Raw genomic sequence first — 143698 nt, forward strand, 5'->3', positions numbered from 1 at the left:
ACACAGGCCAAAATGATGTCCTGTCTGTTAAGTCTTGATCAATTACACCGTGTAAAGCTGATGGCTCTTTGCAAGCCATAATTCCTCCTTGAGTCTTGTTGCCTGTTCAGCTTGTCACTTCCATGTGGATGTCATTTGTCCAACTCATGTGATCAAATTGCCAAAAGACAGATCTTTTTTTTTTCATTTGCTAGTCTTTAAAGGCCTAGAATGCCAAAAACTATTGTTGTAAAATTATAACAATTAAATGTATGAGAAAAGGCTTGTTAAATGTAGATAAACCTGAACCTTTTATGGTTTTGTTAATCAGTTTTGGTTGCTCTGGTCAAAAAACAGAATATTTTGATGGTTAATGACTGGTTTCTGTTGTGAATATCAACCATTATTTATATATGTATATATATATATATATATATAAAATTTGCTTGAAATGGCAATATTAAGCATTTATGAAAGAAATTGATTGAAATTAGGGGCTTGGATTTGAAGTGCAAAAGTAACAATTGTTCTATTTACTGAAGTGAAAGTCAACACCACCACTCGTATTACTCCAATAACAGTGCAAGCTTTGTAACCCAGTGTTGTGTGATCTTTAATTGCCCCACGGGGACAAATAAAGTTGTTTGAATTTTAAAAATGTATCTGTGTCTGTTTGCCCATAATCCTCACTGGTATTAAGGCTCCATAGAGGTACAGACGTCTCTAATATCCTCCTCTCCTTTTTCTATCTTTACAGTTGCTGGTAAAACTGTGACTGGGGTGTCTCAGGTGGGCGGAGCGATGGTTACCGGGGTTACTGCTGTGGCCCAGAAAACCGTGGAGGGTGCAGGCAACATTGCTGCTGCCACTGGATTAGTCAAGAAGGATCCAGCCAAACAAGTAAGACATCCAGTTTTAAGTTGAACTGAAAGTTAAGTGTTCTCTTTTATTTCTTCAAAGGTTTTGTTCTGTATCTGTTCATTATTTACACCTAGCTAAAACTTGTAGCGTCTGATCAACACTCCTGTAATCAGTCATCTTTAGTACAAGGTTTATATTTCAATTTTTGTTTAGCACCTTAAACCAGACTGGATGTAAAGGGAATCAGCACCCGTCTGAAACAAGATTGATGTTATAATGTTCATGAAGGGATTGAATAACTGTTAAGACGAATGAAACGACACCATTTTAAGGTTAGGGTGAATGGGGAAAACAAAGCACCAACCCCAAGTGTTGTCTTTATATGTTCAAAGTTAAGGGGAAATTTTACATTTTACTTCAGTTGGTGGTGTGGTGGTTAGCACTGTTACCTCACAGCAAGATGGTTCTAGGTTCAATTCCTGGCTGGGGCTTTTATGTGTGGAGTTTCTCCCCGTGTATGCATGGGTTCTCTCCAGGTACTCCTGCTTCCTACCACCACCCAAAAACATGCAGGTTAGGTTCATTGGTGACTCTAAATTGTCCCTAGGAGTGAGTGCGGTGAGCATGGATGGTTGTGTGTCTCATTTGTCTCTGTTATGGACTGGCGAGCTGTCCAGGTGTGTACCCTGCCTCTCACCCAACACGATAGGCTCCAGCACCCCCACGACCCTAAATTGGATTAAGCGGGTATAGAAAATGGATGGTGTTATACTAGTGTTCTCCACAAAGCACCATTTTGTGGATTTCTGTAAACTGGTGACAAAGGTGACAGTCTGAACATATGAGCCCATGAAATTCTTAACAGTACGGGTCTCTAGACTTTAACTTTTCCACAGATACCTTCTAACTTAAACATTCAGCGACTTTACTTTTAGCCAATATTAGCATAAAAGTTCAACCGTGCTTTAAAAAGCCTAAATTGATATCTTAATCTTGATCCTGTCTATGACAATAGAACAACAGTTTGGTATTACTGTCAATTGTATAATTAACAGATAATTGATTATTAATGCACTTGTAGGGGGAAGTGGGATAAATATAACTTTGTGTTGTATGTCAAATTAGGTACATGAAATTACGCATTAGTGTCACTGTCAATGATTTGCATATGTTTGGCAGTTCCTGTAGATTCTTAACTGCGGTTAATTCCTGCTTTAGAAATTATGCTTGTAGAAATGATGCATTTGCCATCATTGAGCCTACCATATTTAATGCAGTCATGGCGCAGTTGGGTTTTAGTATTTCATGGTTAAAGTTTGTGGTCAAGCTGGCATTCTAATTTTCTGCCAAAGGCACCTGCAGTATCATCAGATAAGTTTTATTTTCAGTGCAATATGCAAACAGTTGGAACATGCTACTTCAGAATCATGCGTCTTGATTTTTGAACTCCTTGTTTGTGAGTTCTTTGGTCTTTAGTTCAAAATTTGAGGTAGAAATACCATCGAACGCAAACTGCCTGCTCCTGGAAGCAAGATTGTTTCCAGTGGTGTAATGTTAACAAGAAAAGTTAGTATAGCCTACATTCCTGCCCAATTTTATTTCAAAAGGTGAGAAAAAGTGAATGTATATCCGACTGAACCTTCAACTTTGCATTTCCAGCTTTCATATTTGAATACTACTTTAAAAAATGATGTCTGTACATCCAAAATGTCTGTACATCCAAAAAAACACTATTTTGAAGAAGTTTTATAGATTATAGTCACAAATGGAAAGCTTTAGGTTCATAAATAAATAAAAAAACATAGCTTAATTCCGCAGTTGTATTATTACAGTGTGTACGCAGAGAATCAAAACATACCTTTTTAGTATGCAGCATAGTACATCCCTCCATTTCATATACCATAGAAGCTGCCAGCTAACTCTTCTATCAAAATGGCCACCTGACCTGGAGTGATTTGTCATCACTTCTCATATCTGCTGTGTTTCTTGCTTTTCTGAAATGAAAGCTGTTACAAACTGTTAACTTTCCTGTGATCTTCATCAGTCACTCTGGCCTTCGTTTGTCAAGGGGACGGGAGGAAACGGGCAGTTTACCATAGCAAGCAATTTATTGTTCAAGTAAACATGAAAAATGACTCCTGTGTAAAATCTGGGCCAGAGAAACCTTTTTTATTATTATTATTATTATTATTATTATTATTATTGTGTATCCGTCCTCCTCTTTCAACTAGAGGGCGGTTTCACAAAAAAAACAAATTCAGAAATCCAGGATAAGAGAAGGAAGCATGGCTTGACCAAGCCTTGTCAGAGCCAGGCTCATGAATAAACCGTACAAATATGCTCACATGGAAAAGTTACATGCTTCTTACTTTAAGTGAGGCAGTATTTTTGGAGGCTTATGAGGAATTGATGCCTATTATGTCAAATAAAAGTGAGGGGGAAGCTTGGCAGACCATAGAAGATTGAATGTATAAGTAAACTAAAAACATTTTTTTCTATTTGGGAAAATGGATTAATAAATCAATTTTAAAAAATTAATTCCGTTCATTAATGGTAAAATATTAAGTTTTGGTATATTTCCATGTACAAATTTTGCTCAACTGTTTGACGGCTGTTGAAAAAAGTCCTGTTATAAACCAATGCTCACAAATACTATGACCTTCTTCTATCACTGGAGAAAGAAATGAAAATGTACACCAATGTCAGTGCTAACTATGCCTTCTTAAAGGATGGGCGACTGGTGGCTTTTATTTGGATGTTCAGCATTTTCTACTGCATACAAGAACAATGCAATGCGATATTTGCATTTTTAGCATCAATATCAGCAACAGTCTTCATTATAACTACATTTGCTGTCACTGTGATAGTGCCAATTGCTTGAACTATGACAATAATGATTCAAATGGAAGAATTTAATTGCAATTTGTGGGCGTAGTTATGGCATTTTAATTCTGGATTATAGATAAAAAAACAAAGCACATAAAACTGAATGAAAACATGGATTAAGTGTTTTTAGATAACTGCACAAAGACATTTCTCATTGGAGTGACTGGGCAATGAAAGATTAAGAAAATATTTCTTTTAAAAACCCACTCCAGGATTAACCAGGCTGGCTGTTTGCCTGCTCTGGGCCAAGCTAGCTGCACAGAATAAATCTCCATGGTTACTTTTGCACCACAGCTTTTGTGAAAGCGAATCAAGGATAGGTTCAGCTAGGATAACTGGAAAAATCCCAGCTTAATCTGCTATAGGTTTTGTGAAACACCCCTTAAGTAGGAAGGATGATGGTCCGGTTGAATAGTCAAAAAGTTACCTCGTTGTTTTTCCTATGCTCCTTTCTTCGACCACGTTGGAAAACGCCATGGGTTAAGGAAAGATGGGAGGAAAGATTCTTGAGGACTTTGGAAAAGTTAACTGTGCTGCAATGAGAATTTGACTACACAGAAACTTCATCTGTTCAATTATTCAACAAAAATCGTTTAATGTCATATTTGAGATGATAGAACATTTATCAAGGATCCTAATTTTAATAGAAAATAAAAATTTCAAAAGACGGGAAATATTTTGGTTTTACAGGCTGCTCACTTTCGTCCTCTGTCCCCATATTTATCCACATGAATCACAGTTGGTATGAGTGGGTGAAAACGATTGAGCTTTGCTATGAAAGTTGCAGTCGCAAGGAATTGTGAACAGGAATTATCTACTTTGACAAAGGATGGTCTGGTGTATCCTGTGCTGAAGGAGGCAAATTTTAAAGGAGGCATTGGAGCTCCTTTCTTTAGTATTTGGAGAATTCAAAACTATTCACAATTTAACATAGTTAAATGAACAGAATCACTACATTACAGAATTATTTATTTACTCATTTATTTGTTTGGCAAGCTATCAGTTTCTCTCCTAAGCTTCTACTTTTACATGTCTGGATGAATAAGATGTTAAAATGGATTTAATGCTTAAGGGAGGACCACATTTGGCTGTAATTACCCTTCTCGTTCATAACACTGAGTAGCAGGAAATGAGCTGATATAGGCTGCTGTGATGTTCAACCTCCCGTTCTTAATTAGCGATGAAGCGCAGGGGAATTCAGAGTGGCAGTTTCACAACAGCGTGCACTCGCATGCAAACATTTCTTTCACTAGCTACAATTAGTCCAGATGTGCCCCATAGAGAGGTAAGATGCTAGAAAATTTTTCAGGAAAAAAACCTTGATCTCTTTGCTACCAATGTCGAATCAAATGTTTTCAATCAATCAGAGTAACTAGTTGTGTATATATATAATGTATTTATTGCTTATTTAACTGTATGAGCAGAATTGGCAGAATTAAAAAGACAGATGGACAAACCCCAAGTGGACTGACTGATGGAAAGCTGATAGAAACGCAGATTTTGATAAATCTATCCCAGCTTTCCTAACAAGCACTGACATATACAGAGCAGCAGATTGCGCCTCGCTCTGGGGCACCTCATGGCCATTGAGCATCATTAATATTGATTTATTTTTTTTTAATTTTTTTTAAATATTAATGCCACGTTGCAAACGTCTTTCAGTGATCCTCTGCTTGACACAAACAAAGAGACACCCACAGATGAGTAAACAGAGGATGGTGAGATGCTTTTGTGATTAATCTTCTCATCCGGTTGTTTCACCAACTCAGCTGCTGGTGACTCATCGTGATTTAGAGAGGTCAGAAAGGAAGGACAGGGAGGCAACTATGTGAGACGAACAGGCAGGTGTAGGTGAATGAATGGAGAGGGTAGAATAGGAGCATGTCCTATTTCTCAGATTTGTAATAAGACTGCTGTATTTTGTGTCCCTAGTGAGCATGCTTGAAGTTATTTTTTCTTTTAGAGATGATACATATCATTGTTTGTGAGGTACTGTTTTTGCTTCGGAAGATTGCCATTTGCACAGATTTCAATTCAGATGTGTCCTTTTAAACTGAATAAATCCTAAACTTTTGGTGAAGTACTAACATGATTACAGAAAGCAGAGGTCACTGGCATGGCCCATATGTGCTTTTACACACACACACACACACACACACACACACACACAGATCTGTCTGGCTCTGCCAGGTGCACAGATGGAGACTTGATGGATGGAGTAAAGTGCATCAAGAGGAGAAAGTGCAATAACTGGCCTGAGGTTATGTCATCCGTCTGAGCGCCTCACATCCACAAATGCAAGCACACGTCAATACGCTGGGACCACTCCTCATTAGGGAAGGTCAGCTCAATGGCACAATGTAATCAAGGCGAGACAAAGTCGTCGCTTCCATTTTTCATTAGCGCTTCATGCCTTTTTTAGCAGCCCCCACACTCCATGGCCGATCAGAATGGCTGATCAAGTGTCTTTCAGGAATATATTTGGGAACAAAGTGGGGAATTCTGGGTGTTTAGATTCAAATTTTATATATATATTTTATTTTTATTTTTTTTGTCTTTTTTAAATCTTAATATCTGTTTTGGCTTCCAACAGATGCAACGTAAAACTTGTAAGGACTGGTGGGTCTTGCCACCTGAATGTGGGAAAAGTTATTTTTGGGCGTTGCTGTTATTAATTTTGTAAGAATAATAATTGTGTTGGCTCTCATTTTTTAGATCAATGTAGTTTTTGGGTGTCGTATATTCTTATTTTGAATCAAATATCATTACCTGCCTTAAATGTCCAAGTAGATGTGGGAAGTCCACTTAATCACATTATCAGGTTTCAGGCATAAAGGCAGAAAACTAATGCAAAACATCTCAGAATTCCTGACATGACGATCACCCTCACAAGTATTATAATCCCATAGCAAATGTGAGCAAGAACTATTAAGGATGATGGCTATAATGTGTGAAAACAAATGATTTCATTGTCTTTTTCCAGGGCGATGACGCCTCAGCAGAACCGAATGCTGCAGAGTCACCAGTTGATACTGACCCTGCTGAGGCTACAGAGGTGAGAACAAACACGCACCACCTACTGTTGTGCTGCTCGGACTACCCACTGGCTTAAGGTCAAGCACACTCTTTCATAACGGCTGCAGTTAGTGACCTCAAAGCATATTTAACTGGATAAATGCACACTTAAAAAAAAATTGAGGTCAGTTTAGATATTTTGACATCATAAATACAAGACAAATAGACATGTGAAATAGGCACACAGTATAAGTATGCAAGGAAGTCATTTTTATTTTTTTTAACTCAAAGGTACATCTCTGAAATAGATTTGTGGAGAACCCTGATTTTTGTTTTGGCATGCCCAACTTGTAATCAGCTGGAATATAAAAATGAAGAAGAGGGGGGGGTAGAAGCAATATCTTTAATTGCTTTTTTAATATCCGATGGAAATTGGTTGCAGCTTATGAAATTACTTCCAGTTAACCTGGAATGCCCTATGTATTTGTTTAAAGTAATCATCCAAACAAAGTGGAGGGGAAAAACGTTCATGAATAAGTGATGGTAATGGGTGGAGTTACATCAGCTAGTGTGTCTGTAATGTAATACCTCTGTATTATGCAGTGAGGTGAACGCATCACCAGAAGTCACCTGCATATGAGACCATAGATTCATGGCAAAAATCTTGTCGTTTTTCTTCCTCAGGAGAACGCCGCCGAGTGAATGGCTCAAGAGCTTCGCACTCAAACATTCCATGTTGCTCTGCCAAGTCCCGTCGTGCCTCGTTTTTTGGTCCATCATGGAGTATGTGCTCGTCGTCTGTGTGTTTGTGTGTATGTCCTTGTAGTGTAGCCGTGTAAATGTTGTAGGCTGAGCGATGTTGTGTGAGCGTGTTCTATGGGTCTGTATGTTTCCCATCCCAAAAGCCACCCCTGTATGTCTGTGACCAGCTGTCATTTACAGTGATTCCCTCCCACTGCGAAGGCCACCTGATCACGCTGTGTCGTTTGTGTGGTTCTATCAATAACTCAAACATGGAGATGTACTACAATCTACAAACACCTAAGTGTCTATATAAATAAATAATTCAATCGACCTATTTGAAATATAAACATTATATTCTCTATTTTTGTCTGTAAACTGTAAAGTTTTGTTTTTTTTGTGATGGACTGAGTGCTGAGCTATTTGTGCATTCATATTGTACTTTTTAAGCATGTAAACTACTATTCATCCTAATCGCTGTGTCATCAATTTATTTGGACTTCAATGTTGAATAAAACATGTAATATGTGGAGTGTTTTATGTTTTCAGAATTCATATGAAAAGAGATTCCTTTGATCTGACATGTCCAACTAAAGTGTGGTGATTAAGGTATCTGTTGGTTTCGGTGATCTCTTACACAGAGGCAGTGCTACTACAGAGATGTTTCGAGTTAAATAAAACTAATTAAAAGATGACTCGATTCATATTGTTGCCGTACACTTAGACGTGAGTTTTAGTTTCATTTGAACTTTAAGAGCTTCGCCATTTTGGATAAAAGGTGAATGCCATGACTTGTGACAAATGCACAAACAAAATGTCTTTCAGTTCACTGTAAAATACAATTATTAGATCTAAAACTCCCAAATGGCAACAACTAAAAATAAAAAATAAAAAAATCAAGGCTGGAGTCTTGGTGGTTATGTACTTTTGTCATATATAAGCAGGCCATATGAGGCCTAGAGCTGGAAAAGTCTGAGATTTAAGTGGTAAGAGCAGGTTTTCCTCTTATCTCAAGGTTAGTCCTCAGCCTCTACTCGTGTCCCCGAGTGATACGCTAAACCCGCAGCTGTGTGGCAGGACCGCTGTGCGTTTGTGTGAAGGAGAAACGGTTTGCTGAAACTTGTTTATGGTAAAAAGGAACGATTTACTGAATTAAACTCATATGAAAATGCATGCATGCATTTCAGGAAAAGCATACAGTAACTATAAGTTTAAAGGGATGGAAGGCAAATGATATGGAAGGATGAAGTTTAAACAACCAAAACAAGTACTAAAAGAAAAAAAGAACGTAGAGCGCTTGCACGCTTGCCTTAAGCTTGGTTCGTGTTTCGGTCAGGAACTGATTGCTTTGAGCTTAGCAAGATGGAGATGTGATCTCATGAATCTCTCAAGAATCCAGCCACCTTGCGAGGTAAACAACCTTTGAGAAGCACTATGGGGAGCAATGAGCCGTCGGGGGCATTATTCAGAATCAGCTTGCATACACACATGAAAACCTTTTCAATAAACGAGTAAAATGCTCTTATACATACTTATACACACACGTTAAATTGCTTTGACATATAGACGTTAAATATTTTCAGATTTCAGTTTTTTTTTTAATTTTCTTATTTCCCTGTACTGTCCGACATGATAGGAAGCAGAAGGATGGCAGCTCCCATTGATGCTTAAGTACTCATATATATATGTACTCATATATATATATAATTATAATTTTTAAATTAAGATTATATATTAACGCCGAACAGAGCAGAGGGAACAAAAAAGCGAGAGAGCAAAGGAAAAGAGAAAGATACAAAAGAAAACAACAATAAATGTAGAAGAAAAACAAGACAAAAGCAAACAACCAGCTGCTACATCTGTACAGCAAACTAACACCAAACATCCTACGGCCTCTGTGGGGAAACCAGGCGGATAATCATCAGGAGCACCAACAGGAAGACAAACGGCACAGCACCAACATGCCCTTCTGTTGTTGCTTGTTGGGCTTTAGTTTGCCATGAAAAGCCTTCAGCTATTTTTACTTCCTTTTTTTTTTTTTCTTTCTTAACATTTCATCAATTGACAGCCCTACTTTGGTATTTTTGTTTGTGTCTCTCCTTTCAGGGACACCTTTTTAAAAATGGATTTGATTTAATAGAACTGTCATTAAAACGAGGCATTCTATTCTATTCTATTGATTCATTGCACAAAAATGTGAGCCAGTCCAAATGCAATGTCGATATGAAACCGTGCGCTTCTTATGCAGGGGTAGAACTGATTCATCTTCTCATGCAGTACATGTAAAAAATAAAATAACAAACTGGATGTGGACAAAAACTAAATGATCATCTCTCAATGGAAAAAAAAAAAAAAAAAAAAAAACATAATTTAAGACAGTGTGATGCCTGGACCTTGTTAAGACGTCTTCACGCTCATTATTTTCTCATGACTACACAGGACAAAAACAGTCAGTCAATCCCCCCCCCCCGTCAACAGCAGCCTCAATGTATGTGCAACACTGTTTGTGTGTAGGTGTGAAAGCAAACATGTGTCACACGGCTGTGAAACAATCATCTGGTGGACAACAGCGGCAGGAAATTCAGGATTTTACATGTTCCGTCATTTTTGGTACATTTTCCCCCAGACTGAGATGTTTCAAGACTGAAAAGGCTTATCAATCCAGCCTGTAGCCACAGAACTAACAAGCAGCTTAAACTATAGCATACTGGCCGTGAAAATATGTGCCGTAACCAGCACATCAGCTGCAGGCTGTGCAGCGCATGAAGAAAGAGGTGACAGACGTGCTCTTAAGATGTTCCGTCCTTGAAATCGACTCTCAGCATTCTTCGTCTCTGAGACACAGCTCTGCTCTTCTGATGCTAAGACCACCAAATCCTTTTGTCCCCAAGCATATCACAGCTTTTACTATGGTACAAATTATCCTTCCACATCTAAACCATCATATCAATTAAAACGTGAGAGGAAGAACTGACACAATAAAGACCTGTCTGCATGAAAAAATTAGACTTGGTGCGGGTACAAATTAAACCTCCAAATGAAATAAATCCCTGTAGCGGTCAGAAAAAAACTGAAAGCTTGTTTTCATCTGCATAAATAAAATGATGAATCGTTTGAGCCCATTTCATGATTTACCATGAGACCAGGCTGACTCAAAGCCTTATTTTACATACGTCAGCTGCCGAGCAGTGGAGCATGCAGATGGGTACTGTGGCAACATGTTGTCAGATAAGTCACCATTTTCAACAGCTGCACAACATCCAAATCAAGGCAGTGGCTGCCTGTAATGCCCAGGAGAACGTTTGGCACAACAGTCAAAGAAGAAACCATAACAAAATAAATTAAAAAAATAAATAAATGTTTTTTTTTTTGTTTTTTTTTACAGATTTGCTCTCATTGTGAGTATTTTACTACAACCAGCCAAAGTGAATAATAGCTTTCAAGCAATCTTGTTCAAATTCAAGTGGCTCAGCGTCACTCAGGGTCACAGACACCTTAAAAGCCACTGCGAGTCTGTTGAAGTGAAACAAATGAAACTTTGGGATCACTGTTGTGCAAGGACCCATCAACAGCATTATGGGAACCACCGATCTGCGATGGTTGGAGTAAAAGCACTGTTGACAGAACACGTGACACCATAAAGACGAGATTATTTATTCTTCCTGAATCTGAGCACATTATCATGACGACTGAGTGAAATATGCTCTCTGCTTTGTTCACTGACATTTCAAATAACAGTATCTAACTGAGCGTCCACATCAGAATATTTGACAGCTTGATGTGCAGTCAGGAAGATCAATGAGAATAATATAAAAAAAATAAGATAAATTGCCAATTCCACAAATGTTGCCTTTTGCAGGTTATTAACAGCTCAGGTGGAAAAAGTCCATATGATGAGCAACAGATGATGGAGAGAATTGGCGGAGACAAAAATTCTTGATTTTACTTCCTCTTCCTCCTCTTCAGGGCTTTCCACTCTCCCTCTTGGGTGGCCAAGCTGCCAAAGAGCTCTCTCACCTTCCTCTTTCTGTCTGAGTCCCTGAAACACACAACGTGCAGACATTAAAAGCTGTCACTAAAAGAAGCAGGGGCACCTTGGTTCACCTCTATGTGGACGTGGAATTTTAGTCGCACCTCTTCATGACCTCGCTGAGCTTCTCTGTGGCCAGGAAGCGGGAGTCCTTCCTGATCTCCCTCAGAGCTCCCTTAAACTCCTTCTTGTACTTGTGCTTCAGTCGCTCCTTCTCCCGCTCCTCCCTCGTACTGCCGCGCTTCTTTCCGTAGTCCAAGCTGGCAAACAAAAATCCAAAATATATTATATATTCACGTGTTCACAGCCAGCTTTTTGAATACTTTTAAAATGGCCACTTACACCTCAACAATCTTGGGTGTGAGCATCTTCAAAGGAATAGGTTTCTTCTTCTCAAAAACTAGCCGACTGCAGGTCACAGGAGCGCTGCTGACGGCTTTTAAGATCCTACAGTGGAACTCCTGCCACAAAAGAACAAACACTGTAATTACCTCAGAAGATACTGCGAGAGGAAAAAAAAGAAAGACACGTGCCCGCTTGCATCACAGTGACCTGGCACTAACCTGCAGAGGTTCTGGTAACGTTTGGGTGGAAAGATGCTTGGAAAGAACAGTTCTGATTGGCTGGAAGATGTGCGTGAAGGAAGTCAAGTCTTTGTAGAGCAGGCAGCATCTCTCCAGCAGGTCGAGGCACGTAGACAAACACGCCAACCTGCGACACGACACGATGATGCCGTTTTTCAGTTGTAAGAATTCCAAACTCGTCACATATCACTGACTTTATAGAATTCCCCTTTGGGATAAATAAAGTGTTTTTTCATTTCAGAATTAAAATCGCTTCCCCTGAGCACTCGTCGTCTCCTCACATGTGTAACTGTCTGTCTGTAGGAGGATAAACTGGAAGGAGGAGGAGGGACTGCTGCGGTTTCAAATGAAAAACTTGATGCATTTTTTTGGAAATCAACCTTGGATATCCACAGTGATGGATTTCTTTTTGCCCAGGACGCTGTGTGTAGGGGCACGGATGTAGAGTATAAGCCTACAATCGTATCAGGTGTATTTCTCACATGTATTTAGGGACTGTTTTACAGAAGCAATATACAATCACTTCTCAGATAATGATGGCTAAAACAATACAAGACAGGGAGGAAGCGATCCACAATAACTGACTCTCAGTACGCTGGCATCAGTTCTGTGTTGCGTGTTCATCTTAACACATTTAGACACACCAGCCTTCATGCAGAAAACCGTTCACTAAACCTTCTCCTTCCCAGGGCCTGCTTTAGCCCCCTCGCAGTTATTAACACAGAATACATGTCACCGAGTGGCCTAAAGGAATGCAGAAATTAGAAAATGACTGTGAGGACGAGGCTGGTCTAAATCAGACTGCGGGGAAAGAAACTGCAGATGACTTACTAGAAATGTAATTTGGCTCTCCGCAAGAGAGCGTATGTACGAGTTGTTGGGAAATAAAACACGGAAAAACAAAGAATGCTTGAGATGGTTATGAGAAATCATTTCGGATGAGTACAAATGAAAATGTGTGTTCTCACAAACGGTCCACAATCGTGCTCCACTGAAGCCTGTTTGCGAGCTTTGCTTTGTGCCCACACACCAGCTGCCGTGTGAAACCATGCTGGTGACTCAGACTCACACGAATGGATGCTTTGTACTGTAGAGTGTGTACAGGTAAACACATTATGATGGCCCACCTCAAGTTTTTACATCCAAACAGTATCATCATGAACATTCTCCACAAATGTCTCCATTTAGTTTTTTTTCCTTTTTCTGAACATGAAGCCGTGTGTGCGAGAAAAGACGTTCCTCACTCTCCGTCTCCCTCTCTGCCTTCCAACTGTGCCTGCTAACCATTTCACTTTCATTCATCACGCGGTATTGTTAAATCCTCGATTCTTTACTGCCTCGAAAGGTTTAGGCTCCCGTCATCAAAACCCTTGCCCGATGCGGTCAACATTTCCTAGATCTCCCAAGTAGGTCCTACTTTTCCTGCCGTTTTTATGTAAAATTAACATAAAATCATTCTGTCTCGTGAAGACTGGCCCAGCTTCTCCAGCAACGCTCCTACCTGTGGTGATCTCTGTCCAGGTCACTGCTGAGTTGCAGGTGTTGAGTATCAGACAGCGGAATGTTCTTCTTGCTCCAGCTCTTGCAGGACTCTGATGCCGACAACACCAACAGATCGCTGTACTTTCCCGATGGTCTGAAGGGGGGCACCACGGCGTAACCTGCAACACGTTGCTAAAGTACGTCAGTCCGGACTCACACCTTGCCAACGCAAGCACTAAAACATGCAGGACAGACTGGTGGGAAAGGTACCATTAGAAGCCTTCTCCTGCACGGCCAGATGTAGCGTTCCGCTCAGGAAGTTGATGAGTTCAGGCAGGAAGCGTTTGGAAAACGAGACGTACTCCACTGCCAGGCTGCAAAGCACTAAACCTGATGTTAGGTCCTGTAATGATCTAACTGGACACTAAAAGAACCAAACAAAAAAAAACACACAGACATGCACAGTGAACGTTACAGCATTTGTAGTAGAAGCTCAACTGCAAAACTTTTCCTCTATTTACTGACACATTACTTTACAAACTTCCCACCACAGTAACAACATTACACACATTACTTTTCCCCTTGATTGATTGACTTTTTTCTTTTGCTTCTTTTGGACAAAAAAACAAACAAAAAATGCATTTAAAAAAATCTGTGGAATATATTAGCAAGGTTGCTCAGCTATCAAATTAAAACTTTCTGTGTTAAATCCATGTTTAGTTCTTTTACAAACAAGTGTAGCGATTCTGTCATTTTTGCCAGGAGTCGTACAAACTCTCACATAGTAAGCGGTAACCGAGGTCAAAACAACCTCTTCAGTAGTCTAAAGAAGAGCCAGGTGCTCGAAGGCTCACCAACAACCGCGAACAAAATCTTTTCTGGGAGCTCTTCGGTGTACGGATCGATCCATTTGCTCCGTAACGAAGGTCTAAACGGCTCCAACCACATGAAAACAAACATTTTGAGGGTTGTGTTTACCTTGGTGAGAGCCTGGCTGATGTAAAGAAGCGCTGGAGTTGTAACCGGGTGTCTGAAGTCTGAAGTAGGAAACAGCAGTGCAGTCACCTTCAGGTAAATCACCTTCAAACACAAAGACAAAAATACTCGGACTAAATTTGTTATACGCAGGAGACTGACGGATGCAGGCACTGGAGATTAGAAAACCCATCGTCCAGACATGAAAATGTTATGCAGGTTTGCAAAATTCAGTTACCCATTAAAGACTAATTAAAGAACTTCTACACAGCATGTTCCAGACCGGATGCCAAGCACAAATAGAAGAAGAGCTTGTTCCCAAGTTGTTATAAACTTTACTTTACAACCTGGTGAACGTATAAAAGCCTGCTGATGGTTTACAAATCCCAGAACGGTTTAGGCCCAAAATACATCTGTGATATGTTCAGAGAATATAAACCCAGCAGAGCTCTTAGATCCAAGGACTCAGGTCAGCTGGTCCAGTCCAGACTAAACATGGAGAAGCAGCATTTAGCTGTTATGCTGCGAACAAGTGGAACAAACTGCCAGTGGAGATTAAACTTTCACCAAATGTAGACATTTTTAAATCCAGGTTAAAGACATTTCTGTTCTCATGTGTCTATGCATGAAATCTGCGTGGTATCTTTGAACTTATCTAGACTGTTGCTTGTTTTTAAATTAATTTAAATAATTTTATTTGTTACTCTTTATATTCTTTTATGTATTTTTAATGCTTCTTCCACTCCCTGCTGCAATGCTGTCATTTTATGTAAAGCACTTTGAATTGTTTGTACATGAAATGTAATATGTAAAATGTATAAAAATGTAATGTAATCAAATAAATTTGATTTGATCGTTGAAAATGTGTCCTGATTTCACAGAAAAAGCCCTGAGTGGTTTATGGTTTCTGTTTTATTAACTGTAAAGTAAATAATTTTATTCTAACCCATTCAGACCCAGAATGCCATTGGAGAGAGGAATTGTTAAGCTTTGTTTTTTTGGTGATTTTTTTTTTTTTAAATACTAAAACCTTTATTTCTCAGCCTTTAAATGTTCAAATAATAGCTGGAGTAGTGTCTGTGTGACTTGAAAATGAGCCAAGTGAAACGCTTACATCATAGAAAATTTTAAGCTTGGTGGTGTTTCGTGTGTGTGTGTGTGTGTACATGTTTGTGTTCAATTCAAATATTACATGTGCCTTTTCAGACATTTTCACAGCTAACAAAGCATACCATGTCTAGGGTGGGGAAAGCAGCATGACCTTTGACCTCAAGCACCTCCTCCATGCTGTGAGCAGCATCTCTGAGGATGCTCTGCACGGCCTGGCAGCCTGCTTCAGGAAACATCTGGCACAGAGCGTACAACTCTCTGCAGGAAGACATTTTTTTTAAGGAAAGAAAAGAAAATCAACAAATATATTCATTTTCGATTACTAATTATCTGAATCCAGATGTAAACTTGAGAAAGCAGATACATTTTTTTCAACTCACGGGATGAGCTTATCTATGGTGCTAAGTTCAGGGGGACTCCTGGTGGCCAGTTCTCCAATGTACTCCAAGAGAAAGCAGAAGAGTTTCTGAGGCAAACAGAGGAAACGTTAACACTACACGACACTGCCAACAAAGACATGCACGCATTGTTTAATCTGCTCCATATTGTACCTGCAGCTTGAGCTTGTTGCCGACAGCCAATCCGGGGTGGTTGCACTTCTGGGTTCTGGCCACAATGAGGCGCTGGTTGTCAGGGGTGTGACCACGGAGCAAACCTTTCAGGTCACTGTAGCTTTCAGGGGCTAAGGAAGGAAGCATAAAAGAAAAAGTGGTCAAAAACTGATTATTAAGGGCTCTGTTACAGGAGAACATTGATTCATACCCATACTCTGCCCAGATCATTTACATATTTAGTATGCCTCCGTATAATCAGAAGTTTCAGAGGCAATCAAAATCCATTTTATGAAAATAAATAACTTCTTTAATAACTGTAGTTACCAGCAAATGTGTATGGAAGTTCTGCTTTGGCTGCCTCCTGCTGGGCCTTCATTTCCTCTTCAGTAAGACTCTTCTTCGGTTTGGCGCCGGTATCTTCATCCTCCTGTTTTGGCTCCTCATTCTCGCTTTCTTGCTCAGAGTCTAAATCCGAGTGGCCATCTTCTTCTTCACTGCTCCCCTCCTCCTCTTCCTCCTCCTCCTCCTCCTCTTCTTCATCATCAGTATCCTCATCTGCATTTTCATTTCCCTCCTCTGCGTCCGACTCCTGTTCTTCACCGCTCTCTCCTTCTTCTCCATCCTCATCCTTGTCTTCTTCTGACTCCTCCCCAATGTTCCACTTCCCATCCTTTACATGAGAAGGAGACACCCAATGTATTATCCCCCCCAAAAACATCAAGAGTACGACACATTCGGAGAAGCATCTCAAAGAAAATACATTCCTCTTTAACGTGTGTGCCATCTCATACCTGATAAGCTAGGGTCTTCTCGTCATTCTTATCAAGGATGAAGCCATCATTGAGGTCATCGGCGGACATGTGGATCCGACTCTGCGGACCTTCCCTGCCTTCATCTCCTAACATTCTCCTCAGGCGGTCCGCCTGAAGAAAATACAGAGTAAATGTAATCCATTAAATAGACCGTAAAGACTTTTTTTAGTCTAAATTTAACCAATTTTGGTGAAATAACCACCTCTAGTTTCTGCAGCTTCTCCTTCTCTTCCCTTGCCAGCTCCTCCGGGGTCTTCATCTTCTCCGAGGGCTGAACCTTCATGTCGAAGACGAGCTCGCGGACCATCATGTCATATTGTTCCAGCTGGATTGAAGTGGCAGAGATCAAAGAAATATGAGTTCACAGAGCTGAGCGGAACAGCAGGACTTTGGGGAGTGACTGTTGGGTCCCTACTTTGGGTTTCTCCTCCGGCTTGTCGGCTTTGGGCGTTTTCTTCACCATCAGAGACTGAATGCTCTTCCAATCCTGATCCAGCTTCTCAGTCAGCTCCTGTGCCTCCTCCTTCTGTACCTGTCGCTCCCTCTGAGAACAAACAAAAACATTGCATCATCTGGACATCATCTACTCTGAAAGATCGATGCATTCTCTACTGCAAAATATAGCCCAAATTACTCAGTCAAAGTCTAAAATGCCCACAGTTCGGTACGCTTTTAATCAACATCCAAGAAGAACAATGTGACAAAAGAGTTAGCGTGGCACCACATCCAGATAAATAAGGGCTTTTATCAACATGACTGCGCTGCTCGGTCACCTTCTCCTGCTTGGACTTCTGGATGAGCTCTTCAATGAGCTCCTGTCTGGTCCTGGCCCTCAGGCTTCCTTCCTCCTCCTGCTGCTCCCCTGATGTCTTCTTCTTGAGGAGGCCGCCTCCTCCTCCTCCAAAGTGGGAGGCAGTCAGCTCAGCTAGGTGAAAAAGAAAAAAAAATACCGTTACTAAAACATGCCAACTCTGACATATACGAGTTGGAACAAAAGGAATATCACATTTCTTATTAAGGAGCTGCTAAATTAATGAGTTACTTGAAGAGACACACTCCAATTCACCCTGTTCATATAATCCCAAGTGCAGTCACCTAAACACATTAAAATGTCTCAGACTATGAGAAGCTTAGCTAAAGGAGTGAACAAGAAGGGGAAAAAAAGCTGCTTCGTGTTTCTTAAGACAATATATAATGACAAATCTGATCACTTTAAGTAAAGAAAAAAAAACAGTATTTGATGAAAATAAGAGGATTTTCTTTTCATTCACTGAGATAACCCACCTGATAAAAGCCCTTTCTCTTCCGATTCATCATCGCTATTCACAGCGTCATTGAATTTCTCCATTTCAGCCAATGACTGCCCATAATGAGTCAGCTCTTCCTCCTCATTCAGGTTGTACAGATCCTTCTTTTCATGGACGCGCTGAAATTCGAAGCCAAGCAGTAGAAGTTGAGGGTTTTATCAGCTCTGCGAATAAGTCTAGTCACATACAGCACATAAAGATATATATATTTGCTTTTATGTCATTATAATGTCTCTCTTCTGTAGTTCAGAGGAAAGAAAGTGGAGAAGAACTTGTGAACTCATGAAGGCAAGCCCCTGTGTTCTTTTCAGATAACCCCATCACTGACCTGTCTCTCTATGGTGAACCTCTGTAGGATTTTGTCTTCTGGTGCCATCTTGGCGTCATATTCTCCGAGACGTCTGTCGATTAATTTGTTGGACTTGTTCTTCTGTTTGTATTCCTTCAGGAGGGTTTCCTTTCTCTGCAAATAGAAACATAATTCATCCTTATGATTTAATTCTACTCCTTCTGAGGTAAAGAACCGTATTTTAAAGGAACACGGCATTGTTTATGCATCAAGACCAACAATGTGACGCATTTTTAGATAAACGGTTCCTTCTGTTCTTACAAATCCTTTCAGTCACTCCAGCAGAAAATCTCTCTCAGCATGATACTGCGAGCAGCCAGGCTTCACAGCACAGATAGCGTTAAACTGATGGCAGTCTCAGAACAGTGTCTGCCAGATTCAGCGCTACCAACATAGAACTTTTTTACCCTTTATTCAATTGTTGTATTTGATCCCACCACAGAACATGCCTTCATTGTCTCTCAAAACAGTGTTTGTTCCCAACATGTGTGTGTATGGGGGAGCAGATGGGAGACAGGTGAAAAATAAAAATCAACATCAACTCATCAAGAACTCAAAACAGTTCATTAAAGCATGTGATAATAGAAAATATTATTTTTTGTGCGGCAAAGTTTACAGCACTGATAAATACACTATATTGCCCCAAGTATTCCCTCACCCATCCAAATAATTTAATTAAGATGTTCCAATCACTTCCATGGCCACAGGTGTATAAATTCAAGCACTTAGGCATGCAGACTGCTTCTACAAACATCTGGGAAAGAATGGCTCGCTCTCAGGAGCTCAGTGAATTCCAGCGTGTCACCGTGACAGGATGCCCCCTGTGCAACAAGTCCAGTTGGGAAGTTTCCTCGCTACTAAATACTCCACAGTCAGCTGTCAGTGGTATCATATCAAAGTGGAAGCAATTGGAAACGACAGCAACTCAGCCACGAAGTCAGTGTAAAATGACACAGTGGGGTCAGCGGATGCTGAGGTCGCCAACCTTCTGCAGAGTTGATTGCTACAGACCCCCAAACTTCATGTGGCCTTCAGATTAGCTCAAGAACAGTGTGTAGAGAGCTTAATGGAATGGCTTTCCATGGCCGAGTAGCTGCATCCAAGCCATACATCACCAAGTGCAATGCAAAGCGTCGGATGCAGTGGTGTAAAGCACGCCGTCACTGGACTCTAGAGCAGTGGAGACGCGTTCTCTGGAGTGACCAATCACGCTTCTCCATCTGGCGATCTGATGGACGAGTCTGGGTTTGGCGGTTGCCAGGAGAACGGTACTTATCTGAGTGCCAAGTGTAAAGTTTGATGGAGGGGGGATTATTTTTCAGGAGCTGGGCTTGAAACCTTAGTCCCAGTGAAAGGAACTCTGAATATATATTGTATCTCAGTTGTCAGATCAAGTCAAAACTTCCCTGAGTCCTTATTGCAGTGGGTGTATTGTAGTGTCTCGTCTAATTACCTTATTGATGGCTTTGGACCGAGATACTCCTGGCAGACCCACATCGTGCTTGGTTTTTCTCCCCAGAACATCAAACTTCTTTCGGTTGATTTTCACCTCAAAAGGGTTATTTTTTATCTCAGTGCTCGTCTTGGTTTTGCGGACTTTGTCAGCAAGGCTCTTCTTCTTCTTCTGTGGCTTCCCCATCTACAACAGAGAAGGGGAAGATGACAAATCCCTGCCCCTATGTATACTCAAGTGGGATTTGAAAGAGAAAAATGAGCAGGTAGCTTAATAGTCTTTCATGGGGTCTAAGAGATGCTCTGGTTAACATTAGCTCAAAGTTAGCTTATTTTCACTTAACTTCTAAGGGAACACAGAGAATCAACAGTACTTATTACGTTAAAAAATATTTTAAAAAATAGAGTAACAATGTTGTTGATCTGACTAAAGGAGTTACAGTCTACATGATAACAAGCGTCAACAGCTCGCAAACAAACAAACATTATCAGACAGAGACGATGTTTTACCTTTTAGCCGTGTTGGGGAGTCGAGCTCTTAAATCCAGGCGGAACAAAACAGTAATCAATTGCGCTCTGCCGACACCCAATTTAACACATAATTGTTTATTTTTCTTCTACCCGCGTTGCTTTATTGAGTTTCCACGTTCCAGCGTGCACAGCTTTAGGTCAGGGTTCAAAACAGTGAGGCGGATTGCTACTTCCTGCAAGACATTTCCAAACAGCGCCCCCAGCGTCAGACATAGGAAGTTCATTCTTGTCGGGGGAAAAAAAAAAAGTTGATTCGGTTTGAAGTCTGCTACTGAGATGAGCTCAAAACTCTGCCGTGACTGCAGAGAATGCTCCCTATATAATAACGTTCTTTTTTTTTTTTAATTAAAGTGACATTATCAAGTTATTTACTTACAAAGTACAATTAAAACAAGAGTTGACCAAAAGTGCTGCACAACTATAACAGCAAACAGAGCAGAATAAGCTATGGTAGTGTCCATTAACACAACAGCAGAGGCATGTGCAGGCAGAGAGAGAAAGAGAACATAAATAGAAACAAACCTTGTAATACAATAAGTCCTTAAAAGCAAAAATACAACTATACTACAAGATAGAGGTAGCTGCATCATTTGTGTTTTAAAAGTGTCAATAGTGAGGGCACGTTTAACTGACAGTGGGAAGCTGTTGAAGCTTTAGGGGCACCATCTACCCTTCAAACACACTTTGATTGACGAAAAGCCGTTTTTTTATTTTTTATTTTTAGATGCTCTAAGAGGTCTGGCATTACAGACAATTTGCTGTCAACCCAATAAAGGCTCTAAAAACTAACAAAGGTTTTCTTTTTGAAAAAAAAAAAATGGAAATGGGATGTTGTGCTTAAATCAGATGGAACCCAAAGTAAGAGCATACAATGTGAATAATATTAGATCTCAAAATTGATCCTTTTATTATGCATCTCCATGGCTTCCTTCTATCTTTACTTCACAATATTTCCGATGATTTCCTTAGATCCACCCTCACGAAGAGACAAAGTCTTTGGATAACAACGGTGCATTTATCATGTGGAATTTCCCTGAAGAATTAGATGACGGTTTCCAGTGACAGTAATTTTTACTCAAATTAACTTTGTGGTCAAAAATGCCGCCTAATCTTCATCACACAGTAAACTATTTTCCCCAACCAGTCTATGATTGTGCACTGTTCAAATAGTATGTTGTGTAGGATAATCAGCTGCAACCGTCCTGAGATTCTCTAGAAATAACCAGACAATAATGCTTTTCAAGGTAGTGTTTTTTTTTTGTCTTTTAATTCATGGAGGCAGAACCATGACAAAAACAAAAGAGATGAAGTGTTAAGTCTGTAGATGGAATAGTGAGGAGACATTTAAATTGGTATAAGTTCAGATGGAAGAAACATATCAGTTCTGAGTTGTTGTTTTAAAAAACGAACATCAAAAAAAACACATCAGGTTGACTTAAATGACTGTTGGGACATTAGTATTTTTAATCAGCACACTTAAAAGCTAAAATAAAAGGGGTGTTTACAGTCATTTAACAGGACAGCACACTGAGCACTTCATCTGCATTCCTTCAGGAGCTCTTAAAGCGTGTAGGGAGCAAGGGCCACATTCCAAATCAGGTTATGCCATTCTCGACCTTGTTTGCCTCTCAGTTCACCGTTAGTAAGAGCGATGACTAACCCTCATTAAAACGGGCTGGGCCTGGTGTCGATGCCCTGCAACTTACGAGCTGAGCTCCTCTGCAATCTATTGATTACAGTGACAAAACTAAAGATAGAAAGGTTTCTCCGGTGTGCCGCGTCTTCCCTGCACACTGGATACACGCAGGTATTCAGTGCTCATAGCCTTTAACTAAGGAGCGTTGCGAGACAGGATTGATCGTGCGGCTTTGCAACAGTGCTTTCATGCTCTCCATAATTGGCCACGAGTAGCTGAAAGCGCAGTGTGGCATCAGTTCCTAAAAAAGTGGTTTAGAAAACCAGAGGTTCGCGGTGCTACCTCACAGCAAATAATCGTGGCTCAATTTACTTTGTGGAAAAGCACAAAAAGGTTGGAAGGAAAAAAATAAAATAATAAAAAAAAAAAAAACTAAAATGAGATGTGTAATCTCACAATATGTGGCGCTGCTGCCGGTTTATGACGTTCGCATGGACAAAGAGAAAATCAAGGAGAGAAATCCAAAACAAAGCCAAGCTCAAACAAGCAGAATGAAAAACACAAACTTCCACATTCCTTCATCTAAAGACGTATGGCCAGAGGCGGGTCCACTGAATTGAGCCTCCACTAATGAACAAGCACAACGCTCGCTCGCAGCCCGGGCGTCACTGAACCTTCGTGGACTACACTTAAAATCAAAGGTTCTGACAGACCGTCTGCAGCTTTGTAGCAATGCATACAGATTAATGTGGTTCACTATCCAAAGAGCAAAATATTCATGGCTGTGTGAACAGCTGGTAGGCAGAGGACGCAGAGATTTCAAAGCCAAACATGAGATGAGAATAAGCTTGAACATATTGAATGATTCAATTAAAAACTTTTGTATCATGACTCCTTTAGCATGAGGACATAATCCTCTCAAAGTAATGATCGTAGCTCTCTTGGTCTGCCAACATGTAATTACATGAGTGCAGTTTCAGGGATACAAGTAGTATTGATAGTTCTCACCGTCTGAATTTACCGCCTGTGAAGTGAGACGGTCCAAGCTTCTTTCTGCATGGACATTTTTTTTTTCTTTCCTAAAGACACTTCTGACATAGTTTCGTACAATCCCAATACATTCTAGTGGTTACAATGGTTAAATAATACTTATAAAAAAAAAAAAAAGAAAAGAAAAGTGGGATAAAACCCTACTGTCTCACAGCAAGTGTAGTGGACATGCATAAGAGACCAGGTGGAGTGGACAAGACGGATCGCATCGCTCACTCCGAGCTAAAAGCCTCTATCAATTAAAAACCTTTATCCGATCGTTTTTACAATGTATACAAAATTGGCACACACTAACAAGGAAAACAGGTTAATAAGCCGGCGGCAAATTATATCAAAAGAACAAAAAGCATAACTGCGTGTGAGTGCGGCTCGCTCGAAGGGTGCAATGACAGAGGACAAAAAGCAAAAGTGAAGAGAGGCAGAGGCCAGCCTTAAGGACCGATCCAACATTCTCCAATCTAGGACTCTGTCTTTTTTTTGTTTTTCTTTAGGAAGGAGGGAGTGCGGAACTTCTTTTTCTTTTTGGAGGGGGATTTGCTGGGAGACTCGTCGCCCTCCTGGTCTCCAGCGTCAGCAGGTTCCTCCCCCTCGGCTGCGTCTGCGGTGGCAGGCTCGGGGACGGAGTCTTCGGCAGGAAGCGCTGGAGCGTCGGAGGGGTCGTCGGGTGTTAAATCTGGAAGGGTCTGTCTCAGGGTGGCTGCGTCGCTCTCATCCTTATAGGTCTGTTCCGGCAAGGACTCTGTTAGGAGGAGTTCAGAGAGAGTTACTGATCTCAGAAGAGAATCTGATGGATCTGCTTACACGACAGCTTACTGGGAAAATCACTCGCTTGGGTAAGCTGTAAAATCCACACCTTTTTCAGCTTGAAAAGCATCAATTTGTCACCGTAAAAGCCAAAAAAAATAAGCCCAAGACTCAAGACTCTTGAGACTTAAAAAGGGTAAAAAGCCTGACACTTCAAAGGGCAAATGTTTTACTAATAGCCAAGAGTACAACCATTAAAAAAATATATAAAAAATATTAATAAAACATAAACAAACCTCTAAAGTAATGCACCTGACAGCTCAACTTGCAACCTTTCCTCAGATCCAGAACCAACCCAAGATCAACTTTTTACACATACAGTAGCTGCAAAGCTTCTCTTCACAAAAAGGCAATAAGCGGCACAACACAGTTCTCATTCATCAGGACTTCCTCTCCCTTTCCGACATCCAAGCTCGCACACAGCACTTTTTGTGTTACCTTCATTTATACAGGCAAATCTTAATGAGCGCAGTTCCCTTGCTCATATGTACCCTGTGTACAAACAAAACAAAGTGAAACAGGAGTGACAATCCACAACATAGAAATAGATTTTTTTTTTAACCCAAGAAGATTTCGACAAAGCCACACAGGTGAGTCACGATGGGGGGGTAAAGCTAAATTAATTCAAACCTGGAGCAGCACTCAAAAAGCAATAAGTTGCAAATTAACAACAGGAGCCGCAGAGTCTCAGACAGCGATTAGTGCATTTTAATCCAGCTGCTGGCAGCAAAGAAACCCAAGTACTGATGTTTTTGGGGAAGGTTTTGCATTTCTATCTTCAGTTCTGAATAATAAATATAGGTTTCTTCCACCCTCAAATGTTTTTTTTTTTTTTCTTTTAATGAGAAACTCGATGCAGCTTCATTATTCTAGTAACTTAAACGTAGTTCTAATGCAGAGGAGAACTGCAGCTTACATAAGTTTTCTGAAACGCTCGTCTGTCTGTCTGCAAGATTTAACAAACACTACCAGGCCAAAGTTGGTGGAGATGTGGAGAATGGACGAAGGAAGCCAATAAAATTTTTGGTGCAAAATTCCGTGTTGTAAAAATACTCCCAACAAAAAAAAAAATATTGGAAAAAAAAAAAAAAAGATATGCTGCATCCAGAGGGTCAGCTTCAGTCCAACGGACGGCATCCAAAACACTGCCACAAGCTGCTACACTGTGCAATCAGCTGCCAGTCAACAGATTTAGTCATTTTTAAATACAGCTCTCATGCAACAGAGACTGCTGCGAAACAAGAAAACACTATGCATCATCCTCATTTTACAGCTCACAAGTCTGTCAGAACAGAGACGAGGCCGAACGGCACAGATGGATAAAGTGGAAGCTAAATCAACACACAGCCGGGCTTCAACCACGTGTCAGGAAAAACCAACGGCAGCCAGTCGGGTTGGAAAGCCACACTTAAATAAAGCTCTGATGTACCTGGTAAAGGACTCGCCTGAAAGACAGACATTTTCAAAACGTTACCTGATGTTTTCTTTTTTTAAACAAAGAAAGATACAGAAGAAAACAGTGTTCAATAAACATTTATAGAGTGTGCATATGTGCAAGAGAGGTTGGTTTATAGGATCGTGAATAACTGGCAGGAAGGAAAGAGAGGTTATCTAACGTAAAAGACTGAGCAGGTTGTTGAAGTTTACTTCAGGAGCTTCTTCCACTTTGATTAAGTCATTATCATTAATCTTAATGGGGAAGTAAACTTAGACTTCAAGGAAAACTGCCTCAAGGTAACCATTTCACTATTGTACTTTTGTCATTTTAAAGTAAAAATTGAAACGGTGAACACAAACTGCGACAGAAAGAAGCTCTGAAATTAACTCCACCAAACACAAGTTAGAAATTCAGGAGAGTTTAGAAAAACCACGTGAACAGTCACAAACCCCAACAAACGGGTTAGTTTGGACCACAGACCAGCTCTGCTACTGAAGCCATGCAAAGAGAAAAATGGTAAGAGAGCAAACACAAGCGTGGAGGGTGAGCGGTAATCAGGAGGGTGGCGAGGAGGTGGAACAGTACATACTTACTATGGCAACAGGTACTCTTTTGTATTTCCATCTCCTGATTGAAATCGCAGCCACAAAGAAGAAAAAGCACAAGTAGAAACAAATGTCTATGCAGGTCAAACCACAGGCACTGTGTTAAATGAAAAAAATAAAATATATCAAATAAAAATAAAAAAAAAAACACATCAGAAGATTTAAAAAAAAAAAAAAAAAAAAAAAGAAGAATGGTTGGGAACCATTCTTAGTAGACTCCCAAAAGGGATGGAGAATGGAAGTGAAGGGGGATAGGAGATACCGTCCAAAGATATGAATTATATCACATTTCTGATATTAGATTACACCCACATTCAAAGACACTCATCCCCTCTCCCCCTCACACTGACTAATTATAGCCGTCTCATAAAGCCGTTTAATAAAATGGAGGACTACTAATTAGAATTTCTTGTTTATAAGGCCACTTCTAGTAGGTGTAATCCAATGGTAATAAAGACCAAGAGGGAGAAAATAAAAATAAAAGCCTGCCCTGTGGTCCATCAAAAATTTAAAACTCTTTTTTCCCCCCTACTCAATATGTCCCCATCTGAATTACCTGACATTAAGCAATTAGATCTTTGGTAGAGTATTTGCCCTCATAGTTTTCCACTGCTCATACCAAAAAAAAAAAAAACCAAAAAAAACCTCTTGGCCTGTTATTACAGAAACACAGCACGAACACTTAGTTCGGAGTAGTAATATTAAATACCACAACAACAGAGCCCACGACAGACAGGCAGGTGGAGAGGAAAGAGCCTCTGCGTTCCCCGTGTAGTTCATAGAAACACACCCAAGCCAGAAAACTGGAGAAACCCATGCCGAACCAGGCAGGACCAGGCCGCTGAGGCCAACATACCTTCTTCCGCTCTGATTGGGGTGCTAGGTGGTGTGGACGTGGGTTTGGGGCCTTTGGCCTCCTCCTCTGACTCTACTTGTTGCTCGGGATCTGAAAGAAAAATCAGTAGTAAGGAACCATCTACCCCAAATAAATCATTAAATAAAATAGCTTTCAATATTATATATAGTTGTAATTTCTTTTAGCCAATTATTTACTGAAAAGCCACATTTTATATCACTTTGTCCCAACACCAAAAACAGAAGGGAAGATGAAAAAGACCCAAACCAGGGAAAAAGCTTTAACACTGCAAACTTATTCAAAACACTTCCCACTAAATCAACCTTAGGAGGAAAAGGGGAGAAAAGAAAAATCGGATTAAATGATTAGGTTTGACTGAAATTAGGAGGGAGAGATGACACCAACAGAGATAAAAAATAAAATAAAAAAAGGCAGGTTAGCAGGAAGAGAAGGACCATTATTTGTTTTCTACACATGGGATGATCTGATTGGATGACTGAGCTCAGATGCAGCTTCCTCAAAAAAGTAGAACAACCCTTCACTGCAGAAGCACTTTAACACAGGGAGAGAGAGAACTCAAATAGAGGGATAGTTTTAATAATAGAATGAGCTCGACTTGATTTATAGCATCCTCTCCCCTCAGCTCTGTCCAATCAAACTGCAGAAAGCTATCTGATCTGCCAGAGCTCTGATGCCTTTGGACAAGACATCAGAGAGGGGTGGGTGAAGGGGAAAACAATCAAGCAAAGGCTTCAGAGACTGACATGTGGGTGGGGAGGGTGCTTGCGCATGGTAAAACATTGGCAGCAGACTCCCAACCCTCAGAGAAAGGAGAGGAAACAGCAGGCAGGGATTCCCAGACGCCCAGTGGAGTGGTATGTAGTAAGAAGGGGCCCGGGGCTGAGCAGGGAAGGTTGGGAGTGGAAGGCCATAGTGTAGGCTAGACTCCATTCCATCTGGTGTACCTGGAGCCTGATCTGCCTCTGCTGCCTCTGCCGCCAGCGGCTCCTTGCTGAGGGCTCGCAGCACGGCACTGTGGAACTCCTTATGTGGTGAATCTGGAGCTGACAAGACCTCTTCTGCAGTTGAAAAAACATCATCTGCTATTGTCCCTGCAGAGTCTGCGCCACTCGGAGCTGGCTCAGGCCCTGCAGACAGGCTCTGAGAGGAGGCGCTCTGCTCCGAGGCTGGTGTGGGAGCTGGAGTCTTGGCTTTCTCTAAGCTGGGGGAGTCACTTGAATGTAGAGGTGTGGAGACGGAGGCCTGACCCCCTTCCACCGTCCCAGGCTCTGGACTTGGTACACTGGAGGCTGATCCCTCCCTAAAATCGTCTCGTCCCTGCACTATGAATCCATGTGTGCAAGTGTGTGGAGAAATAACATCATAGTTTTGCCAGTCTGAATTTCATTGGGATATTGCATAATTGCGCATGAAGGTCGGTACTTTAAAAAGAAAAGTTTTGAGTAACAGCTTATGAGAAAGGTCGACTACAGGCGATAATAAAACACTCCCCTAATGTCAGCCATTACATGTCCATCCGCCACCTACCGCTTTCAAATCTGTGAAACCTAGTTAAGACTAAACGTTGCATGTGAGATTTGCTACCCCGAGCTCACATTTGTAATTTTCTTAAGATGCAACTTCCACTTCAAACAAAACTGAATAATTAAAACTAAACAGCCACTAAATTATGCAATTAAAAAGAAATAAAGTAGGATAGTTTTTTTTCCATGACAACGTGTTGAAATCAATTTCACGTTCTCTGCCTTTACCTTCACTTCCTTTCTGATTCTTCTCCACCTCTCGGCGGTATTCCTCCAGCTCCTGGTCGGTTTGTTTGGTGAAGGGGTTGGGACCCTGCTTGCTGACGATAACCTGGGGCTGGTACTCCTTCTCGATGATGGCCTTGGACGCGGTCACAAGCTCGCCCTTCAGGACACGGAGGAAAACAAAACAAGACGTCAGGGGAGAAATAGATTCCATTTAGTGAAAACTAGGCAGAATATTTCATATGCAGATGACTGACCGCACTGGCCGAAGATTTTTCAGTTTGAAAAACGATTATCAGGTAACAGACGGGCCGAAATTTCAGAACAAGAGCTGCTGGTTTGTCTGAATTCAACAAAAATCTCAGGTTGAAAAAGGGAAGAAAAAGAAAAAAAAAGGTATATTTTTTTACAGAAAAGAGTAGCATTTAATTTCTTTGCAACTTTAAACAGCAACGCACAGTCAGGTTTGAAAAACAGTCCAAACCAACAGTCCAACCCTGAGAGTCGTCGGTAAGGGTTTGTGGCCTTCGGACAATGACGGCAAACTGTAGTAAAGAGCATCTTGGAGCAAAAACATTTTACTGAAATCTTTTCTGCAGACAGCTTCACGGCAGCAAGTTACACTGAACATGTGTCAGCATCAACCTGAAATGTCCTCAAAAGCAAAAAAAACCCAAACATATTAATATGAACTGCATACAAAGGATCTAAAATAAACATGTAGGAGAAAAACAAAAACAAAAACAAAAAAACAAGTCACCCTACAGATAATAATTTGAGGACAATTTTTCTCATGCATTGACTTCCTCTGTTCAGACTCAGATATCAAGGGTATCAGTCCTGGATATCAGTCCTGCAGAGGACTGATGATGTGAACAACACAGTTGCATGTAAAGGTTTGGGCACCTCCTGGACAAAATTTATGTTACAGTACATTTCTTCTAGCCCCGACCCAAGTTTAATTATTTTTCCTTTAGTAAAATTTTAGGAAAGGATGCTTTCGGCTTCAGCTCTCATCTCTGTCATCTCCTGCCAACCAAAAATTTCAAAGCTTCAAATCATCTACTCCAACTATCAGCAGCCATCGAAGCAGTGGCGTAAGACCCTGAAATGAGGCAACATAAATGACAGCTTGCTAAGTAATAAGGGAGTGAAAATGACCAAGATCGGCGAAGGTCAAACTGTGCATTAGAGGATCGTGAAAGCTCTGAAAGAACTGCTTGAAGATTCACTCGAAAGGGCGAATCAAAACCCATCCCGACCCTGCGAAGAATTCAGAGAGATTCTGCAGGCTTTGGAGTGATGGGACGGTGCTCTACTGTGCAGCAGCACTTCACAAAAAAAAAGAAAAAAAAAAAAAAAAAAGTGTTATGGGAGACCCATCGGAAGATCACACCTCTCCAAATGATAAGCATCAGGGTGGACTGTTAATACTGGCTTTGCGTTGCAGCCAGTGGCAAAGGGTGTGAAATGCAAAGTAACAGTTAGAATGGATTCAGTACATTTAAAAACTCAAGCGATGAGGCCATTTCTTTTTGTATAAAAAGGTAATTTTGCTTGAAATACTAAAAGGAAGGTTTCATTTTGAACTTTTGGACAAATTTTACTTGACTTTTTCCCCCCCCCACAGTAAAATAAATTTTGACCAGGGGTGCCAAGACGTTTGTATCCCACTGGAGATCAAAATATTGGAGACTGGAGCAATAAGTACCTTTCTAATTGATTTAGCAGGACTATAGGACCCCTCGGACACATCGAGGCCATCAATAGTGTCTGTACAGTCAGACAGAGGGGCATCCTGCAATAGCAAACCCAGTGAGGGGAGCACAACCGAGCACATTCAGTTTAGCAGTGCATCAAGTAGTTGTGAAGAAGCTCTGACATTCACATACACACCATCTTTCACACACAAACACAAAGGGAGAAAGAGTGACAACATGGACTTCTGCAGAGAGTAAAGTTTTGCATGATGCAGTTCTGCCTGCTCAACTAGATGCATTTATCTTTTGGGGGATTAACATCTCAGTCATTTTTGAGCTTAGTGGCTTCCCACCTCTGCACTCACACACACAATGAAAGTACATGCAAAGAGAGATGGCTCCGGAAAGAGACGTGTTATGAAAAGCATGGCAGCAGTGGCGCACTTTGCAATGAGCATGCACTGTAGGAGCAAACCATCGACACAAGGGGGTGCTATACGTTACGTGGACTACACCAAGAGTATGACATGCCAGAGCCTCTTCAGGTGTTCCTATTAGGTTTAATTCTACCCAAAACTTAAGTCTAAGGAATACTTAAAGGATCTGTAACTAACTGCTCATGTTCTGCTCCTCACAGTGTTCGGGTTGAACCTTTCCAATCCATTTTAAAACTGAGTAAAATGCTCCACAGTAACGGAAGGGTGAACCATGCAAACAAACCACTAAGTAAGTTCCCATGACCCACATATTTTCCTCTCCAAAAGAGAGAAAAAAAAAAAAAAAAAAAAAAAGAGCACATGCTGAAAAAAAAAATCTGAAAAAAAAAAAAAAAAAAAAAAAAAGGACTACAATGGGGATTTTGTTTAGCATTACATGAGACCAAAATCACCAGCTTTGCCTGCCGACAGCCAAAATGAGACAAACCGAATAAAATGTGAAATAAAAATACAATATTTTTATATGAAATAAAAATCATTATGAGTATGGACACAGCCTGAGCTGGCAGGTCTGGAGAGCAGCAAACTACTCACCTGCAAGATTGACATTCTGTGCTGTGGTCAAAAAATAACGTCACAGTTACAAAGTCACCCCATGCTCTGGTAAACAACACGGAGGACGTGTTTTTGCTCTCCGATATTGTCACTTTGTACCAAGTGATGTAAAAGAAGATTGCAATGGATAAAAAATATTTTGTTTGTTTCATCACAGCTCAGTGTCCAGGATAAGTCCATGCACAGAAACTCAAATTGAAGCGTCTTTATTTAAGAGCAACTCCAGACCTGGACTGAACATATAAAGAAAATTTGATTTTAATTTGGCTGATCTCAATAGAAAATGGAGTCAACGACAAATAACAGATACATATTCATCTCCAGGTCAGGAGCAGCGATGCATTTAAGTGCTGAATCCAGTGACTGACCTGATTGAAGGTGCGTTCCACCACACTGCCGGCACACAGAAGCTGAGACTGCGGCCCTGCTGTCGTTATGTCCTGCAGGTTCTGCTCCCGGATCTAGAAACAACATTTTAACTCGTAAAAAAGATGCTTCCATGTGAACGAGGAAGCTACTGCCACCAGTTAAGAGTCCAAACACAAGAAAGGTGCAATACCTTATTTCTCATTTCCAGGACTTCCTTTGGATTAGTGTTCATCGGGATGAACTGATTGGCTACGGCAGACTGGCGGAGCCCATCCTCCTTATTCCACTGTAAACACCACGGAAAATATTAGAAACGGCTAACATCAGAGACACCGACATGAACACAAAACACAGAGATATATTCAGACATAATACAATGCAGGCTTCACCATACAAAAATCATGCGGGAAACAAAATTGACAAAGTTGGATGACTGTTAAGAAAGGTCTGACATTGAAAAAAAAAAAAAAAAAAAAAAAAAAAGTGGACCAATGATGATGAGGCACGTTTGGGAAAGTATGTGCGCACTTCATTTAGGTTGTTAGAAAGTTGGTAATAAAGCAGGAGGCTGTTAGACGTATGCAACATCTTTGGTGCCCGTTTACACAGCCATAATAACGGATGTTATTTCTCACTGACGCAGAGTATTAAGGCTGCTCTGATAAATGACAGAAACTTAAGTACGCACTCACTTTTGCGCCCCCATTGCCTCTACAGGTCACCTCCAAACAGCAGGTTTTAGACGTGTGTGTATGCATCCAGGATCAGTGTGATTAAAAGCAACAATAACCCAAGGATTCATGTTATAGATGAGCAGTATAGACGTGTCAATGCTAAATTCCAAGAGGTCTCAGATTAGCTCAGTGTCAATCATTGTTCATTAACTGCTAAATAAGTGTGCTCCCTCCCACACTGTACTCCTATTACAGTCATCATTACAGACCATCTCCGCCTCCCTACACACATGCCGAGTGTATCAATATGCCATATTAATTATGCTATAAATGTAAGAAAATCTCTGAGTGTTATCATTGCACTTTAAATATACATTTCATTGTGATACAGATGCATTAATAGTGTTATCCTGAATGATTTTGGTCATAATAATTTGGTAGTTTGGAATTAGAAATGATTTTCTTAAAGAAATCCCAGAGATGACACCGAGTTTGTCTGTCTGAGGTGGTTGTTATCAGTCACATACAGATTAAAAACGGCTGACAGAGTTTACACTGCGTTTATGTCCCAGAAAAATCATCATCATTGATATACTATCTAAATAAAATAAAAAACAAACTAACAGCTTCACACTGAAAATCAACTGAAAAACATCACAGGATGAGAAAAAAGGTCACGGAGGTGGCAGGGAGACGTGAGGGGCGGGTGGTGACAGGAGGTGGGGGAGAAGTGAGAGATGGCTGACTGAGACGATGAGGTTGGCTTACGAAGCGAGAGTGGGGGGTGAGGGGTGAGCTGGCATCACCAAAGTCATTTTCCAGGCTGATACACAACAACAAGGACGACAGAGATAAGAGAGAAACACACCCGAGAGCAGTTGACCCGTTTTGGGACAAAAAAAAAAAAAAAAAGAAAGAAAGAAAAGCCATCGTCACAAATCTACAAACTAAGAGCATCCTTCCTGCAGAGGAAGGCACCTGTTATTGTCTAGCTAAATAAAAAGTTCCCTTTTATGTGTACTTTTTGTAAACCTGGTAATGCTCAGCATTATGAGGGGGAAATCTGCACCCGTTTCTTGCACCGAACTGAATGAGCAGCAGGTGAAGACAGAAAAAAAAACAAATCCTCATGCAAAATGTTTCGTTCAACCGTTTGAAAAAAAAAAAAAAAAATAAAAAAATGCAATTCGCGGTGGAAAGCGGAAGCTCATGACTTCATTCCAGTATTCACTCCAAGCTTGGCTGGTTACCGGCCAAACCTGGGGCTAGATGGAGAAGGGAATCTGGATGGGAATAGCTGGGTTGGGCTGGTTGAGTATGAGATGAACATGTAAACACGATATACTCACTGAGAAAGAGTCTCACAACATAACATTTTCCTACTTTCCCAACAGGAGATAATTGATTCAAAAGGTCAGGTCAAATTTTATGGGTTTTTTCTTCAATTTTTCATTATCATTCTTTTTCTTCCAAGACAAATCCACTCATGCAGGCCTAGGGGTGTTCAAAGCCACTTTTGAAATAAAACTGAAACCGGAAATAGAAAAGAAAATAATAATAATAATAAAAGGCACCACGGACGTGCAACTGGAAGCAGTTGCAAGTGTTTGAGACAAATGAAAAAGAACAAAGAACAAAAAAGCACAGGCTGCATATCTGTCTTGCCAAAGAAATGTTTGCTTTTCTGAAAAACCTTCATTTTTAATCAAATGTTTGGAAGACTACTATTCCGGGGGAAAAAAAAAAAACAATATTCTCACAGACATGCTACCTTCCTCCTTTGTCTTCTGAAACATGTAACAGATTAACTGAAAACTCCACAAAGCAACCCGACATGTTAGTTTGGTACATACAGCCACTAATCTCCCTAAAACTCAATTTTGCCTGAAGCAACAAAGTAAGCCGACGTCAAGATGCAAAGAGGAAAATTAAGTGTTAAGGGGGGTGGTGAGCAACAGTGTGGACAGCAGCAACATCAACACGTCTTGCCACATTCACCTGCCTACCTGGGGACTCATGCCACACCCCCTGCTGCTCGCTCCTCTGGGAAAAACATCAACACCAACAATGCATTTCACTACTACACATGCAGTAGGGCATGCTGTGGGCAGGTGGCCTGGCATCGTGAAGCATCAGGAGACCAGAAAGAAAACCAATCACAGCTGTGATTTTTACAGAGAGCGTCTACAGTAGAGGATAGACATCTGAAATTACAGATTGACTGAGCCAAAACAGGCCTAAAAGTAGTAACAACCAGGATTAAACCGAGTTTGTAACAAGCGGTTCTGTCAAACATTCAAGATATTTTCTTCAGAAAATGGTCTTTCCCTCCCCGACCCTCAAGATGCCGACCACCTACTAATTTCCACCAACAAGGTAGCTGTAAAATCTATACTATGAACAATAAGGTAGGCACAGACCAAGCAGTTGGTTATACAGCTTGGCACGCAGACACCGGACGAGAGAGACTGCAGCAAGGGTTTGACGTGATCATGTGTTATGTTCGTCCACACCTTAGGCTTCGACTTGGGGCTGCTGCCGTCGGGCCCGTCCTCGCAGGGCTCGTCGGGGCGGCCGCTGGCATTGACCCAGCGGGTCTTGTCACGCTGGCCGCGCTGGAAGCTGTGTTTCAGTGGGGAGCGAGCACCGGAGTCACTGTCCTCCCCGTATGTGTAACCACCGTGGGAGGAGGAGGCGAGCTCCGCGTCACTGTACTTTTTACCTTTGTCTCGCAGTGCCGGGCAGCGGTAAGGATAGCCCGTCCTGTAGCCCTGGAGAGAGGGAAGAACAAAGAGCAACGACAGAGCTTAGAAGATGGCTAATAGAGCAAACATTCCTAAGCTTGATATAACAGGATACTAAAGAAGTTAATTCAGCGCTGGTACTGTCCCACAGTGAAGGAAATGATTTTAGTTTTTGGCCAAATTGAGGTGAAACTAATTTAATTGACTAAAGACCGTGATAAAAGGATTAATTTAATCTCCAATCCACAATCTTTTAGATCCAACACCAGCAGTTATGCTACAAATGTTTTTATGTTGGCACCTAATGCATTTTGTGTATCATCAACTGAAGGTTCCAACAACAGCACATGAAGTATATAACATATTCCCTCAGACGTTAAACTGCAGTGTTCCTAAGAAAACGAATGGATGTCTGAACCCCTGCTTTGCTGCCACGCTGGAGAGTGGAATTAGCAGTGACCCTTTATAGAGTGGCTAATAGTCAGGGAACGTCCTTCCGAGCCAAGTTATCAGAAGTTGACAAGGCTCTCAAACAATGGGATTCTCTGTTGCTACAAGCACTCTGCACCTCCGCACCCGTAGTGTTCCCTGAATACACTTCAAAGGGCATTCAGCATCCAGATCGCTAGCCTGATTAACATAGACTTTCAAATCTCTTCGAGATTCTGGTCTGACCAAGACCATAACGAATACGATTCGAAATGGCCTGGTCAACCCGCCTCCCTCGGGTTGCTACTGGTTGTGGCCAGAAAAGGCTGTGCCTAAGCTTAAGCCAATCACACCAATCTTTCCTCTGACGTATGATTTAGCTACCAGCGGGGCTAACTGGTAGATTAAACTCTTACCAAAGCCAGTAGGGAGCAAGGCGAAAACGTCTTTCCTGTCAAGAAATGATTCAAGGGCTGTTCTTTGCTCGATTTTTAACGAGAATCTCCCGTCGAACACTTTCATTACAGCATCTACAGCAGTGTCAAAAGCTTGACGCTGCTCCATGTTGATATTGAATGAAGCGCTTCCGTGTACAATCCATGGGTTGAGTGGCAGTTCAACTACGACACTATCTTGAACACGCCTCTACCCTGGGCCGTTGGCGCTGCTCAAAGTTGATTGCTTCCCAACAAAGTGGGTGGAGTTCCCATTTTTTCGGGAACTCGAATCCACCTGAATGAGCAGTTTGCCTGAGTAAGTGTAGCAGAGCCGAAGGTGTTGCGTCACTGCGAGGGCGGAGCCTGGGTACCAGATCGCAAGATGCACTGAGACAATGTGGAGGTCAGCGTTAATGCCCGCACAAGTCTGAGCAATAGCTAATTAGCAATGCAAACGGTTCTGGACATGGGGTTTATTACAGGTGGCCTGGATGAGTTTATTGGCAATGTTGCTGTGAATTAAATAAAGTTGTGGTGCTCTGCCCCCGTTTTCTAATCTACCAAATCGACGCATGACTTTCTGATTTTTCAATAACTGTAAAATAGAAAAATAGAATAACAAAAAAAAGTCGGTGACAGAAAACATTTGATTAATGCAACCTCCAAGTCAAGTCGTAACGCAGGTAATAACTCTCCAATCTTGCTACAAGTTAACAGCTAAAATCCCTTCTTCATTATTTACCAAGTTGTCGAGCATTCTCATGAGGGCCTCAAACTCTTGCTCCCCAACTTGCCACTTGGGGTGCGTCGAGGACCCATCGCCAGCAGGCTCAGGGACCCGTGGGCGTGACTTGTACTTTGCCGGGTCCAGCATCACCAGATTGTCTGGCCCTCCAGCGCTGGCCAGTGTTCTCACCTGGGAAACATTAAGGCGGTATACAAACAGGGAAAACCGCAGAAGGATCCAGAACAGAGGTGGAAGAAAACAAGACGTGGAAATGAGCACATACACAGAGACACGAGACGAGACACACAGGTCAACACAAAGAAAGACAAACAGTCATGAAAGATGGAGACAAGGGACAATCCAGCCGTTATGAGGATGCAGACAAACATGGTGCCAAATACAACAATCCAAATGAAACCCAAGATTAAAATGGTTTGATAAAAATGTCTTTATGCTCGTGGCTGCAGCCAACTAATATTTCAGATGAAGTTGCCTTTATAAAGCCGAGTGTGACCTACCTGAATCTCACAGGCAGTGACCAGGTTGTGGATGTAATAAAAAGCCTCCTCCACCGTTTCTCCTACTGAAACCAAGCCATGGTTCCTTAGGATGAGAACCTGAGACGGGGAAAAACAAAACAAAACAAAAACTCAGCCGCAGAGCCAAAGTTTCTCCTTTTTTTTCCCTTACAAATCACACAGCTGTTACCTTGCTGCTAGGCCCAAGGTTCTTCTGTATCAGGGTGCTTTCTTCCTCATCCACCAGTATGCCATGGTAGTCATGATAGGACACGTCACCCAGGGACAGCGCCTCAGGCGAGATGGGCAACAGCCCACATTTCATGGCTGAAACCTGAAACCAAACGCACGGTGTCATGTGACGTGACAAACAGTGATGGGACGGTTTAGTTTTTGGTAAAAGACGGCGACATGTTCCGTACCGCAGCACCGGCCGCTGTGTGTATATGTACAATACACCTGACATCGGGACGTGATGCGTAGATGGCAGAGTGGAGAGTGAAGCCGGCCTGGTTGACTCCGAGGTTGGTGCTTCCTCGGTCCACTATTTCCCCTTGAAGGTTTATCTTCACCTGCAGGGCGTGACAAAGCAAAGCTGCTGTATGGCCTTGTTGCGATTCATTTCATGAACAACTTACGGATTTAAAAAAGAAAACAGGTGGGGGCATAGTGGCTGAAACGTAAAACTGCAGAAGAAAAGGCTTGATTTTCCATTCAAGATGAGGGCTGATTCTTACCAGACTGGAAGCAGTGACCTCACTGTAAAGGAGCCCAAAGGGGACAATAAGGAAGCGCTCCTGGTCTGAGTTCACCCTGACCTACAACAGCAGGCGACAAACATGTTCAATTAGGTTATTCCATAGAAAGTTCCTCAAACTGAGCTGAACCAAATAAATGAATGCTGTCGGTCGACACAAAAGCATTTCTTTCCAGCTCAAAGAATGAATCAGAAATGCAAAGAATGAAGATACTTGACAAAATAAGCACTGGTTTAACAGAATATGCTGAACAAGGCAGAGAAAATGTTACATGCATTGAAATACGGTCAAAACTGGACAGTAACATCCAAGAATCTAGACAAAATTTTTGTTCCTGAAATGAGTAAAATATCATCTGTGACATGTGACACTTCATTTTGCAGCGAGGATATAGGAAACGTTTTCTGATGACTCCTCCAGGAAGAGGATATTTGTGATGGTGTTGCATTTCCCAGTTAAAGAAGAGTTCAGATTCGCCTTGTAGCAGTCCTCCAATCAAATGTCCTGCACAGTTTTCTTAGCCTGACAAAACCCATCATAATCTCAACACTTTCTGTTAGGAGGGCTTTTATAACAATATCAATTAAGAAACCAGCTACTTGCAAGCAATCATCCGGTTATCATCCTGCAGGCATCAATTGGCTACTGATTGTTTGGAACATATTTGAAGATTGAACATCTAAGAAGCTTGAAATTTTGCATTATTTGACCTTTTGCAATTATGATTGTGAACAGAGGTCAGAGATCTTCGAAAAAATAAATAAATAAAAATACCTTGTTGAGTGTCCAAACCTTTTTAAATGTAACACTTAAAGAACAACCTTAATGACCTTTATCTTCAGCAAACTGCTGACCGACTGATCCTGCAAGATGGGGCCAATTCATTTATAAAGGGAGAATGAATGATCTTACTGTGAGGTGGTTGTAGATGAGCTCGGACCAGCCGAACAAGTCAGCGAGACGATAAAAGGCAGCCAGCTTGCAGCGGAGCAGCTTCTCGCCCTTGTCGTAGGAAATAGAGTCTGAGCCACGCAGATCATTGACAGGAGTCACCATCCCCAAACCTGAGAGAAGATACAGAAACACCGTGTTCAGTTACAGGACAGAGGATGATAACTGATATTCATTAGGTTACATGAGGAGAGGAGAAACTATTAAGGGCAAAAGCTGACAAAAAAAACACTGGGTTCTTTCTCCCAAAATTGATTCTGACATCTGCTGCATTACTCATTGTGAGTCCAGATGTAGCGGGGCTGGGGTCAAAAAGGTCACGCATTTTCGTTCTCTTTTCTGCTTACTCATGTTGAGCGCTGCCATGCCTCCTTGTGGTGCAGCGGGATACATGGAGGGCATGCTGGTGGTCATGAAGTCTGCGATCTGCTGCAGCGCCAGCAGGCTTGTGGGGGTCTTCCCCTTCTTCAGCTGATCCTGGATCATCGTCTCCAGCTCGTCGCAAAACGCCTGCCAGTCACCGCGGACACAATGTCAGATGGAAACGCACAAACGGAAAGAAAAAAAGTCAACAAGTTTGAGGTGATTTTGGGACCTAGAATTGCAAAACTGATGTGCTGAAACTTAGGAAAAAAAAAAAAACATGATGAATGTTACATAAAGCTTTTTGACATTGTTGATATAAGCACTCATGTTCATGGATCAGAAAACTATTCAATGGTATATGTGGCTGTAAAAGAAAGCACACAAAGAACCAAAGGTTAACAACTATAAATAAATAAATAATCCATGTATGGACTGTTTGCAGACTCGGATACATCAGTGTTTTCAACAGGCCTTTAAACAGAGCCTCTCTGTGTCCTGAGTGTTCAGCTGGTCACAAACGCATTGTTTAATGCGGAATAAACAGGATCAGCCATGTGATGCTGAGAGGGCTGCTAACTGTGCTCTAAAGCGGAATGTCCGTGTCTAAAACTTTTACTGGACGTTTTGCATCATCTTAGAGTGCAAACAGCGTGCAGAGACATTCCACTCAGTCAGTGCACATGCACAGTGAAGTTGAGCTGCGGGCAGAGTGGACCTGCCTTGTTAATTGGATCACTGTCCGTGTCCCAGTATAAATGGATGGGTGGGGAATGAAGTTGCTGACTGAAGAACACCGTAATGAAATTAAAACCTAGGTTTCCCTCTATACTTTGTCTGTAACTTTTTGCCTATAATCAAATTTTCAATCATTATTTTTAACATTTAACGCAATGGAAAGCCTTAATCTTCCTCTCCGTCATTCACATTAATGTCAGCTGTCCCGCTGCTTCTCCTGTACTCACTGAACTGCGGTGAAGCAGAGAGGTAAAGTCCTCCAAAGAAAGAAACGTAACTAACGCTTGACAAGTACTGCATCATTTTGCCAGTAATCCAACCAACATTCATCCCATTATTTTCATCCACTGTGTGTATTAAGTGGAGATGGGTGAGAAAGACAGAGAGGAGTGCAGGGCTGAACTGAGGCGTTCCCAGAGGTCTACGATAGTAGATTTCATTATTTCGGCGTGTCAAAAATATGTTTGGCTGACAACTATTTGCTTTAAATGGCGACTGCCTGTTGACCAGGAAACAGATTCATGAGGAAAGGCGGGTGTGTGCTCGCAGGGCTGTTTTGGTGACGCTCTGCCGGGGAACTTAGCCACATTTTATCCATGATGTGGCTATATGTACACCATATAAATAAAGATAGTGTTGTACAATTTCACAATTGGAAATCTAAACCGTTCTAGTAAGTACTGTAGACCTAGTTTCACAAAAGTAAGCACACAGTCCCCTTGGGGTTACCCTTCCTGGTCTCTCTTTGGTATATTCCAGGAACTGTGGAGCATCAAAGCAGAACACCTAAATCAATAAGTGTAGTCGACTGTAAACATGCAGGAGTAATTCGACCTCTGGTGTTAGTCCAGCTTTGAGAGCTTTGATTGGACTCTTGTTTTGGTCTAACCCCCCCTCAGAGTGTCTTGCAAATATGCTGACTCACTGGGCTCTGTAATATCATGGAAACCCTCTTCCTCTGCTCCATCATGTTGAAATCTTGTCGCAGGTCAGGCGCCATGTTCCTCTCCCTTTGGTACTCTGGGCTGCTCTCATCCACCCGGTCAAAGTACCGCTCCTTGTGTGGGGCAGTGGTGGGAGGCGGGGCCGTCACTACTCCGGCACCTGACTCGCCGTTCATCCTGGGTTGGCCTCCTGTAGCAGTAACAGAAAAGAGGACTGTCATATATATATATATATATATATATATATATATATATAGATAGATAGATAGATAGATAGCACAAATACAGGCCACCCAGAGTCACAATGAGAATATTTAAGCCAACTCCTTTGTGAAAGTACAAAAAAGACAAGAAAAGGATAAAGCCATCTGACAATCCATTATGCAGCTGTTTTAGGGCTGATGCATTCTTGCATTTAAGAGCACATGCCAATGTTTTTTGGCACTTGTTTTACAGCAAACACCTTCAAAGACTTTAACTGATAACCGATTATCAGTTATCATTGGTCAATGATAATCAATGTAGAATAATGCAGTTGCCAAACAGTTAACCATATCACTGTCCTTATCTTTACTTTGCTTAACCATCTGCTTTGGAAAAGAAAAGGGTTTGGTTTCATGTAGATTAGAAAAAGAAAAAAAGTTGATCAGATTAGGGACAATTAGATACTGATAAAATGCAAGTTCTCCGGATAAGTGGGGATTGAAATATTGCCAGTCATCAAACCAAAAAGCCAACAACACACGCACACACACTCCCCTGCTTCCTGCCAGTCATGTGGCCCCTCTTCCCTGCTCAGAGTAGCTCTCATTGATTTCCATTGTGCATTTCCTGGAATCACAACAACATTCAACTGTCAACGCTTGGCAAAGGAAGAGAAAAAAAACAGAAAAAAACCCCCACCAGTTTGACACTGGTTTCTTTGCCTGAAAACTATCAAAACTTACATTTTTTTCATTACTATGCAAGTGTCGTTTTTCCTTACGTCATGCTGTTGACTTCATTTATGCAGTGGAATGAAGAATTAAAACGGCTTAATGGTAATCACTGACAGGATTTAGAGCCGAAAAATCGAACTGAGAGCAGATATCTCATCCATTTCAGTCCACCTGCTCGAATGAGTAGTCTCCATCCGTCTATCACGGCTCAGGCTACTCGAGCTCAGGCTCTGAAGGACCCGGCGGGCAGGCTTACGTGGGGAAATGTGCACATCGAATAGTGGGCGGTGCCCTCACAGAGACTGATGCAGCCCATTAGTGGCATCAATACAAATGTGCGGCCAAATTTCCCATGACAACTGCAGCCTGAACACCAAGCATCCAGTATCACACTGGGAGCCGACAGACCCTCTCAGTGGTTCTGTCAGTTTTATTTGTGTTCGGGGACTTCCCCGCAACAACAAAACATTTTCACAAACTTCGAGACAACCGCTTTAATCGGAACACCGCAGTAAATGGCGTAGCACACAGACAGGATGCATCAGATACATCCTGTTTTTTATTAGCAAACAAGATAACTGCAAGCTAAACACGGAGCTCCCAGTTATTGACTGAGAAATAAGAGCATCAGCTATCAGACCTGCGCCAAAAACCCATTAAGGAGAGAGACCCGGTCTGACCATATTAATAATGCAAGAAAGTCTTCTCTTGGTTAGTTTGTTTGCTGAAAAATTCAGCAATGAAACAGGGAACGTGCGTCAAAGGTAGACATGAAGTTTCCAAAATAACCTTTAGGTCGCATTGAACAGACATGCCACCAAAGGTCTGTTAGGTGCAGCCTCACACATACCGAAGCTGCTTAATGCTGCAGCGTCTGCAGTTCATCGACTGACCCATGTCAGCATCGTTCATAGGGAGGTCTTAATGATTCCAGACTGCCTGTCAGATCGCATTCACTTTGCAGCGACTTGCTGTCGAGCTAAAAGCTGCGCTTGGTTGTTCATGCTGGTGTTTATTGCTTGGGGCAATGAGGTTGCTAAAAAGTCTCAAGTCTGCTGAAAACAGGACAAAAAAAAGTGACAAGACTTCGCAGGACCGAACAATCAAGCCCTTTCTTTTCCCACTGACCTTTGAGTGTGGAGAGAAGAATGTACTTGTTCAGACACACATCTGAGAGGTGAAGACAGGGGTGTCAGCATTTTCACTAATGTATTCCATTGTGTAACAATGAACCAAATAAAAGGACTTGTGTGCTCAAACGGCAAAGAATCAGGACCAGCAAATGCAAACTGGAACTTCTGCTATACCTACAGTACAAATACAGGGTGAATCAAGTATTTGTTGAAGATCTAAAGCCACATAAAGGAGATGGGGGGGGGGGAGCTGCTGGAAAATACTGGAGAGCTCCAGAAATTCCTTAGCTTTCTAACTGCCTGTTATAATCACCTTTATGCGAGTATAAACAAAGCTTAAAAGGTCAAGAAGGGGCATCTATCATTTTAAACCTGGGAAAAAAAAAATTATAATAATCCACTAATAGGATTAAATGAGGCCACTTCGGCAGCCATCTCAAAAAGCATTAGTTTGAGTGAAGTCACTTTCCACTACACTAAAGTCAACTGAATCAATCCAGCTGCAGCATAACAGACAACAGCGTGATCTCCAATGCATATAAACAAAGCTGAAACTAATTATCAGCCCTCAGAGTTGTTTATTTCTGATGGAAATGGAAGGAAAGAACCATGGACGCAGGAAGTACAGAATGTTTTCATTTCACCAGAATGCCCCCGCTCTCATCCCTCCTCAGAAATGTAGGTGCACTGGGCTCGACTACACCCCCCACTCCTGTTGAGAGTGCGATTACTATGGAAACTAAACCCATTACCATGGAAACACAGGACACCCGCTAAAGATTATTGTTATGTAAGAACAGCTGTAGGCCAACAACTCGCTGCAAGCCAGTTCGTTTCACAAAAATAGACGTCATCAAACAAACGTGTCACTCATCTTACATTAAAACCAAAACATGTCAGGAACTTGGATTCAGTGAGAGGGAAACTAGGAGCGTCCGATGCTGCGGCTCATGTGTAATCCGACAAATACTGGGGAGTTTATGGCTACTCTGCCGGTCTTGACCAACGTTAAGGGCCCTGCAGGTTTGGGGAGGCCACTTGTAGGACAGTCATTAGTACTGAATTCTGCAATCACAGAAACTTTCCTTCTGACATTCTGAATACACATGTTCCCTTGGTGCAGACCAGAGATAGAAGGACCGAGTTGACACAAAGCTGCAGAAAAATAGCAGTTACTGGTAGGTTCTGACGAAAGCCCAGCGTCGGACTTTAGTTCATCTCCGATGAGAATGACTGCAGAATCCACTTGTGTGATTTTTGGATGCTGCTATAGCGAGCCTGCTACCAAAAACCTGAAGATGTGTTGCAGCAAACAGTGTGGGTGTACAGGTTCCCATGTTTAGAAAGTGCCAAATGTTTGGTCTGATTGTAGTTTTTCAAATTCTCGCTGGATGACTACTGTTTTGAACATCACTTAAATGCATCGTCACATAGGATGTGATGAAGCAATGACGAACAGAAAAACAGAGTTGAGATCATGTATAACAAAGACTAACAAGGTTTCTGTTTCCTCTGTGTGTGCCCCTATATGAGCTCTAAACCCCACCACGCACTGGTTCATATTTCAGTGTTATCTCAATTTCCCATTGAGAGACGGAAGCTTGCGCTGAAAACATCTTTTCAGCATGACCCAGCTATGACTAAATGGTCCGTTTTATTCAGTCCAAAAATATGACACCCTAATGAGTGTCACTGAAAAGAGCATTATGTGCATTTTAGAAAAAAAAGAAACCAAGAAAAAGACGGCCCTCAAAGTGCTGCTGGTCTTTCTGGGCTCAGCTTTAACGCCTGCGAGTATGTGCAGTTGGTGTTTGAAGCCGTTTTCGGGCATTCAGCAGAAGCACTCAGACGAGACCTCTTTATATCTCAGAGTTGGATGCCTGTCATTACTGGGGTGGAAGACTCCAACAGCTACAGCTCACATGTTACTGTGTGCACACAGTCTCTAACTACTAGGACCGGTGGGAATGCATTAGGTGTCATGTTAGCACTGCCCGTGCACGGTCTCTTCTGGAGCACACGACTGTAATTAGCGTGCACAGAGAAGACCCTGTTATTTACAACATGAGCTAGCGGCAGATAAACCGAAGCAGTGTTTCACAAAATGAAGAGGCAACAATACGCGTGCATATGACTGACGTCACTGGTCACTTAAAGGAAAAGAGACAGAGGAATAAGGTTTTGTAGCAATACTGCTGATCAGACCGAAATTGTCTTTAATAATAATGTAAAACATCCCCATAGCACACAGATTTGAATATTAGAATATCCCTTTTTGCCTGCATTTCTAGTAAACAAAAAAACATGTGGCTGACAGGCTCAGCATGTATCCATCCCATATCTTGGCACATATTTAATCCAGGAGGCAGCACAGATGCCACTGTGGTCCAGGAGACTACAGAGGGCTTTACATTCATCTCGTCGTCACTTCCAAGATACAGAGATAAACTGGTGAACAAGCTGCTGCGTCCTGCTTAGGCACGGACAATGAAAAAGGAGTCTCAGAATAGAGAACAGAAAAAGCTAAAAAAGAACAGTTTAAAGCGGTGTTGGATGTTGTTACATCCATGCGTTTATCAACGGTTGGTTCGTCCAGATTAAGTGTCAATTCTTTAACTAGAAATGCAGAAGAAGAGGGTTGAATAAGGCGGTGTGTTAAAACCGCAGCCAGGTGGACTTCATATGGAGGAAAACATGAAATAATCAACATGACAGAAAGTGTGATGTGCACCAGAAAACAATGGAATCATGACATTTAAACGGCCAGTATTACAACTAAACGCTGCGAGCAGATATCTGGTAACAGTCCAGTATATACCGCTCTAAAGCATTTAAACATATGTGCAATATATATCATCCCCTTTTCCATGCAGTGTACATTCTCATGTGCAAGGCGCTCGGCTATGAAGTGTTTGCTAAATGGAGACACGACCGGTGACACTATCTGCATGGGAAAGTATTATCTGTTGCCAACTGAAATGGCCGCTCGGCTACGTTACTGTGCGAGTACCGATGAGTTTATGTGGGTGTCGCTCGTCATATCAGACAGAATCGCTCGAGGTACAGTCTCCCTGGTCCCACACCATGAGCAATCATGTGTGCATCTGTGTAGCTTTTGACCCAGACATAATGACGTACTGTGTCCTAAGTTGAGCCTTAATGACCTCTCTGGTGCAAAAGCAGCCATTTGTGACGGATTGCTTGTAGACCTCTGGCTTTACAAAAAACATTAACCTGACACACACCACTAAGTGAACACATGTGGAGAGGAAGGAAGGGTAAAGTGAAATAGAGAGACTGGAGCTGAAATGAGGAACACATTTTCAGCTGCACTGCAGTCGAGGGTGTGGGCGTGTGGGGAGTGGGAGTTAAACAAACACAGAGCTCTGTATCTACAGTGAGTGTGTATGTGCGGTAGTATGGTGTGTATTAAGGGTGGCCACGCAGATCCAGGCTGACAGAGCCGAGCTCCATCCTTAGGGACTTTTAACTCATTCTAACAGAATTAGCGAATCCAGGGAGTTGCCATCGTTTAACACACAGCCTCACACTCCATCTGAGCAGTTTAGCTTAACCAGTTCCCACATAAATGAGAGGGGGAAGGGACTTATAGCAGACTTCAACAACAATGTAAACAGAAAACCAGCTTTTGCAGTTATGGCCTGTGGTTTGCAAATAAACTTAAGGAAATCTAACAGACAACAAAGCCCTTCCAAACATTAAAATCGCTGCACTGCTTGACAATGAGCATCTTTATTCGTACCACCCCTTAAAATTCACTTCCAAACATTCCCATTAGAATTAAGAACCTATTTCTACACCTTTTAAGTCTTCAAAAATCCCACGAGGACACTGTCGAATATCTTATTCTATGTGACCATTACCAAAACACCTGAAGGTGATGAGTTTACCACCAAATAAAAGGGTGAAAAGCAGCAAAATGGTCACATTTGGGTGGCTTGGAAAAACTAATACTCCAGAGATCAATGCGCGACCGTTATTGTTCATAAATTTGTGCTGCACGGTCATGCAAAAAATGATGGTAAAATGATAGATTTCTGCACAAGAATGGCACTTCTATTTCTATGTTAGTTGTCAAAACAAAAACACAAAACACATTTGCAGTGTGGTCCAAGTTCGACTCCTGTTTCTAATCATAATGTGTTCATTTTTATGCATTTATTCAATACAATGATGGGAATTCTGTCTGATCCCTTGAAATCGTAATATGTTGTTTCCTTCTGTACCGATTTGCAGAACCTGCTTACAGTTTAAAAATGAGTGTGCGCGGATTTCTTCATACAGGACATGCAGCTCTTTGACCTAGGACAGGAAACTGCTCCATCACCAAACAGCTGCAACTAAAATGTACCCAAACACACCCAGGCTTGAAGAAAACACCTCCCCTAGTCACAAGAGTCCATGTTAAAACAGCAAAAGTAGGTAAGAGTACGTAAAATGCAAAAATGATGCCACCACAGGCCTGCTCGGGTAGCAAGCTAACGGTACTTAAAAGCAGAAGACTTCGGGTTCAAAGTGTGTGCCCTCGGCTGTCCGTTACAGCGACCGAGCGGAGGTGAGTTCATTAAACCAAAGCACAGCACGGAAATAATTGTTCTTCTGTGTGAAAAGGTGCACAGCAGCCGGTGATCGGGCTCCCCCGCTCACGGGCAACACATTAGCAAAACAGCTCACCGCTGAAACACAGCGAGAAAGACCACGGAGCAAACATTTAAAAAAAACACATGGGCCGTATTACACCTGACAAATACTGCTGCTGAAAAATGCGAAGCATATCGATTAAATGATGGCTTACCCTCTCCTTAATGTGGTGGTGAAATTAAAAACAAAGGCGGACGAAGGGTTGGACGAGGGTTTTCAGTGTTTTTATCCCTTATCCTGGTGGTTTCAGTGTGGGTTTATCTCTCTGCGTTTGTCCTCGCTCCGCCCATCTACCATCATCCCACTTGGGTGCGGCAAGAACTAATCTACGGCTTACTATTGGTCACCTAGAAGCACGTGACAAAAGAAACTATAGTGATTGGAGCACAAGATATTAGCCCGCCCACTGAAAGGAAGCTAGAGCTTTTTTTTTTATTTCCGTGCTAAAACTTAAATTGGGCTAAAAGGTGTGTGGAGTGAGTCACATGGTTTCATTTCGTGCTAAACTGCATATTATGTTGATTTATAAATTATATTTATATTAATATTTAGATAGACGTTTGAGTTCTTAGTTGTCTTCATAATGCACCAAATGTTTTAAATGTCTGGACTGCAGGAGGTCTAATTGAACATCCATACTTTTTTACTTAAGGGCTGTGCTGGTGTAGTATATGCAGATTGTGGTTTGCTGTTGTTGCTGATATCCTAGTAAAATCCCCTCTGATGACCCTTGCAGCTGATAGTGGCTTCACCAACGGTTGGGGGTGAGAGGCTGACAGGTTTTAAAAAATGTTAAAGCAGGTGGTAAGTGTAAAGGATTTTTTCGGAACATTGTCTTGTAACAAGAAAGCAGTTTGATTTTCTTATTCTGTCAGTGGGTTTTAATGTTATGGCTGATCAGTGTACTGTTCATTATGATTAGTCTGACTGGACTGAGGAGGAACATGGCAGCCAGGAGGCGTAGTTTCTTTACTTGCTGAAGACCGTAGGTAGGATTTCCTACGAGACCATCACGCTGGCTCTATCTCACAGGTGCAACACCTCGGTGGCCTCTTGTGGAAACTTCTTCTAAGTTTGTTGCTGAGGGACAAGCGCATTCATTTCGTAACTGAAACAGAAACAGCACAAATGGACACAATTTTATGAGCGTCGGGGCTTTGATTCAACAAACTTTATGACATGTCCTGCATTTAGCACTAGATGGAGCTGCTTTGCCTCTGTTGAGTTAGATGACCTCCATGCAATGCTGAAATCTTGAACTTTAGGAGGATATGTTCTTTATATTATTTTCATTTATTTATTTATTTAGTTTTTAGGCAGTTTTAAAGATATGTTGAATCAAGAGCATGTGGTCGTTTTGGAGGACATAGTCTGTAGTGCTATGGGACTGTGTTGTAGGACATAGATCAGTGTTTCTGTTGTGTTCTCGACCCCATTAATATTATCCAGTGACATGAAACGTGCGGTGCATTTCAGTTCACTGTGCCAATTCTAGGAAGAAAGTGGGGAGAGAACCTCTGAGAGAAGAGGCCAGGTGAGGGCTGCAACACAAAGAAAAAGCAAAACAAACTCCTGCTGTTCTGCACCTTTGTGAAAATATCTGGTCCTACTGCAGCATGGGCCTCGTTTCATGACCCACCTTTCCTCTTCAAGGGGGACTGAGGCCGAATTTTATATTTAAAATTCCAGATTTTACTCCCCGTACTTTTATCATGAGTGGACCATTAAGCTTTGACCTTTGACTCTTGTGGTGTTAATCCTGTTCTATACCAGGCGACACACGTGCACGCGCCTCTTGACTGCTACCAGACCAGTACTGGCTCTTCCTGTGTTGTGAATGATTGTGGTCTGCCTTGTGGCATGGATACACCAGCTAGGGACTCTAAATATATCCAACTGGTGTGTTTAAAGAGCACTGGCATGAAGATCATATACTTACACTGGAAATATACACCTTACCGTATTACTTTCCCTTTCTATTGTGTGTGCGAATGTTCCTTACACTCAGTTAGTAGATTCATCAGACATTCTTATCGAAAGCAGCATTAAAATAAGGCTCCTTGCGTGGTGTCTTCACTCCTCTGTGTCAGTCTGCAACTGTTCGAGAGCAGAATCGAAGGAACGGTACAAAGCAGAAGTTTGTGTGTCCACGAAAGAGAGGCAAAACAAGAAACAACAGAAAGGCAAATAAAAAGACCTACAAAGATGAGAGGGTTTGCTCCATGAAATATGTCTTTAAAAATGCTGACCTCTCCGAGTGGCAACAAATCATTTGAGCACCAGTGTTTCGTTTAAGTTTCAGCACACATTCCTGGATCACCTGTTTTCTCTTAGCAGCACATGTCACAGAGTGAGTGAAGATAAACCCAGCTGCTTTCCGTATTCATTTCAGGGAGCACTTGCCATTCCCTTTTAACTGCAGCCGGCCTGCATGTTCAAGCTCTCAAACCATCAGGGGCTGATATGAAAATAAACAATTGATGATGCATGGGAATGTTGAATATTGCAAGTAAGAATATTGGATATTTTTACTCGCTAAGCTTATGAGCATTTAAGAGTTAACAAATCTCAGTTGGGCAAGTTAACTTCTTGACAAGTGTTATTGAACGCAAAGATGCAACAGGGGTAGACCGTGATGCAGGTTTATCTCCTGCCAGAAGAAATCAGATTTTTACTCAAAGATGTTATTGTATTGCGCTTGCAGTGCCATGGAAAACCCCACTCCCTCTTCCTCCTCCTCCTCCTCCTCTGCCTTGCACAATGAGACAAGGGTCAGTCTGTCTTTCCTTGGCTGTGTTTTTGACTCACTTCTCCTTTGGTTAAATGTTGTGTAACCTTTGACCCCAAACAGTGACCCTTTAAACCCACTGGTCCCACCTACGCAGCCCCCCACAGACCCTTTAAGGTAGCTGACTTTTCACCAGGCTTGTAGCTTGACATTGAAGTCACATCTTTCTCACCCACATTACAAGGAAGTCTAGAGAGGACTTTGAAACAACTCACAGGGGACAGGAGATACAGAGTACATATCAGTTATATATGAAAGTAATTAAATGGAATTTATAATGATGTAGTGACTTTGAGAAAGCCTTGCGGATGGCTAATGGACTTCTGTCAACAGTTAGGAAAGAATTTCTACTCAGAATGGATAAATCTCTGGTTTTGTGTGCAAGGCATTTGCACTGTAGTCAATCTTCAGCAGTTGTCTGTTATGGTTTCAGCAACAGTAGAAAAAGAAGTCAGATTCTCAATCTACAGTGAAAAATAACTCCATATGTATACATTTATGTATAAATTCAAGACAGTAGGAAAAACTTCTGTGGACTTTTACCGCATGGGCCTCAATATAACATTGTTAGATTCTGATTAGAGGTGCATCAACAAAAATTGTGACCTATTTTAATGAAGGCAGGGGTGCAAGAGGCAGGGCCGAATTTCACCATACTTTACAATGTGATGATATGTTATCGGTTCAAATTTTAAAGTGTGAGTTAACTGGGTAGCACAACTGTCTAAACTATAATAAAGTAGATTAGACATACTTCAATGACAGTAATAAGTAGCAGTATCCGTAGCATAAGTAAAAATAAGTCATGCCTTGAAAATAACATTAGAAAAGTGTTAAAAAAAATATGAATAATTGCACTCAGTTATTTTCAGTGTCCGACGCTTACAGAGACCTGCTTTTTATGCAGTTGATGAGTTCATTGTGAATTTGTTTCTTTGAGGATTGTGCAAGCCACCCTCACATTTTATAAAACATTGAGTAAAAAAACATTTAGAAATAGGCCACACGGTTTCAGGAATAGCTCATGCTTTAGAACAGCGAGAAAAAAAGAAAAGACAAGAAAATCAAGGTGAAATCTGTCTGTGAGCTCCTCTGTGAAGGACCACCGCCTCCTTCTTCTCCTCCTCCTCCTCCTCCTCCTCGTGCGCCCTCCCGCGCCCTCCCCCGCCTGTTGATATCACAGCCCGGAGAGGTTTGAATCCAGCCTGTGGCCCCAGCCGTCGTCATGCTGCGCTGAGAGTCGGCGACGAACCAAATTTTGTCACGCTGCCGCCGCTGCAACTCGACTGGGAAGAGAGAAACGGGCTTCGTACAGTAAGTACGCGTCGCTTTCGGTGTTTTGAATTGTTCAATGGCGTTTTCGAGCTTCTGAACGCAACACCGGGAGTTTTCTGTGAGGAATTGCGAAGTTTCGTATTCCTGCGTGTTGTCGCGGACTTGCAGCTCAGCTGCACTTGTTGCGCTGTAAGTCCAACCCCCAACGAGGTAGAAAAAGAGGATAACTTTGCTAATACTTTTTTTTCCTTTTTTTTTTTTTTTAAATAACCTTTTCCATTTTCGCACTAGTCTTTAAACTACTTCTCCGTGGTTCGCCAAATCCCATGCGTGGAAAAAACAAGATATTTGCACGTCAGTTCACGCCGAAGCGTTTAAAATTTAATGAATACGATTATATCGCGTGCCTGCAAGATCGTTCACACTTTTTTTTTTTTTTTTTTTAAATCCTTTACCTTTAAAAGTGCCTCCCTGCCGCCCAGAGGTCATTCAGGGGTTTCTACCCTTGGCATGCATAAATCAAGGGTGCTCTTTCTCTGCAATAACAAAAGACCATTTATTGACAGCGCTGAAGCACACAGAGCATAACCACAGTTTATATTGAGAGCAACTAGCTGTCATGTGAACAAACACTAGCAATGCGTCCTGCTGGGGTTTTTTAAAGTGTGTTCATATTTTCTAAGCTTTGCAGTGTGCAGTTCAGTGCAGCTGGGGCTCACCAGCTGACCGTCTTAAGTTAACTTATCACCTGCTTGCACGTCCAGTCGATCGGAGTAGTAAGAAGTTCTGGAGATGCTCTCTATCTGACCTCCTGGCCTTGCTAAGTGGACTCCAGCTCGTGTTTGCAGTCGAAGTCATCCTCATGTGCGTCTTCTTGGCCGCCTTGAACCTTGAAGTGAAGCACAGACTCTCTTAGATGCACTTAAGTTTTCCCTCAGCTTCCTCTTGATCACAGATGAAACCACTGATTCGCAGGCAGAAAACGAAGAAGGACCTATTTGAATGATTTGCTCAAGGCTGCAACTATTGACTGCTTTCAGCATATTTCTTGTTGATGAGTTTTGTTTTTGGTCTATAAAGTGCAAAAACAAACTATCTAACTGAGCCAGAATTTGAGGCCTCGTGTTGTTTAATTTGTCAGAACAGATATTCAGTTCAAGGTCTTGGATGGCCAATAAAACGATTTTAAAAAAATATATATATATATTTTAGACTGTGAAGCTTGAGATTTGTTTGGCCTTTTTTCCTCAGAAAAGTATACAGTTGGCATGACTTTGGCCTTGTAGTTGCAGTTTCAGGCCAACAATGGAGTGCAAACTGTTAACCTCCTCAAACTCATAGAAAATGCTTGAATGACCTGATGCTCTTCATCTAAGAATGAAGAAATGTCCCCTTTCTTAAGTTTAGCTAGCAAAGCAGAAGTATGTTTGTATTTATTTTGCCAGCCATTTAGTTTGTTTTTCCTCCTACGTGAATACAACGGTTGTGCTTTCTAAATTTGTTTTCCACAGCTTTGTTTCTAACATTGACCACCCCGCTTGTCCTTCTTCTTCACTCAGTATTTCACTAGAATGCATAAGCTGTGACATCCCTTCCCTTGGGGGCTCAATAAGTAATTCTTCTGCCTCATCGATCTTGATTCCACAGGTCCTTGGTTGGGTCAAATCGGGCATGAGGGCAGCCACCCGGATCTTGTCAATCTAATGGGCTGGCTGGCACCCGAGCAAGCCAGAATCATGTCAGCCAGACCCTGAGGGTGGGCCCAGAGAGCTAGCCAGAACAGGATATTGCTCTGATCATTCACCAGCTGTAGACAAATCATTAACCAATGGCTGCATGCCACTGAGCAGTTCAGACATTTCTGTCTGCCGCTCCAACTTTGCCTCAGGTTAGAGGTTTTGGTTGTGTTGTAAGGTTGTTATTGCCTCTTGTAGGATTTGGAATTTCTGCTGTAAATGGTATAGATTTATCTTTTAAAAAAAAAAAATCTAAATTAGGTAGGTTATGTGCATTGACAGCTGCACCCTGTCTGTTTTGACCCAGTTTTTTCCAAAAACCAATAGTCTATTTTTAACATATTTGATTTGTTTGGATTTTGTTAGTGAAGACACTGATCTATCTTTGATCTTTCATTGGAAGCACAAGATTCACATGTGTTAAATTGAATTACACAGCCTAGTCCTGCTTAATGATAACAACACGAAGGCATGCAAACTTGTCTCTCCCAATTTCAGATGGATGGGAACCGTTAATTCAGTCAGGAAACGCAGACTGAAAGAGGTCCTTGTTTTTAAACTTGAACTTTTTGCAGAAATGGCATTTGTTTGGGAGGTTAGTTGTCATTTACTTGCAGGCCTAGCTTGGCTTCAGACAAAGCTCTGGCTGTTAGTCAGATTTCACTCTTGTTAAAAGCTGGAGCATTGAAAATGGTTCCCACTAGAGCACGTGCGGTGTTGGTTATAGGGAGCTTGCACTACGAAGCCTTAAAGCCTCGTTTCCACTATGCAGTCAGGTACGGGTCGGTTCAGATCGGTTCGCTTATTTCAGTGTTTCAACTACCCCAAAAGCGTACCGGTCCCATGGAACCCGTTACCATTTTTGTAACCCTTCTGCTTGGGGTACCAAGCACACGGGACTGGTTCCAGGCTCTGCTCTCCGTTGTTGGTGAGGAGGCTGTGCAGCGGGAGCTCGATGGCGCTGTGCGAAACGAAAAAGTTTTCCAGCTGATAGCTGCAAAAATGGCAGAGAGTGGCTTCAACCGGACTGTGAGCCAGTGTTGCATTAAGCTGAAGAAGCTTGGAGATGGTTCGAAATTATGGATGCTATTTGTTATTTACGCTTCGGCACGCACTCCACCCACCCCTGAGGGTCCCCTTTGTACAGTGGGAACGCAACTCGATCCCAAAGCAACCCGACCCATACTGTACCGTTCTGAACCGACCCGTACCGCACTGCATAGTGGAAACGAGGCTTTACTGTGTGTGCTCGGACGCTGCTCGGAGGTGCCACGTCTCCTTGCATACCCACATAGAGTGACTGTCATGTACAATCTGAGTGGATTTGATGGCGACCGCCATTCATAGGTGCCAGAGGCTTTCCGCTCGTGGTCGTTTCCCAGCCCTTCTCACCGAAAATGCCGGATAACTTGCAAATAACCTGAGCAGTAGCACTTAACCTCCTGCTGTGGAGGTCACTGTTAAAGGTGCCGTCTTTGAAACCAACTCATCCAACCCTGTTTTTCCCGCCTGCTCATTAGCAATCTGATTGTTCTCCCGGCAGACGAGTCTGTAAACATCATTCTCCTTTCAAACTCATACATGGTGAGAGATGAGAGGGAATCTATGCGCACAGCGGTGCTCATCTTATTCAGAGGTCATAAAGAGATCAGTTTGATCTCTTTGTTTTGATCTTGCAGGAGTTTTCCTGTAGAGGACAGGGGGCCGTCTGTGCTGCGTTGCTGGCTCAGTGATGCACATCTGGGGCCACCCCCACCTCCATTTGGAAGGCACCAATCTCCCCTGCCACACCCTACTTGTGTAGCTCAACACCCTCGGGCTTAAATAATCTGACGCTGGCAACAAGAGTAACATCTGGCTCCATGTCGGCAGCAGACAGTGGCATATGTAGACACTTTATTTGTCCGTCTGGTGTGTTACTGGCCGTGCGTAATGCGCTGCTGCATTCCAGAGACGTCTCTGCGAAATTGCCTCACGATGGTTTCAAATCAACATGAATGAAGGTAAACACCGGATGTTGAGCTCAGTTTCATGTTTTTCTTTAACAAAACAATAAAAGTAAAGAACATTCCACACCCCGGAAGGCTTGGCTGCTGCTTTCAGTGGTTCATAATGCAACACCGGCTTTTTGTCAAGAGTGTCGCACGCGAGAAAATGGTGACAACAATTGCGTTGATGAAACGTGTGAACGTCCCCCAAGATGCTGCACCCAGGGCTGTGACGGATACTGCTGAGAGTGCAGGAAGCTCACTGATCTGTTGCTGCAGTGCCGCTGACAGCTGACTTGATGTTTTGAAAAGGTTCCCAGCTTTGTATTGTGCTGAGAGCATGGAGCTGGAAGGGAATGGACAGGGGAGAGAGAATGAGCCTACATACAGTACATTCTGTTGCTTTGGAGAAAATCACTGTCTGACACAGTTGACTTGTGAGGGTGTTTCCTTTGTTCAACTTTAGTCTGTCACCTGTTCAGTATCACTTGCATATCAACGATATTGGAGGCGCGCAAGTTATAGTTGGGAGCATTTCATCAGTTTTTTGCCCCCTCTTTATCAGCTTGTTGCCTTTCCCTGTTTGAGTCATTAGGTGTCTGCATAGAGAAGTGTTAACCGTTTCATTGCCTGGGGATGCAAAGGGTCTTTACGGTTCATTTGTGTGTGCATGTACATGTACATGTGCATGAGAGAGTGCTGCATCTGAACCTGCCGGCTGTATTCACTTCATTTAAGGGGACACAAAAATGTCCCCTCAACAATAGACACACTCCCACAGACGCACAACAGGCTAACCTCGGCCCCCTCCCCCCCTCTTCTCACCCCTCCCCCAGCAATTGTGTGGATTGACGCTTTCCAGAGGCACGGTCCGTGCACTGTCGCTCTCCACTGCCAAGGAGCGTCTGACTGTAGCGACACTGGGAAAGGCAGTCCTCGTTGTTTTTTACCACTCAGATGGAGACAGTATGCCACTGACATGCGCCGTGGTGAAATGGCTCTTTAATGCAGACACTATCTCTCCACCCTTTGAAGCATGGCTTTCTTTTTTTAGTGTTTACCGTGCCTGATAGGGAGCAAGAGGAGGCAGGGTCAGAGGGAGACCAAAGGACTGAGCGTGAGAGGAGAAGCTTGACCGGCAAATGGAGAGGAAAGAGGTGACAAACTAGTTGTGCTGGATGACACCATTCTATTATCTTTTCATTTTATGCAAACAGCTGTTTCCCGGGAGAACCTCCTTCCCTCTCAACCTGCAGGACCCACTCACTCAGGTTATGGTAAGGTTTACGTCGCACACGCCTTGTGTTGACACAGACAGGTGCTTTGACTCTTGGCAATGCTGACATTTAATTTTTTCCTTCTTCCGCCATAGCAGAGGATCCGGCTGTAAAGGCAACTCTGTGCAGCGCAGAGTGTCTTCAGCATGGTGCATGCTATTTTTACCTAAATCTCATCTGAGAGGTAAATAATTCAGTGGTGTGGTGGGTTGCAGGTTCTCATGATGCAGTGGGCGAGATTCTGCTGCACCCCCCCCCCCTTTTTTAAAAATAATTTCCATTTACTTTCTTCTTTTTTTTTTTAGAAACTAGCCAGAAAGTTTAAGTAGTCAGTCTGATGTTTGTCTTTGTTTTTTCTTTCTGATTTTTAAAAAAAAAAAATTTTAATCAGCATTTTGTTTCATAGTTGGATGTAAAGTTGGTGTTTTCGTCGTAGGCTGCGTTTAAAAGCGGATGGGCGCTGGGTATGTACCCGGCGGTTATCGGTTTGTGAAGATCAAAGCAAACATAAGTTTTGCATTTTAGAGCTCTTCTACCTCTGAGCGGATCTCTATGTGGAAAACCACTCAGTCTTTGTTTAGTTTTTTTTTTCAAACCACTGGCTGCAAATTTCTTGAAGCACAGCTGCTTCTCTTCATCGTGCACTACAGTCAGTATTGTGTTGAAAGTTGAGCTTGCTCCAGCTCTGCATGGTTGTTTGCATGGGGAGAAGGCTGTTTTTTTGTTTTTTGTTTTTAGGATTTGGTCATTGCTTGATGGCACAACTTGGGTAATTAGTACAGTTTGTATGGGTCAGTTTTTATATGATACCTCCTGATGTTTGCATTTTTGCTCTTTGACATTTTGCCCCATAAACAAAGTGGCTGAAGGATCAGAGGAATTTGCATCTGAACTGATTGCCAGCATAACACGGGCGTGTACTGGGAATGTCTGAAAGTGGGCTCACAGTCAGAGGTTCAGTTAATTGCTATTGGACAGGAAAATTAAAGCTGCGTGAGATGTGAAAGGGAAACAGTAGCCATGGCCCTCTAAACTGGCAGACTGATGCTGTCAGTGTGACTGGCTTTGGGGCTGATTGGTGTGGGTGGGCTTAAGACCTTACCCTCACTCCTGTTTTTCACTCCTATTATGCACACTTGACTGTTTGTGATTTGCTATTTAATGTTTATCTGCTTGCATAAGCTAAATCCCACTTTGGCAGGTCATGATCTGTGTTATGCTAGTGTGTTAACACGTAAACAGGGTATAATCTACTAATCTAATGTGCTGCCACTGTAATCTTTTTAAAGGCACATAAACTGAAGGTCTAAAGGCAGTTTGGGAGTTTGCTTATCAACCACATCTGTCACAGAAAAGATGGGGTTGTTAAAATTCCAAAATGAAAATGCTGGCAGAGAAGCTAATCTGCTTATCATGTGCATTTTTAAGTATATACCACAAGAAGGTGTGTCTTTGATTTCTCCCAACATAGGTTGTGTGTTTCACCTTATTGATCTGATATTTTATCAACTGATGAATTATTCATTATTTGATGCTGGAGGGTGATCAGCTCCACTGATCCCAGCAGTGTATGTCTCTTCTGCGACTGGATTCACAGTGTCTGCTCACAATCTCTTGGATTTCATGTGGTGCTCTGTTTTATGCTAGCTATCTGGCTGCCTCGGTAACTATGGCTACAGTATCAGGCCTTGGTAGTTTTATTTGTGGAGAAGTTGAACATGTCTGCTGTTTCTAATTCGTTTTAAATATATTGTGCAAATCAAGGAAAATGGGCTAAAGGTTTTATTCCTCAAACAGTCTTTAAGAAGTAAGAAACGGTATCTGCTGTGGATGTCCACAAGAGGAAAATGGAGAGCGCTCTGCTTCAGTAATACTTCTTTTATTGGAAATATCTTGGATTTTATAGAAACTCTGTGAAGATGCTGGTCTGTCAGTTCAGTTTATAGTTTGTCAGCTCATGACAATGATTAGTAGATGTTTTATATATATTTTTCACCTCCACTTCCCCAAAATATATATTACAACTTCCTCAAAACAGGCGAAAACCACCTCAAGCAAACATTTATACATTTTCTTTTTTGGATTGCATTTTTCTTTTTAACTAGTTTCCGAAAACCAGTTTTTCTCATTCACATCTTCGAATGACATTGGAAACCTGACTACAAATGGGATTTTTTTTTTTTTTTTTAAGATTAAGGTCAGATTTATTTGTCATGCATACGCACAAAATTTGTCCTCCGCTTTTAACCCATCCGGGTTGGCATCTGTTGACACGCACATGCACAGGGTCACACACTCAGAGACAGATGCCAACCTGGAGCGGTGGGCAGCTATTTGCAGCGCCCGGGGAGCATGGGGGTACGGTGCCTTGCTCAAGGGCACCTTGGCTGTAACAAGGAGGTGGACTGACACCTCTCCAGCTGTCAGACAGTGGAAATCGAACCTGCCAACCTTCCGGTTATTGGACGACCGACTCTAACCACTGAGCCACAGCCGCCATTTTTGTTGTCCTGTAGATCTTTCTTGGGTATCTCTCTGTTCATCAAATATTTTTTTTGTATCTTTTATTCAAAACGAGCAGCAAAAGTCTTTGTCAGGTTCAGCCTTAAACTAGATCTCTGCTAAGACATTTTTTATGGGGTGTTTGCTTTTATCTTGTATGCTCTCTGTAGGAATGAGTGAATGATTTGGTCTAAACTGCATCTTTTTCCTCTCTTGTAGACTTGCGTCGCAACACCTGCACCGGCCCCGCTCCTACAGCCATTTCCAACTGTTTGAGGAAAAGCGAAAAAGACGATTTAATGAATCAATATTCTCTCGCCGACACCATGACTGACAAGTAAGTGTTTTATTTTTCCTCAAGGTGTGCTTGTGTATAAGAGTGCACAGAGCCCACTCTGTCCCGGCCTTCTGTTTGAGTGTGAAGTAATGTTGTTGAACCTTTTTGCTCTGCATGTGATTGTGTCATGGAAGCGTTTGTCAGTGTGTTTGAGTGAAGAATTGAAGGGAAAAACTGGGGCTCAGATTGTACAGAGAGAAGTGTGTTGTGATGGGGGGGTTGGTATAAAGACAGTCTGTGTTGCCCCTGAAGACATATGACATTTGCATCGGGGCTAATTTGCATTCTGGCTCACTGTGCTGGTATGTTGCTGTTAGCTGGTCTTTATTTCCCTGACAAAACACAGTCGTTTAAAGGGGTTTTGAGCCTTTGCTATACTACCTCTTCTTTTGCTCCTTCTTTGTATTCTTCCCCTATTTTTGTCTTCTTTTTTTGTAGGTTCCCTCTTCATCTTCACCCTTCCCCCTTTGCAGCGTGCACCAGATCTCTTATTTTCTGCTCCCTATCTCTTTTTGCTTTTGTCTCTTTTGTCAACTTTGTCTTTGTCCCTCCATCCAGCGTTTTTTTTTTTTTTTTTTGGATTTGATCTATAGAGGACGGGGAATTTGGGGGCAGTAAGCAAAATAATCTGCCGTCAGCGTTCATAATAAGCGGAATAAGTGGCACAGGCCAATCAGCTGAAAGGGATCGTCCCAAACAAAGTCAGGACTATTTTGTGTGTGTGTGTGTGTGTGTGTGTGTGTGTAACAGAAAAGTGAAAGGGGTAGTTTAAAGATGTTCATGCATAAGAAATGGAATACTTTCACAAACTAATCAATGAAGAGACAAAAGATGCATAAATGGACGGAGGGAAGTATCCTATTGTTGAATAATGGCATTCGGTGTTTGTGTGCACTTAGTTGACCTCCATCTCTGCACTTATTGCCGATGCACCTGTTCACCCCTTTGAGAGTGCAAGAGAAATGAGGAGGGGAAGTGGGACTTTTGAATTACCCAATCTTTCTATGTAATAGGCCTTAGGCAGCTTCCCCTGGCTAACACTTGCATGCTATGGCAGTAAAAATGTTTGCGAATCTGGGTGATGCTATGTTTGGCCAGGGGGGAATTTCCCCACAAATTAGATAGTTTTGCCACTTTGACTATTCCATTAAGAGTTCATTGCAGTTTCTTTTAGAGCCAGACTTTCATAAAACTTTTGAAACCAAGATGCAGCAGATATTTTACCAAGACTTGGCTGGACCTAATCCATCAGGCTGAATGTTGGGAGTCTTCTAAGTAAGAGATGATTTTGTTGACAAGCTGTCCTGCTGGATGAAAAGGTATCCAAGCAACAGGAAAGTGGTGGTGGTCGTGGGGAGGGCTGTCTTATTGTGTGCTAGATACTAGTCCATGTTGTGGGATGATTGCTTGACTGGGAAGAGTGATAAATGTTATGCTAAAAGGAAGTGAGGGGAAAAGTTGGAGGACGTGCCCCCCGACAGTGACTGGGAACAAAGCCTCCCTCAACATGGCGCTACTTAAGATTCATAAAAGCAGAAGAAGAGGGCTACTTATTTTCTCTTCAACACACACGCACACAAATGCCTCCCTTTATTTTTCTCTGGCTCACTCATGAGTAAACATTTACACTTAGTAGGATATCAGTGGACATTCCAGCAGATATGTGCATTCCATTTGGTTTTCCCAGATACAAGCTGGCCTGTCGACACCTCTCTTACAAGTAGGGTGAAGTAGTTCATCTGACTCTCAAGAGCACGGTCTTAATATTTATTCTTGTGTTTTTGTTTACCGTGCAGACATTGCCAATAGTGCAGAAACTGATCATATATCTACAAATATCCTCAAAAATAAACATTCTGCCCTGATGCTCTGAGGAAAGTTTTGCCAGTTTGGCTCCATAGTGCTTGTTGACAGATATCCTTTTTAAATTCTAGCCCACATAAACGTCAACACACTGCTTTGTGTATGAATGAGTAAGTTTTTGAGTTGTAGTCCATCCATCCTCCATGCCATATTTGAAAATCTGTTGAAAATGTCACTTTACCAATAAAATAAGTGTAAAACTCTTATTTGGGATTTCTCTCATCACCATCTGAGTCCCTTTTATATCTTGGGGGGGAATAAAACACAAAAGCAAAAGAAAGATGGAAAAAAATGTATTGTTCCATAAGCCCTCAAACCACATTATCATGTTTCTTTACTGCGTCTTTCTTCTTTTCAATAATTCTCCACCTACTCATTTCTCCTCATTCGTCTCTGTGTCCTTTCTTTATAACCTCTGTATGAATTTGCCCACAAGAATATCTTCTATCGTATCAAATTTTGTTTTCTCTATCTTCTTCTGTCCTTTTCATTTTGCTGACAGTCCTGTCAGAGACTTGGGATGTTTATAGCGATAACAGTGGTGTGTGAGGGGCTGTGGGGGTTTGTAACTGGAAAGCTCACAGTGTCATCAAGATGAGTGCCTCCCCAGCCCAGTCTGTATAAATATGTCTGCTTTTCCTGTCTGTATCGGGGAAGGTCTTGCATTTGTGTTCATGTCAGTCTCAGTGGGAGTGAGGATCGAGGCTTGAAAAAATTTCTGTTGAGCTGCTTTTTTTTTTTTTTCCGACATGAAATTTGGAACATTTTTCCTAATGCAGATATAAAAGCATCAAATTAGAAAAGGTTGATTTGAAGTGAACACACCTAAACTTTTTTTCTAAATGTATTTTTGAATTGAAACATTCTTTGCAGATAGTTCTAATAATTCATAGTCCCGTTAGAAAACTTTTCCTGATCGCATGAATAATAAACAACTGTTTCCGCTTCAGGACAGTTAACATGAGCAATATTCAACATGAAAGAATAATCACTTACTGAAGACTTTAGTTTGCATCTTGTTTCACGAAGTTTGGTTTCCAATTAGCTACCACCACACTGTTTATTAATTCTATTTCTTATGTCCCCCATATGGTCAACTTCTGCTGATGGTACAGAGCATAATTTATTTATTCCAAACCACTTAATGGGAACAAGCCGAGTGTGCGTTTTCTATTTTTAGAAGTTGCTTTAAATTGACTTCTAGATGGAAGAGAAACCATTGTTGGCTTTATCAGTTAATTTATTATTATTATTTTTTTTTTAATCGACTGGAGAAAATCGGGTGTCACAGTGGATTGAAGTCAATGGTGCTTCCTGTCATTATGTTTACCACTGGCTGAGTTTCTGAAGGAAGGTCATTAATACATTTGTTCTGGGTTGAAGACTCAACAGATGACTTGCTTTGCCTGGTCCTCATTCAAGTCCACTCATCAATGGGGGAAAAAAAACGACACCCGTGACATCTCCATTTCCTCCCCATCACCTCTCCGGACCGTCACCAAGGGCAGGGTTTGAGGGTCACTGCTCGTCTCACACCCAGGCTCCATACCCCCTCGCACATCCTGAATGAGATGTGAAGGCGTGGTTTCATTAGGCTTCGTGGCTGCATAGTGAAAAACTCTGCATTAGCTGTCACAGGGTTTTGTGGGCGCTGAGGAAAGCCAAGTCAAAGTGCTTCCTGAAGATGTCGATGGGGGATGCACCCTTTGGCCTCTGGCTCATCAATCTAATACAACTGTCATCTACTTCCAAGTGCACCGTTGATGCTGTCAGAAGACGGTGAGAGCTGGAGATTTGACGCTTTGCGTTATTTGTGCTTGTTGGCATACATTTTCTTGTTAGTATCTGAGTAAATGAGTGACAGAAGGATTGGAAAGTAGTGATGATGATGGGGGGGAAACGGAGTGATACATCGTGCACAGTGCAGGACTGCACCACTCGACCAATTGGCATGTATGACTCTTGATCTCGATACTTTTGAATAGATGTCATCTGAGGCGCTTAGAATCATTAAACTGATCTGAAGCTATTTGCCATCATTAATTTTTGACTGAAAACTATACTTGTAATGAAACGCAAGTTTTTACAGAGGTGTCAGTCCGCATCATCATTGAATGTTTGCTCGAGCCGACCAGAGCTGGGAGGGTCTAACTACAACCGATTTCACAACAAAGAGCAAGAAGGACCAAAAACCATATAAAGGTGAACAGGTGAAAAGAACAGACAGCAGCTGCACTGGTCAGTCTTCGTTACCTTAACACTTTCTTCATCATACAGCAGTCCTTTGTCTGCTTTGACTTCTGTTTGTTCCACAGCAGAGGAAAGCTAAAGGACCAGTGCTAACACAACTAATAGCAGCCCACAGCTCAGATTGTTCCACTTATTTCTGAAACTGTGGCAGCAGAATACTATAACACGTATACGTGTGTGTATACTGAGATCTATGTTCAGCTCTTTACTCGTCACAGGATGGTGTGGTCATCACGCTGATGAGTTAAACCTCAGAACGGCAACATGCTCTTTTTTTTTTCTTTTTTTAACACATATCCAAAGCTTTCTTAATTTTTAATTTTTTTTGTGGTATTTAGTAAAATATCCTATTGTTAGTCTGGTGTGTCAACACTTTTTAACATAATCAGATTATTCTTTTATACAGTAAAGCAGGGCATCTGCTTTACCCCAACAAGCAAATACTATTGAGTCTGCATGTCTGGGTTAATTTGGGTGACCTGGATTTCATTGTCTGGGAGATGTTTGCTCTTGTTTAGGGAAATTTTATTTCATTGTGGTTGTTCATTTTGCTTTGCCAGCAACACCCATCCTACTTTTACTTTTAGCTCGTTACACATTGAAAGATAACTTGGAGTCGGTATACTGTTAATCAAGAATTGATTCTCTATTTACATAAAGTGGAGGCCATGAGAAAATAAGCCTGTGTTTTCTTCTCAAACAGTGTTGGATTGGAGAGGACTGTGGGAATAAAGCTGGTATACATGAGCAGGGAGAAAGTATTCAGCCTTGCTGTAAGGGTTTTCATTTTGCTCAGGGAAGCAAGTCTAAAGGAACAGAGTGAAAAGTGTCATGAATGGAGGCCCAACCATCTGTCACAATGGCAATAAGAAGATTTCTACTGTCCCGCTTTCAGTTTAAAAGAATCTGGTTTCTGCACATGAAGCTGGCTGCAGATTATTTCCTGAAGAATTTGTTCTCTTTTAGTTTAGTTGGTGATGCACAGCACTGGTACTGATACTGAAAGACACTTGCAGACCCATAAAGTCTCTATGCTCCATCAGCTTTAGTCTTTTTTTCCCTCATGTGTTCCCAGATTTAGACAGTTCTTGTGAAATTCCATTTATCTGATTTCAAAATGTACTGTCTGACGCAAAATATTCTTCTTAAATTCAAGTCACAAACTTGCACAAAGAGCAAATTTGAATTTGGGTCTACTGGTACAGACCAGTAACCAAAGGCTCTAGAAGAGAAGAATTGTTATCAGAATCTTCAACCAAGAGCATGTTTCTTTTTTTCTTTTCTTTTTTTTCTACAGTTACGGGGCAGAGCATCGTGTCTTCATCCCTTAGGGTCACACTGAGTTTAACTGTAATTTCCTGAGGCTTCAGAGGCAGAACATTGGGTGCAAGCAACCTGAATGTGGTGCTTGCGATCATGCAAAAGCAGTTTTGTTTTTTTTTTGCTTGTCAACACGGACGTTGTCACAGAGTTCTTTCAAATGATTGAACCAAATCAAAGATGCACCATGATTAAAGGTGGGGTAGGGGATCTTTTTCTGGAACATTTTTTTTTTTTTTTTTTATATATTGCTTGAAATACTCTTCACACCCCCATTGCAACCAATTAATTAAAAGTTTTGACACAAATATGAAAAGTTTTAGTGGCCTCTAGAACGTACAATCTAGGAAAAACAGTATCTGATGCCGTCTATCAAACTGCAACCTGCTCCTCCTTCCCCCTGTGCGCGTACCCTGCTCCGTGAACGAATTAATTACGCGTCCAGAAGCTTGGCAGGAAGCTAAACTAGAGCCAGCTTGGCTAGCACCTAGCATTATTAAACGTATAGTTTAGTGATGCTCCGATCGATCGGCTGCCGATCATGATCGGCCGATACTGCCCAAAAATAGCCTGATCGGCGATCGGAAAAATATGCCAATCAAAAAACTGATCATGTGACGTAAATTACTAGCGACCACTTTCTAATGTGGTACGTGACGTGTGTACAGAACCGAACAGGCAAAACCTTTACAGTGCAGCTCGACAACATGATGTAGTGTTCTTATAATAAAAGTAACCTATCACGAGATTAGGTAGTGACACTCGCGAGATCATAACTACTGACTAGAATGATAGAGAGGCAACCATGTTGAACATGTATGTGTGCCGAGTTGAATGTGTTTAATAAAAGACCATCAAACGGATACTACTCGTGTGTGTGATCCCTAACACACCACAACTGGCGACGAGGATGGTCCCGACAGCATAGAAGGACGGAATTACAAGCCCTCTCAGCTGTTGACGGACCCGGAGGAAAAAAAAAATCTACAAGTCACGACCTCGCATGGACATTGTAACAAACGTCGGAGCTACAATTCCGGATCCTCACTGGAAATTTGACGACACTCTTTCAGGGAAGTGAAATAAGTTTTCTGTGTGATGCCAAAACGTTTAATAACCGGAATTGAGCGTGCATATGACAGAATTACTGCTCACGAAGCCTGTTAGAAGCCACGTTTGAAAACGAAAGTAAAGATGGCTCATGTTGCGCTGGGTGGACTCACGCCACCGAAACCGTTAGACACTGTTGGAGAGCCTGAAACTTTACATCAACGATGGGAAATGTGGAAGAGTGAGCTAGAAATATACATCATCGCGTCAGGAGTTGTAAATGCTGCACAAAAGTGAGCTGTCTTATTGCTAACAGGGGGAGAGGGACTGCGTGAGATATGGAAAAATTTCACTGACGAGCAGATAGCCCACCAACCCGCTGTTGATAGCAACCTGCACGAGATGTGTTTCAAGTAGCCATCCGACTCTTCGACAACACTTTTGCATTAAGGGAGAATATACCAAAAGCCCGTACAAAATTCTGGGAAACAGAGCCCAATGCTGGTGAAACAATAAATAATTTCATCACTCGCCTTAAAGTACTAGTGAAAACATGCAACTTCAATGCTGAAGCTGATAACCATGTAAGAGATAAAGTACTACTGCACATTAAAAATTCAGAGTTAAAAGCCAAACTATACAGAGAAGATAATCTCACACTGGATCGCCTTATCCAAGTGATTGGCTCATACCACCACAAGGAGGCGTTAATTCTCAGTTCTCCATCCAATACAAACCAAGTCTCTGGCAGAGCAAGGCCCAAACCAAAGCCCAAATCAGCATCACAGTCAGGGTGCGACAAGTGTGGTGCACAAGGACACATGGCTCGCGAATGCATCCGATCCAAGAATCACAAGTGCAGCTACTGTGGCAAAAATGGTCACTTCGATGATCTCTGCTTCCACAAAGACAAAAACAAGCCAAACCAAGATGACACGCCGAGCTCACAGGGTCGCAGCAGAGCCTCAGGTCGCAGCAGGGATGATCCAAAGCAAAGCAAGGGTCGAAACAAAAAAGGCCAACATAGGGTAGAAGAAGGAGAAAGCAATGACTCACGGAGTGATTCTGAAGATCTCTACCTATTCAGAATATCTAAAACAGAGGACACCTTAGACCTGCGCCTGAACGGTTTCACCTTACCCATGGTGATAGACTCTAGTGCTCACCACAACACGCTGTCCGTGCATGATTTTAAAGGGTTACAGAAGGCCAGGCCTGAAGTCAGTCTGCAGCCTGCCTCTACAAAACTGTATCCTTATGTCAGCAAGCAAGCCCTCACGCTCCTAGGCAAATGCACACTTGAAGTTGAAGTCCCAAACACAACACGGCGTGCCACTGCTTCGTTTTTCGTGGTGCCACAAGCACCAGCATCACTCATAAGTAGCAGAACCAGCAAAGAGCTAGGACTTTTGAGAGTTGGCATCGACGCAAACATCCTGAGCTGTTCTGGAGCCGACGTGTGGTCAAGTCTACGCATCAAGTACCCACAAGTCTTCACTGGGCTGGGGAAACTCAAGAACTACCAGCTCAGACTGAAAATTGACCCAGACGTCACCCCAGTCATTCAGCCAGTGCGGAGAATTCCATTCAATAGACGGCAGCGCGTCATCGAGAAATTACAAGAGCAAGTTGACCTAGATGTCATTGAGGGAGTGTCAGAACCAGCTCATTGGGTGAATTCACTAGTCTCTGTGGAGAAAAGGCCGGAAAATGATCGCAAACATGGAGACGTGCGGATCTGCATTGACATGCGAAGAGCCAATGCGGCCATCGTCCGTGAGCATCATCCGGTGCCTACCATCGACGAGACCATCCAGGAAATGGCCGGAGGGAAACACTTTTCCAAAATTGACCTCAACATGGCGTATCACCAAGTAGAGCTCCACCCTGATTCCAGAGAAATCACAACATTCGCTGCACCAGGAGGACTCTACAGATACAAAAGGCTCTTGTTCGGAGTGAACATGGCCTCAGAAAAATTCCAACAGATAATCAGCCAAGTTATCAAAGACTGCCCAGGTGCATACAACATGTCTGACGACATAGTCGTAGTTGGCAGCACAGAAGCTGAACATGACACAAGGCTGGCTACCGTGGTGCAACGGCTAGCTGAAAGAGGACTGACAATCAATGAGAAGAAATGCCAGATCAAACTGACCTCAATCAAGTACATGGGTCATGTCCTATCACAAGATGGCCTGAAAGTGTCAGACGAAAAGGTCAAAGCCATTGCGCATGCTCCCCCACCAATTGACGCGTCACAAATGCATAGCTTCCTCGGATTGGCCCAGTTCTGTGCAAAGTTCGTCCCACAGTTCGCCACAATAACTGTGCCTCTCTGGGAACTCACTAAGCAAGATGCTTAGTGGAAATGGGAGAAGGAGGAACAGTGTGCGTTTGACCAGCTCAAAGACGCTTTGATCGAAGCCCCTGTCATGGCGTACTACTCAGTTGGAAGACCAACCAGAATCACCTGTGACGCTTCCCCCTTTGGCGTAGGCGCCATCTTAGAGCAACAACAGACAGACGGAGTCTGGAAGCCAGTTTACTACGCCAGCAGGAAGCTCACACCCACTGAGACACGCTACTCTCAGTTTGAAAGAGAAGCTCTCGGAGTATTCTGGGCCTGTCAAAAATTCAGCTTGTATCTCATCGGATGTGAATTCAAGATCCTCACAGATCACAAGGCGCTTGTGAAAGTGCTATCACCCAACTCACTCCCTCCATCAGCCAGAGTGGAACGGTGGTTGCTGTACCTGCAACAGTTTACCTACCAAGTAGTCCACATCCCCGGCAAAACCAACAAGGCCGACCCCCTGAGTCGCCAACCCGTTGGTCATTGTGACAAATCTGAGGAGAGAGAAACAGATGAGTACATCTAGCATCATCAAAGATTCCACACCTCATGCTCTAACCCCCCGTGAGATCGAGCAAGCTTCTATCTCCAAGCTACGTCAAGCCATACAGAAAAATGACTGGACCTACTTCAAAGGCACAGCATTCCAGGCGGTCAAAGATGAACTTTGGACGGCTGGACTGATGGTCATGCGAGGAAACAGGATCGTGATTCCCGAAGCCCTGCAAGAGCACGTGCTACAGTTAGGACATGAAGGACATCAAGGGATTGTGCGAACAAAGAACCGACTGCGAACCAAAGTCTGGTGGCCTGAAATTGACAAAATGGTGGAAAAGCAAATCAAGCAATGCTACCCATGTCAAGTGATTGGCAAGAACGCTCCACCAGAAGAGTTAGAGCGCATGCCATTGCCAGACCAGCCCTGGATTTACCTGGCAGTTGACCTACTGAGCATCTCTGAAGGTAACTATCTGCTTGCTGTAGTTGACTACTACTCCAGGTGGCCCGAAGTTGCCTATATGAAGGTCACAAATGCAACCAATGTGATTAATGCTCTCGAAATGATGTTCCAAATTCATGGCTATCCCAAGTATCTGAGAAGCGACAACGGACAACCGTTTGCATCCAGAGAGTTCCATGATTACCTCACCACGCATGGCATCATGCAACTGAAAGGAGTACCATATTGGCCTCAGTCAAACGGAGAAGTGGAAAGATTTAACAGAACAATTCTGAAATCAGTCAAAATAGCCAAGATTGAAAAGAAGGATTGGAAAGTTGCACTGAAAAGTTTTCTGTTCCACTACCGGACCACTCCTCATGCAGTCACAGGAGTGTCCCCGGCAAAGCTGTTGATGAACAGAGATCTCCGCAACAAACTGCCCAGCTTCACCTGTATGCCTGCTGACAGTGATGAACCCCATGCAGCTGCTTCAGAGGACATTCATGACAAGGACGCTTTGCACAAGTTGAAACGCAACATTGCTGCTAATCAGAGAAGAGAAGCCAAGGATCAGGAAATACAACCAGGAGACACCGTTCTTTGCAAGAACCTACACAAGTCCAACAAGCTAGACCCCAACTTCGAGTCACAGCCATATGAAGTCATCAGTAAACAAGGAAATGCAGTCATAATTCAACAACCCAACAGCCCACCCAAAATGAGAAATGCCGCTCATGTGAAGAGGTTCAGTGGTGATGCCAGTCTCAGCGCCCCCTCCATTCCAAACCCAGTTCTCACACCAGCTGAGTCTGTCGCTGTCACCATTCCCATAACCACCCATTCCTCCCCTTCCATAGGTCCAGGGCCCATGACAACAGCACCTGATGTTCCTGTGAAGTCGACTCGTGTCAGGTCTCCACCTGCATGGCAGAAGGACTATGTGATGTCTACCTGAACTAACTTTGCTTAAAAAAAAAAAAAAAAAAAAAAAGATTTTGTTGTTTAAAAAGAGGGAAGGGTGAAATACTCTTAAGTTTAGTTTAAAACAGAAGTTTATTTTTTCATTCTGATCTAAAGAAAGAACACTTATGTTAACAGTATAGCTACATTGGAGTAGATCTGATTTATTTTTTGTTTAAGTCTACCACCAGAAAGTTCATTATTAAAAAAAGAGGGAAGATGTAGTGTTCTTATAATAAAAGTAACCTATCGCGAGATTAGGTAGTGACACTCGCGAGATCATAACTACTGACTAGAATGATAGAGGCAACCATGTTGAACATGTATGTGTGCCGAGTTGAATAGGTTTAATAAAAGACCATCAAACGGATACTACTTGTGTGTGTGATCCCCAACACACCACACATGACCTCTCCTGTCTGGAATTTCTTCAAAGTGTGCAGAAAGATGTGAAACTTACTGCGGTCACGCCATCTGCGCTTCGGAGAGGCACGGTCGCGCTAGCTACACTTGAAAATCAAGTGCCCGTTTACATCGCGTCGTACGGTAAAGCGTGTGAGCGGATTTATGGTGCATTGAAGTGCACCCCGTAAACTCAGAAATCTATATCGAAGTTGATTTTTCATTTGTTGGAATACATATACCTGTCATTACTTTTTTTTTTTTTTTTTTTTTACTACATTCTTTTTAATGATTAAAACAAAATGATAGAACAAAATTATTGAAGCATATTCAGAATCAAACTCATTTCTGCATAGTCAGATTTGAAAACTTAATTTACAACCAAATCAAAATGTTCTCTGCCGACTCAGACATCAGATTCTTGTTCTACATGTCCCCAGCTACCTCTGTGGTGATTTTCAAGGCAGATCATGATTTTGGTGATCGGTGATTGGTCCAAAAAATGCTGATCGGAGCATCACTAGTATAGTTATCATATACTAAATACGGCAACGATCGATGCTTGCTGTCAGAACAGCGCACGTGCACCTCCATGCTCGTGCGCGTTCATGTACTCTAGAGGCGTGCCTTCGGGGGGAAAGTGAAGAAAAGGGTTGGGACGTTTTACCTGTCTATTTTCAAAATGCAGCTTCGCTGGACTCAAAATCCAGGATCTCCTACCCTACCTTTAATCTGGTTCAAAGAGTTTTGAATAAATGCAATGTACTTCTGAGGGTGATTTAGGATTTAGCAATGGTTGAAACATACACACACAAGAAAATGTAACAAGAGTAAAAACAAATAACCAAAGGCTGCCAATGAAAGGTGATCACTCATCCTGTACATTGTCTGAACTGTTTTCAGAAAAGACGTGTCTATTCAAGGTTTGGTTGTTGACCGCTCGCTGGATTAGCGCATACAAATCAGATTTAGTTCAACATTGTTAAGAAGCTAATACTTAAACTTTATTACATCTGCTGTGTCAAAGATTAGAGTAACCACAGTTTTATTAGTTCTCACACAAACAGCCAGTCCTTTGTAATTGACCAGGAAGTGGGACAGTAAAGCAGTATAGCTGTCGCAGTCCTGAGGATCTCAAGGTTACATTTATCATTTGGCTGCACCCCATTTATTTGTCTCATTTGTCTGAAGTCTTTGCATCTGAATGATTATCTCCTGCGCGTGTGTGTGTGTGTGTGTGTGTGTGTGTGTGTGTGGATGACTAGGTGATATTTTTCAGTGTTTGTTGTTGTTTAATGGCATTAAAAAAAAAAAAAACATTTTATGTGCAACGTGTGTTTTCAATGATTCATCATTCATGGTCTGACAACTAACCACACATGTACAACCTTCTCTGTCTAGGCGAACACTTAACTTACAAACCACATAACTGTCTTGTCTGATCTTTCTGTCTTCTTCCCCCCTCCCTAGCCTGAGGATATTATAATTCTCTCCAGAGGAAGAGCGTCGCATCTTTTAGCAGCCACAGGTCAGAAACTCTACTCCTCTCCCTCCTCCCTGTTTGCTGTGCAGACCGTACTGAGCTGCTCAGGGGCCTGCAAGCTCCAACACGAATGCTGCATGCTTGTCCAAACCCCATCTGTAACAACCTTGGGGCTTTGCTTGTTTTTATCCCGCAATCCCTGCATGACCACACTTGGGCAACCCAACTCTGCTTTGATTTTTGTAATGATTGCTTTCCTTTTTCACCATGCCTTTTTTTTATTTATTTTTTTTATTTGGTGCTCCTTTCCTCTTTGATTTATGAAGCTCGTCTTTGTTCGCTCAGCAGCAAGCCTAATCAGTATGGTTCCGATGGTGTTTATAATGAAAAACCATTTGCTACACATGCACAGCTGCCTTCCAGTGGCCTTTTGGACAACTAGCACTGCTCTTTGGCTTTGCTCTAAAATTGCTAAGCGCCTCCCCCTGACAGTGATTGTGCAGTTATGGCTTAGCGACCGTAACCAGGCACGGTAGGTCTGTGAAGCTTTTCTCAAAATGCCACAGTTGTGTCCATGTGGCTGCAGTAAGAGCAAAACCTGGCATCTGAGGAGATTTGGAGTGTCTCCACCACATTTCTGAAAGTAAAACTATTAAGCCAAAATGTGAGCAGTGGGGGGAGAATAGTTGTTTGTCTGCTCTAATAAGAGTTGCAAATGTTAGCTTGTCTGGGTTACCACCATTGTCAAAGCCAAGGAGTGTATTATGGGCTTGAAACTCTTGGGTAATGTTACAAAAAGGATCGTTGGAGAGTGGCACTTTCCCACTTTATCTAAATGTTTCTTTGTGCAGAAGTAACTTTAAACTCAAACAACTGAACAATCTGTTACAAAAGATTGCCCTGCATTTTTTCAGAATATCCTTAAAGGTTTTTAATCCTCAGCAACAAATGTTGTTGGGTTTTTTTGCAGAAAGCCAACAATGTTTGTGCAGCATGGAGTAGAAAAGTCACAGCTGCTGTGTCATTGAACAGTCATTAAGGATGTCGCTCAGCCACACATGATCACAACCAGAGATTTTGAACACCTGTTGAATGTTTTTTTTTTTTGTTTAATCCTTATAAACAGTTTTAAGTATGCCATAAGTTTTCTTTCTTCCTCTTAGTTGTGTTTTAGAAGAGCCTAATTCTGCACTCTGTGTGCCATGTGAAGCCCTGCATGTGGATAATGTCATAATCACGTTTCTCTCTTCGAATGAACAGCAGTCGATGTTCGCTTTGCAACCGGTCCACTCACGCTAGGACACAGTATCTCTGATGTAATCAGTGAGATTTCTTTTTTGTTGTGAAAAGTGAGTACGTCCTCTTGCTCAGCAGCTTTTCACAAACCTGTGGAGTGAAGTTCCTCCTAACAGCGTGTGCGACAGCAGAATCACAGGAGAAGGATCCTCATTATTCAAAGTTTTGAATACAAATACTTTATTTGCATGTTTTTATCTAAAGTAATATAATTATGCTGCCAATTAAATATTGTGGAGGATGGTCTATGGTTGCACAATTTTGATAAACCTTTCAATGCATTGAATTATATTATACATAGATATTCTTACACAAAATAAGGAGATTCTTGACAATAGTTTTCTGCCATCCCCGACTAAGTTTTTATTAGTTGGCTTCTGCTAATCACCTACTATTAAAGTAAATTGCATACAGTGTTTGCTGTGCAAGAGAAGAGAATGCTTGACCTAAATCTCTTGGCCCGATCACCAGAAATTGGTGTGATTGGTGTTTAGAGTTTTACACTATGCTTTGTGTTGTTTATCCCCCTGTGCTGTGAAAGAAACTGTGAAATTAGTGTGGTGTGTGCTGGTATGCCAAGTTCAGGAGGACGCACTGTTTGTGTTGTGGTAGCCTGTGGGTGATGGGGTGAGTTTTCACACAGCACTCCAAAGGAGGTCTGTGTCTCCGCCGGCCAAAATTACCACCATGAAATCGGTGCCTGCTGAAGACTGCATTGAGAGGAGAGGAGAAAGGGGTCTTGTTGAAAGGCAGAAAGGGTAGGAGAAAATATAGCAGGCTTGTAGAGAGGTTTACTGCTCCTGCAAATGGTCCCTGACTGGTGGGAACATCAAAATGTCACTTGAAAGACGGTCTATTTAATTTAATCATCATATTCGTTTACCACCGAGGAAGAGAAATCTGTGAAATGTTCGCGATCACGTAGACGTTACTTGCATGATGATTTATTTTTTTAATTTATTTTTAATTTTTTTAAACTCAAACCTACAGTCAAGGTCCACTCAGGAAACTGAAGGCACCTGTCCTTGGCTGCTGCCATTTTAAAATAAAAACAGAGTAAATAGAAACTACCTCCAATGAGTCTACCATTCCCCACCATGGGACCACAAGACCTTCAGCTGGGAACCACAGAACCTTCAGCTGGGTTTTTGCAACTACCCAAAATAGGCCCACATCGTATGCCCCAAGGCCAAGCAGGCATCACGGTAGCCTCAAGGAAAAAACATCAAATCCAAGATTTATGACTTAATGGTAAGTGGTGGTTTCCATGTGACACAAGGCTGTATTGTGGATTAGTATTATTCACTTTAAGAAAAGACACGAACTGACGTGTTGGTGGTTGTTGTAGTTTTTTATTTTGTTGTTGTTTGTTTGTGTTTAACTCACACTGTGTGTGTGATCATATCAGCATTCTGCAGCTTAAAAACTAATTGGATACGATACAAACATATCTGAATGATGACAAAAAGAAAACCTGTCAGATTTTGAAAATGGCTTTGAAAGACGATCCCTTAAAACATGGTGTCCCCTATCATTTTTTTGCCATTGCAGATGTCGATTGTAAAACTTTCCCACTTTTTTTCGCCCTCCTGCATTTAAGAGAAAAGGAGCCTGCTGATTATGTTTTCATGTTGGACTTCAGTCACATTCAATACTAGGACAGGGAACACCACACAGTAATCCTTTAGCTTACTTCACTCGTGTATATGTTTTATAGGGACGTTTTTCAAATCATCCAGCATGGGACTCAGGGAAAGGGTGTGTTGTTTTTAAAAAATCGTGCCGTCGGCAGACTAAATATACCCTTTACTGGACCTGACCCCTCATTTGCCTTTGCTGTGGCCACTTCAAGTCGACATGCTTGCTCAGCAGGGGCCCAACAACTAGTAATTACATAGGAAGGTTTCCATTTTATATCCCCTGTATAGTGTTGCCTGCTCACAGGCTATTCTCCTTAGTTTAACCATCTGGGTTGTCATTGATGGTTTACCTGTAGTTTCATCCTACCCCTCTATCCCGTGTAATTATCATTCAGCCTTATATGTTGATGTGGCAGGTCATGCCGTTAATCCTTGATCTGGCTTTTTAAAAGATTAACTTTTCCTCCCATCTGTCGTGCAATGAGCTCACCATGCATAATTTGCAATGACTGCTGTATCATCTGTTGCAGTTTTTATGAGCAATAGTCAGCTGTGGAGTTGAGGTCGTACCGCTGTCCACTGGCTCTCAGCAGACTTTAACACGATGGGGCTTTGACTCGGTGGCTTTGCACATCGCAGTTGAAAGCATCTGAGTTACAGTTTTGACTGAACCCAAAAAAGCTGAGCAAATCCCCTCACACTCAACAGGGTTCTTGAACTTCTTACACATGTCTATTTGCAGGTCTTTCAGAGTGCTGCTGCAATAATATGAGGCGGAAGTGGCTCCAGATGGAGATGAATTGTCTAAAGTGATGTTACTTTAGCTCTGCTTAAGGTTGGCATCTCAAGGCTATATTTGTGGCTATTAGCGTAACATACTCAAATCACTGACTTACTGTCAGCTGTTCTAATTCCACTGTGGTTGGCAATGACAAAAAAAAAAAAAATAATTGAAATGGAGTGAAAAAAAGACTCCTTCTCTGGTTCTGCTGCATTTTTAATGATTTCCGTTTGAACTTGTTGTTAATGCTGAGTACTTTTGGGATTTTGCATGAAATTTGCAAAAATGGAGATGGAACATAATCAGCTGAAGCTTTTATGTCAGTAGCTTAGCCATTACTGAGACCGCAAAAGCTTGGCCGTCCGTACTCAGAAAACAGTTCAGCCTGTCAGCAAATGCAACTCAAAACTCTGATGCAGCTGCCAGTATTTTAGAATAGACTCTTGGTCCCTGTCAGGTCTCATAAGAGGGATTTGATGCCCACAGTTGGCATTATCATGTGTATATGTGAGCTAGCTCCGGTCTCTGCCACATCTATAGCCAAACTCCATTAATCTGTTCATGACACTGGACCAGACATCTGTCCCCATCAGTGTGTCATCCTCTCCGGTCTCAGTATTTTGTTTCAAGCGACTCTTAGTTGCACGATAATGACCACAGATATATAGCCAGAGTCATAAAGAACTATTATCAGCAACAGATGGACTGGTCATATTTGTCTCTTTCTCTTTTTTTTTTTTTCTTTTTCAATCGAAGTTGCAAAACCTTTACGTAGACACGTAAACTGGTAGAAATGTTTTTATCTGTGATGCTGGACTCATGGAGTTCATCTTTACTGTTTTTAACATTAATATTGCACAATGCTTTAATCACTTTCCACATTCATTACCTGTATGTATCAATTGATTGATTTTGACCCGTCAGGAAACTGCATATAAAGATCATGGGATAATATTTAGGTAGTTTTAAACTGAATTACTGAAAACCAGCTAAATGCTGCTCCACTGATGTCAACTTAAATAACAATTTTCAATTTTTTTATATATATATATATATATATATATATATATATAACTGCTGTTCTTGTCTACATTGTTTTCATAATGCACGATATGTTTTCTTTGGGACCTTTAATCTATGCAGCCACATCTAGTAACAGTCACATGTTCAATGCGTCCTTTACAGTCTGTGACCTAAAATGATAGGTTGAATAGAAAACTTTGTAAAGCAGCTTGACGATCATGAGCTGTTGGTGCATTATCATCACCGTTCCCACAGTTGGGTGGGTGCTGTACAGATGGCACCACTGATAAATGTCAGTCATCATAAGACAGTGCGGTATGTAGTTTGTGGAGTAACTGTTGGTGCTTCTTCCTGTAAGCCTCCAAGGAATTTAATTGCTTCATGAGCACTTTACACAAAATAAGAAGGAAATGGAAAAACTGAGCAAAGCCTGTGTGCAATGCAGTATGTCAAGTGAGTGCCAAGCAAGACATTCTTTCTACAAAATAAACTACTTCTTGTAGCTTTCTCATTACATAGTATATGTTTGTGCGTGGTTATGTACCTGAATGATGCATGATGCATCTCAAGGCTATATTAGTGGCTATTAGCGTAACATACTCGAATCACTATAATACCAATGCATCATATCAACAGACAGAGCTGCAAAAAAAAAAGTTGCACTTTCTTGGCGTGCTGCAGTAAAGGGAAAGGAAACATCTCTCTGCACTGATGCTGATAATAAGGGAGTACATGGAAAATGCAGCCATTGCGGGGTTGGAGTTGGCAGACACTGAATGTCCAACTTCCTCACATCACCCTCCATTCCGCTTTGGATCCCCTCCACACGTTCTGCTGACAGGATGCTGAGCTTCTTGTCTGCACTGGAAATGGATTAGATGGGATGCAGTTCATCCAAACTGATAATGAAGCAGGATCTGTAATACTCTGCTAAGGAGATGATCAGGCGTTGAGATCACAAGTTTGCCTCACAGTGATTATTCAGGGGAGGGAATTTAGACAAACAGCAGAGGTAGAGGGGTGCTGGGGTTTTTGCTACACTTCATCCAGATTTGTCTTCAGTTCTTACTTGCTTGCAGAATACTATATCAAGCCCTGAGGTTTTCTTTACTGTGGTTTATTTCTGCACCTGTCAGAGCAAATGTATTTTTTTTTACCCACAGATATGCTGCTGAACTCTTAAAGCTTTGTTTTTAAGAGGTCTCTGCTCTCTTTGTCCTATTAAATTGTCATTTTGAGGATGTTTGCGCTGATTTGAGTAACTATTGCAAACAGTGATTAAATCAAAGGCTTACATATAGTAGAGAAATGTCGTAATAGTACATGAATCTGTCTGATCAGTGTAATCATTTGATGTTCATTCTCTAAAAAAAGATGGATGAAACAAACAAAAATGTAAATATGTAATATTGTAATTTTACTGCAGATTTGCTGCAAGTGAATGATGGTTAAAGGCAGCCATGGCTCCAAAACTAACAATGGCTTAAAATGAGCAGAAAGGACAACGACGGCCTCGGCATGAAGACGTGAAGTTTTGTTTTCCTCTTTTTCAAACTCTGCAAGATGGTTAAGTTCCTCCGTCACCGATGAGCTGAGCTCCAGTTTCCCCTTCTCTATCCCCCTGTCTTCAGTCGGCATTCTGCCAATATCTGCGTCCAGTTAACAGCAAAGTGCTGGGAACCCCAAGGCCCTAAGCAGGTGTCAGCTCCCTGCCCGGCAAAAGAAGCTGAGAGGGGGAACACAAAGAGCTCAAAGAAACTTGCCAGCATGGTAACCGTCTTAAATATCTCAGGCCACTACGGCCACTCCTCTAAATCTCTCAGCAGCATTGGGTGGCTGAAACTAAGCTCTTTCTGCTACCGTGATACTGACTCTCAAAGGATTTTGAAACCTGGGCTTTACCATAAATGGGGCTGGGAATGGTAAGACTGATAGAGGGCATCGGGAGTGTACAGATAGAGGGTTGAAGGCAGTTAGTCATAGGACCTGGCACAAAAGAGAACTTTTACCAAGGACGAAAAAAGACGAATCTAGATCGCCTGGAGGTCTTCGTCATAGTTTTTGTATTGTTGTCCATTCACACTGTTGCTATTTCAGTCCCTTTCTGTCATTCATTGATAGGGAGAGTTTCTGTTGCTGTCATTAGACACTTTGTTTCCTTTATGGGGTGTATCCAGATCTCATGGGCTTGTGTGATCTTTGAAAAGACCAGCTTGGCTCTGGGCTTTCCTCATGCTAAGCTGCCCTGGCATTTAACTTGGCAAGACTGTAGAAGAACGGGAGGAGAGGGAGAAGTGATGCCGTTCCCTTGCTCTCTGTGCATTGTTGACTGCCCTGCAGTGATGACGTGGATGTGAAAGGGGGGTGGAATGGAGTCGAGTGGAGGCTACCCTCATCCTCACTAAACAACAGGTCATTGTGTATTTGACCCCCCTCCTCATCCTTCCCCCCCATTTTAGCAGAGTGGTTAGGCCTAAAGCTGGCATGGAATTCCAACTTTGCAAGATTTTGTTTTTGAAATCTTCCACAATAATGGATAAATGGATACATACATAAATACAGGGGGGGTCATGGAGTCTGAGGCCAGTTGTTCTCAATTATAAGCAAATCGATATTTAATTATCATTACCCTTCTTTTTCACTAGTTACAGAGGGCCCCATTGATTGTCCGTGCTGCGCCATATGATACCCCCCCCCCCCTCTCCCGGGTGACTGATTACCGACCTATATTTGAGTGGAATTAGCCACTGTGGGGCCGTTTGGTCATTAAAATGTAACTGACAGTGATATATCTGTTCTGTGTTCCATTTGTTCTGTAATTTTGGATTTAAAAAAAAAAATCACGAGAGCAAATAACGAAGCAGCAAAACGCCTCGTAATTTCCTTGTAAAATAGTATCGTGTGATTTTCTTCCCCATTAGGCTTTACCTTCAGCTTCTTGATTCAGTCCTCATCTTACAAGACATTTGATAACCTTTAATCCCATTGTTCACATGACTGAGCTACCCATTTTCTGGAGGTGTCATGCAGGTACTTCAGCTTCTTTTGAGTATGTTGTGATTAAAAACCAGAAAAACCTGCTTCATGCCAGATCAGTTTACGTGCTCAGAGGAAACCACCTGACCAGCCAGACCCACCTGCCTTCTGCTTATAATCACAACATTAACCTTCAGTGAATGCAGGACGCAGCGGGCTCACAGTTCTGCTAAGGCCAGCTTCCTCTGTGTTTAAATGAAATGAAAAGACGAACCAGGGTAGGAAGTTAAAGTTGTAGAGATGCCCATCCGAAGCCTTTTCAGTTTTATTAACAGAGTGAAAGAAGATAGCCGGGACTCTGTCGGAGTCGCATGAAAAATCCCCAAGATAATTTAATGTGCATCCTCCAGCGTCGCAGTAAATTTGGCTGCATGTTTTGCAGACAGGATTGGAACAGATTTGGAGATTTATTGTAATATTTTACTCGAGCTTTAAAGCTTGTGCTTTTTATCCCAGCTTTCCTGCTGACCTAAAACTACCACCTAGATACATGGACTGTTCCTGGGAGAGATATTAACCATTTTATATTTCTAAAATCAGAGTGCTTCCGAAGCGATGCACCTTAGAAATATTACTCATCGTTTTTAGCCAACATTCAGTGTTTCAGCAAATTTGACTTCCACAACACTGAGAAAACCTCATTTTATCATTGTTTCATCTGAAGCTTCCTTTCTTTTTTAAATATGATGCATATAGTTTTATTGAATAAGACATAAACCAATTCAAGTGGGTCTGGATAAGTTAAGCACTAAATGCATAAATGGCACAAAGCAGCCTAATGGGGTCTTTATCAGGCTCATCCTGAGGTGAATGCAACAGACAGGAGCTGATGGTGTGCAGAATGCCTCATAAATTGACAAATGTAAAAGGACACCTTCCGTCTGATAACAGCTAATGGCTACCAGGAATCCTGTCACCATTGTCGTCATCTTCACTTGACGCAAGCAGATTCGTCTTTTTTTTTTTTTTTTTTTTTTTTTTTTTTTTTTTATGTTTCGACAATGACGTTCTGTAATAAAAGGTGGATTTTCACCGTGACTATGGGTGAGCAGATGCTACACTAAACAAGGGCAATAATTGACCTGCTTGGTTGTCCTGCGGGTTGGACGTGTGTACTTTTGTGCACATTGCAAACAAGAGTAGACGGATTTCTGTCACTGTTGGGTCTGGACGACATCATGTGCCACGGCAGTCCTTCTGTCTCCCCTCTGATATTTTATCAAAGTGAAACTCCGCATCCATCGGGGGAGGGGGACTGATGATACAAGGCAAAATTGGCAGTAAATTGCAATGTCCCTGAGCCACAAGTGACATCCTCAAATTGCTTGTTTTATTTTTTTCTGACAAGCACTTGTTGAAAATGTAGCATCTGTCATATTTAAAAAAAAAAAAAACATTTTTTTTTTTTTTTTTAAAAAGAAGCAAATCCTCACAACTGAATTTCATCTTTGAAAATGATTTATTGATTAAAAAAAACATTTTCGGCTCGTAGATGATATGTCAGATTCGTCGGTTATACTATACAAGATGCTTTGATAGTTGCAGGTGCGTTTTTCTTCCAGCACATGTTTTTATAGATGAAGGGTTTATCCAAACCATGTGACATGTAAGTTTTTTTTTTGTTATTTTTAAAGAGGATGACTAAGTCCTAGCAGCTTTCAACATAAGGGAACTTGATTAGATGCTTGGCACCTCTATTCTCTGTGCTGCATGATAAGATCAGAGCAAGAGGAAGTCTGCATTTCTGTGAAAGGCTTTGTTAGTGTAGTGTTGAGCGTGCCACTTTAGATTTGTCTTTGTGTCTTCCTGCAGGGGAAACTTCACAGTTTCAAAGCTATCGGACTCGAATATGGGATTCGGTGTGCTGGGAGTGTTTCTGGGGCTACTCCTGGAGGTCTCCACCCACAGACCCCACGCTGTTCCTCGGACTTCCTGGAAGCAGCAGGGTAAGGCCTCTTGCTGTCATAATTCTGGCTTTTATAACTGAAAAAGTGACAATTTGTTATGGGTGTGAATGAGATTACACAAAGTGAGCTGATATTAAGATGAAAACTGAGTAATGATAATAGTTGTAACTTGTTACTTATTAACTATTACTGTGTTTAAGGTCAATGTCTCCTAAAACACATTCTTTTTACTTGTAAATGTTTTTCATAAACCCAAATACTAATTTAAATAAAAACTGTAAGAGCACATGCGTCTATAACACACACACACACGTCTACAAGCCCTCATTGTAGGAAGTAGTGCTTGTCGGTATGAATGGGTAGCATGCATAATATCAGCACAAGAAATGTGAGAAAGTAAAGTATGATCACTCCCAGCACGTAGTGGAAGAAGCTGAAGTGTAGCATTAGCAAACTGTTGTTTTCAGTCTGAAGTTGGATTGGTGCAACGAGCAGAGAGTGCAAGCACTGTCATGTCTTAGTTGTTTTTATGCAAGCTGTATTTAATAAAGCTGGAGAAATTGTTGGTATGAACAGATTTTTTTTTTTGTCTACTTTGGTCAGAAGGAACACACTGTTACCCCATTACTGATATCATTAGCTTATAAAAGTTAGAACATCTTACTAGAAAGATGTTGTATGCTGATGCCCAGCAAACTCAGAGCAACATTACCATTTAGTTGAACTGTATTTCTTGCCTCATGATTTCTCTGTTTGTTGCAACTGCGGTACTTTTTGAAAGTTCGGGAACCTTTGAAGATGGGGCTTTCCGCAATGACTGACTGGATGAGTTCTGAAATATTTTTTTTTCCCCAAACAGTCTGTTTATCATATGACCCATTGAATCCACGACTTACTTTAACTTTAGTAGACTGGGAATTTTGAATCTGCTAAACCTGCTGGTCTGTTTTCCACTCAGTGACCCAATCTACAGAGCAGACAATCCCAATATAACAACATGACTTCAACCTGACAGCATTAAGGAGTTGCTTTGGGTGAAAACTTAAATCTGACTTTTTAGATGCTTCCTGCTGAACACAATTCACCAGTTTTGTCAACTTTCTATGTTCGATCCGAAGAAGTTATTTTACTCTGTTGTAGAGCTTTTTGCTTCAGTGACTGTAAGATGAAACAGATTAGAATGGATGGGATAGAATGTTTTGGCTGAAAAACCAAAAACAATGGGCCTCATGCAAGAACCGTTCGTACGCACAGATTTGTTCTTAAATCGTCCGTACGAGTGATTTAAGAGAATTTGCGCATTCACCAATCTTTTCGTATTTTACGTTTTCTTTCAGGTACAAACAGAATTTACGAGTGATCCAGACCTGTCGTAGGAGTTTCGTAAAATAGTCCGCTGTTTTTCAAATCACGTTTGCTTGACTAATGGATTGTATATTTAATTACTTTGAAGAAAACATAAATAAATATACATTATACCCCATAATTATGCTGATATTATTCTGTTTGACTTAAATTGTGCAGTAATTGAAGGTTCATTTGAATCTGTATATAACGAGGTCAATGGGAAGCGTAACCAGCGGCTGACTTGCTACTTTTGGATACCTTGGCGCGTCAGGCTCTTGAAGAGAACGTGTGGAGACAGACGAATGGCTGACATCGCGATTAAGATTCCCAAGGACTGTGCTACTACAAATATGCAGCTTGCTAGAGCCACGACTCCAGAGAAAAACACGCCGATCAAACCCAATTCCACCACACGTCCAGGTCCTCACCACCCTTGGATTTTTGGCCACTGGAACCTTTCAGAGGGAGATTGGAGACAGGTCGGGGGTGTCCCAGTCCTCTGTGAGTCGTGCGCTCCCCTTGGTCATCAAAACTCTCATCAGTTTATCACCCATGGTACATCAAATTCCCATACACCGCTATCCAACAAGTACAAATTAAGAGGGACTTTCATCCCGTGGCTGGACTGCCAATCATAATTGGAGCACGAGACACATATACGCATCAAAACACCCGTGCTGTCGTGGAGCGCACTGAGCTGAAGGCCAGGTGGGGGTGTCTCGATACCTCGTTCATGGCAATATTGCGCCATGAACGAGGGTCTCCACCTGAACCAGCCCTGGCAGACCAGAAGGTGTGGTGCCAGAAGACCCCCCTCATGGACCACCCCATCAAAGTGCCATCATGATGAGGCAACAACTGATTGCACGGCTTTAGTTGCAGTCATCGATCGCCTGCCAATGGCGAGACGTTTTTTTTTAAGCCATTTTCATATCAAACCATTTATTTTTTTATTTCGGTGACACGGTATTAACAGCACTCGTAATTGCTTCCCATTTCTTTGCTTTAGCAGGTCCCGTAATTCCACTGCTGACATGCTAAAAATGACAGATTTTCCGTTTTGGATCTCAGAGCTCCTAAAGTTGTTCTTTTTGCGCCTTGAGGCCATTCTCATGACTCATAACTCAACACTTCCTGGCACAGGAGCGAGGAAGCACAGCCTTATATGGTATAATTTAGGGCGTGGAGTATGCAAATCTACTATCCTCGTGCACGTGAACTTAGATACGCACAAGTGGGATTCATCATTTACGCAGGTCGTTTACACACTTTTTCCGAAGTTAAGAGCGTTTGTTGAATCTGACGTGGCGTGTTCGTACGAGACCTTCGTACGAAAAAAGTGAGAGAAATTTAGAATTTAAAAAAACGAAAATGTTCTAAATATGGTGGTTTGAATTAAACTTTATTTGATGCAGACATTGACTGTAAACTGAGGGACTGAAACAGTTTTAGTCCTCCATATAAAACAAACTGTTTGTGAAGCACACATGATGTCATCAAGTGATTTTATTGCTCAGACTTGGATCTGATGGAGTTTTCGGAGCCTGGCATCTTCAACTATTCAACCCTACTGCTGAGTGAGGAAAGGGACGCGCTGTATGTGGGAGCAAGGGAGGCCATCTTTGAGCTCAGCAAGAAGAATGTGACTATTAGAAACAACAAGGTATTAAAGGAGCAGTAACACTTGCGATGACAGGAGGAAAATAAGACCTTTCCGATTCATTTTATTTTGATTTTTGCTGTTTTAAGGTTCAGTGGACAGTTGCAGAAGACCCCATGACGATGTGCACACTCAAAGGAAAATCAAAAGAGGTTTGATCATTTATTTAGTATGTAAAGATTTTTACCTCTTAATTCATAACAAGCCAAAATGCATTAATTCTAGTCTGGAATTAATCGATTTTGTGGCATTTCAGAGAGATTGTCTAAACTACATTCGAGTTCTTCAAGTTGTCGACGATCAGAGGCTGTATGTCTGTGGCACACATGCTTTTCAACCCCAGTGTGATTACTTGGTAGGTTAATGCTCTATCCCACCCTAACCAGGAACACCACACTACACAAATAAACACTTGTTCAGACTTGCTAACCAGTGGTACCACCTTAATCTAATATTTGATCTCCTCTTTCAGAATCTTGCCGACTTTTCTTTGGAGGGTAGACCTGAGGATGGCAGAGGGAAATGCTCCTTTGACCCCTCGCAAAGTTTTACCACTGTCATGGTTGGTGAGTTGAGGCCAGTTTTATCTCATTTCACAAAGAGCTCTCTTTGTCGTCAGCCCTGCAGTAAAATGCAAAATAATCTCCGGTAATCCGTTTTGTGTGAGAGGCAAACTCGCATAACTCTGCTCTTTACTTTTCCATCAGATGGAGAGCTGTACTCTGGGACAGCTTATAACTTCTTAGGAAGTGAACCCATTATTTCCAGATACTCTCCATCTCACTCTCTGCTGAGGACAGAGTACTCCACATCGTGGTTAAATGGTGAGTTCGGACAACACGTGAGAGATGCTCAGCTCCAGTCAAAAGAAAAATTCTGTTGTCATCAGGGCTTACATACAGAAATGGTTCTGTATAAAATCAATTTAGTTTACAATTCGTTCCACTTAAAGTTGCAGCACTGAACTTGAAGTGCAGAATGTACAGTACAGCATGAAAAAGGTTTTTCCTTCCTCGGTGCTGTAAGCAGAAGCATCCAACTTGCAGTTTTTTGTTTTTTTTATTTTCACTCAGCAGTGATCGTCCCTTCACCTGTTAAAGGGACAGCGTCACTGGTGGCAGCTGTCACAAATTTTACGATTGAATTGAATTAAGGGCGGGCCAAAATGAAACGGGAAAATCAGGTGTTTTTAGATTTAATAAGCAGAAGCTTCCATCCATGTAATGTACGTGGATCAGACACATTTCTAATCAACATTAACTTTTACAATCATTGCATATCCAGTATTAAAGGGACCAAAATCTTCCCTGCCATCAAGTTGTGGGGGTGAAAAAGATTTTTTTACATTTCTGCTAAAAACGATTTCTCCTTCAGGGGCACAAATGCATTGAAGATTTCAAAGTTATTTGTCTGTCCTGCACCCTTTTACCCATAACTTTGTCTCTCTCCCATCACTGCACTCATTGCAGAGCCCAGTTTTGTCTTCGCTGACGTGATCAGAGAAGGGAAAAACAGAGCAGATGGCGAGGATGATAAAATCTACTACTTCTTCACTGAGGTGTCGGTGGAGTATGAATTCTTTGGCAAGCTGCTCATCCCCAGGGTGGCTCGCGTCTGTAAGGTCAGTACACGCCGTGCACCATCTGCACATACCAGCAGCATCCCTCTTTAGCCCCTGTCTCCCTGTTGTTTTTGGGTGCGTGTCTTTCTCCTTTTCCTTCCTCCTTCCCTTGTTTTATAATCTAAGTAGAACTTAAGCCTTTTTTCACGGTAGTACAAAAGATTATGACTTTTAGACGAAAACCTAACTGCCGACATATAGTTTAACATTGCATATGGAAGAATTTCAAGATTTAGCAAATAAAATCTGATATAATCTAACTTGGAAATGTTATAAATTTGATACTGGTGCTTTCTATAATAATGGTAGTACAATAGAAGTCTTAAGTTGCATCTGCACTAGCTTTGTTCAAGTTTTTTTTTTTTTTTTTTTTTTTTTTTTTTTAAAGGTATGTAAATATTGCATAACCATAATATGCTTTTCTCTCACAGTCTTAATACAAAACAAATTAGTTTAAAATGATTGAAGGACTTAACACACACACACACAACGTCAACTTTTCCGGCATTTTTGTTCTTGCCTGGATCTTTCATTTCTATCAACCACATTGATATTCATCACAATGTGAAGCTGTCGTGGAGCAACTCAAACCTTTGGGGATAATTGGGTTTCAAGGCACAACAACATTGTGTCTGAAAACATCATAGAGTGCAACAGTAATCAACCAGAGATAATCTAAGCAAAAGGAGACCTCAACAAGCTTTTGAAAAGTGAGACGACTCGTCCCCCTTGTGGAAATGATCGTCTTCCACAAACTCCTGCACCTGCCACTTTCTTTTCATTTCTGTTATTTCTTTTTTTTCTTTTTTTTCCCAACCATCTTCTTTAAACAGCACCTTTTTTAACTCACTGCCTAACATCTGCAATATCCCCACCCAGGGTGACCTCGGAGGCCAGCGCACTCTGCAGAAGAAATGGACATCCTTTCTGAAAGCCAAGCTGGTGTGCTCCATGCCTGAGCTCAACTTCGTTTTCAATGTGGTGCATGATGTCTTTATCCTGAAGGGGAAAAACTTGAGGGACACCGTCTTCTATGGTGTCTTCACCTCTCAGTGGTAAGTGATTTTAAAGACTGTCAGCTTGGAATCGGGACAAGAAAATAGACCAGCAGAATGCATGACACCGCATTACACTTAATGCAGTCCCATACCTCTGTATTTTTCCCTAATCGCCTCATATCCGAACCCCTTCATTTCACTCCTGCAGGGGAAATGTGGGTTTGTCAGCTGTGTGTGCCTACAACATGACTGCTGTGGAGGAAGTCTTCGCCAAGGGAAAGTATATGCAGAAGGCAACTGTGGAGCAGTCCCACACCAAGTGGGTGCGGTACAATGGCATGATGCCTTCTCCACGTCCTGGGGCCGTAAGTGACTTAAAGACGGCTTGATCCTCACTTTAGCTTTGTGTTATTTGTTCACCCAGTCCAGGGCTGGGAGATGTTTGATCAGATAATTACAGTACTTATCCAAAAGAATGTTGACATGCCCTGTTTAACTAAAACACATACTTTTCTGTCGTCAACACCAGTGTATTAACAGCCTGATGCGACAGCAGAATATCACCAGCTCACTCCACTTGCCAGACAAAACCCTTCAGTTTGTTAAGGACCACCCCCTGCTGGAGGATCCCGTCCTGCCCATCGGCAATAGGCCTCGCCTCATCACCAAAGACGTCAATTACACTCAGATTGTTGTGGAAAGGGTCGAAGCCCTGGACAAGAACATTTATGACGTTATCTTCACCGGAACAGGTAATAAAACATCAGTTAAACATACTGCATGCAAAGAGCTCCAAATTCAAATCTGCATCATCACATGTATTGGTCCATTTTGCTCGTCTCTGTTAGGGAATTTTCAATATTTGGGTCAGAAGTAGTCTAACCTTGGACAGGAATGATTAATGGCATTTATAGATATTTCACCTTGATGCTTAAAGTACCTAAAACTTTTCTAAAAATGCCATATTTCAGGACCATATGTTCATAACTCGTTTCTGGTTTTATCTTGACAAAATAACTAATGTTTTGCCGTTAATGTCTCTAGATAAAGGTGTCCTGCACAAGTCGGTGGTTTTTGAAGAAGAGGTTCATATTGTGGAGGAGATGCAGCTCCTGAAGAACTCTGAACCCATCAAAAACTTACTGCTGTCCTCAGAGGTCAGTGACTTTTTTTTAATTTTTAGTTTGGCTGTACAAGGAAGTGCAGAAACCTCCACCACCTTTAAGGAAAATTAAGTGATTAATTAACCTGCTCCCAATTTCTGCTTGCATATTATAGCACAAAGGTTTGCTGGCGATCGATACTGAGTGAGAGTGCAATTTTGACTGATTTGGAGGGTCATTTAAAATTTTATTTCCTTATCTATGTTAGCAGGAGTATACAGAAGAATAAGAGGGAAATAAATGAGAGCATGAATTCAACCAGAGAGAGGTTAACCCCGTTACGGACATGTGTTGCATCTTTGTTGTTCATGTGTCCTTTTCTTGTTGTTAACTCTCACATTCTTTTAAAGGACTGTTTGAGGGTTAAGACTTGGTTTTAGAGGAAGCTAAGAATTCGATGTAGTTTAAGCTGAAAGTTGGGGCCCAACCCTGAGTTATGATTGTTAGTTAGACATATGGAATGTATTGCTGTATGTCAGTGAATGTCCTCACAGCCATATAAATGTGAGTTTCTTGCAATGTAGCCCTTGTGAGGAAGCTTATGGCAAGAAATTGTAAAATCAAAACTTTCTTTGCAGTTTCTGTAAGCGCACTGCATGCTTTCAGCTTCTTCTTAGGACTCCTCTGAGATAACCACTTTTTTTTTTTAAGCTGGCTGAGGAACCACATTTATTATTATTAAAGAGTAAGTTTGTTCACGCTTTCCTTTGCCTGTTTACATGAACAACCTTATTGCTTCCACAGACACAGTCCCTATACGCTGGTTCAGACTCGGGTGTAGTGCAGTCACCCACTGCCTTCTGTAGCAAGTATTCGTCCTGCGATGACTGCATCCTGTCACGAGACCCCTACTGCGCCTGGGATCCCAGCACTGCCGCCTGTGTCAACATCATTATCGCTCCCCATCAGCAGCGCAGGTAGCTCTCCTTCAGTGTAAAATTGACTACTTTCACCCTTAATCGCATTTATCATCTTTTTGTATATGAGCACTCCACTCATGCATTTTTGTACTTGTCAGTGTAACCAAAACCTGCATTAAAAGACGGCTGCACCGATGCTACGTCCAGTTTGACCTGCTTCAGTCAGTGGGGGTACATGGCACTGAAAGGATCACATAATTGGCTAAATTACAATAAGATTGAGTTATTACGTTCATGCAGACACCTTAATCTGACAAGAAATTTGATCGAATCGAGTTACTCGCGATCGGATTAAGACCCCGAGATAACTGGGTTGAAAGTCAAAATAAACGTGTTTGCAGACGGGTGAAGCATGTGGTGAATTAGACTTTGCGTTCTGTGCATGCTCGAGAATTTTTCCCGGCGTCGGGAACCGGAAGTCGGAAGAGACGATAATTACTGTTGTTGTAGTCACAGTCGGAAAGAAAAACACCGCGATGGAGAATGCGCCGTTGTGCTTCGCGTTTGTGCAATAAGCAGCTCATCACAAACGAAATATAGAGGGACGTACCTTCATCTTGCTCTTATTCGCCATTTTCTCAAATGCCTGAGTTTGCTGTTGTTGTTGTTGAAGGGGTCAACCGGAAGTGGCTCTATTAGCAATAGTTGAAAAGGGTACAGCGCCACCTATCGTATCGGAGTATGACATGCTTTGTGCCTCTGATCCGATTCATTCACCGCCATATATCCAAGGATAATTACCCTTGCTCAAATCATTCTTATTGTAATTTACCCAATTACCTGATCCTTTCAGTGCCATGTAACCCAACTGAGTGTGCCATGCTGGATGTCATATCAGAGTGTGTGCATAGTCCACGCACTTTTAAAATGATGCTTGTGTTTCAGGAGGCTAATCCAGAGTCTGGATGGTGATGCAAATAAGTGTCCTTCAGGTAGGGTGCATTTGCTTACACTTGATTGCCTGATATTTTTAATTTTTTTTTAAAAGTAAATGAATAAAGATGGAATGATTAAATAAATTATTTTTTTGCCTTCCATTTGAAAGTCTTTACTATTTCTGGATCAGAATTTAAAGACCCAAAAGTGATCATTTTCTCATTGCTTGCCTCTTAGTGCTGGCTGTGTCTCAGAAGGACTACCAACATGTGACGGTAAAACCGGGGAGCTCTGCCGAGCTGCCATGCCTGGTAAACTCCAACCTGGCGCAGTTGATCTGGAAATCTAACGGCTCAGTCCTCACCGAGGCTTCTCGCTTCCACTTCATAGCCGAAAACGGGCTCCTCATTTACAGCGTGGCACCCGAGGATCAAGGTTATTATGAGTGCTGGTCCGTGGAATGGGCCCCTGCTGCTGGGAAGAACTTCAGCCGCCTCATGGCTGGATACATCCTGACTCTGGATCTTCCTCCCAGACCCCCACTCCAGGCGAGCCCTGTGGCCACCACCTTTGGTAGCCAGGAGACAAGTAGCACACATGCAGCTGAAGGTAATGTTAAAACAGATCGAGCCCCACTAACTTCGGCCAGCTTCACAGCTACAGTCCTCCTCACCTCCCCACCCCAAACTGACTCATCACTAACCCTGCCGCCCAGCAGCACAATCAAGTTCCAGTCAAAGCAGCACGTCCCACTGAACTCCGTCATTTCTCATCCAGACAGCCTGGACCCCGCAGCTGAGTATTTGCAGCACAGCAACAGCATGGCTCTCCTCTTCCTCTTTCTCCTGTTTTTCCTCCTCTTCTTAGCTGCAGTGGTGTACAACTGCTACATGCAGTACCTCCCTGCTCCCTGCCTGAGGCTGCGAGCCGCTCTGCTGGGCAGTCACAAGAGCGCCCAACAGCCTGAGTACTGTGCCTGTGAAGCAGGTTTAATGGAACCAGCTGCTGTTACCAAAATTAACATGACTGAGCAACCGACCCAGAATGGGAGCCAAACCACCCAAAACCTGCGGGCGCTCCGCGACACTGGGTATGAGACTGAGCCAGAGTGTGGCAATGGCCAGGTCCCCTCACACACCTTTGGAAGCAGCAGCCCCTCACAGGAGAAACCTTTTGATGTGGACTGTGACTCTCAGTCCATCCAGTTTGCAGATGCAGATTAACCTCTCTGCTAGCCAAGCGTCTGTTCTGCTTTTCTTTCTCTGTGTAAAAACTGTAAGGGAGGTCACACTCTTTCTGTGCCTGCACAGCATACAAGCTAAGTGTGTCTATGAAAGTCTGGCTGTGGAGCTTTAACGCCCAAAATCAGATTTAGGGTGATGATCAAACAAAAACCTGTACTCAAAGAATCGACACCCTTTCAGCTTAGTCCAGCAAGAGAAGCTATTTCTTACATTCCAAAATGGAAACATTGTTTACCAAATTGGTAAGTAGCAGTGATGTTTTCCAAATTGGAGTCATATTTCTGTACCGCCTGAGTGCAAAATAATCTCTTGAAGCGTCTGCATTCTTTTGTTTTTCTATCTAATCGACGATAAAAGCTTCAGCATTCTAGTTATGTCTCAGGGAGGAGTTGCTCTGTATGTTGTAGGCTAGACTTGTCGCACAGCTTTGTCATCTGCTGCATCCGGTGTATGAGGTCGCAGGGCTTTCAAGGTCAGAAAAGAAGAAAACAAGTGGACATGTGACAACTAGTTTGATAGAAGAATGCTGGAATGTATCAAACCACTGTCTTGTGAGGAGTGGCACTGCTGCACTCTTGTATTTTACTTTTATTCCTATTTGTGAAGGCAACATTCCTGTTGATCCCGTGTATTAACCTTCATCAGTCATCTTCCCTTCTGTGGTCTGTAAATGAAATGAAAATGTACAGTATGAACTGGAACTTGATAACGGAGCCCTGGAAAAAATCTGAAGTTTTATTTTTTTTGTTATTGTGGTTTTATTAAACCTTCAGTTTTACAACATTCTCAGATTATATTATTTAAGATGACCGATCTGTGGTAATACCATTTTTGTCTAATACATAAACAGTTGTGATCTTCCTTTTATTTATTGCAACAGCTCTGACTTTTTGATCATTAGTTAGTCTCCCTTATATCTCCTTTGCATGTCATTCCTTGTTGAGATTTTCCTCTCCTCTTTTCACCACCCCTTCTCACAGCCTCTTCCTCTATCGACACTTCATCCTCCCCGCTCTCCTCTGGAAGTAGCTCTGCCCTCCCTTCCTCATCCTCCTCCTCTTCTTCTTCTTCCACCTCCTCCTCTTCCACCAAGCCCCACAATGTGGAGGCACGGGAGGCAGAGGTGAGACTGTTGCCTCCCCTGCTGAAGGACCAGGCCTGGGGAATTCATGCCCAGGAGTCCTTCATGCTCTTCTGCCTAGCCCTGGGTGAGTGGTGCCTGTGACTTTGCCTCAGCTCACAACTCAAACTTCCCCTCCTTCAGAGACGAATGCTCTGTTTGGAAATCCTTTCTCCCCTGACTTATTTGTCACTCGTTCCCTGCTCTTTCTCACTTGCATGTTACCATTTACCCAAACACAAACTAACCCAGAGGGAGCGCATTTGCGTTCTTGGATTTATTTGTAACAAGTCAGACCTTTTGCTTTCAGGTGTTTGACTTGTGGACAACTAAATGCCAACATGTTGAATCAGTGTTTTGAATAGACAAAGCCGGGGCTTGTTGTTAAAATGTAAATGTCTCATTCTGTCAACAAAAGGTATCTTTTTTAATTTTTTGTGAACTATTTGTGTAACCACAATGATGGGCAAACTTGTAAAATTTAGATATGAATGCTTCTTATTCAAGGTGTTGATAATCGTTCCATATATACAAACTAAAGTCTCCTGAACTGTCAGCCATTTTTATTTTGTGACTGTAAACATTTGTAAATATATTTGTATATCTGGAAAAATACTTTTTTTTTTTTTTTTTGAAGATGTACATAAATCAAGGGGACACATTCTGGGCTGTGGTTCTTGGTAGAGAGGTGAAATAAACCTTATCAAATGTTTTCACCTCTGCTTTATGTTTTTTTCATTTATAGTGTAAAAAAAAAAGATATCAGTGTTTGTTAGGACATTTAGAATATACAGTGGCATACGTAGTCCAAGTCTAAGAAAGAATAATTCATTTATTTTCTTTCCCCTCTAAGCAGATGCTCTCTTACAACTAGAATAATTGTACACAAAGCTGGTTGAGACTACAAGATGATGGCAAGTAATTTTCAGGTTTATTCATTGCAAAATATAAGAGATGGCAGTTAATAGGAATGATATTTGTCAAGTTAGGTTCTGGGGGACCATGAAAAACAAGTTGTTGTGGAATAACTTACTAAATCCAATTGACTGCTAAAGACATTCAGGAAGGCTGATCAGACTCTGGAGAGGTGATGCACTGTTCTACCACTTAGCCACACCTGCCCAAATGTCGACCCTCATGGACGAGTTATCGGGACAAAACCTTCTCATGTCCTCGCCACATTCATACGCAAACACCTCAACAGAGCTTTGGAATTAAATTAAATAAAAGAAAACTTTTCGACAGCAATGAGCAAATGTACACGTAATATAAAACGAATGCAGAATTTCATTAAAAGATCTCGACTGTTAATTGGATTGATCATGCTTTTGGCTTGTACTGCAGTTTGTGATAAAGGTTGAGGTAAGGACAAATCTCATTTAATATCTGGATGTTAATGGAGCCCAATATTGGTCATTAAAATAAGCCACATAATGACCCAAAACAAACCAGATCCTCCTAGAGCTATGGCTCTAACAGTCCTCCTCCCCGCCCCCAACCTAAAACATCACTGAAAATCTCTGGATAAACCTCAACAGGTGTTATGCAAGGTGCCTACACTTTTGCTTCAAGTGTAAAAGATGGAAATAAAGTAAAAAGAAAGTCGTGCTTTAAATATTAAAAATCTTTAACTTTGTTAAAAGAATTACAATTCTGTTAAAAAATAACAACAAAATAAATTTTGTACGAGGGTGCTAAGATGTTTTCATGCTACTGTACTGTAATTCCGACACAGTTATATCTTTGCATGTATATCCAAGTCCTTGGAAATGTTCACTGACACTGATAGCCACAAGCAGACCTACCAAAAAGTATTCCCATTTCTAAGAGAGCGTCTCGACAATCGGGGGTAAACACAAGGTCCAATTCTGTCCCACAGGTCCCAGTGATGTCCACATTCACTGGCTGGTAAACGGGCACATCCTGGACACCCCCGTTAGGGAGCACCGCCTGCCGCTGGGTCATAAGGAGATGCTAGTGAGCAGCTGGCTCCAAGAGAGGCCACTGATCAAAGATGCACGTTACCACTGTGTTGCTGAGGCCAGCACAGGAACTGACATGTCTGAGGTCGACCTCAGCCTCACTATTGGAGGTATCTGGACCTGGTTTTGCATGGCTGTGAAACATCCAATGTGGAGAACATTATGGTACAGGGATTATTATGTAGTTAAACAGTAACACTTGCAGAGTTATAACAAAGTAGATTGCCTGGGATTTCTTGCCAGTTCTACAGCTAAAGAGATGGAAAAATAAAATGGTTTATACCCATAAATGATGTTTGGCAGATGAGAGCATTCCATCCAGGGATTTGAACCAGTGGAGAGGTGCGCTCACAGAACACGAGCAACTGCTTAAAAGATGGGAAAAGGCCTTGGTAGGTGTATGTTCTTAAAGTGTTTTGGGTTTTTTTTCTTCTTCAGAATCTCGTAAACATAATTGTGCAATTGCTTGGATTGACTTGCATCGTGTGCACTAGTCGTAACCTGCCCTGCATGTTTGGCTATTGAGGTGTGCTTGAACCTCTTTGCCAGTTTGTTTTTCTTTCCCTTCAGGAGCACTAAAGAGGTGCAAAGTCCAGATTTATTGAGGCCGTTGCCTCAATTATGAAATAAACAGCTTTGGTGTTTCTGTAGCTGACTTTTTCCCACAGTGGTTTCCACAGGCTGAAAAAAGACTTTGCAAACAGTGATCAGGAAACTTTGAAGTTAATTCATTCTAATAAATGCCTCACTAGCTGTCCCTGCATCTTTTTTCTTAAATGTTTTTGACTTCATTACAGTTAACCAAATTTCTGTAGCACATGAGGATTAACCACATTCACCTAACTGAATTGGAACTAAATACTTACATGTTCCTTTAAAAGGATTACTTGTCTTGTGATGTTTTAACTTAAGTTTTTGGATTTCTTCTCCCACATCTTTCACTTCATCTTAAACGAACAACTGCGGTGCTATCCTTGAATAGCTTGGAAGTGCTACATGCATGCATCTCATTTTAGTGAGGAAAAAAAAGAAAAGCCATAAGCCTTACAGAAAGACTGTTAAGAGTTTTTATAATTATTAATTACATTTACAAACATCTTCAGGGCCTACAGCATTTCCCTTCTGTATCTATCCTCAACTACTTGCATAGTACAGCTCTGTTTTTCCCTCTGCAGGAAAGCTGTGATGGCCACAAAGCCCTGTGAGGACTTACTTGACCTGGATGTGAACTTGTCCCCAGTCCAGGTGGACCACACCCTTGACACTGAAGGTTTCATAAATGTCTCGGTGTCACGTTCATACACAGGGGTTCTATGGACCACGCTGCAAAGATTTCACAGCTCCTGCCTCCTGTGGGGGTTCACCTGGTTGTGATGATGGTTTCATGCTCCTTCCAAACTATACCAGGGAATGAAGCTCATTGGTTACCTCAGTCCGATATCGTTTGGGCTGCATTTGTTGCGATTTGTATTCATAAAAACAAATGTTCTGACAGCAGTGCTTGTATGGAACAATAAAACTGTCTCCATATAAAGTTTGCTGACCAGTTTCTGTAAGTAAGGAAGTGGCAGACCCACTCAGTGTGATTTATTTTGTGATGTTTGTACTGTCACTTCCTTAAAAACACGCTCTTTGATTCTTAATAGCCACCTTTTTCAATCTGTTTTTTTTTTTTTCATTCAATGGACTCTTCCTTCAAGCTTGCTTTTTTAAATAAGAAATGGAGCCTCTGAGGTTAGCTTTCTTTTCATCCAAAGCATACTTTTTATGTTTGACGATTGATTAAATCACCACAGTGAAATTCATGATAAAAATTTAAATGAATCTAATCATGTAATACACTGAAAGGTTGATTTCTTACCGTTTATTTTAAGCCATTAAATTCTTTACATTTAAAATGTGACAACATACCTGACTGATGCAGAAATAAACACTTTGTTTTATCTGTTGCTTTCATGAATGCATCGCATTCTTGTCATAGTAAAATGTAGATGAGGATTTTGCACTCTGCTGTGGTAGCTCTGGATATGTTGCATCTTTGTGTGATTATTGAATTAGCTTTGCTCTGTGAAAACACTCATTTTAAAAGTATTTTTCAACACTAGTCAAGATGATGTGCTGCTAGAATGATATCCACTGGTAATTCTGGCTTTTTTTTTTTTTTTTTTTTTTGCAAATGCGAAAGTTGTATATGGGAGCAGTTGATTGAGGTTTCTAAATCCCAAGTAAGGCCTAAAACACAACGCAGGTTGAAGAGGAGACGTCTAAGATGCAGAGCAGGAACATAACGGAGAGAAAGGAGGAGGAAGTAATTTATTTCCTTGATCGTCAAGGAAAATGTGATAACACTGGCAGATAAATAGGACAAACTTGGAGCCCTTATGAGGACACAGCAGGGAAACGTATAACATCTTTCTGATGGGTTTTAAGACGGACAGTTAACAGTAAAGGTGGAGGTATTGCAGTGTTTAATAGCACATGCTGTAATTCTGAACATGTACCTGAGAAGGAGCATCTATGGAAATGTACTGTTGGCTATGAATTTTTGTCTGTGTTGTCTAGTGAGAGTTCACCTGTGCTACTTTCAAACGCTGTGCTTAAAAAATCATCAGCTAAGTTGTTGCCAGGCTACAAGCAAAAAAACATCCAAACCATTCATAACAATCTGAATATCTCAACCGCACCTCTCGCTCTCTGCTACGCTTTCACTTCTCAACTAATTTCTATTTCATATCTACAAACTAACATATCTATAACAATCATTTACATGACAGAAACATGATTTTTCTTTGGGAATTTAAAAAAAAAAAAAAGAATAATTTTGGTTGATGACTTCTTACAATAAGCAGTGTTTGATGGCGGTCACGTTTCAGATATCCATGTTTTACCAAATACTTTTCATTCTAAATTTCTCAGAGTTTTAATCTGATAAATATTCAAATGATCAAAAATTTTCAGCCAAAAATCTAAGGGAAAAAAATAAAATAAATAAATGTTTATATCACAAATTAGTCTTTTCTCTTCCATTTGTCATCTCACCAACCCTCAGATTTATCTGGTGTTCTTGGTCATATAACCATATGTAAATTTGTTCTGCTCCATCTCAAGCTGCTTAAACAATAATATGCTGCTATCACATTTATGCTTTAATAATAATCTTATTTCAAATATATCATAATATAGTACTTTAAATACATTTGGCTGCTTATAAGTACATATTCATGCATATGTATTGGCATTTTGCTACTTATGTATTGGAATATAAAATTTTAAAATATGTAAAGACACATTAAAAATATGGAATTTTACGTGCAATGGTGTGGTTTTACATTGCTGTAGTTGTACTAATCTGAATGCAGTCACAAGTTACGACTGTGCTGGATCAAGCTAATGTGCCACACCAGCATTTTGCACAGAAACACCTTCTTCCATGTGAATTATTTATGAACCAAGCATTTCTCCTTGGAATTCAGTTATAACATTTCCAGACAACACACACAACATATTCCTTGGCTGGAAACTAATTCCTTACACAGATGTAGATTGTATCCAAGACTCCAATGTACTGCAAATTTCCCAATGACTACTACATGACCATGAAGAATATTAAATGTGGTATCCTTTAGTTGTGTTACGTATTTGAAGTTTATTGTATGAGAAAATAAATACTCATTGGCCAGAGTTCAGTATCTCAGTGAGACACTAATGATTTAATTGTTTTCCTGGTGCTAACCACCACAACTTAAGCCACAGCACCCTCTTGTGTTTAAATAATGGAATAGAAAGCAAAATCCAAAACCAGAAAACAAACAAAAAAGGATCAAGCGGATATCAATTGTAGAGTAGACTTACAGAGGAAAGGTTGCGTAAATACTCTCAATTAAAAGTAGGTTTTCAGTTGATTCATATTATTTCATAAAGTCACATGGCAGGTCTCTTCCTCCTGATTGTCATTGTAATATGAAACAATCAGAAACAGAAATCTCTCCAACAAGTTGATCATTCCTTATGAAGCCATAAGTAACCAACATGTCATCACAGAAACGTAGCACTTTGGCTAACAAACTGCAGCATATGCACAGTAAATAAAATCTCATATCCAGAGATGATTCAATGAATATCAACAAAATAATAATCAATTTTAATAGTCAAATAAAATTCACAGGAGATCATTCAAGATTGTTGATAGCATGAATGTTTTGGTAAAAGTCTTCTAAAGAGAAGGATGTGGGCCTCTGGAAGGACAACAAATTAAGCGATACAAAGAAATGACCAACACAAGCTATCATTGTATAGTCTGTTGTCTCATTGTTGAGGGAGCTGGGTGGACAGAGTGTGAGGAAAATAGTGAAGGAAGTCTCAGATGAGGCAGTAAAGTCCAGTCAGTGGATTTGGATTAGAAGAAGCAATAGCAGCTGGGGGCCCAGCAGGGGCAGCACTTAGGGTAAACAGACTTTTGGAAAAAGCGTTCAAGTTCAAGATATTTAAGTGGAGGGTGTGGCCCATGTGAGCCTTTTGAAACCAGGCGGCCATTTTGGGTGAGTTGGCTTTGAGTGAGTTGTATGACTATGTTTTTGCTGGCATTTTTAGTGATTGTAGGACTGTTTAGGTGAGTTTGTCTGCTGAATCTGCAAGTGTGTCTTGTCCTGCCTCCACCTCTGACACCCTCTATAGGTTCATTACCCCCTACCCGAACCAGGGTTTGAATCCCATTCCTACTTATCTTTACCTCTTTTATTTCTCCCCCTACCCAAACCAGGGTTTGTATCCCCACCCCGCTGTGACTGGTGTGCAGTTGTTGAGAGGCTGGGGTAGCTTGTGGCTGTAAAAAAAAAAAAAAAAAAAAAAAAAAAGATGTTGTTGTTGTGGTGTGAGGAGCAGTGTTGGCTGGCATTAGGGGGGTGACTCTGGGACGCCAGTGATCACTGTCTAGCCTCCTGTAGGTGTCATGGGCCAACTAAACGAAACACTGATGAAAGGAGGTTCCCACCTGATGACCCCAATGACATGTTGGTCAGCACTGCTCACTGATTTATATAGGGATTATAGGGAATTATTCACTGAGTCTGGTCCATTTCTTTCTTTCTTTTTTTCTCCTTTAGTACAAGTTTCTTGTGTTTACCTGGAATTGTTCTCAGAGTATGTGATTGCATGGCCTTTCAAGCAACATGGGATAGAGGGTGCCTTAATTTCTGCACTTAAGAAGTTTCTGCACTTAAGGTTTTTGCAGTCCTGTTGCAAGTAAACAACATGTTGAAGTGGTTTCACATTGTACCTGGCTCATGTATCATGTAGTGGATCCAACCTTGGGACTGGTGCACTCTAAGCTGTCTCCACTCCTCTTCGGATATCAGGTGGGATCTTGGGATGTATTTAGCCATTTCTTGTGGCAGAACAACATGTTTAGAGAGGTGACAGATGATTATTCTAAGAGGAAGTACTCAGATCTTTAACTTAAGTCAAAGTACTAATACGGCAACATAAAAGCCCTCCAATACAACTAGGTCCTCGGTGAAAAAGTTTATATTAGCAGCCAAACAAAACAAAGTATTCAATTCAATTCAAATTCAAAAATACTTTATTTATCCCAGAGGGAAATTAAATGTTGATGTAGCTCAATTAAATCAAGGAGTTATTATAGATGCTGATGGCTGTGGGCAGGAAAGATTTCCTGTAGCGGTCCGTTTTGCATCCAAACTGAAGAAGCCTTTGACTGAAGAGACTCTGTTTTCCGATAACAGTCTCATGGAGAGGATGTTCAGGGTTGTCCATAATTCTCTTGATTTTATGCAAGATCCTTCTTTGCATTATTGTCTCCAGAGGTTCCACAGTCGTCCCCAGAACAGAACCAGCCTTCTTTATCAGGTTGTTGAGTCTTTTTAGGTCCCTGGTTCTGATGCTGCTGCCCCGACAGATGACGCAAGAGGAAATGACGCTCTCAACAACAGACTTGTAGAAGATCTGCAACATCTTGTTGCAAACCTTGAAGGAGCTTCCTCAAGAAGTACAGTCTGCTCTGTCCTTTCTTGTAGATTGCTTCACTGTTGTGTCTCCAGTCCAGTCTGTTGTCCACATGAACACCAAGGTATTTATATTCCTCAACCACCTCCACTTCTTCTCCCATGATGGAAACAGGGTTTGATCTGACCCTGTTTCTCCTGAAATCTACAATCATCTCATTTGTTTTGTTAACATTCAAGATGAGATGATTGTTCCCACACCATGCCACAAAGCGGTCCACCAGCTCTCTGTACTCAGCTTCTTGTCCATCTCTGATACACCCGACAACTGCAGAGTCATCTGAATATTTCTGTAGATGACAGGAGTCTTGTACTGGAAGTCTGAAGTGTACAGAGTGAAAAGGAATGGTGAGAGTACAGTCCCCTGTGGTGCTCCTGTGCTGCTGATCACCTGGTTAGACACACAATTCTTCAGTCTGACAAACTGTGGTCTGTTTGTCAGGTAGTCATTAATCCAGGTGATTGTTGAGGCCTCCACCTGAGTCTTCTGGAGTTTCAGACGAAGCAGATCAGGCTGGATTGTGTTAAATGCACTGGAGAAATCAAAGAACATGATCCTCACAGTGCTGCCTGCTTTGTCCAGATGACAGTGGGTTTGTTGAAGCAGGTGTATGATAGCGTCTTCAACTCCAACTCCATGGCGATAAGCAAACTGCAGGGGGTCCTGATATGTGCTGGTTTGCTTACACAGGTGGGTCAACAGGAGTCTCTCCAGGACCTTCATGATGTGGGATGTCAGGGCAACAGGTCTGTAGTCATTGATGTCTGAAGGGTGAGTTTTCTTTGGTACCGGAACCAGACAGGATGTCTTCCACAACAGTGGTACCTTCTCTTGGGTCAAGCTAAGATTGAAAAGGTGTTGCAGAATCCCACAGAGCTGCTCTGCACAGGCCTTCAGGACTCGGGGGCTGACACCATCTGGACCTGCAGCCTTGTTCCGGTTCAGTCTTTCCAACTGCCTCTTCACCTGACTTCTAGAAACAGAAAAGTGGGAGGGGGAGGCAAAGGGGACAGCAGCATCTCCTGATTGGGTTGAAGACAAACTAGTGGAAGCAGAAGAATCCATGACTGAGGTGGAGGTGGAGATGTTACAGGAAAGCTGTGAGTCAGAGGAGGGTGGGATGTCTCTTTGGCTGGGAACAGGAGGGGAGGATGGTGAGCTTGTTCCTGAACTGAACCTGTTGAAGAATGTGTTCAGCTCATTTGCTCTGTCCAGACTTCCATCCATCCGATCCTCCCTCTGCTTGAGGCCTGTGATCTTCTTCATTCCTGACCACACATCTCTGATATTGTTCCTCTTTTTGTCAAATTGAAGGCTACTTGGATCCATCTGTGAAATATCACATCTAAAATTATTATCAATACAGAAGCATTAATGCGTAGAGGAGAAGCTGGTCTGACGTACTGTTTTTAGAGTTTAAATTCAGATCTTCCAGATAAATCTGAGGTGTTGTGAGATGATTACTGTGAGAAAAAAGAAGGGAAATCAAAGCACTTTCCTGCCAATCTGATTATGTTTTTTCTGTAATTACTGACAGTTGGTTAGATATTAATCTGCAATCTTTCCTAAAAATAAAATTTTACAAATTTAAAGTGGGGAGCAGTTAACAACTTGTGATATACAGATGCCTTAACCACACACTGTTTTTAGTGAGGCCATAAGCACTAATAAACTACTAATAACTACTTTATTTGTTTTATAAAAACCTTAAAACTAACGGTTAGATATGGAGTCAAATAAATGTAGTAGTGTGGAAAACTAACAATGTCGTGCCAAGGTAGTTATCCCGGATAAGACGTGTATCCATAATATGCGGGAACGCGTACTTACTGAGTAGAGTTTGATCCACTTTACTACGCTTTGATTTCACCCACGTAAACGGGGAAAAAAAATTGCTCATCTGACTGAAGATCTTTAAATTAATTGCTTAAGTGTTGATGGGAGGTTTTAAAAAGTCACCTGTAGCTCCAAAGAAAAATACACGCTTGTGTTATCAAAGTGTATTCCTTTCAACTAATTAAGAGCTCCTACTGCAACAATAAGACAGTCGTACTGTGAGCCATTTTTGATCATCTAATGATTTTACAGTGACACAGTGTAGACCTATCAGGACATTGATTACACCGTCAAACACTGTTAGAAAGCAGGATCCATCATCACGCTATAAAAAGTTCAGAACCTGTACATAGCATTTCATACCTTTAGTCCACGTTTCCAGTGCAAACAATGACACACTTTCAGGTGCTGTTACTGATACTAGAGTCTAAAATTATAATTATTGTAATAATAATGGCCTAATGCACTGCATTTGCAGCTCTTTTAAGGTACCAGAAAGATGCATCCGGTCATACTGGACATCCAGTCTGTCGTATTCGCGCTCTATGAGCCCAATTCTATGTTCACACCTGAGGTGTTTTATTTTGCAAACACAGCAGATCATGCTTCATTACTCTAATAATCACCGTCATGTCTGTTTTTCTTTCTTTTTTTTTCTTTTGTTCAAAGAAAGCTACAGTCTGACATCATATGAAGCACAGTGTACTTCCAATGTTTTTTATTTTGCTCATAATTCAGATTGTCTTTCATTACTCTAGTAAATATGTAGATGTTTTTGTCTTTACAGAGGTTGTAAATAGGTCTACACTCTACTCGTGGCACGCAGATACATACACAACAGGCCCATTAAACCATGACGTAAAACAGGAAAATGTACCACTTTTTAAAAAAAATTTTTTTAGTGCATATGAGGACTGTGCAATTTGATTGATTTGATGCAGCTGTGCATACTGAAAAACAAGCGATTGTAGGCTGGTTCATTTCACAGGTAAAGCTTATTCAAGTGATAATGTTGAATTGAAGCACTTCATTTTCGCTATTTGCTATTTTAAAGATTATGTCATAGCTTTTTCGAGCATATGCCCCGCGCCGATGGGTTGCATTAAAAAATGCAGATGTAAAGCGGTACAGTTGATCCAATATCAGCAACATTTATGTTATGTGCTGAGTGATACTTTTTTGTCATATTTGCACAAAGCTTATTCACAGGGGACATCGTGATTTGTCATAGCAGGAAAACGGAATGTTTAACTAACACTATTACCATGACTGTACTCTATATAGGTGAGCTGAGTTGAAGCATCCGCACTATCATGGCTTATTTAGACATGGAATTCAGTTATCCTTGAGAGAAAAACTGCCTCTCTAGCTCAGACAAGTCAAAATGTCTGTTTTTAAAAGGGTCTTTTGTGTTGGGAGAGTCAGGAACTGCTGATGGGTTGAATGCAGCTTTGGAATGAAGTTTTGGAGCTCTAACCATAAAACGATTGATTAGTTTATCTGATTTTAGATTAATAATAGATGATTTGGGGGATATTTTACACAATCTGAGTACATATCCAATTTCTAAAGCCACACCAGTGAATATGACCAGGGTCAAATAAAGATAGAGAACCAATCAGCAACAAATGGAGCATCGCGTTAGTTCTGGCAGACCACGTAGTCAACGCGCCCTTTGGCTATTGGCTGACGCCGACCCAACCCTTATGGCCAGCTGCGCTCAATGGGTAATCAGCTGCTGCTCGCAATTGGATGCTGGCATTTGGGGCACTTCATTTAAACTTGGTTTGCTGTCACTGCTTTTTTTTGCTCTCTGCTTGCACCCACCACCTCCCCTGCTCCACCGACTTCTCATTGCCAAACAATGTCATACTGTTGTTCATTGTTGCTTGCTCTGTTCTAGGGGGTTGTTACCTTTACAGCAAATGGAAGGCACTCCACTTGAGGATGCTGCTGTTCCCTGTCTTGGCTTCCATGGAGCTCATGGAAAAGTCGGGAACTTCCTCCGAACAGAGCCATACCGCCAAACATAATTGTATGCATTCAGAATAAGCTTCTGAAATTCATCTCTGTTTCTCGTCTCGTTTTGACGAGAGTGGTTCTGACAGAACTCTATTAATTATGCTTTTGAAAGCACTCTCACGACTAAGATAAAAACTTCTTCCCAACTATAGAGCATTGTGGAGTATCATCATTTGGAAGTGCTTTTTTACATGTTTTTCTGGCTACAAGGCATCCAGGCAAGTGATTCAAAATTGTATCGTGGCATTTTACAGGGCCGTTTTAGAACAGCAATAGATAAGCTAAAGTTTGGTTTGAGTTACACAACAGCACAATGACCAAGAGGACATAATAAAATCTACAGCGGAACAGCAGAAGAAAAATTGTCAGTGTTCTGACTCAGTTAATCCAATTAAGATGCAATGCTGTGGCATGAATTTGAAGAGGGTGGTTTAATCAAACAGTCCCAGAAATGTTGACAAAAAGAAACTGTCTTGTTGAGACCAGGGGCCTAAAAATCCCCCTCAGTGTTTCAAAAGCAGCTACAGGAAACACCTGATGGAAGTTGCTGTTGCTAAGGGAGGCTCTGTTCAGCCTGAGTAATTTCTCAGTGTGTTCCACAAAGACGTGCAAAAAGTGCAATTGTAGAGGAAGAAGATTAGAGTTGTGAAGCAGCTCGATTCTCATAAGTTTTGAAAGATCACCGTCGTGAGAGAAACCATCTTGCCAGGTTTGTGGCCAAAATACTAAAGTTTGGATAGAAAGACAAAAGTTTGAAGCAATCAGTTTCTTTAGCTGGTAGCTATCGGCTGGTTTTAGATGTGAACAATCAGCAATGGTGGCTCCTATTCACTTCCTTCTTATTTTACATATTTCACTTGACTTGTTGAAGTTCACTTGTGCCTTTTGATAGATGGATTCTTCATCCAATCACCTGCTAAGCATATTCAAAAGTACCTGCCTTTTTCTGAACAGATTCTTGTCAACAGAAAAATCTTCTCAAACTATTCTGTTAAAGAAACACTCATCAGGCCATGATTAGGCTACAGATTTTGTAAATACGCCTACAAGGTGTTATCAAATATCAGAGCAGTAAATATTAGTCAGTTTATCATTTATTATCACTTATCCAGACTGGTAAACGTTCAGTTTTCATATGGCTTTCTTAATGTCATATCTATGCTTCTATATTACTATGAAATTGTTGCTTTTCTTATCTCTGCTTGATGACATAACACCTGACATAGCACACCTTGCATTATTATTAATTCCTATATATTTAATAGATTTAGATATCTATGACAAGTCCTTCTATTAATATCCTTTGCTCAGTTGATTTACAGACTTGGCTTGTTTGGCATATACAGTATGCAGGTTAGAGGGTCTGTACACCTGCACACACAAGCACACACAGGCTGAGCAATCGTCTTGTGCTTCTGCTGCTTTGAAAAGAGCCATTCACAAAAAGCTCAATCGATGCATCAGACACAGTTATGGACATCAGCTCTCAAGGCTGAGGAAGTTATTGTCTACACAGTGACATCTTACATCAGTCTCTTCAAGCAGGCCATCAACACTGTTTTCATCTGCCATTCACTGTATTGTGTGTCAGTGAAATCACAAGAGGCAGGATACAGGCTTGCATAACCACAGGCAACTGTGTTATTGATGGTCACAAATAGGCCCAATGTTAGGCCGCAGATGAAGGGTATAAAAATTGACACATTGAAATTTCATTCAGTCTGAATACAATGGCAACGAGATGTTGAATAACGTTTCCTTAAATGAAGGGTTGTCCTTGGTCCATATAATCTAGATTAGAATAGATATTCTGATGGGGAAATGACTCTTGCACTGAACATAGTTTGCATGAAAAATTGTAGCAGGATGGAATCAACACAATGGATTTCAAAGGGCTCATTATCAACAAGTAGTTTAATGTCCAAACCGCATTATTGTTGTATAATAAGTTTTGATTATTCCTCTCACTGTTTGCAGGTAATTCAGCCAACTCTAATGTGCAGCTGGTGAGTGGACTGTTATACTTGAGGTCCACTTGCTATGGGACATCTATGCAGGTGTGAGAGAATGAGTATCAGTGTTAACAGAATGTTGTGTTTGCGTCATATTTTAAACTGTGGAGACTTTTAATCAAAACAAGTTATTGGCATAGAAGCTTGTAAGAGTTGTATAACTATAGAAAACTGAGCATAAAAGTGCAGTTAGTACTTGTCACGACAGAAACTAATATATACTGTATATTAGTATTAATATACTTGTTTTTCTGGGGAGATAACATGCTGCAAGTCCAGCAGTCCCTCAGGCTTAGGTTGGCCTTGTGGATTTTGTACCTCGGCTGCAAAAATATAGTTTGATTTTCTTTTCTTATAGTAATATTGCTGATTGCCTGCTGTCACAAACTGCATGTTCATGTTTTATTATGAATATCTCACAGAGAACGATCACATGTTACCAATGTGTTTGCTCTTTCCATATTACTTATTTTTGCTAGTCTGAAAATAACCCTTGCTTTTTTGTTTGTTTGTTTTTGGTAACTAAGCAACAATAGTCAAGTGGAAGTGTCTGCCGCTTACTCTGCCAGTGGAGGCTTTTTTCCTTCTTCTCTCCTTTCCAATTTACCCTTAATGTTTATCTGAAATCAACGTAATATACTCAATAACAAATGTAATTCATTTTTGTGTTCTTAGTGAATGTACAGGTTTGTAAAAATGAGTGCTGTACATTTATGTCAATGTTATGTCAACTTTTTTACCTGTTACTCGCCTGCTGTGGGTTGTTAGGGTCCTACATGTCACTAATTAGTTAGTTTAACGAAATAACCTTTTCAATCTTTCTCATAAACAGGGGAGTTACTGTTATATGTAATTTGTAGCTGTTCGGTGATCTGTTCATAGATGAATCCCAGTTAGAGCATACTAGAGGCACCACACTGTGGCCTATGTGCCGTACTGCACCAACCACTCCTGCTGAGTGTCAGTCATTGGATAAGAAACAATTCAAAGCGGTTCATTCCAGCGACAATGGTTCCTCGACCATACATGTTCCCGTGCCCAAAAGCAGGAGAGAGCGAGTTTAAATACCAAACATGACTTTCAGAACGTTATCTTACAAGTTACATAACATTCATGTACTAAAAGTCTAATAAGTAGAATAAGGTGACATCTAGTGGTGAAGTAGCAAACTACCTGATGAGTAGCCCTCAACTCATCCTCCCTTTCCGTGCATGGAAGATAAACTGCTGGGGCCACAAACACTTTGAGGGGCCAACAGTGTTCATGTTGTTCATTCTGGGCTACTCTAGAAGAATGGCAGTACAACATGGTGGACAGAGATGGCGAGGATCTAATCATCTGTAGGTATAAAAGGCTGCCCCTAAGGTAATGAAAACACAATGTTTTTCATTCATTATTTCCTGTTACTATTCTAGACCAGTGACAACAAAGTTATGGCTACATTGAATTTCTGCCAATACATTTCCTTAGTTGTGATACTGTTAAAAAGGCTCATCTACCTGACATAATCCTTATTATTTGGTCAGTAGTTCTTCATTGGTTAATTTAGCTGTCAGTCATTCTCACAGTCAACCAATCCCGTTGCACTCTTGGCTGTTTGTCCCCGCCCACTGCTGCTCCCGTTTCTCATTCGGATCGCGGATCAGACCGCCTTTCACAGACATTTGGAGCCCTGAAAGTTTATCAAAGTGCTGTGCGTGCATGAAAACTGTGAGTCAAGAGCTCAGGACATTTGTGTGCAATGTTACTGTAGTTTGTCATGTAAATCGCCGATTTGTTGTTTTGTTAATGACCACGCTTTTGCTAGCTTAATTGTTCCGCTAGTTCTCGTGTAGTTTATTGTTATGCTAATGACTCATTAGCATAACAATAAACTCACGAGAACTAGCGGAATGTCTAACTTACTAAAGGTGTGAATGAGACTGGTAAGCTATGTCAGTGTGTCGGTCTTATTGAGTGAAACTTTGTTAGTTCATTTATGACGGCTTTTTTGGAGCTTGTCACTCATTCTTAATATTGTGTGTGAGTTGTAGGCTTATACTTTCTATTTGCATCAATATGCAAAGTTCGTTTATGGTAATATTATGGAAACTAAGGTTTCTTATTTGTACATTGCTCTAATTTAAATGTGCATATGGGTGAAGTTGTAATTATTGTGCATATTCAGAAGTTATTATCTGATATTCAGCAATGTTTATTATTTTCATTTCAGAACCACATTAATGCACTTTGGAAATTCTGTTGTTGACAGTGTGTGGATTTTGTAGATGTAATGTTTCACTTACCAAATGGCACTGCTCAACCATAGCAGACAACCAGGTTAGATCTGGTCCTCATGAAACGAAACAGGCGATTTTCTTCCATATAAAGTAGCTAAGTTTTGTCAGAAAAGATGCAAGAATTTTGCGCTAGTTGCTTTAAAAAAATGGAAAGAAAGAAAGAAAATGTTACTCTGGCCATACTGCTGTGCCTAGCCTTTCTTGACTAATTGCTGTTTCTGAAAAATGATTGGCTAATGCCTGATAGTGGGAGGATTTTTTTTTTCTTTTTCTTCAGATGTCAAAATGATTTGACAACTTATCTGGCTTTTAATGAGAGACAACTCACAACAGGAGCTTACTAAACTACCACACCACCGTGCAACCCCTTTCCATTAGATTTTTATTAGATTTATTTAATTTTGATTTTTAAGAATTTGTCATTTTACATATTTTTTTTTTGGAATTGGTCTCATTTGTGAATTTCAATAGATTTAGGAAATGAAGTGGAATACCAGCAAGTTTAAGATGCATTTGATGATGTAATTTGATTTTAATATTTGCATCCTTGAACTTCCATACACACTGACTCAGCTTTCATAATTCCCTATTAGTGAGGCAATCGTGCTTAATTTTTCTTTAATTTCAGAAAGCTGACAAATACAAACTGGTGAATGGAATGTTAAGACAGAACATCGGTAGGCTTGGGGCTTAAAACAGCAGGGTTGATCCTTTTATTTCTTTATATTGTATATTTTTCGTAATAAAGCACTAAGCTATAAACTAAGACAGCAAGTGCTTATGGTCTTCCAATAATGTTTGCTAATTATTTAATATGTATCACATGCAAATGTTTTGTTTTGGTACATTCTTGAATAAGAAAAGCAGTGGCAGATAAAATAGTTTGTACTTCTACAGTATGATTAAACTTACAAACTAAACAATATAAATATTCTTATAAACTGTGTGTTGCCATTCTAATGATAAAAATCAAGACCCAAATATTATGTAATATGATGGTTACTATTAATATTTCATTAGATGGCAAATGTTTATCCGAATTTTAACTCCAAATATATTTATTGTTCTAATGCATTTGTGATATCTGCCCTCAAACATATTAATGGTAAATCCCTAATTAAATGTGTAGATGGTAACTGTTCACATGAATGTGGAGGGGAAAATAGCGATAATGGTGTCAACAAAAATCACGGGGGTAGCAGTTATCCTTCTACTCAATGTTTTGCATCATTTTCTTGCTTCTTATTTTGTCAGCAGAACATCATGTAATTATATTACACAAACATTCCATACCCAATAATACCTACAGCATTTTAAAAGTGCAGTTAAGAGAAAACTAAATGCACACCTGCTTCTGAAATGGTCTCTTCCACTATTCTGCAAACCTCCCCTGAATGAGTCATCCTGCTGGCTCCTCATTGGACAGGACCATGCCATCCCGAGGGATTGCCTTGCAGAGGCAGAAAGGCCTTGCTTCCATTCACAGAAACACTGGTATACCAGCCTGCTATTTCATTCACATAAAAGACTAAACATTGCATGTTTTCTTTTTGTCCTCTTTTCATTTTCATCTTTGTCTTTTTTTCTTCTCTCCTGATTTACAAGGTCCTGCGTTGTCATCCCAGTCTTTGTATTTGCCTTTGTTTCTGAGGAGAAAAGGCAGACGTGCTGTCTGTTTTTTTTTTTTTGTTTTTTTTCTCTCTTGCCAGGCAGGAAAGAGAGATATTGGGAGGGACTGCAGTGCGAAATCTGCAGCACAGCGAGAGCGGAAGCTGCTTATGAATGAGTGTCAGTCTTTCTGCGTTGCTAGATGCTCCTGTGGACATTTTACATGAATGCGTGCTTTCTGCTACTGGGGAGACAATGATGCTGCGTTGCTGCTGGTTTTAAGGATGATTCTCGGGCTGTTTTTGTTGTCCTTGTGGCTGTTTCATTGACTTATCTGCCTGAGAAACATGTTGTTTCCTGTGTTTATTTATTTTTATTTGTATCATTGGTATTATTCATGCAGTTCAACCAGGACCAGTATTTGCTAGTTATTGCTGTGAATCTGTTTCTGCTTTTTAGTCGTAAGATGAAATTCTTTTCAAAGTCTTTTGTTGTAAAATGCTAGTAGAATTTTTGCGTTACACTTTAGTCAGATTGTGTCAAAACATGTTTTATATGTCGGAAAGATTGAAAGGGTTCTTTTCTAAAATGAATACCTGATTAAAAATATGGTGGCGAATCGGCATGTGCATTAAGCAGTTGTAGATCTTGGATAGTACAAACCTGTGTTTCAGGGCTGATGTGTGCTGATGTTATAAAATAACATGGGCAATAAATTAAAAGCTATTTCCAGTCATGCCAGATTTTTACTGTGTTGTTCCATTAGATGATTTATTTAAGTCCTTTAAACGTAAATCTTTAATGTCAGTTTGAATAGAGAATTTTATTTATTTATGTATATATTTATTTTTCTTTTTTTCCAGAAGATTTTTGCAGCCAGTCTGTTAATGTAGCTGTTATTTAAGTGAATGATAGCTTACAGTATTTATTTTACTTAATCTATCGTCATCTCTGTGATTAATTACGGTGTGACATCATCAATTTCATGACATGAATTGTTTTAAGATGTGAATTAAGACAAAATACTCAAACAAATTATTTTGCAAAGTTAGATCATCAACCTTACTCTCATTTTTCATTTCCTTTCACAGAAAAGCAAATAAGGGGGAAAGGATTATGGAGAATAAATATGAGACTGGGGAATTTAAAAATTGATTGGTTCTAGAGTGCTGTAAGTGGGAGGTTTTTTTTTTTCCCTCTCCCTCCAACAGGAAGTGATTTGCAGTGTTCAGCAAGCCTTTTGTTGAGAAGGTTTTCTCAGATCAGTGAGTCATGCTTTAGCTCTGAGCCGGCAGGCAGCAGTCAGCAGAGAGTATTTGCTCTTCCCTTGCAGTGTCCGTGATCATCAGCTACATAGATCTTTTTCTGCTCTTTCACTTTTTGGATTTTGTGGCATGAAATCATAAGCAGTAGCAGCAGCATTGCCACTGGAAAAACTGCACAGCATTGGCAGCCTTATATCCTCCTCTTCCTCTGCTTCAGTGTTGGGTTTCCATGGATTGTGTCTGTATATTTCTCTCTGACGGATTGGATTGCAGCTCCGGATTTCACTGAGAGCAAATTGGACATTGGCGACAGCAGCAGCACAAGCTCAGCACAACCACCACTGTAACCTCAATAGAGAAAATTACAGTCAGGTGGCTTGTGGTTGCTGAATGGTGTTTGCTGCCTGTGCCGTTGCTGCTATGTTACAGGAGAGGGCAACCAGCGCGGCTCAGCCTCGTCTGCCAGCACGCTTGTGAAGGACGCTGGCTGTGCATGTTGGTTGGTGGAGAGAGGGGAGAGAGCAAGAGAGAGAAGGGTATGCTTCACCGTACCAAGTACAACCGCTTCAGGAATGAGTCAGTAACCTCCGTCGATGAGCTTCTCCACGGCCTGTCCATGAACCCCAAGGTCTCGGCCACCCCCCAATCTGCAGCCGAGACATCTTATACACCCCCGACTGAGGTTCAGCCCTCCTCCACCACTGCTCCTTCCAGTAACCCCACCAGCCACGGCTCTGACCACCTGGAAGATGGAGGCACCACCCTCTGCACTCTTATCAACAAGGTGTCCAACCTGAAATTCAGCAACTCCGGCAGCTTGCTCGGCATCAAGGGTCTGCCCTCGGCTGTCAAGGACCTGGCTGTGTCTAAGCTGCAAGGGGGTGGGGGATCAGGCTCAGGCAGCTCCAGTGGCACAAGCCCCAATACGGCGACAGCAGCAGCAGCCTCTGGTGTGGGAGGCTCTCTGTGCAGCTCAGTCTCCCATTTAACCCCCTGCTCGCAGCTGGAGCCAGCTGTCAGCATGAGCAAGAAGAGCAGGCTGGATGAACACCAGCCTAGCGGAGAGGACTGGAATCCAGGTGGAGGTGGTGGACCGGTGAGCAAACCCTCCCGTGGATGGCTACACTCCAATGACAAGATTTCTGGTCCAGGTGTCACATACATTGTTAAGGTTGGTGGACTCACTCTCTTGTTTTCCAAACATTGGAACACTGGACAATGAAAGAAGCAGTTTTCTTTCATTGTCCAGAGTTTAGTTACCTGCAAAGGGGATAATGTAGTTTCACTCATGCATCACAACATGCCCTTGAGTGGGTGTATGTAGGCTGGTTAGAACAGAAGGTTGAGCGAAATAACAGCAACCAGAACACAGACATTGAATAATTCAGGAAATGAAGAAGGTCGACACTAGGGAAAAGTAGAGACAAAGCTTTTGACGGGCAACATAAAAGCAGAGTTCAAAATGTTCTGTAAACATTTCAGTTTTCATGGTATTTCTGGCTTGTGTATGTAGAGCTACAGCGTTTTGCTTTTGTAACCATGGTGATGTGTTATTTCTGTACATTGTGCACCTCTCTGAGCTCTATGGCTGTGCTTGGCTCCCTGAAATGCTTGAATGAGAAAAGACAAGCAGCGCATGTTTTTCTCATCACTGCCGAATCTCTTCTGAATGTGGCTCAGCCATCACATATCATTTAAGTTGGTGCACAACTAAAAGAGATGTGAATGTCATCATGCCAGCAATGAGTCACTAGCACAGGGAGTGATGATGCTGATCCCTGGCTCTTCAAGGTGTTAAATGTGTGTGGGGGGGAACATTTTCACAGATACCATAAAATAGCAATGTTATTTTGTTTGAATGAATACAATTTTGGGCTTTTTATTTTATTTTATGAAACACATGGAACCAAAAGCTTGATGTAGTTCAAGCATAAGAATGGACACGCAGAACAGCATCCCCAGTTGAACACTGAATGATTGCCATCATATGACACCTACTACTACTTGCCTGAATAAAGTCTGCAGTATGTGTGACCAGCATGACATTCCATTAACTGCATTAAGGCAGAGAGCGCTTATTTGTCCAGTCAATGCTGCTGAAAGGGTCCAAACTGTGAGAGGGAAAATGGGTCCAGTCTGCTCTCCCCCACCCCAGGCTTTTCCTGTGGTTTATGTCCTGCATGTATTGAGTTCAACGCTGTGTTTCTGCTCACAACACTTTTAATTAGCGTCACTCCCCACACATCATGCACCATTACTCTAAAGGGACATCGACGGACAGTGACATTGTTTACACTCACACTTTTTAATCCTTTGTCACTGTGTTAATTTAAAGAAAACAAACCCAGAACACTGACATTATATTTTTTGCACTTTTATAGGAGCAATTCTTTGGGTTTGACAGCACATTATTTCTTTGTTCAAATAAGGGAAGTGGTCATTTTGCAATCCACTATTCCTCCAGACTACTGGGAGTTGCAGTGAGTGGCAAAATGCACACATGGTATTTGTGTACGTGTAAAATTAATTGAATGTGCAGTAGTTTTGTGCAACTTGTTAGACCTACTGTAATTTATTTTGAGTTGGTGAAAAGTCGACATTATTTCATGTTGTTGTGCCAACTGTTTGCTCACTGTTTTGAGCAAACAGTTGTTTGTTTATAGGTCCAGCCGATATCTACATTAGCGTGTACTTTATTTGCTTTTTTTTTTTTGCTATCTCATCATAAGTAAACTATCTCTGTTTAAAATTAAAAGAGACTAATTTTGCCTTTTTTTTTCACAAGCTGACAGTTTCAGTTCTTAATGTAATTTACACCTCTACTCAAGCAGATCATTTTGGGGCGTAGAGTGACCCACTCCACTCCGCCCCTCTCTATCTCTGGGTCTGCCTCTTTTGAGATCTGTGGTACTCAGTAGCCCTTGGAGCACTTTATTATGGTATGAGAGAACATACAGTAAGTAGCCTGAGAGCTCAGACATCACACTAAACTGACAGAAATATACCTGACTGGCAATTCTATTCTCAAAAACTTACATTTGTCCTCAACTGCACTTTGACAATAGACAGCAGGTAGGTTGCTGATCCCTGTTTAAGGAACAGTCTTGTTGTTAGTTGTGTGTTGCAAAACATAATGGCTGCTGGCTGGTTGATGACACCACTGACAACTCAACAGTCGTAATTCCTCTCATGTCTGTCTATAAACTCAGGGCTTCCCCATCGCTCCGTTCCTTTGTGTTTCAAGCTTTTAGCATTTAACATTAAAAACTATTACTTAAATGGGTAATATCTCATCGTTGTTTGTTTTTTGTAAGAGCAGTTACTGTTGCTGCACTGATCGTACATTCAATGGCATATGGGATATTGGAATTTCTAACTTCAAATTGGTAAAAAAAATTGAAAGAAGGCCAATTAGTAATTAGATAACAAAAGAAGAAGCCATATAACGTCGTAAAGTGACGTAAGATTCTTTCTTTAAAGCAAATCTTAATGTCACATTTTCAGATATAGGGCTTTCTTATTCCAGAGTTTTTAGTTGGTAAGTATTTCACTCAAATATGAGCACAAGCACAGAAAAAAAAAGTGTACTTAATCAAATTTTTCTTCCTTAGATTTAATAGCGCTTTATTATATATTCATGTTGCCAAAGGTGGATAACTTTTTTTTTTCCTGAAAAATGAGTTGGCAATAGATTTTCTTTTGATTTGATAATCAATTATTTTTCTGTTTATCGATTAAGTGTTTTTATTCCTTTTACATGTCCTATCATGTTTTGACTGCAAAGAACTGGACTATGTAGAAATTGAATACAATAGAATAATCTTTTTTTAGTCCCTCAGCATCCAAAAGCTGTAAACTGTGATACAGGATTTGTTGTTTTTATTGGCCTTTGTGGCTGTTGGTGCAGTACTGACATGTTCAGCTGTTTACTGGACTCATTATGATTATTAATTATCAATCATTTAAAAGTTAATCTGGTATTAAATTATCCTGTGAAGTTTGTGTTCATTTGTTTTTGCACGAGAGGAGAAAAGTCTTGATTTGTTGCTCAGAGTAGTCAACTCCAATACCAATTTTTAGAAACGTTTGATATATTCTTGTCCTTGCTGGATTGAGCTCTTCACATTTATGGTTTTAAAAATAGGTGACTTTGAAAATTTCCAAGCGTCACGCTGACAAAAAATACATTTGTTTGCTAGAGGCTGAAAAACTCTTACTGGAGAGACAAGAAGTCATAAAATGAAATATATGATTCTAATATGTTGGTTCTGTTTGTGAAAAAGAGTGGAGACATTAGAGTGTCTGGATGCTTGTTTGGTTTACAGCCAGGTTATGAATGTGATTCTGCTAACAATAGGAACTTGTCAGCACATAATGTTCCTGGTCTGTGCAATATTAATCTGAAAACAGTAGACGTCTGTAGAATGAGTAGCTCACTGGTTGTGAAGATGGATTTATGGCACAGGGGGGACTTGTCTGACAAAATAACATGTTATAAATAACATGTTACGGTTAGGAAACATTTGCTTCCTCTTTTTTTTTTTTCCCCTTTCTGTCAGACTGTAGCCACTGTGTGAAGCTGAAGGTTTCTTTTTTTGAAACAAAGAACTAGAAAAAGTACATCATGTCAGCAAGTTCACAAAAATGTTAGTGCTGGCATACAACATCATTACGCCCACTTTCAGGTAAAGTTGGGGTAAAACACTAATAACTGGATGATGCTTCTCTTCAAAGCGCTTAACACTCTGACCCACACAAACACATCCTAGAACTAAAGTAAACCAGTTTCACTGGCAGGAAATGCATTATTTGTCTTGAACTTTCTGGATGTTGTTCAAAACAAGTGCAGATGATGATAAGTGATGATGATTTTACTCTAAATTAATTTAAGGGTATCACAGATTATAGCTCAGAAGAGACACTCAATAATGTGAACTGTAACATTTTAACCATCAACAAATGCGCTAGATATATTGAAATAGATAGATATGAAAATATCTAGCCTAACAAATAAGTTACAGGCTGAAACTGTCAAAACTGATGAACTGCAGTTAACTTGGCAACGTTTTTAATTCTCCTGCAGGTGTGTCATGGCAGATGTAACCCAATGAGTCTAGGTTTTTTTTTTCCATCCTTTCTACAGCAAGCCCCCGGTGTCCAATATTAAGTTAACTTTGTGTGTGTAGGGATTTGGTATCTATGGGGTTATTTAAATTTTCATTTTACATGCACATGATGGCACGCGAGTCTTTGTTTAACAGAGGCTTTTCACTATTGTTTTGTAGTATCTTGGCTGCATCGAGGTCCTGCGATCGATGAGATCCCTGGATTTCACCACAAGGTCTCAAATAACAAGGTATGCTGACATGCGTTAGAAGCACAAATACCTGTCCTGGCTAACTGTGGACGATAAATTGAAGTCCAGTCTTCTGTTGTTTATGTCATTTGAGATGATACAGTGACATTCAAGAAAGATCTGTTTGATTATTTGCCATTTTAGATCGTTTGTCATTTGCCATTGTTTAATCTATGTTTCCACTAGAAATACATCCCTTTAAAGTTCAAGTGTGCAACGTTTGTGGATTATCTATTGCCATTATCTATTAGATATTTTTAACCATGTTTTTATGAAAGTGCAATCACATGAAAAGATGTGTTGTCATTATCATAAAGCAAAGATACAGCAATTTACTTTGTTAATGTAAATGCACACTGGAGATGCAGTTTCATTAGACAATGAAGGGTAGACTCAATGTCATCTTGAAATGAAAGAAATCGAAGATCGTACATCATACATGAATGCTTAATGTAAAAGACTGAATAAGAGTTTATAACAGTTTTAAATGGAAATTAGAAACATCAGAAAAGTGTAAGATAAGAAGATACAAGAGTAGAAAGGGAATAAGATAAGAAGGTCATCTCAAGATAAACGGTGAAAACAAATGAACTGTTAACCACATTTTTAAACAAAAAGCATGTAGATGTGTTTTTAGTCTGCTGTTGTAGCAGACTTCTACTCGTATGGTAGAGAATTCCAGAAATCAGGACAACAATGAGTGAAGGAATCAGAAGCTGATTTTGAATGTATTTGCCTTTGCCTGATGGCCTAAAGAATCTGTCCTGTGTCTGTTCAGTAATCAGAACAACAACCTAGGAGGGAGCAAAGCCATTTTATGGATTTGAAGTATTTTACAGGCAGACTCTTTGTCTTACTAAGAGCTAGTGAGGATAAGTTTAAGCAGGATTGATGTGTGTTCAAACCTTTTTGGAGCTGCAACATCAAATGAATGCCTGGTACGTTTGATGGGTAGTTATAAAGTTGACATTGATAGTATAGTTCATGCTATCATCTGATAACAAGAGCTACTATCAGTATTAGGAACACATAATGAATTAGCTTAATCCAAATATCATGATAGATTTTAATGTTGAACCATAAACGTGTAGAATTCTTGGACACATTTTACTTGTTAGGTTTCTTGTCGGCACATTACTTAACATTTTGCTGGTGTGATGCTAAGTGCTGCTGTGTTGCCAGTGTAGCCACCTTTGTCTCTGTCCGTATATCGTGTTGTGTATTGCAGCAATGACACAATGATTAAAGTGACTCAGCGTCTGACAATGACTCAGTGACTGCATTGTGTAAGAATAGGGCCCAGAAGAGCACCCCCAAAAGGAGTAGACAGAAAAATTTACAATGATAAAAGAAAGCAGATATTAGAGGCAAATTTAATTGACTGTATTGTTATGAATTGCACTAGTTAGTCATTTCAATTCAGTGAAAATCATTGAAGTTACGAACAGTTTGATATGTAAAATAGTTGCTGAATTGTGTTTTGAGTGTAATATTATATTGGAATTTTTATCAGTAAACCTTTTTTGCAGATTTTATGTTCGAAAAACATTCTTTTACTAATAATCTCTTTATGCCACATGCAGCAGGTATAAACTTACTATGAGACAAAATTATATTTTAAAGAGATTTCTTTGATAATGCATGAGCATACGCATAGTATAGTGCATTTATCACACGTGTTTTCATGGAATTTTCTGTGTCTCAAAAAGTCTCTGAAACCATTGACTGATGTGCAATGAGGCAAAGGCCAGCGGTGAATCATTTTGTGTCATGTTCACTTTTCTGCTTGACTTCCCGAAGTTGGTGTCATTAGCTAGCAAAGCTACACAGCAGTATGCGCTCGCTCTTTCTCACTGTTGTATGTGTTTAAGTTTTTCTCTGGTTCAGAGAGAGATGATGAAAAAGAGACACTCTAGTGAGAATTTGCCTGTTAAAAAATTTAATAGGATGCAGAAAGTAACATTTCTGTCATGAAACCAGCATCTGATTTGTCTCAGAGGGGAATTTGAATTTTTTTTATCCTTCAAAGCAGCTCTATCTTTAGCCACCATTTAAGACGCGCTTTTCTTCTGTTACATTAAAAAATCATAACATAGGGGCGGTCGGTGGCGCAGTGGGTTAAGCAGGCGTCCCATGTACAAAGGCTACAGTCCTCGCTGCAGCTGGCCCCGGTTCGAGTCCCGCACCGAGCGGCCCTTTGCTGCATGTCTCCCCTCTCTCTGCCCCTTGCATTCCTGTCTCTCTCCAACTGTCCTATCCATTAAAGGCATAAAAAGCCCCAAAAAAATATTTAAAAAAAAAAATCATAACATGATGATACCTGGAAATAGTTTACATCTGAAAGGTAGTTTTAGGTTTCACTCTTTGATGTATACTACTATGTCTGCAATGCAATGGCATGCTTTCAAAAGCTTTTCTATTACTCTGTGTTGCACAACACAAATACCCTACAGTGTTGGCACACTGAATATCGAGTGGACATCTTATTTTATGTAACAACCTGTCATGCTTTAAGTATATCTTTAGCTACTTTAATTTTTTTTTTCAAATTTCATAACTTAGTTGAGTTGCAAAACCGAAGAAGGAAAAGAAAAAAACAGAGACAAAAACCACATCATTTCACAAAAGCGGACACATTTTCAGCACTTCCACGAAACTTAATGATGCTTCACTTAATAAAATGCAAAGACAAAGTAGAAAATGCACCATTACATAAAACAACATTATATAAATGTTTAGTTTGCTGTTTTGTTGCTTTTTATGAAATGTTGTTTTCTGCCATGATATTGATCTATGTTTTCTGGTCTGTTGCTGTGTTTTGTCTCGCAGGACACTGTGCTTAGGTTTATAGTATTATAGTATATTATAGTATACACAGTTTATAGTATTAATCAGTACATCTGTTCTGTTTTACTCAAAACATGTCCAGCTTGCATGAAATGAACAAGTGAAGGTGATGACTTACTGTGTGATGCCATGAAAAACAAGATGGCTTCCCATTCCAAGTTTAGAATATGCATTTACGCATATGTTGGCAATAATTAATCTTTAGTCCTGCTGCAGCAAAATCTCAGAATCTTGTTTATGTTCACAAGTTTGGTTTAGAATGTTGGAATGCTTAAAAACGCAAAGTACAGCTGAGGCCGATGGGAAGGACTCGTTGACAAGCAAACACATTGGGAATATCCTCTGGACACCATGAATGTTTGTTTGACACCCAATTTCAGGGTTATCAAAACTTGACGATTTAATTCTGGCAGCGCCTTGGAGGCAGCAGACGTCATCTTCTTGCGACAGTGAATTTTCTATTGAAATATTAATTCTTAGAAATTTGAAATCAAATGTTCACATTCTGGTTATTAATAGCCAGTAATACTGTAAGTCCTTTTTATTCTAATTTTTTTCAGTTAATAATAATTCTATTATTTTTGCAGCCTCCTGTGGCCAAAAAGTTTCCCAAGTCATTTTGGTTACTTCCCCACTGTCTCTTTTTTGTTTTCATTTCATCCCATTAAGCATGTTTTGCTTAAGATGTTCTTAACTGCAAGAGGTTCACAGCCTATCTTTTAAAATCAAAATAAAATGTAACGAAGAATTTTGTGTTTTAATGTATTATTTAAAGTACGTTGTTATTTTTTGTATTCTAAGGTAATCCAGAGACATTCGCCTGAGATTACGTTTCCTTTCAACCATAGGATTGCATGACTAATTGTTAAAACCGCCTTGTACTTTGCGTTGAGTAGCTGACTTAACCCTGTATGTAGTATCTTCGTCTTGCTTTTTCCCAGATGACAAAAATACAAGTACAGTCCAGCCTAATGTTGAAATAACTGTGATTCTGTGGCGCTCATCATCACCATCCTTTCACCCTTCCTCTAGAGAAGCCATCAGTCTGGTATGTGAAGCTGTTCCTGGGACCAAAGGAGCACTTCGGAAGAGAAAGGTACATGGCTGTACAGAAAGAAAAAAAACGAAAAAAAAAAAACAGGAGGGATGGAATGGATGGCAAGAGAAAGATAAGTGATCACAGGAGAAATGTGTAGATGTACAGTTGGTTTCGAAAAAGGACACAGCATTAGATATTAATTTATCCTTCCATGTTCTATATTTAGCATCCCCTCTCAATGTTTTTCCTTCCTTCTTTCTGTATGTAAAAAGAGGGGCAGAGGAGAGAGATGAAGAGGTATGGTTCTGTATGTGCGTGGGTGTAGCTCCTGCCCACGATGCATTGCACACCGCACACAGTGCTTAGTGACTCATGTAGTTCACAATATCTGTGATCAGGATGGTGAGCTGGTGTGTGTGTGTGTGTGTGTGTGTGTGTGTGTGTGTGTGTGTGTGAGAATGTGACTGAGTACATGTATTTTGCTTGTGTGTTCACATAGTGCGTGTCCACAACATGTGAGGGTGTGAAATGAAACATTACTCTGTTCTGCAGAGCTTATTTAAATGTCAGATCTTTTTAAAACACAAAAGCAGCGCTGGTTAGTTTTTCTGAATGGATGTAGGATTTGAGATGATGTTATTTTGACTGTGACACAAACGCGCTGTGGTGACATCAGCTTCATACGGGGAATGTTAAATTGGTTTGGCTATTTTTATTTGGCCTCCTGAGTTCTCTTTTCATCAACAGTGTTTCAAATCTGCATTGGTCTAAACTATAATTTGTGTTATTGTCAGCCTCTTGATTGTAAATAAAAGGATAAGATGACACATCATCACAATCAGGTGATTCCACTTTCAAAAAAAGTTCAAAGCAAATTCTTGCTTTACTTTTCGATAGAGCTTTTTTTTTATGGCAGCGCACCCGGCTGAGTGTCACTACCGGAGAAGCAAACGTGTTTCACTCACTGAATAATAATGTTAACACTGTATTCATCCTTTACCTTTCACATGCTATGGTTACATGGTTTAATGCCTCTTTAATCTGACTGAAATCAATCCGATTAGAGATTCAAACATAACAGTTTGGTCACTATTAGATAGGTCTGATGAGTTTTGTTTATACATTCTAAATCAAAGTGGTCCTACCACTTTGTGCCTAATCTGCGTGAAATATATTGACGATTTATCCCAAACTTTTTGATGAAATTTTAGTCCCTCAAAAGACTACGACAAGCAAGATGGGTATAGACAGATGGAAAATAAAAGCTCAGTTCACTTAGTGCTCCTTCTTTTGCCAAAGCTCAGGAACCTGTGAACAAAGTTCTAGACAAAGACCGGTGGGAGGGAGTTGTCCTTTCTGGCTTTACCAATCGAGAATGAAATACCATCAAAAAATGTTGTGACTAAATGAAATGCTTCAAAGGTCACATTTTAGAGAGATGCCGAGACAAGAAAAAAGTGGCCGATGGTATTTAGTCCGTCTGATGGTGTCAGAGGTTAAAGGGTTACTGTTTTAGTCAGTTAAGTATAAAATAGGACTACAGTGGTTACAGTGTGCTATTAATATGTTGTTAAGTGGTTCTGAACCGGCATATGAGACGAGTCAGAACAGCTTGAGATTTTGTTTTTTGAGAGTTTGATGAGAAGGTTGCAGCCTGCAGCTGGTTAGCATGGCTTAGTCTAGCATTACTGCTGGAAACGTCTTGCCTTTTTTTTTTTTTACCCTGAAGTTCTGTTGTTCACCTCAGTAAATAAGCATTACATAGAATAAAATAGAATAGAATAGAAAAATACTTTATTCATTCACATGTCTATACATTTCTGTTTGGGGGCTTGTTGGTATACAGATTTAGTTACTTTTATGTGGAAAAACTGTTTCAAGTCTTAATCCTAAGACTTGTGTCTTACTGTCTCTTTCTCTGCTCCTTTCAGCCACCGTCCAAGGCTCTGTCCAGTATTCTGGGGAAGAGCAATCTACAGTTTGCTGGCATGTCAATCAACTTGAATATCTCCACCACTAGCCTCAACCTGATGACCCCTGATTGCAAACAGGTCAGTGTGCAACCTTTCTAAACAGTCATGGAGCAGGTTATAGTGATGCATGACACCACTGATAGACTTAAGACAAAATGTTGAATAATAGTATGGCTTTAGAGTGTATCACACATCTGTCAACCATGCAACGATACTATAAAATCATGTCAAAAGAGTGATTTTTGGTGACAGTAAGATTTATCTCTAAACACAATCAATGTTTTACTGTGGAAGCTAATCCCCTTAAATAGAATTAGTGCTTATTTTAGCAGAATGCATATTAGATTTCAGTGGTTCCACTGTTTCTGAGGGTTCTGTCATCCTGAATATGCTACAAACTTGACGCAGTTTCCCTTAAATGCTGGCAAGCCCCTGCAGTCTGAGATGTAACTCAATCAATTTGATTAATAGTGCTCGCAGATTAGCATAGAGCCAAATACTAATGCATCTTGGTGCAGGAGAAAAAATTGCCAATTTAAAGCACTCAGCCTGTGTGAAATCGCAGCATGCGTCATTTCCCGTTGAATTCTAAGTAATTTTGATCTGAGAAAATGCAGTACAGTGGAAACATTTTGCAACCGATTTTTGAGAAGTCGTTTTGTTGCAACTTCCTTTAAACTCTAGCGTTTTTCATGTGAAAAATAAGTCAACTGTTTCATTGTCTAGATGAGCAGGCACAAGGTAAACCAGGCTGATTGAAGTATTTTCAATTGGTTAAACAGTGTGTATTTTTTTTAACCATGAAGGGAAAATATTGGACAAGACTGACCCAGCCTGCTGAAGTTTTACCCGTTTTGGAGCAAACGCTTCAGAAATGCACGTTAAGTTAAGGTTATGACATCAAACGCTGTGCACCTAAATGAATATGACTTAAAGGTGGGGTGTGAGATGTTTTCTGGAGCATTTTTTATCATATTGTCTGAAAACCTCCTCACGACCCCATTGCACCCACTAAAATAGAATGTTTGGGAAAAAAAATTAATATTTTAGTCCATTGTAGAGGGTGTAGCAAGAGGAAATGTCAGACCAATAGAAGTAATGATGAGAGTTACTTCTATTGGATTCTGACACGCCAATCAACCGTCAGCCCCCCCCCCCCCCCCCCCCGCGCGCGCGTGAAGGGAGAGGCAAGGTTGTGTATTTTCAAAAATATAGCTTGCAGGAACCGTTTTTCCAAGATCTCATACCCCACCTTTAAGGTTACCAGCTACACAGCTTTAAATGACCTCGTTATTGGTAACCAAGCTGGAAACAGCAGGTGGCAACAGGGGTTATAGAAGCTGGACTTCCGTTTTAGAATATTGATATGTGTCCCCAAGATCAAGTATGAATTTTTTTGATTCAGCTTTTACACTACAGGAGATTTTACTTTTACTGAAGAGTTTCGAAAATCAAACGGGCTTCTTTAATGGGATTCATACTATTTAAAAAAATATATTTTGAGAGGAACAGAAGCCGTTCAAATGAACTACACTCTGATACTCAAATTTGAACTTGTTAACCTGTTGCTAAACAGGTATGTTGCATCAGTTTTAATGTTGTCTAATATTTATAGTGTGTGTGTTGTGTACTGACTGCACGAGTTAATTTGTGTGTATACAAAAGCATCAATTGATTTGCTTTTTATGGATTTCTTGCTGACAGATCATAGCCAACCATCACATGCAGTCCATCTCATTTGCATCAGGCGGAGATCCTGTAAGTATTACATGCTTTTTCAAGTATGAAAAAAGTGAAAAGATTGCATCATATCAGTTAATGAAAATAAAGTTACCCTGTCTGATGTATGCTGATCACCTAAAGACCTTTATCCCTCTTAGAATATTTGAGTGATTTCATTCAATTTTACAAGTTGACTTTTATTGCAGGACACAACAGATTATGTTGCCTATGTAGCAAAGGACCCTGTTAACAGAAGAGGTGAGAGTTACTTTCCTTAATATTTCATGGAATATCTGATATGCAACATGCGCATTAACATGTTCTGCTCGAAAACTCATCAGCGTGTCACATCCTGGAGTGCTCTGATGGACTGGCCCAGGACGTCATCAGTACCATCGGCCAGGCTTTTGACCTTCGTTTCCAGCAGTACCTGGAGTGTCCCTCAAGCAAGCTGTCCTCCACACATGACAGGTGAGCTGCTCATGATACATTCATTCTAGTTCTAAAAAATATTGGAAATGAGATGTTATAGGTTGTTTGAAAATGTGTGATCGGTTTGATTTTCCAGTGTCTTGCATCACATTTTATTTGAACAGCTTTTATGTTCAAGGTATTTCATTAGCTGGACTCTTGTACCACTGAGCCATGCTGGTGTTTTATGTGCAGACTGTGGTTTGACATTACCTTACTGGATTAATCAAGGCCTCCCCTGAAAGTGCGCGAATAAATGATCATACCATCACTTGTGCTGGTTTCTGAGCTGTGCATTGTTAACAAGCTGGATGGTTTTATCATACATGAATTCCAAAAAAGAAGTTCCTCATCTCTGTCCTTACAACAGTGCAGCTTGATAGCAAGAAGATCATAGGCATTAAATATTGTTTTCTTGGCTTTTTTGCACATTGACTTTTTTAATCCAATAATGACACATCTATGATGTTCTTTAGATGACAATATTTTTTTTGGGGGGGGGCTATTTTACACTGAGAACCATTTGTTCTTAAAATGTTTAACCGTTGCAGTACGGCTCCTTCTACATATTTCCTTCTGGAAAACCCAGCCTCCCTGGCATTTTTGTTTTTACTCTCCTGTTGCCAATTTACACACAGTGTATATAATAACTCCCCCAGCTGATCATTGCCCACTCCAGGTTATTTTAAAAGTGTTTGCGTGCATCAAATTCAAAATAAGCACAAACATTTTTGATGGCGTCAAGGTTTAGTTTCATAATTAAAAACTGAGTTTTCTTCTCAGGGTATTAAACATGGAGGAGTTGCCATGGACAGAGGAAGAAGAAGAGTCAGCAGAACACCCTTACTACAACAACATCCCTGGCAAAATGCCACCACCTGGAGGCTTCATTGACACCAGACTGACCAATCACAATGCCGCATCAGATGGGTGCCAGGTACGACTCAGTTTAAAATGAATGGATGTGCACACAAACACAATAATAAATCGATTGGTTTCCAAATGCTTTTCCAAAAAGTAAAGTTTAAAGGAGGGATTTGAAAGTACAGATCCGTCCAGTTTGTGCAACACTGACAAGTCACTCAGCACTTTATTGCATCTTTAGTGTATAATACATTTTATGGTGTTTGTGAAGAGACCTCAAACAAACATTTTACTGGTTTAACAAACTGCAAACAGGACTACTGAAGTAATGAGACAGATGTATAATTAACACTAAGATTATCAGGTTATTGATGGAGTTCATAACACCGCTGTTTATAAAATGATTTGACAGTCCACTCACATGCCGATGGGTACAAGTGTCACTGTGGCAACCATTTGGGTAAATGTGTACATGGATTACACACATGGCTACATTACATTTCAGACAGAAATGTAAAATAGTTTACCCTTCATGTAAATGTCTGCATGCATGAATCTTAATGTCTCTTTACCTGTATTTTTTCTCCTTGAGAAACATCATATTTGCTGTGTTTCTGCATGTCATCAGATGGGTCCAGGCTCAGTGGATCCGACATATTACCAGGGGCGACATTGTGAAAACTGGGCGGATGAAAGAAAGCCAATCTTCCTGCAACAGGGTAAGAACACATGATCCACAATATGAGATGTTTAATTCTGCTGCATTTTTGATCTGATTGATTGGTTCTCCAAATTTGTAGGGTCATTTGACATAAGCAGTCTACCAGAGAGTAAAGGTCTGGCACCAAAAACAGGAGAGATGCCCACGTATGTGAACACTCAGCAGATTGATGCCCAGGTGCTCGCAGCACTCCAGGCTGAAGCAGAAAATGTGACAAAGGGCATGGCAGCTGCAGCCAAAGAGAGCCCACAGAAGGACTTGTTTGACATGAGTAAGACTTGATTAGCTTATATTTCATGTTCAGTTTATGATGATAATTGCTTTAAATAGAAGATTTGGATATCCTCATAGTTTTGAAATATCACAACTCGTGTTTGAATCAAAGTATTTTAATAGAATCTGTACCTTGCCTTTGTTATAACACTTTAAAATTAGATCTCTTGATTATAGGGGTTTTCCAGCTTTTGTTATTTCTACTTCAGTGTGTCCTTATAATTATATCATGTCAGCACAAAGCCAAGAAGAGGACACTGTTGCTGTCACTTTATGCCTTTAAACTCCACCATTGGCTTTGATATTATTATACATAGATCAGTAATTAATGATATGTCTAACAAACGTATGTGTGGAGAGTCCACATTGCACGTGAGCAACGGACTATACAATTTAAAACTCATTTTTCATTTCAGAAAAATAATTTCCAAGAGTATTCTCTACTCTTATTGTTCAACTGCAAAGGGACATTTTAATATGAGTAGAAGATTACTTTGACTTTGTTATATTTCAACCAACCAATGCAGAAAATGATTAATTTGCTAAATATTTTGCAAAGCAGATAGCCTTTCTTTGAAAGAACAGGACACAAGTTGAATGATAAGGCTTAAGCGTAATTCATGCTTACCTGTTACATGGATTCAGAGTAGTTGCACTATAACTCAGCGTAAACATCTGACCAAAACGACTGAGGCTAGTCCACCTCCTACGCCAATTGTTGCTCAAAGATGTTGCATCTATGAAATAAAGTATAATCCAAAATATAAGATGCTGTGATTGTATCAGGCCTGCTCATAATGCTAATCACTATATGCTATGCTCTATCTTGCCTTTTCTTATTTTGTCAGTCTGTTTAGAAACTTTCTATGATTAATTTCCTCAGGCTTCCTTCCTTTTTTCTGCCTTACACAAATTTTGGTGTAAGTGACTGTTAGCTCCAAGGTCTTCTTTTATAAATCACCATTGTTTGGAGTACACAAAAAAAATCACTATGGCATAGAAACCCTGTTGAGCATTAGTATTGTAGCAGAGTAAATGCAGAGCGACACAGACACAGGGGCTGTAGGAATGCTCATGACAAAGAAGGTCACTTTTGTAGGCTCTACGCTGATCAAATGTAGAAGCATAAATCAAGGTTGAAGTATGCACATGAAGTTTTGACAAAAATGTGAGAATACGAGGTGCCAGTTCTCCCTTTGACCCCAGAACCAATTAAAGAAATGCTGAATGCGAAATGGTACTGAGCCACAGCAGCAAATGGAACACAGGATGGTCCGAACATAACACCGTGACTTCATTGACTTTTCTACCGTTGCAGTTCGAGATCCTTTGCTCAAACATCAAACTAGACCTTTCCATTTTAATAACCATAGAATTAGGAAAACTGATAAGAGAGCTCCACTATGTCTAGGATTTAATAGGTCGTAGGTGCTTTCAGATCAGACAAAATGAAGGTGTCTTGAAAGCAACTGGGAAGCTACATTGAGAACTTTATAAAGTACCTTCAAGGTTACTTTATAAAAATTAGAACCAGTGTAACATCTAGTTTGCCTAATAGAAATGGATGAAAAACAATTTTTCAATAAAACTGTTGCTATGCTAGACCCCAGTGTTGCAGGGAAACTAAATCATCAGCACATACAATACAGCACTGATTGTGTAGCTCTGTGCTGGTTAGTAGAAAATTCACACAATTGAATCCAACCCGTGATGGGATTAGTACCACCCCTGAATTAGAACAATATGTTATGTGTCTAAAAAGACAAATTCATCTTTCTTCTGCTTAAGTATTGATAGCCAACTATTACATATTGCTTTTATAGATGATTTTAATTTGCTCCGTTAACTCTTAATTTCGGCATTGCCCTCTTCCATAACAGAGCCCTTTGAGGATGCCATTCAGTCCCAGTCCCAACCACAATCTCAGGGGCAATCCCAGTCCCAGGTGTCTAATCTTCATAAGGCAGCGTCCGTGGACAACTCGAGCCCACTTCTTGTGCGATCGGTGGCCTTCCGCGCACAGGAGGAGTTGGAGGGTCAGATATGGTATCATGGCAAAATGAGCCGGCGAGATGCTGAAAAATTGCTAAAAGATGACGGAGACTTTCTGGTCCGTAAGAGCACTACCAATCCAGGGTCCTATGTACTGACAGGCATGCACAATGGACTTGCTAAACACCTGCTGCTGGTGGACCCTGAGGGCACGGTAAGAAAGGAGTAGAAGGACATGTGTTTTACAGCAAAACTCTAGATCCAAATGTCTGATTTATAAAAGTGTCAGTGAGAAATAAAAAGATTGAACCCTTTTCAGATAAAAACAGAATTTTAATCATTCTTTTCTTCTGTTCAAAGGTACGGACAAAAGATCATGTATTTGACAGCATTAGCCACCTTATTGCCCATCACCGTGACAACAATCTGCCGATCGTGTCAGCTGGGAGTGAACTGTGTCTCCTACAGCCTGTTGTAAGGAAACAGTGATGCTTGGAATGCCTGATGGGAAACAGGAAGCTTTAAACAGTCTCCCATTATGGAACTGAAGTATGAAACATGAGAAGAAGATGCCTAAAGGCTCCATGTGCTCAAAACTGGCCCACTTTACTGGAGTCACTGAAAGACGCAAGATTTGTTTAAGATGAAAAGAATATTTATAGAACTGTTATTATTTTGTTGTGATGACTGAAATGCTATATTTTTGAGAAGAAATAGGTGCATTTGGACATAATATCTTGATTTGGTGTTTTAAAATATAAAAATAACCCAGTTGTTCTTGTAGTTTAGATGAAGTGCAAATCAAACCTCAAAGAGGTTTTAACAAGAATATTTTAGAAAGAAGAAAAAAATCAAAAATTTTAGTTTTGTCTGTCAAGCACAAGCATATTTCTACAGGAACTCTTGGCTAAGAGGCTGAAGAAACAGAAATGAGTCACATGAAGGAAAATGTCCTTTAAACTCACCATTAGTGTGAGAGCTTACTAAATTAGTCACTATATGAAACCTGCTTTTATTGGAGATTAGAACTGAATGTGTTTTGCTTTGCAGTCGTCACAAAGTGTCAGGGTGCAGACACCCTTCATAGTGCTGTCAATGGCTTTAAAAATCCACTTTTTTATGAAGTAATTTCTCGTGTCACTGCAGTCGCATGACTTAAAATCAACTGTTCTTGTGGCCATGTTCGTAGACCTTGATACCCCTTTATTTGAAAGAGGTGCTTGTGTATGCTGACACTGTAAAATATTTATGCTTTTGAACCAGTGGTTATTTCTGAATTGGTTTCCTATTAATTCTTTTAGGTGTGTAGTCGGTGATTAGTTTTGGTGCTTGAGTCATGCAGTGGATATCCTCACATTCTTAATGACCATTTTCAGCTTTTTATTGAACTTTTAAATATTATTCATTTCAACGATCACAAATAAATAGCACAATCAAAAAGTTGGATCACCCGGGGCAGTTGTACACAAGATGGATTACCACCGTGCTGAGACATAATTAAACAAATGTTGTATTCACAAACAACACAGAAAGTTCACTTGCATTTACTGAGTTTCTTTCTTTTTTTTCTTTTTTTCTTTCAATGTGTTGATATCTTATGGCATGACGGCTCTCTAGCCACTAGGTGTCATCAGAGCACTACTCGTTTGTCTGTCAGTCACCTCAGCTTTCTCAACACAAGGAACACATTTTTAAGCTTTCTTCCATGGTTGGTCGGGTTAAAGTTTCATTTTTGCAGTAATGTGTACACATTTGCTCCTCTAAACAGTTTTAGTGTTTAGGTCATACAAGCTGTTTTTGTTGAGAACCCAAATTTTGAACCCGTCCACTGCAGTTCTGGATTCAGCCTTTTTCAAATGCTCTCATCCTCACTATTGTCGGAACTTTGATGGATACCAAATGAATGGGGCATTGTATTTGATATGCACTGGACCACTTCAGTTGAACCCAAATCAGCATGTGTTCAATGAGTTTGACGAGACAGATGCAATGTAATTTAACGTGCCTGTGTTTTGCTGCAAGAGGGTGTGTACAGCACATGCATCTCACTACAATACATTTGGCCAAAATGGAGTATTGGGACTATATCTAGAACCCTTACACATCTTTTACTTTTGCAGTGTTTGTGACATAATTTCATCAAATCTAATTACTAGCAAGAAGGACTAATGCGGTAAATTTTTTATAAAGCTCTGTACCAATTTAAAGAGTTCCTTTGAGTCTTTATTTATTAAGACTAAATTTGTAGGATCACTTTGGCAAAGTGTGCAAAGTTTTGAACGAAGCATATATATATATATATATATAGCGAAAAACGACTCCATACTTGAATCTGTCTAATATCGATTAGCTTTGTGACGTAAAGAAATTACTCAACCAAACACGCTGGAACACCACTAAGAACATGGCGTCTTTCCAGATTTCTGTTAATGAAAATGTGCCTTTTATTTGTACAAATGGTGGTTTACTTTTTTTCTTTCTTTTCCCCTTCAAAGTGCAATAGCTGATCTTCAATGGGGCATGCCTGTTCACTAGAGGTTATGTTTTGCCCTGCTGCGTGTTGCTGCTTGAGACTACTGTTTTCTCTCTATATCTTTGTCTCTTTCCCTCCCTCCCTAGCTATTATGTATTATAAATGTATCATTTCCAGATTATAAATATAAATCTTTGTCAGAGGGTATCACACAGAAACTCACTATTTTGGGACAGGTTAAGTGGGAAAAAAGGAAATTAAAAACAAGTCCAAATGATGTTTACAGATTTAATCTTTTGGTTGTATGAGTTTATCATTATTCTGTATGACTGTTGGCAATAAAATTGTGAATGTGTAGAATTTCTGTCGTCAGTGCTGTAGTAATCTTTTCAGTTCATGCTACGTGGGGATTTTAAACAAGCATCGCAATTACCTTCACCACAGTTACTGTTATGGCTGTCATTGAAATATCTTTTCCTTCCCTATCACAAAGGTGAACTGAACTGTTGGTTCAAACAAAAGACGCGACATCTCTGTTAACAACACTCTTGCTGCTCTGGATCATCCACAGATCACGCTATTAAGACAACCGCCAGTGGAAGAAATATATATATAAGAATATATCTGCGATTTAAAAAAATAAAAATAAAAAAATTAAGCAAGGAATGTATTTAACTGTATAAAAACAGCTCGATAAATCTAAAAGGAATATCCCATCTCCACAGTGTTCTCCACCAATGACAAACTTTTAATGATGTCATAATGTTGCTCCTCAGTCTTCTGCTCTGGACACAGCTTCTACAACGTGCATCTTCACCTAAAAAGTCCATAAGCTAAGCAAAAATATGCTTTTTAAATTCACGATCCTGTATTAATTTCCAGTATCTAAAGTGAATTAGGGAATTACTACTTGGCTTACACCATGACGGTGTCACATAAATGAACAAAGAAAGACATTTATATCATTATTCACAACTATTTTCATTCAAATTTATAATTAACAAAAATAACTGTGACAGCCTTAGTGAGCAGACCTTTTATAGCTTTATTCAGTCGCTTTGGTACATTTCTTGATTAATCCTAAGCATTAAGTGCATTCTCAAGGCAACTCATACAAACAGTACCAAACAGTGGATTACCTGTAAAAGCTTGTAATTTACTCAAAAATACTTTTTTCTCTTTAAGTCACGGAAGATGCCAATGCCACCAGAATGACAAGTCTTTGTGCCGACGTTTTTAAAAGTGTATTTTCTCATGTAAACAGTAATGACTGAAAATCAACGAGGCTGCCATTTTTCAATTGCAAAAGAACGACAGGATTCACATTTACACGTCTGGTGTTTCTGCGGTGCCCTGTTGACACATCGTGTTTGAATGACTGAGGAGTTGTTCATCCAACATTTGGCTGCGCCCCTGTTTCATTGGTAACATGCTTTTTTCTTATTGTCTTTCCATTGTTAGCAATTGTAACTTCGTGTTCCTCTCCGTCTACGTATGCTTGACTGATAGCTAGGTTGATATCCTGCTTTGGATATTCCCCTATTCTGGTGGATGCAAAGATACAACTGAGAACAATTCATTTGCAGAACAGGTCTAAGAGCCATGTGCACAAAAGAAGGTGTGAGGTTGTAACAGCTAGCTCATCCTTTTTTCTATGTAATGACTTTTCAACAGAGGAATATACATTTCGATCAACATGACAAACAACGGATATTGATACTTTTCGGACAAAATGATGCGTTCTCTTAACAAAGTTGAGATCTTCATTTTCCTCTCCCAATGAGGAGATCCAGATAAAGCATCTTAAAGCCATGTAATTCATTTTTATTTATTGTTTTACTTTGTAGTGTCAAAGCTTATAATTTTGCATCATATATTATGCAGGAAATAACTTTGTTAAACGTCTATTTCACATGCTGTATTCACATGCCTCTCTAATCTTCATTTTACCTACTTCATGCTTTTATCGCTGATACAAAATGTTTCACTCACGAGGAGTGCAACAACTGTGTCCTAAACATGCAGCAGTACTGAATATATCCAGTAGATGGAGCTCTGGCGTCATTTAACCTCCAACTGCATCAGACTGACTGTAGAGCAGCTTTAACAAATGCAGGTCCTTCATGTTCACCATGTATTTTTTTTTTTTTATATGTATTTCAGTTACCTCAGGTATACAGAAGAATACACAATACATTGCAATAAATATTTCTAGCTGACTCCTTACAATAACAACTGTCTACATTCTTCATTACATTGTTGTTTTTTGCAGTACTGTAATTGCACTCTTTAATAATTGCAGGTGGACTTTCACTTCTTCTCCATCTTAAATGGTCATGGCTATCTTTTATCAAGATAATAAAGTTATCTATTTACACATATCATTGCCAGTCTGTGAAAACCATGTATATACAAAATGTCACCTTGTCAGCAATCTGTTTCAGCTTTGTGACAATGCACCTCATCAACACATTTTGATGTGCTTATTTTCTTTCCAAAGAGAGAGTTTATCCTGTACTTAGCTGCAAAAACATTTGGAGATACTTGGTTCTCAATGGATTTGAAAAAGAGGCAAAACTGACCTCGTGTTTCAATCTGTCTGTGTCAAGTGTGGACATTTAAATGAGCCTCCCAGTTATAGATGTTGACGACAAATCAATGTTCAGGATAAAGGTAAAACCAAGCTGCCTCATGTCGACCCATCTTAAGACAAATCCTTCATGTTCTTTTTTGCCTCCCATGTCCTCAGATTATTACTTTAGATTACTTGCTCCCTTCCTGAGCAGGGTGTCTCCTTGCTCCCACCACCACAGAAACCTTTCCATGGCCTGTGTCCATCTCCTGCCTCCTCTCCGGCTCTTCTTGATAGGGGCTCTGCTGGTTCTGGTTTGGGTTGTTCTGGCTGCTCCATGACTTGCTTCTGCTGCGGCTGGGCTCCAAGGACTGCTTGTTCCCGCTGCCATTCACCGAAGTCTTCGCCCTGTAGCAAATGCCACAAACCAGACCCAGAAAGGCCCGTCTCATCTCGCGGCTGGCCAGAGTGTAGATGACTGGGTTCATTGCAGAGTTGAGCACAGCCACTGCGATGAACCAGTCAGCTTTGTAGAGGATGGGGCAGCTCTGCACGCACGCCACATCCACCAGGAGCAGGACAAAGATGGGTGTCCAGCAGGCAATGAAGACCCCGACTACAATGATGACGGTGCGCAGAAGGGACATCGCATGTTCAGAATTGCTGTGTTTACTCACTTTTCGACTGCTGGACTTAACCACGATATAGATGCGAGCATAAAGAACTGACATGGCTAAGAGCAAAAGCATAAAAACTGTGATGCAGAAAGCTACATATTTCTTGCTGTAAAGTGGAAGGACTGTGGAGCAGTCTGGAAGGTTGTCCAGGCAGTTCCAGCCTAAGATGGGTAAAGCTCCAAGAGATATAGCAATCAGCCAGCAAGCCCCTATAAGCAGAAACACTCTGTAGTTCTTGTTGGCATCATAAGGCCTCATTTTGATCATGGTCAGGTGTCTCTCTATGGCAATAGCCAGGAGACTGAAGATGGAGGCGCCAAGTGCTACAAACATGCTGCCCTCTCTGACAAACCAGAGAGCAGGTGAGAGCTGCAGGGTCTTTTCTCCAGACAGGAGCACGTTGACCAGGTAGGCGACTCCGGCCAGCAGGTCGCACAGTGCCAGGTTCCCAATGAAGAAGTACATGCGGTTGTGGAACCTGTGGTTCCTCCATATGGCCACCAGGACAGTGAGGTTCTCCACGACAATTAGGCTGCAAATGATGAGGAACACAATGGTTTTGGTGTCCACAATACTTGGGTTTTCGTTTTGCCGGTGGTCCAGCTTTCCTGTGTAGTTGTAGTGGAGGAGTAGTATGTTGTTCATCTTGTTCATCTTTGAAACACCAGATGCTGACACTGGATGTCAGACTTGAGCAGAGGGTCCCGAGTCCACTGTGTTCAGCTGCAGCAGAGGATGTGTGTGTTATTTCCAAGAGTAGCCAATTTACATTATCAGTGATCATGTGGATTATGTTATCAAAATATTACAGTTCATAGTTGTGTATTGCTTGTAATAGTAAATATTTTACCACGACAATGAGAAATCGAACACTCCGAAAACATCCGAGAATCAAGAATAGCGTTTAAATTAACTGCAAGGCTAATTTCAAACTATAAATAAAACACTTTCCTCGACTTTATCGAAATGAAATTAGAATCATTTTGCTACAGAAGATTTTTCTTCACATGCAGTGCAGTTTAGAGCGACACAAGAAGTCTACAATATGTTTTTCCAGATGATAGTCTGAGCACAACTCACCGCTGGACGCACGCAGTTAGTTGAAAGTTAAACGCTTTCCGAGGAACGCACATTTAATTTCTGTAAAGTTGCTTTTTTCGCGTTCCCTACATGTATCCGTACTACTTCATCACCCGATCATAGAAGGGATCAGCATCTCATCTTTGTCTGATCTGTCTCAACTCCGGAGTTTGTCGACGGTGGGCTGGAAGTCAGTCCCACCCATTCCTCCCTCCTTCAGCCCAGACAGGGAGTCTGCTCAGGGGCCACTTCAACCTCACCAGGTGTCAGAGCCAGGAGCTACGTCAAGATATTCATACGTCGCGATGAATAATCATCAGTATTTTCTCCCACATACGTCTTTCTTTATGTTTATATAAGAGTAATTGCCTTTCTTTTCAGACAATTACACCAGAGGACTAACTGGGACGTCAAGGTAATTAACTCGAAAAACCAACAGGTGCAAATTTCAGCTACCGAACAGTTTCCATTACTTTTCTGCATGTACAAGAAAAGAAAGACTTCAAGGCAGGCAAATATAAACTATTTAAAATGACTGATGTAGCTATGAGTTTGATATACATCAAATAAGGCAAATACTGAGGAAACTGTGAATTACAGCAGCGAGGCAAGATACTTAGAGGATGTTATATAGAAAATTAGCCTGACAAGAAATAGGACTACCAAAATTAAAACGATGTAAAACAGTAAAAGCAATTAAAAATAACAGCAGAGGAATTTAAACACAATAAATGTACTCAGAGGCATCACATTTCAGAGGCCAAATTCTTATTTTCCCCATTCCTTTATTTCAACATATCTACAAACAGTCTGAGATCTCATCTAAATACAAATAAAATATCAAGTAAAAACCCTTAAAACTAAGAAGAGGTTTGTAAATCAGATTTGTTCTTCTTCCCTTTCATAGTAGTCTCACAACCCTCAGATGTTTTCTGATCCCATGGTTCTTACTTATTGATGCTTCAATAATAATCATTTAATGTCACGAGTATCAGTTGGGAATTATATAGTGACAATTTATATGGATACAGTTTGCTGTACACTTTTACTTAAGAGGAATTTTCCACAGGACCCTCACCTGCAATGGAGCATTTGTACACTGCTGTATCAGTACTTTTACATTAATAAAGGAACTGATAACCTTTTCTAACACTTAGACATGATAAGACCTCAAGTTTGTCTTAAAAAAGAGAACAGAAACTAAACTAAAGTTAGGACCAGCTTGTCACTGCAGATCTCATCTTCAACAACTATTAAATAGAACTAAGTAACTGAAGCCTATAATATCCAGTGCTCGATTTAACAGTTTGCATTCTTCACTTGTACTTTACTTGGAAAGAAATTGACAATAAAAAAAAAAAAGCATGCAGTATGCCGTAACAGTTTAGGGTAAGATGATCGAGCCCATCCTTTGTTCTGGTTCTTCTGCTGTGACCTCATATCCAGGAAGGATGGGCAGGGCTGGCAGCAAGAAGCCTGAGAGGCCAAACGACAGATGATGACTCTTTAAAACAGATGTGAAAAGTGGAAACTGCACTCTGCAGAGGTTTTAAGACTTCCCTGAGCAAAATTTGTATGAAATGACCCAAGACAAACTAATACACAAAATTTCAAAACTAAATCCAGAGCCTGAGCTGAGAATAAGTGACTCACAAGCTCAACTGTGCAAAATCCCATTGCTTTACTTTATATGGTGCCACACGTTGAGCTGCTTGCAATTTTCCTCAAACAAAGCACATAGTGTACGGTCTCCCAGACCAAATCATTAAACAGTGGATCTCTTCCAGTATATGTGGTTATTAACCCAGAGGAATGTTTTGTGTGGTCGAGTAAACAGCCGTGGTCTGGCATCGGTCCATTAGCATTGTTACAGTCACAATTCTCAGTCATTTCCTGCTGGTTGCACTGTGTCTGCAGCAATGGGAACATTTCAGTGAAAAAGCTAAATAGTTACTCTGGACCCACAGCGAATCTGGGACCAATCACAGAGTGGGTCCACGTAAGGGCAGCTAGATTAACAGACTGGCAACATGGTTGGAAAATCCTTGGGTTTTTCAGTAAACTGCAGTGATGTGGGGCTCGCATCTGCATTTACATAAACTTTGGGCCAAATATGAAACCATCGGCAAGTACTAACCCATAATATGCGGTCAGAATGAGTCTATGAGTATTCATAGACTACTGAAGAAGTGCATGGGTGGAGGGTTTTCACTTGTGCTGGACCACCCTCACTAAAATGTTACTTTGTAGGAAGCCTCTTCTCTGGTTTAAGGCTGAGTTTGCCTGTCATCTTTCCCTGCAGGACAGTACTTAAAGTCCTCTGCAGCTGCCATTTTTCAGCACGAGATGTTGTAAGACTCTCATAAATCATCAACGCAACATATGTGTGATTTCCTGCCATTATAATACTATATTATTTAAGTACAGCCTACAAACTTCAACCCTTCATTTGCAGGGACTGTACCATATAACCTTTCCTCCCCCAGAGTAGCTGTGTCTTACAGATGGTAAAACCATTGCTTAGAGAAAGTTTCCACTGGTAAGCCACAGCCAGTTCCAGACATTTGACTGTAGACAGTTTTATGTGATATTCTTTGTATATATGTCAGTAAATATTTAGATCTTTTTATTTGGTAAACTTAGCAACACCTCAGTGCTGAACTACTACATGGACAAGAGACCTGCATTTCAGTTATACGAATATAAAGATCTTCAGCCAAATATACCTCAGGTGAAGATGAAACAGAAAAGAATGTCACTTTTTAAAGAAAGATTTAGACATTCACAATTGATTATAATAATGGAGTTTATGTGATTTGTATCGTGATAGCCTCTCTTTCAAAGAAGAGAACTCATGGTTAAATGAGGATGACCGGATGAAAGGAACATGAGTGTTAGTACTAAAGGTGTGTTAAAATGTCAGTTTGGCCAGTATGGCTGTAGTCATCACTTTGCCAGAGTTTGCCTTTTTCCAGCTCTCAGCCCTTCATTAGAGTGCAAGAGCTGAGCTCAGGTTCGTGAGCAGTGGGTACGTCCATGTGCAATTACGTGAATATGCTGCCTTTAATTTCACCCTCACCATTTTGAGGCAAAAACACACCCCGTGAGTCTGGGCTTCAAATCTGAGGCGGACCATCCCCTCCTGCCCTGTGGCTTTGTGGTGGAGGTATTTCAAGGCACCGCGGTCTCTTGCATGTAGCTTAGCAGAACAAGGCCATGGAGATGTTTCTGCATAGGGCATAATTTCAGCTGGGGCACAGGATCTGCCAACTTCAGAGGGCCACACAAACAGAAATAGATCGGCCGTTTCCTTTGACTGCAGGGAGTTTTAGTTAGTGCTCTAACCTTTAGTGCAATGCTTTTGATTTTCAGTTTTATTTGTTTCCAGCTATTTTCCAGATTATTCAGATTTCTTTTTCTTTCTTTTTTTCTTTTTCATGAGATTCTGCCAATGGCTCTGACATTAGTATTACCACATTGGCTCCTCAAAGGACTATCCAGTGTCAGACAGGCTAACATTAACCTACAAGCATAAATGTAATGGACTGACACTACTTGACACTGAACTTGGAAAAAAAACAAAAGCTGCAGATTTTGTGTTGCGGACTCATTTTGAATGCTTCTGTGATAATTGCGTATTTCCCAGCCAAGGTCCTTGCCTGCTCTGCTGCATGTCAGCACACAGAAAGTTTTACCCATCTCCACGTAAATGTATAAGGAAGGAAATACAATGTTAATGCAATGCGATACCTTGTAACACCACCTAATTTAAATCCATAATGTGTGAACTTTGTATGCCCTGCTTCTGTTTAACCGCATACTGTCTTTCAGCCCCCCCCCCCCCCCCCCCTTTGTAAATGGGTTAGTGGGTAAATACTTTAGTTTTGTAACTTCTTTTGTTCTTTTGTGATATGCAGACATTCTTATTCTTATCAAATTTGAGTTAAATTGTAATTGCAACCTCTGCTATTCATTTAACAAAGTCTTAACCTTATGGTCAGACTTCATTTTAGCCCTGATACGTTTTCAATGATATTACTGTGCTTCATCTGCATTAGGTAGCAAGCAAGGCTGCTTCCTGTCATTTTTTTATGATGAATGCACTGTTGAGTGTACAGCAAGAGTCCATTTAGCTTAAGTTGAACAGTGCTTTTGTCCCTCAGGTCCATTAGATCCACAGTACTCTGAGCATGTTGTATTGATGCCCAGTAGTAATTGTTCAGTCACAGACCTACTAGTGAATGGATGACTGCTGCACTGTCATTAACCTGAAAGGAATTTTGAACTCACTGGCAGAAAAGTTGATATGGAGAACTGTTTATGTTTATGAATTTCTTATAACCTAAGTGCCATAACACTAAGAGCATATTTAAAACCATTTATGTCAGAAATGTTCTACTCAGACAGCATCTACATAACATTTTTCTGCGTGAGGCAGACAGGATTAGTTTTCCAACAATGAGATTATCTTAGGTAAATGTTCCATTGGATCAATGATCATTATCTCCACTTGCTCTCATCAGAAAACTACAAGTAGGTGTTGTTACTACTAACTGTTATTGTTGAGCAATGTTGTGCAAAATTTTGTTTACATGCTTCCGTGCCCATGTCCTGGCTCACACTCATAGTGTTCATACTCTGAATATAATCCATTTATTATTTCAAGTGAAATGTATTGGTATTTATTTATTTTTTTCATAAGAAACATTTGTGCAGCTTTCTGCTAATTGAATCAATACAAGCGCTCTCTCGGAAGCTGTAAACATCCTTGGATGCACAGTAAGTGTACAGGAAACCATTATAGGTTTTCTGATTAAACATAGGTGTAGGCCCGCATTATACCACAAAAAGCTTATGTACATTCAGGTTATCGGTGTATGCAACATGCATGCTAGTATATGAATCTTACATATCCTCCGACTTTTAAGCAGATATTGATTAGGCTATATAGCTGCTGCTGACATTAAGGAAAAAGCAAGTGAAAAACATTCTACATATTGTATTCAGTGGCAACATGCTTTGTAGTAATTTAGACATCACATCACCCTCACTGTTCACTACTGTATTAGTATTACTGTATACATATTTAATTAGAGGTCACGTGAAAGGAGCCTTCCTAACCCTGGGCCTCTTAGGATACACACACTGGCATAGAGGACCGTAGAAGGAAGGACTGTCTTGGAGTCAGTCAATAAAAGTCTGAAAGGGCACCTAACAGATGTCTGCAGCTAAGAAAGGTGCAGCCCTTGCAATAAGGTAGATGTGTTAAGCGAGGTAAGTATCTTTTATAGAGAGGAATGATTTGTTGTTTAGATAAAGAGCTTCCTGTAATATTGGAACAGAACCTCTCTGCTTCCTTTTGCTAGTGTGTTTTTTGACAAATACTTGCAGATGGTAGCAAATGTAGTAATAGGCAATAAGAGTATGCATCTGATGAGTCTGTTTGATTCAGGTCAGTTATCAAATAATTCAGCTCATTCACTTTCCTATCAGTCTTTCAGTAATTGGTATATATATGTGTAAAATGACAAATAGCTTGTTATAATGTCACAATTATGAAAGTACCTAACATTACTTAACATTAAATATAAGAAACAGTAATCTGGTTAGACTTGTAAAACCAAGTGAATAATTAACAATAATTTTAGATTAGTAATAAATAATGAATAATATTAGTAAATAACTTGATCAATTATAATATGAGGTTGAGATCAGCGCAACACCTTCAGTTGAAGGATTAACAGGTTTATGAACAAATCCAGCTCGTTAAACATACTCAACTTTGAATTTGTAACCGATTAATAATTCAGTTAATAACTACTGTATAAACTGTTGTCCGCATTAGTGTCCCTGAAAGGGGAGGAGTTTGAATGAAACCAGTTCCCCCCTGTTCTTATTGCAGAGTTAGTTGATGCTTACTTGTTCTGTTATTTGTTAAAGAATGTGATCTTTGTGGTTTCTCTGGTTATTTTTAACACGCAGTGGTTTAAACACAGTGACTGCGTTGCTGTGGAAACGTGCAGCTGTTTCATTTGCAATGTATGTTCCAGTTTAACTCAGTCAATTAAATGACTCATGCAGTCTCTTAATCGTAACAATAAGGCCGACTCCAAGGTGCATTTTTGTCTTTTGAAGTTTTTTTAAGTTTTGGATCACTACCATAGCAATCATTATGCAACTTTGGCAAAAAAAAAAATCTCTTGGCACCACACTATATGAACATTTAGTAATTTTGCAGCCACTAATGTGAATAGACAATAAACCACTTTCTAATTATGTACATGTACCTGATGCATGTACACTAAATACTGTATTGTTCTCTGTATTTGAGAAAATATAGCCTGTTTCTTTTTCAAGGTTCTTTGTTATAAGAATGTTTCCTCAGTGGCCTCTTAGAAACCCCTCAGAGAACATCAAACTGTGTTACTATTAGCAGTTCCTGTGGTCTCCCTTGTAGCTGCATTGTGCTGCTGCATTGTCACATTGTTTCCTCAGAGGATGTCACATCAGAAATGCTTTGTATGTGCAGGCACACATGCACAGACCATGCACACACCAATAAGCACTGTGTATCCTAACACAGACGTCTAACAGTTTTCAGGGTGGGGACTGAGTTAAAAAGAGAGAGAGAGGTTTAGTGGCCACTGTGGGTTACTTGATAAGGAAATCACACCTGAGGAGGGTTTGGGCGCAGGAAGTCATGATCTTGTTGTTATATGTTTTCCACTGCTGTCTTTCAGTGAGTCGCACTACAACTCATTTTAGTATTATTTATATACATATATATCAAATAAATTAAGAATATTTATTTGAAGTGTATATACATATATATATACATATATATGAATATATAATGTTAATGGTAATGTTCTCGCACAGTGACAACACTTCAAATAAATATTCTTCCCTGATTATTTCTCTGACCCCCCCCATTGCAGATCTTTACCTTCAAAAACTCCCATATAGCCTGAGCAGTATGGTTTTTGCTGTTCTCCACCTAAACTGTGAAGCACTGTCCAATGTGCTTTGCTTTTTTTCTGAATCACTGGTGACCCGCTGCAATTGCAAACCATTCATGCCCATAACATCACACCATCTTAACATATATTGTCAATCACGATATTGTTCCAAAACTGGTCTAACTTAAGGCTTCTTTTTTTCTTGCAATTTGGTTTGTACCTAGTGGTGAACACTCTGTTCTTGGTCTCATGAAGTCTTCCCTTTCATATTAGACTTGTATAATGATATGTCTACCTCCACAGTGTTCCCGCTTGGATGGATAGTGTGAGGGAGTATTTGTCCAGGCGTCTTTAGGTTGGTAAGTTCAGCTGTGTGTTTTTCTTTATTTCATTTTGTATCATTTTACAGAAAATCTAACAAGCTGTTATTTTGGCCATGCAAAATGAACAAAGAATTGTTCTCGCTTTGTTTTTTAATAGATTGGATTTCTTTTTGCAGCCTAAAGATGTGCTGGGTAATTTGTTTTTA

At 40.8% G+C, this 143698-nt stretch overlaps 5 protein-coding genes across 25 annotated transcripts; 2 read left to right on the forward strand and 3 right to left on the reverse strand.

Moving 5' to 3' along the window:
* Positions 1–11115: 11115 nt before the first annotated feature.
* nop14 (NOP14 nucleolar protein homolog (yeast)) lies at positions 11116–20873 on the reverse strand. The gene is made up of 19 exons (XM_075455718.1): positions 20648–20873; positions 20139–20324; positions 18665–18799; positions 18314–18455; positions 17803–17954; positions 17445–17573; positions 17232–17354; positions 17009–17140; positions 16542–16887; positions 16215–16345; positions 16044–16129; positions 15786–15921; positions 14557–14658; positions 13849–14002; positions 13598–13757; positions 12076–12223; positions 11855–11973; positions 11617–11772; positions 11116–11521 (listed from the first exon to the last, which is right to left on the reverse strand). The coding sequence occupies exons 2-19, from the start codon at positions 20322–20324 to the stop codon at positions 11425–11427; spliced, it is 2634 nt and encodes an 877-aa protein (XP_075311833.1). The 5' UTR covers positions 20648–20873; the 3' UTR covers positions 11116–11424.
* Positions 20874–21913: 1040 nt separating this feature from the next.
* Positions 21914–48254, reverse strand: add1 (adducin 1 (alpha)). Of its 14 annotated transcripts, none has more exons than XM_075456464.1 (20): positions 48118–48254; positions 41212–41420; positions 39533–39695; positions 39147–39298; positions 38214–38294; positions 37899–38048; positions 37667–37810; positions 37477–37575; positions 36974–37147; positions 35042–35392; positions 32138–32233; positions 31947–32039; positions 31558–31578; positions 30538–30624; positions 28830–28986; positions 28023–28400; positions 27058–27147; positions 25588–25603; positions 24597–24650; positions 24006–24093 (listed from the first exon to the last, which is right to left on the reverse strand). In XM_075456464.1, exons 2-19 carry the CDS (start codon positions 41404–41406, stop codon positions 24599–24601), a joined length of 2499 nt encoding a protein of 832 aa, XP_075312579.1. In that variant the 5' UTR covers positions 41407–41420; positions 48118–48254; the 3' UTR covers positions 24006–24093; positions 24597–24598. The 14 variants fall into 14 exon arrangements, with proteins under 14 accessions (XP_075312575.1, XP_075312574.1, XP_075312585.1 ...); XM_075456467.1 differs by lacking the exon at positions 24597–24650 and adding an exon at positions 26190–26223 and having other exon boundaries at positions 24034–24093; XM_075456465.1 differs by lacking the exon at positions 24597–24650 and having other exon boundaries at positions 23969–24093.
* A 3678-nt stretch (positions 48255–51932) lies between these two features.
* Positions 51933–98717, forward strand: sema4d (sema domain, immunoglobulin domain (Ig), transmembrane domain (TM) and short cytoplasmic domain, (semaphorin) 4D). Of its 7 annotated transcripts, XM_075456550.1 has the most exons (20): positions 56936–57027; positions 59749–59866; positions 82082–82215; positions 85041–85186; positions 85273–85335; positions 85440–85538; positions 85656–85749; positions 85891–86007; positions 86653–86804; positions 87684–87859; positions 88011–88167; positions 88332–88554; positions 88847–88959; positions 89710–89882; positions 90771–90817; positions 90999–91370; positions 92986–93213; positions 95005–95217; positions 95411–95499; positions 96283–98717. In XM_075456550.1, exons 1-20 carry the CDS (start codon positions 56958–56960, stop codon positions 96310–96312), a joined length of 2814 nt encoding a protein of 937 aa, XP_075312665.1. In that variant the 5' UTR covers positions 56936–56957; the 3' UTR covers positions 96313–98717. The 7 variants fall into 7 exon arrangements, with proteins under 7 accessions (XP_075312668.1, XP_075312666.1, XP_075312667.1 ...); XM_075456554.1 differs by lacking the exon at positions 92986–93213; XM_075456553.1 differs by lacking the exons at positions 56936–57027; positions 95005–95217; positions 95411–95499; positions 96283–98717 and adding exons at positions 51933–52065; positions 72481–72538 and having other exon boundaries at positions 90999–93079.
* Positions 98718–110721: 12004 nt separating this feature from the next.
* shc3 (SHC (Src homology 2 domain containing) transforming protein 3) lies at positions 110722–132241 on the forward strand. 2 transcript variants are annotated; one of them, XM_075455831.1, is made up of 13 exons: positions 110722–110771; positions 110883–113321; positions 117436–117506; positions 121386–121449; positions 123324–123443; positions 125070–125123; positions 125294–125345; positions 125429–125558; positions 126342–126495; positions 127051–127141; positions 127223–127414; positions 129297–129622; positions 129769–132241. In XM_075455831.1, exons 2-13 carry the CDS (start codon positions 112644–112646, stop codon positions 129895–129897), a joined length of 2061 nt encoding a protein of 686 aa, XP_075311946.1. In that variant the 5' UTR covers positions 110722–110771; positions 110883–112643; the 3' UTR covers positions 129898–132241. The 2 variants fall into 2 exon arrangements, with proteins under 2 accessions (XP_075311946.1, XP_075311945.1); XM_075455830.1 differs by lacking the exon at positions 110722–110771 and having other exon boundaries at positions 110810–113321.
* Positions 132242–132912: 671 nt separating this feature from the next.
* s1pr3b (sphingosine-1-phosphate receptor 3b) lies at positions 132913–136436 on the reverse strand. The gene is made up of 2 exons (XM_075455440.1): positions 136211–136436; positions 132913–135853 (listed from the first exon to the last, which is right to left on the reverse strand). Exon 2 carries the CDS (start codon positions 135782–135784, stop codon positions 134645–134647), a length of 1140 nt encoding a protein of 379 aa, XP_075311555.1. The 5' UTR covers positions 135785–135853; positions 136211–136436; the 3' UTR covers positions 132913–134644.
* Positions 136437–143698: the final 7262 nt, after the last annotated feature.

Source organism: Odontesthes bonariensis, chromosome 22 (assembly GCF_027942865.1).
Source record: "Odontesthes bonariensis isolate fOdoBon6 chromosome 22, fOdoBon6.hap1, whole genome shotgun sequence".
In the NCBI taxonomy this organism is placed as follows: domain Eukaryota; kingdom Metazoa; phylum Chordata; class Actinopteri; order Atheriniformes; family Atherinopsidae; genus Odontesthes; species Odontesthes bonariensis.

Excerpts from the sequence above, each read along its gene's own strand:
- s1pr3b (XM_075455440.1), bottom strand. The coding sequence starts at position 135,784 with ATGAACAAGATGAACAACATACTACTCCTCCACTACAACTACACAGGA.
- sema4d (XM_075456549.1), top strand. The coding sequence starts at position 56,958 with ATGCAAACAGCTGTTTCCCGGGAGAACCTCCTTCCCTCTCAACCTGCA. Across the intron at positions 86,805-87,683 it reads GGGTGGCTCGCGTCTGTAAG|GGTGACCTCGGAGGCCAGCG; the intron begins GTCAGTACACGC and ends ATCCCCACCCAG. Across the intron at positions 88,960-89,709 it reads ACTTACTGCTGTCCTCAGAG|ACACAGTCCCTATACGCTGG; the intron begins GTCAGTGACTTT and ends TTGCTTCCACAG.
- shc3 (XM_075455831.1), top strand. The coding sequence starts at position 112,644 with ATGTTGGTTGGTGGAGAGAGGGGAGAGAGCAAGAGAGAGAAGGGTATG. Across the intron at positions 123,444-125,069 it reads TGACCCCTGATTGCAAACAG|ATCATAGCCAACCATCACAT; the intron begins GTCAGTGTGCAA and ends TCTTGCTGACAG. Across the intron at positions 127,415-129,296 it reads GAAGGACTTGTTTGACATGA|AGCCCTTTGAGGATGCCATT; the intron begins GTAAGACTTGAT and ends CTTCCATAACAG.
- nop14 (XM_075455718.1), bottom strand. The coding sequence starts at position 20,324 with ATGGGGAAGCCACAGAAGAAGAAGAAGAGCCTTGCTGACAAAGTCCGC. Across the intron at positions 17,355-17,444 it reads AGCCGGAGGAGAAACCCAAA|CTGGAACAATATGACATGAT; the intron begins GTAGGGACCCAA and ends ACTTCAATCCAG. Across the intron at positions 11,522-11,616 it reads CTCAGCGAGGTCATGAAGAG|GGACTCAGACAGAAAGAGGA; the intron begins GTGCGACTAAAA and ends TGTGTGTTTCAG.
- add1 (XM_075456459.1), bottom strand. The coding sequence starts at position 41,406 with ATGAACGGCGAGTCAGGTGCCGGAGTAGTGACGGCCCCGCCTCCCACC. Across the intron at positions 37,811-37,898 it reads ACACAGCGGCCGGTGCTGCG|GTTTCAGCCATGAAATGTGG; the intron begins GTACGGAACATG and ends GTTTGGTTTCAG. Across the intron at positions 28,401-28,829 it reads GAATCAGAAAGGAAGTGAAG|TGCAGGGACGAGACGATTTT; the intron begins GTAAAGGCAGAG and ends ATGGATTCATAG.